This window comes from Argentina silus, assembly GCF_951799395.1.
Source record: "Argentina silus genome assembly, chromosome: 16".
NCBI classification, from domain to species: domain Eukaryota; kingdom Metazoa; phylum Chordata; class Actinopteri; order Argentiniformes; family Argentinidae; genus Argentina; species Argentina silus.
Window position 1 is genome coordinate 11727795 of NC_139670.1, and position 111246 is coordinate 11839040.

A 111246-nucleotide genomic window follows, 5' to 3' on the forward strand; every position below is an offset into this window, starting at 1 on the left:
ATGGTTTGTTTTTTGTCATAAGCCTCCCTTTTCCCTTTTGATATTTGGAACTATGTTTGATTAAATTTAGTGTTTTTATTTTGGAAATAACCTGAATTCAAAATGTAGGTTGGGATTTGAGCTCTTAGGTGGCTCACACTATGCTGTCCTCCTGGCCCTTATTTGGTTGTTCGTCTTAAATTGAGTGTGTTGAACTGTGTGGTAGCCACACCCACTGATGCTGGTGTCTCCAACCTCTCTACACGGTCACAGTGCTCATGCATGTATAGTACAGACAATTTCTGAGTAGTACAGCCTCTGCTTTTAGAATATACTATTGTGTTGGTGACCATCATGCACTGGCTACTGTTTGGATGTTGTGGGCTTGCCTTGGTGAACCTCTCAGGTAAGAGTATCATAATGAAGTTATCTTACTCTAATCATTTTCTTGGTATATCTGCATATGAATGAGGAAAAGAGTAGATTCTAGTATTCAACTTGAACCACACTATAGAATAAAATTCACTTGCTGATCAGTTCAAGTGTTGAGTTTTTGATGTTTACAAAAATATACTGCAGATAGTGTTTTGCATGTTATTTTTGCCTCAGGCCACAGCTTTGAGTTTCCTGCCCATCTGTGAGTGAATGAGGAAGTCACTGAACTTGCAGATGCAACACTGTGCATCTGCAATTAACATTAAATTATTTTAAATTATTTTAAATGACAAAATGCTGATGTAATGTAACTAACTACTCAACAAGGTAACAACTCATACTGTGTTTGTTCAGATTAGCTACTGGATGCTGGGTAACAAGCAAGATTGGTCTTTGATCATTCTTTAGACATACAATAGCAACGGTCAACCTCATGTCTTATGACAATTGCCATTTCATCAGGCTTTTAATTGTTTAGAGTGGGCTTTATGATTTAAGCTCAGTGCAACCTGTATCTCGTTGACTAAACCTTGTCTTGTCCTAATCCTCTCTCCAGTGAGTAGTACCATACAGGTTACCCAGAAGCCACGTTTCTACGGGGTGAAAATGAATCGCAGAGTAGTAATATACTGTATAAGTTCGAATGGAAACCAGCCTGCGCAGGTGGAGTGGTACAAGGCCCCAGAGTACAACACAGCGCCAGAGTGGAGGGAGAGGGTGACGGTGAAGGCTAAGCGTGTCTCCATGCGGAACAAGGGTGTGACGAAAACTGCTTCCATCAGCCTCTGGAACCTGGTGACAGAGGACAGTGGAGTGTACTTCTGCAAAATAAACAATATCTGGGGACCAGGAACAGAGTTGCAAGTGATTAGTAAGTCTGACAGGAATGGTAGAGTATATGATAGTGTTTTAAAGCAATAGTGCACTTTATGATACATGATATGTACCTTGGCTATGGTCAATTCGTGAAGACAGTTGTAAGATATTAAATTCCCTTACTGAGATACTTTATAGCAATATCTTATTGAGTCAGCATTGCCATAGGGCCCCATTCATTCTGAAAATATATCTAAATTAGAAAATACGCAATTTCAACCTCCTGTCACACTCGAATGTCTCTCTGAATTGTATGTCTGCTTTTGATTTCTGACTGGCCATAATCCAGTTATGAATTTTGGTGATGTTATCAAAACATACACATTCAAAAGTGGATTACAGCACAATAAAATGACATTGCTAAATCTGAAGACATAAGACTAACTAGAGAGGTTGGATTGGCTTGTTTGTGGGGCTCTATGGCAAAACATTGCTATCAAGTATCTCATTAAGGGAACAAAATAAATATAAAAAACTGTCTTGGTGATTTGACCACAGCCATGTGACATCCTGTAGCAGAAAATAAAGTGCGCTATTGTTTTATGCAAAGTACACACATAAAGCCCATAGGAGATGTTATACAAGTCACACCACCCGACACTCAATTACAAAGTCAATAGTCCTCATTAACCAATAGTTTGCAAATGTTCTGTCTCTCTCTCTAAAGGACCCACTAACCTTGAAGTAGCAGTACGGAGGAGTAAGATGAAGGATGCTTTAATCTTTGTCCAGGCCTTACTATTAACCCTGTGTGTTGTCGCTCCACTGCTGTGCAAACAAACCTTGGTTAGTAGCATGGCACCATCAATGTGGATCAAGCTAAGCAAAGCAGTAGTTTAACTCCTTCACTTAGACAGAGCTAATGACATTTTTTGTTCAGCTGTTGCTACAAAAGTGGAGAACAATACATGTTTATGTGTACTATAAATGGCCCAGTTTAGATAAGAGATGCACAAGTGTCTACAATTGAACACTTGATGGAGTGACTCATATGTGTCACATTATCTTCTAGATGAAAAAAGAGGACGCGATCTATGAGGAGCCTGAACATGATCACATCTATGAGGTATGTGGGGATGTTGATGGTAATTAAAAGGGCTTTTGGTGCATTTTGACAAAATTAGAGCAAATTCACTTATACTGTCAATCCTCGCTCAACTGCTATGCTGCAATGGTGTATCAGTGTGGTTTATTTAAGGAAAGCAAGATGTGAGGGTTTGAGTCACCTTTTACGTTCTGTATGGTTTTGCATTCAAATGGAATTGACCCGTAACTTCAGACATGATCAGCCCTCTGTGACAAACAGGAAACAGTAAACGGTCCTCACAGCTGTCTCTTCTCTCTCTCTCTCTCTCTCTCTCTCTCTCTCTCTCTCTCTCTCTCTCTCTCTCTCTCTGCTGTTGTTTTCATTGTCAGGTGACTTCCAAATGTTTCCATTTCACCATTGGTTTGTTGATGTTTTCTTGTTGAGCATGCAGCCATCAACTAGTTCCTAGCATGTGGTCAAAATTGCCTCAAAGTAACATCAGTTACAGGTCGACAGTTGACAAGTTCTCAGAACACTCCCATTCACTGCTCCAGCTATGTTTCTGTAGGTTGTGTTAGGGGTCTTTTGGTGTTTTAGAGGAAGTAAATTGGAGCCAATATTGATCATAAGCAGAGAGTATTTTTCATTATTTGAAAATACAGAAAATATCACTCACAATGGCTTTAAAATTATTATCCAAAATCTTTTACCAAAAGCCTCAATATCATTTATGGCAAAAACATCTTTGATCCCCCAGAGCTTAAAATGATTGTGTACACTAAACATGTATTTTCCCAGTACATCCAATCTGAGTTTTCTCTGTCTTCGGCACAGGGTTTGGAGATAGAGCACTGCGGTGGCGGTTTGTATGAGGACATCTCAGTGTATGCCCAGCCTGAGCCAGATGTTCCCTGGGAGGAGTGAGCTGGAGTGAGCTGGATTGCGCTGTCCAATCATTCCCAGAACCTTGGTGTATGTGTGACTCATATAGGCCATATATGTATATGTCTCATCAGCAGTGTTTGGCAAAGGAACATTGAAATGACAGTACTGTACTGTGATGGTTAAAGTAGCCTATAGAATGTGATTTACGGTCAATGATATGCTCAGATCACTGACAGAGATCACCGACTTGGCTCAGATGACCACAATTACTGTATTTACGTTGTAGTTTCACATACTGTTTTATATGTATTTCTATATATATTTCATGTAATGTGTTTAAGTAATACAGATAGTTTGTGAGTCAATTTGTGATACAAATCTCTCTTTCCATAATATTTTTTGACAATTTGTTTGAGTCAGTGTTTTTCTTTTCACGGATATTGTGTTGGTGATGTTATTTTTCCATTCTTATTCTTATAAAAATTGATTACTGAGTAGTTTCATCTTATTGTACTAAATTAAAAAATGTGTACAGTAAGGAACATCAGATTTTTGTCCTTTGAAATGCACCCATCACACTTGCACAATAAAATGCACAATAAACACCACTAGATGTCTCTATTGCTCTGAGGAAGGACATATTAACTAATTTATATGTGTGATTAGAGCAAATTACAGGCTCAGTCTAATAGATTGATATTTCTCTTGATATAATACTTTATGCCAATTGTGTTGTGTAATTAGTCCTTAAAACAGGCTTGGTCATTTTTAGCTCCTGTGTATTGCTTTGGAGAATAATTGCAGACAAGGTCAAGTTTGACTGTCTCAACCACACCAGTTTAGCCACAAAACACAAGGTTTGCACAGTTGCAGGTAAAGCACCCGTTTCGTTTCATGTGAAATGTGAGTTGCTCAGCTGGCTGGCTCACTGAGCAATCTACAGTATAGTAGTTTTCGTGTACATTTCCAAACTGAACAAGTGTCCAGTAAACATGTTGTCCCACGCGAATGATGTAGTGACCCTCTATAAAAGAAGAGTGATGGAGAAACCTGTGAATGAAGCAAGCCATTTATTCATAAACGTTTTCTATGACACTCTGGTTGTCTGTGTTTTATAGCATGTGTCCCCATTGCGTACAGGAAGGGCTTTTCTCTTGGTGCGATCACCTTCTGTGAACAAAGACAAAAATATTTTGGCCGCCATTAGGCTACTATTGTACAAACTCTGTATGCCTTTACTTCAAACAGAAATTTCACCAATACAATAGTCTAAGACAAAGTATTGGCACAGCCAATATTTCAATCAGTCTTGCTTCTTACTGCTTTGTGTTGATTTCTCAAAATATTATTCCAAAATTCGTTAGCTAAAACAACATATTTGCACTGGCAAATTATTTGGTTACAAATGTGGCAAGAAAACAAGATTACACAACTCTGGTTTCTGTATTGATATTGGCCAAGTTTCGCTATTAAATTATGCTGCATAACAGACTTCACTCACAAAACAATTACAAACCCTTCTGGGGCAATACTATACCAAATACTATACCAAATATTATATGGTTATGATTGATATATATTTGTTAATATGATTATCATATTTGTTGTGGTCCCTTGACCCTATTTACCATGTTTAAATAAATAAATCAAGTCTAATTTGGGTGCTCTTATTTTGAACAAATTCTCATTTACATAAATGTACATTGACCGGAAGTAGATGGGCGGAGTTCCACTATTGGAGCTCAGAGAACACAGATGGACAAGATATACTTGCTAACTCATACCAGTACCTTGTTAACAACCAAGGAATCGTTAAAGTGCAGATGGTTTAGCTATCCCCAACGTTATTACTGAACAATACACCTAACCCTGTTCCCCAAATGCGACACTGTTCCATTGCCTTCCAGTAAAAAAAAAAAAACACTTTGTCTGCTTAGCGTCAAATTTCAGCCGGGACGGAAGAAGGGGCGGAGTTGTGTCTCTCGCTTCGCACACTCTGTACGGCTTCAGTAGTTGCTCAAGATCCCATGATGCATCAGTCCTCTCAACTGAGCCTGATTAGTTCGCAAAGATGCTAACCCAAGATTGCAGACACCTTTGAATTATTTTATTTTTTTTGCTAGCTATGTTTATATTCATGACACAGCATGTCTCAATGTGTTGCGGTCAACATAACTAGATAGCTGATCAAACAGAGCCACAGCAACGGGGGGAAAAAATCGTAACAGTACGTAGCTACATCCGCGACTGCTTTGCCTTTTGAGCAGCACAAGTCAACATAACACAGGTGAGCCAGTGCTTGTCCCTTCTAAATCATGTTAATGTTGGTTTTCAGCTTGTTGCACATTTGGTTATCTATGTAACGAGCTACTTATTTTTGTTGAGAGCTTTGTTTTAGAGTGTGTATATTTACACTCATACTCTGCCTAGGCTATGGGCATAGCTATAGTGGTGTAGTCATTTCGTCACCTATTTCCTGACGAGGTTTAGATCTCTTTGGTATAGCACATCTCAACACTAGAGCATTTCAATATGACATGTCAAAAGACGTTGATTAGTAGCTAGCTATACTCTAAACAAGGGATGGGCTCCAGCCACACTGCTTCTGACACACACACACACACACACACACACACACACACACACACACACACACACACACACGTATGTTCTCATGACTAGTACTCACTGTACCCTTCATTCAGGAAGTTATGTTCGCCATTGCACTGGTGTCATTTGTGCAGAGTGACTACTTCCTTTACTGTCAACACAAACTGCTCAGTATTACGCCACTATAGAATGTTATCCACTCACTGATGTTCCAAAACAAATGCAGAGCCAAACAGTAGCTTAGCACAGCATTCTGATGATGTCCACAATTGTGGTGTGATAGTACAGTTACTGAATTGTGTACTAGCCTATAAGTATGTCAAATGTCACTTGAATATATACAAAGTAAAGGTCTGGCAATTCCAAACCTAACTAACAGCATGTTTATCAGTGTGTTGTTGTTGATTGAGCTTGTGGTTGAAGTCACATGACACAGAAGGGATATGTGTTACAGCACACCATGTGGGAGTAAACCATCTCTGGAGGCACGATGCTAGCTACACAGACACCAGATACGGGGCCAGAGGTAAAAGACGTCAAACAGGTAATAGACTACTGTTGCGTGACACTAAAAATGTGTCTAAACACATCTACAGATGTCTGCTACAGATGTCTGCTTATGCACTTTAGTCTACAATGTGGATAGTAAATAATATGCTGTCAAGTTTGCAAGTTATACTGTGTCAATTTTTGCCGGACACAATGAGTTAATGAGTCAAGGCTTAGAGTCTCATGAGGAAAACCAAAAGGCGTGTGATAAAAAGGGCTTTTGCATGTGTACAGTACAGTAATGAGCAGAGTAAGGCTGTACTCTGAATGTACCAGAATGATTGACACAAATAATATTAGTCGCTTTTTTGAGAGTCTGCAAGTAGTTTTGGACATATTTCCACAATGAATGGGCCCAAAATGTGACCACTCTATATCTAAGGGGAAGCAAAATATGCAACTTAAATTTGTCAAGGTCAATCAACTACAGCCAAGGTCAGGGCCAATTCAGAAAAGAAGCATTGATAGCATATTTCATACAAATCATACAAATATTCATTGTCAGTTTTTGTAGAGAGTAAGCATGACAGGACCAGAAAAAGAAGTCAAAGCTATCAAAGTTGACAAACATGCCTAGAACATGCTTCAACAATCATGCCAAAACCTGTCCTATTCGGAGAGGGCTCAATCAGTTATCTATTTTGTATGTAATTACATAAGATGCACATGTTCTGTGGATATTTTGCCAGAGTCGGCTGACATCAGGTGACTTTCATGTTTGTCAGTAGGTACAAGGTTATGTTTCATATTCACGTGGCCAATGACTCCTGTGTCACAGTGATGACACATCTTTTCTGTTTCTGATGTCAGAGGACGTCGATTCCCATCTTGTGTCACACGAGTTGTTAGTTCTGAGAGGTCATCTTGGAACAGCTCCAGTGATGTAGAACTTGAGCCTAGTTTGTCACTATGTTCATAGTTTTACATAAAAGAACACAAGACCCACACACAATATTGCTGCCATACCCTATAGCAACAGGTGATGCCGCCTCTGATCAAAACGTTGCAATAAAGGTGGTTTGGGGGAGCAATATGCTGTAGTTTGCATGCACCATGCAAATGCATTTGTCTGTATGCATTTTTCTTTCCTGTAGCACCTAGACCATTGTGATATGCGTATGACACTATTGATTTCAATGTCACATTTACAATATGTCATTCAAATTGAGAACTTTTTAGAGTCTACTTCCCTTATTAAAGGGAACCTGAACGTAACAATCTAGTATTCATTCTGTTTACCCATTTTCACCGTATCACTAGTGGATTGAAGAGAAGTTGGCGCTGTCACTCAAGGCCCTGCAGAAGCGCTATGTGACGACTGATGCCGCGGTGACCAGTGAGGATGGAGACGCCAACCACCTGTGCTGCGCCCTAGAGGCCGTCTTCATCCACGGCATCAGAAGCAAATATGTTCATTCTGAGGCGGCGGGGCGCAGCAGGAAAGGGGGGTCCTGTGGACCACTCCCCCAACCAGTGTTCTGGAGCCTGCTCAAGACTGTCACTCACCAGTGAGTACAAGCCTAAAGACAAATGATAAGGGGGCGTTACTGGGGTGCTCACCACCTCTATTACAGTTTGTCAGTCTTAATTACTGACTTGTCATAAGCATGCTGATGATGATGATGTTTGTATAATTTACAATGGAAGCAAGCAAATCATGTGGCAGATCAGTTTGAGTTTGAGTTTAAGTTAAGATAATGTAGATGCATTTGTATTCTATTTTAGCACAGCTACACGTAACAGACATCCAATTCAGTGAGTTGGATGGTTGGATTGAGGGCACAATGTAGCCTGTGTGTGTGTGTGTGTGTGTGTGTGTGTGTGTGTGTGTGTACATGATAGGGCTGACCCCATGGCGTTGACAAATAAGATATGCAGTTGACTCAAGTCATCTCAGTCGAATTGTCGCAAGTAATAGAAAGAGAGTGGAAAAAGCTGCCGAACTGTCCGTTTCAACTTGCCAGAGGTGTCATAGCTAGTCACTGTCAATAATAATATTGACCAAACACTGACCAAAATATGACACATCAGCAACATTTCTGCTGTACAGTAAACATGTTGTCCCCCACAAATGATGTAACGTCCCTCTATAAAATGAGAGTTGTGGAGAAACCTCTGAATGAAGCATGTTTATTCATAAACCTTTTACTATGACTCTGGTTGCCTGTCTTTTACAGTGCTGTGTCCCTGTTGTGTGTAGCCAGACTGACAATTTTTAAATTTGTGCTGCTTATTTGATTATTATCATTCTTGCTTCTTACAGATTTGCAATATATAATTCCCAAAGGCTATATGCATACTGCATTAGGCCACACTCCTAACTCTCCACTTTGCACCCTATTATAACGTGTTTAATGACGTCACCTCGAAACTCCTAAACAATCTCTGTGGCAAGACGCATCTTTCACTGTAGTTTTGTCAAGATTATGCCAAACAGTCATTTCGTCATTTCGTAAATGTCCCATCTGTATGGCTAGACCCGTCATTCACCCAAGTTTCATCAAAATTGTCTTAGTGGTGTCGGAGAAAAAGCTTGTGACATACGAACGGAGAGGGACTGAATCAAAGTCCCTTCTCATTTTCATCGGTGGGGGACAATAACACCAGTAAATACCAGCTACCCCCAGCTTGATGCGTATAGGTTGCGGAAAAAAAAACTGAACAGAGACATTTTCTCAGTAACAATTGATTTGATTTTTGTATTTCTAACTTATCGTCGATGATATGCGGACAGCCCTGGTACATGACAGGGTTTAGGTCAATGTGCAGTATTGAGTATGGATGTTAATGATTAACTGTTATTCGGTTAACCACACACTAGAAATGTAACTGGTTATGCTTATCGGTTGATTTGATTAATTCAGTGGAATTACATTGGCTGATTAGTATTTTTGTTGTTAGAGGGCATAGCTTTGATAAAATATTTGAAAGCACATCTTGTGCAATCCTACCTAGTTTTCAACATAGCAACCGTTTGGTTGTAAGTCGGCCTGTCTGCTTTTTTATGAGAGAAATTACTTAAAATACATCTGTCCTACCTGAGTTTGTTCACTTTGGTGTTGTCTTTGGTGTAATAATGGACAAACTGGCGCGGGAAAGTTTGTGAAGCTCTCACAAACCACCTGATGCATTGTTGAGATGTTCGCTGGTATGTTTCTCTTCCCCAGAGAGGAATGAATAATTAGCCCTCTGACACTTCAGCCCAATTTGCTAGTAAGGTCTGGTGGACCAAAGTATCAAACTTGGCTTCCGTTTACCCATACAAAGATCAGGAAACACTCCTGACGCGAAGCCTTTGGCTTTACCTCGCATCAATCATCTCCCACAGCACTTCCCTCCAGTGCTTGCACACCACACGTTATGTCACCAAACCATGCCTTGCAGTTGTGTGATTTGCTAAAATCAAGTAATGACAAATGCTTTACTCAGTAAGTTTAACTCCAGGTTTGAGTCGTTGTTATTTCAGGCTTATATGAGCTGACATGGTTAAATTATTCCAAACCTGCAGAAAAGCATGAGTGAATCATGTAGACAAAATATTAAGAGAGATATACTGATGCAAGATTTCACCTCAGCTGCTTTCTCCTCATCCTTAAGCCAGTTTAGCCTGCCTGCCTACAGCCCATGCATTTGTGTTTTTTGTGGGCCACATCTTTTATATTTTTAGAACGCTTTAGTTGGTTGTTAACTGGTTAATGAGTTTTGGTTAGGTGAAAACAAAAATAACCAACATCTTTATTTGAGTGAATTTAAATTTAAATTGACCCCACACCTGATACAACAGAGTGTTTTAATAACGGAATGTAATAATTGCCTCATGGTCCCCTCAGTGATGTCATCACAGAGCTGGAGCGGCTGAGTTTCGTGGGCACAGATGTGGGCCGCTGCAGGGCCTGGCTGCGCCTGGCCCTCAACCACGGCCTGGTGGAGTGCTACCTGGCCTCACTGTTCCGCGAGGGCTCCAAGCTGCAGGCCCACTACCAGCCCTCCGCCCTGCTCCTGGACCCAGAGAAACGCGAGGTGCTGCTCACCTACATTCAGGGCTTGGCCTCTCTCTCCTTCAACCTCTCCTACAAGTCGGCCGTGCTCAACGAGTGGACCACCACCCCTTTAGCTCTCGCTGGTCTGTGCCCCCCCAGCCTGGCAGACGCCTTTGACCTCTCCAACAACAGTGGTGTTGTTTCCAAGCCCAAGGAATCCTGGGATACTGTCTCACAGTCGTCGGGAGGGTCAGATACCGTGGAGGTGCAGCGAGGAGGGCCTGGGGTGCTGGGGAGGGGGACTGTTGGTGTGGCAGGGGGCAGGACCCTTCTGAATTCATCCAATTTGAGCCTGGACACCTCAGGGTCATCCCAGCTCTCATCCAGCCTAAGCTCAGACAGCCTGCTGCAGGGTCAAGACCCAAGGAGCCCAGACAGGGAACCCTGGCCATGTGACCTGGACATATCCGCTAACCTGGAGAGCAATGCCATGAGGCCTCCTAAAGAGTGAGTCATGCGTGTGTTTGTGTATGTGGCTGTGTGTGTGACTTTTATTGTATTTAGGCCCTTTAAACCCGGCTAAAACCAAACCACTTCAGAGTTACTGTGTGCTTGCTCAGTTGGCTTATCATATTTTTGAGATATCTTCAAGCAAGGATTTAGATGACAAGGATTGTGAATATGCCAAAGTATGAGGTTTGATGTTATCATGTGAAAAGTCCAGCTCTAATCATCTCCTGGGGTAGGTGGAATACTAGGCCAATGGCCAGGCTCAACTTTGCAAACTCTGCCAACCTGATGCCCAGGCAGAACGGAATCAAATGTGCCTAAAAGAAGTTCAGTAAAAGTGTTTTCCAACTGAATGTTTTCCTTTCTGTCATTACCTAGAGAGAGTGGCCACTCCAGTCAGGATTCCATGCGTGAAGACTCTTATGTCTCCAGCTTTGGTCCGGACCACCTCTCTGAGACCACCGCCTTCAGTGGTTCAGACAGCGAGACCCAGGGCCCTGCTACACCTCTCACAGACCACTCTGACTCACCTTCGCTGGTCCCAGACCAGGAGTCGTCATCCATAACAACCCATGGCCCTTCAGAAGTACATTTTGATGTCTACTCTGAAGTGAGCGCACACTCTGAACTACCCTCCTGTCTCAATAACCCAGTGGAGAGAGGACCAGCCACCCCTAACCTCCCTGTCACTGAGATTCCACAGAATACAGGAGAGAAGAAGATGGAAAATTGTGCACAGAGTGCCTTAGAGGCTTCAGGGAACAAGGGCGTACATCACTCTGCTAGCATGCTTAGCAGAAAGATGTCTGCAGACTCCCTGCCAGTAAGTTCAAGGCCTAATTTATCCTCCTCTCTTTCTCCCCCTCTCTTGAACCATCTGAGTCTGACTCTCATCAGGTGATTGACCTGACCGTAAGTTCTTCAACTATCCATGGAAGTTTGCAACCCTGTCCCTTACACAATTTTTATGATCTAGTAAGCATAACAAAAGCATACATGTTTCAATGCAGTGTTGAATACATAGTGTATACAGTGTATTCCAACATATTGTTGACATGACAAGGCGAAAACAGGATTTTAGTAATTTCAGTAAATACAGAAATACCTCATGTACATAAATATTCAGACCCTTTGCTATGACACTCTTAAAATTAGCTAAAATGCAAAGATGTCATCAACAAATCACTCAATAAGTTGAATTGAGTCCATCTTAATGCAAGGATAATAGTTCATGTCATTTTGGAATTAATATCTTTGTTTTTATAGGGTCTTTGATTTGCATAGGAATCAATTACACACTGTGCGGATCAGATTGTCATTACAAACTGAGCAAATGGAGAGGAACAAAACTGCTCTGGAATGCAACCCTAAGGCCTGGGGAGACTTACAAAAATCGACAAAGTTGAATGATGGAAAGGAAAAAGCACAGTCGATGGGACAACATCATCTCAGTCACTCTACAAAATTGGTCTATAACCAAGTGGCCAAAAAGAATCCCTTAATGGAAAATAATTTATCTCATATCCATAATTGTGTTTGCAACAATGAATTCAAGTGATAGAGCAAAGAAAGTGGCTGGAAATTTGGTTTTACTACAAAGCATTAAGTTTGGTGCAAATCCAGCACATGCAAATGCAGTTTCCGCACCATCTCTCGTGTGAATAATAGTGGTAGCTGCATCAAGTTATGGGTATGTTTTTCACTGGCAGGGACTGGGGAGTTTGTCAGGATCAAGAGAATATTATGAAATTTGCTGAGTTGGTAGTGACATCCTAATCTACACAGTGTGTAATTGATTCCTATGCAAATCAGAGACCCTATAAAAAAATAAGATATTAATTCCAAAATTACATGAACTATTATCCTTGCATTAAGATGGACTCAATTCAACTTAATGAGTAATTTGTTGATGACATTTTTGCATTTAAGCTAATTTTAAGAGTGTCATAGCAAAGGGTCTGAATACTTATGTACATGAGGTATTTCTGTATTTCAATTTGAATAAATATACTGAAATTTAAAAAAAACATGTTTTCGCTTTATCATTCTGGGGTATTGTGCGTGGATTGATGGCACATTATTTTAATTTAATCCATTTTAAATTGAGTCTATAACACAACAAAATGTGGAAAAAGTGAAGGGGTCTGAATACTTTCCGAAGGCACTATAACAGTATTACATGGTTAGCTAATTGTTATGATTTCCATCAAAAACGTTAATGTTAGCTAGAAAGACTTGAGCCACAATATTAGCTAGCTAGCAGGGTTGCTGTTAGGAAATTTTAGTATTCGTCAACGTGACCAGCAACATTTCTATTTACCGGACAATTTAACAAACATCATATGGATTGCATGCATGCGTAACAAAATAGTGCACTGTTAGACAATTAGACAACAAATCATTCAGAAGCTCAACCACTGACAAACAACTTTAAACTATTATTTTAACTATTAATACTAACACTTTATATTAGGAAAAGCTGACTTAGGCCAGTGGACAGAGTGGTGCGGATTGAGATGTAGAGCAGTGGAGACTATGAAATTGCAATCAAACCATCAGATCAGTCTCAATAGTCCTGCTGCCCGAATATAGAAGTTTTGTTTTTCATGCTTTTTGTATTGTTATCTCAAATACAGCATCTGGGCCACTTTTTTCTTTAGGATGTGCGCATACCACTTAGCTAAACAAAATGGAAATATTGACAGATATCAGATGTCAAGAAAATCTGATATCATGAAATGGGGGTTGAAGGGTGAGAAAAGCCGCTCTACCCCAGCCATGGAGCTAGCACCTCGAGTTGCATTGCATGATTGTTTCATGATCGTCAGATACAACCGTTTGTAAATAGAAACTAGGACAAAGATTGACTGTCCTGATAAGGTAATCACACCCAACAGAAGGACACGGGCAGTAGAATTGTCCCATCGGGAATAGGAAATTAATTAGCAACCAGTCTTAATATGGAGGACAGTCTTTGTGTCATCACCTATTAAGACCTCCTTTCCCATCAGCATTCCCACTCCTGGATCTCGGAGGATGACTTCTATAAGCCACACAATGAGGAGCAGACCGACCCCGATGAATCACTAGGTGTTGCCCCGGCACGTGTGAACGGGATGAGCTCTTCCCCACCAGAGCCCAAGAGCCCCCAGTCGCCCCCCAGCGTGGTTCACCGCAGGCAGATCGGTAGGCTACAGAACACAGGGTCAAACCCACACAATGAATGTATAAGCTGTCGTTAGCCATTGATATAGTCAAATGTTTTTGACCTGATGGTTAAGGTTAGAATTGAGGGCTGGATAATCTGATGACTAGATCTGTGGTGCAGGGCTACTATATACTATAACAATATCATGGGACCTCAATCATGAGTTGACAGTATGCAAGTGTTTACAGTTCCTTGTTTTAGCCTTTGTTGAAGTAGGCATGAGCTTTGTAACACTTTAGCTTTAGGGAAGTAAGAGGAATCCTTTCAATGCTCCCTGTCAATTTAGGAAAAGACTGCAATTCATGGCTTCTTTTTTTTTTAGCAGATCTAAATGAGAGATTATGTGTTAAAAAAAATGTTAGTGCCTCTTAGTAGTGATAGTAGTCCTGTTGCTTCCTTTTTAGGTGTACTTCCTACTTTTTGCTTACAATTTCACATAATTTTGAACAGGTTGTCTTTCTGGTACTTCCTCCTTATGGCTCTGTGAACTTTGTTTTGAACATATGTGTTGTCTAATTTCATTTTATAATCAGACCTGTCATTCCAGTTTTACCTATTCAGAAAAACGTTTCAATGAGGAATGGGGATGTGCTATATCTTTCACAGTCCCAAGTAAAAAAAAAGATCCCTTTTGAAATGTGTTTTTAAAAAAAGTGAGACCTTTCTTACCATTACCTAGCTGTGTTCCTTGGCTAATTTTTCCCTTCTCTTTTTATGTATCTTTTCCTTTTTCTTTCCCCCTGTCCTGCAGGCCTTTCCAACCCTTTCCGTGGGCTGCTGAAGCTGGGCCACCTGGAACGTCGAGGTGCAGTGGGCATGTGGCGTGATTACTACTGTGAGCTCTCGCCTTTTGAGTTCCGCCTTTACCTGAATGCAGAGGAGCGCACCTGCTCTGACAACTGCTCCCTGCTGCGCTGCGAGGATGCCCGTGTCACCTTACCTGATGGCCGCTTCGAGCTGGCCTTCCCCGGGAAAAAGCTTTACTTGCGGGCAGCCAATCAAGATGAGGCAGAGGACTGGGTGGACCGCATTGCTGAAGCCGTCAACAAGTGCCGCCCGCTGCCCCGCAATGAGCAGTGGGAAGTGCTGCAGCCCACCAACAACGAGAGCAGCACCACCCCGAAAGAGCTGCCATATTCCTTGCTGTCATCCCCCTGCCCTGCTCCCACTAGCCCTGAGCGAAATGTGTTAGAGGAGCAGGGAGCCGGAAAAGAGCAGCAGCCGTCACTAGAGCTGGACTGGAAGCGGTCCACCGACCCTGAATCGGACGCCATTAAGGAGGCGGTGCTGTACCTGTCCTCAGACACAGAGGCATGCACCTGGGACCCTTTGGTCCTCTCCCTCTCCTTAGAGGCTCTGAAAGGCTTCAGGGTCCAGGAGGGGCGGAAGATGCTGCGCTTCTCCCACCCTATCGAGAAGATCCGGGACGTGGTCCCTGACGTTTCACTAGGGGGTCCAGCCTTTTTTAAAGTTCTCATGGCCAAGGACATGCTCAAGCTGAGGGCAGAGACCCCAGAGGAGGCACGAGCATGGAGGGGCCTCATCAGGGCGGCCCTGGACTCATACTTGGAGAGTGTAGATGACGGAGGGTCTGAGGGATCTGGGGCGACCCCAGGAGCGGGTGGAAACATCCACAGACTAGTGCAGCACAGACTGAAGGGGGGCGGGTTGCTGCTGGCCAATCTTTGCACGGTTCCCACGGAGAAGGGATTGGATGCTCAGAGCTTCAAATGTGCAGGTGGCTCTAAATTTTGTGAATAATTCAATAATTTATCATTATCATTTTCATGTTTTAATCAGCCATCGGATATATCGGATTGCAACAGGTATGATGCAAAACATATGTAGGTCTGGCCTACTCCCCAAAAGCTGTAACCAACATAGCATGCCATCTCCCTCTGCTATTTGTTTGAGATGTCTTGATTTTGGAGACTAGTGTTTTCATGTATACTGTAGCATACATGATGTCTGTCTGTTTACACCTCTCTTCTCTTTGTAGGATGCTCAAAGCAGATAGGCCTCTCCTTGGGGAAAGCCAGGCTGTGTGAATTCTCCGGCCACTACTACTGCGACTCCTGTCACCACGGTGACACCATTCTCATCCCTTCCCGCATGGTGCACAACTGGGACCTCACACCGCGGGAGGTGAGTCTCCAACAGGTCTACCCCCCCCACACACACACACACACACTTCTTCTTTTGGGATCCCTCATTGTTGAGGAAGATTACAGGTCCGGGTTGTGATGTTGTGATGTAGGTCTGGCTAGTCATGGGTGTGAAGGAGGCTGCCTAGACTGAGGCATAACACAGGCCTTACTTCACAGCCATAACTTGATAGAGATAATCATTTTCCCTGACATAAACCCTTACCCTAACCTTAACCTAACCAATTCCTAATGTTAACCATCATTTGAACTGTTAGCGTTTCAAACTGTGCAACTTCTGAGTTAGCGAAAATGGCCAACCGCTCAAATATAGCCAAGAAAATCGAGTAGAGGCTGATTTATGTTAGCCAACCAGAGCCCAGAATCCTGTTGTGTTGTAGCCTTTATTCTTGGCCTTTGTCTTGCCTCCCTAGACCTAGAGCTGGCACAGTATTTGTATATAACTGTGTAATCAACGGTTATGAGACACCTGTGAAAAAAAACAAAAAACTTTTAAGTATAAATAACATTTTAAAAATCAACTTCAAGTAGATATAAATAAAATACTAGAAAGTCAGTAAAAAACTGCTGCTTGTCTCATCAGAATTGTCCATTTCCGAAATTACTGGCCTCTTTGCCTATAATATTAATGCTCTAGAAATCATTGTTGTTCAGCGACCCACTAGCCTTCCACTCCCATGACCAAATACGTGGTTTAATTGCTTGTTTAATTGCTCACGCCTTACATAGTTTATTTGGTAAAACAGGTTATAAGGGTTATTTGCATGACAATTAATTGCTATCCAAAAATACATGATTTTCACAGCCCTACCTAGACCCATCTGTGACCCACAGACCATGTCATGGTGGGGGCAAGGATGATCTTTACTGGTGGGTGGGTTGGTTTTTCCTGCCTTGGTTTTACCCAGTGGGACTTACACACTTACTGTACATATTTATTATTAACCTTTCACATTAGGATTAAATAACTACTGTTTTTACTGGCTCAATATTACATTACAGTATTTGTTGTTAAGTTGCTCTCGCATATGTTCTTTGCCTTGTTTGTGTATGTGTAAAGGTCTCCAGACAGGCCCTAAAGCTGCTGGCTCAGATAGAGCAGGAGCCCCTGTTCAACCTTGATTGTTTGAACCCTGACCTATGGGAGCACGCCGAACCCATGGCACAAGCTCAAAGCCTCCGGCAGAGGCTACGCCTCCTAGGGGACTACCTGCTCACTTGCCGCAGCGGAGCCTGCAAGAAAGCCCAGGCCAAGTATGTGTGTGTGTGTTGGGGGGGGGGGGGGGGGGGTAAATGGAGGATATCCAGTACCATAGCCGCAGCATCCTTTAGTATAAGGAAAACCAAGATTATTCACCAAAGTTAACAATCAAACACATTGTTCTTAGTTTCTGATATACAACCCAATTTTTTGTTTATGATCGACGTCTGGGTAGGAGATGGCTTGAAAAACAATACTGTGATAATTTCAACACACATATATTTCACTAAGAACAAAAGTTATCTCACCATAGTAAAAACCAATGTGTCGTTCCTCTTAAGATTGGACCAGCGGACATACCTGTTGGAATCAAGTCATCTCTACAGTGTAATGGACTTAAGACAGGTATCTACTATGCATTTCTTGTCACAGAAATAAAACACATCTTCACCTCCAAAATTAGACCGTCAGAAACAAAGTGGATTGATTTGAACATTTAATAGGCTTTAAATGGTTGTCTTTAGAAAACACACGCTTAAATCGAAAATCTTTAACCCCCTTTTGGGCGCGTGCATGTGTGTGTGGTTAGATAGCGGATGGACAGTATGCGGCCTATCTGAACACGCTGATCCAGTTTGCCTCCAACCACGTCCACCACTGTGACCTTTGCACCCAGAGGGGCTTCATCTGCCAGATCTGCAACGCCAACGACATCATCTTCCCCTTCCAGTTTGACATCACCGCCAGGTAGAGCCCTGTTTCTCTGAATTCAGCAGGAACTATTAGGCTTTAAACCATGACTTGTATGCTGGGCATACATTACATAACTTCTAAAATCTTAATATCGGAGAGCCTTTCACATTTTGTGATCACCCTTGCCAAAATGTTGCTGTCACTCTTTTGAAGATGTGCGTTCTCACACTAAAATATTGAATTCATACATTCACATACAGTGCCCTGCACTAGTATTTGGACAGTGAAACATGCTTTTGGCTCTATACTCCAAAAGTTTGGATTTGAAATCAAACAATTAATATCAGGTTAAAGTACAGATTGGCAGTTTTTATTTGAGGGTATAATATTGGCTTCACCATTTAGAAACAACAACACTTTACATAGTCAATGTCTAGTCTTGATTCTAGGCTTTCCATTTGCTTTGGAGTCTGCTATTGGTGTCCGTCAACATGAGGACCAAAGAGGTGTCAATGAAAATCAAGGAAGCCATTATTATGAGGCTGAAAAATCTGAAAAAAGTCAATTGAAACACAGCACAAACCTAAGGTATACCAAAATCAACAGTTTGACACTAGTGAGCACAACAATCACAAACAGCCTGGTAGACCAAGGAAGACACTCTCCAGAGACTACTATCCGCAGGAGACTGCACCAACAGAACTACAGAGGCTACACTGCAAGGTGCAAACAACTAGCTGGCCTCAAAAACAGGATGGCCAGGTTACAGTTTGCTTTAACACTACACAAGTAACAACCAAAAGTTCTGCATCCATCCATAAATCAAAGGTTTAGTTTTTGCCAAGACTTCTCAGCTCTCTCAACTGGTATGAACTCAAATGGTATCAACCTCAACCAATATTTTACACTTGTACCTACCTCATATCTTCTTGTCTCTCCTCTTACATACTCCTTTCTCTCTTCCTCAGGTGTAAAGAGTGTAAGTCTGTGTTTCATTCAGCCTGCAAGGCCCAGTCATCCTCCTGTCCACGTTGCCTGCGTCTCCAGAGGTACCTGGAGAGGGATCTACAAGACTGACCCTCACAGAACTGTTCTATATGACTCACTGTGCTTTCTGCAGGTGCATCCTGTCTTGTGGCATTCCTACAGAAATCCACGAAAAGACAACAATATCAGACATTGATGTTCTGCTTCACCTTTTTCTACATTAACTAACCTCAAGTGCAATTATGAAGTGTGACTGGACCAACAACTGGCCAAACACGACTGATGGAACTGGATGTTGTGAAAGCCAGGGACTACCCTACTTCCACTACTTTTATATACATCTATTCAGCGCTATTAACATTATTATTAACATTAAGTTGCAAGGCTGGCGTTCTTCCTGACCTCAGAAATATTTGTGTTTATCACAAGTGTCCAAGCCAAGGAATCAAATGAAGGATAGCATCCCTGTGAATGGTGATGCCAAGAATCTCCTTTATGTTAATTTTTAAAGTGAATTTTATGCATCAATGTTCTCATCAGTTGGTGGCATAAAGTGTTTTTTACTCAATGTTCTACAAGACGGGGTACATACTGTACAAACACCTGCAAAAACAGCACTTGAAACTCTTAGACTGTGCCTTTATTTTAATTAAAATGTTACTCTTAAAATTATACTTTTCAATTGATTGTAGTACAGTATGTTCAGCATGCAACGCTACTGAGATAGTGCCAAAAGTTGATTTTAGATGTCAGGCACAGCAGACCTGGGTCGAAATACTTCTGTATTTAAGTATTTGCACGTAAAATGTTGATCCAAATAGTATTTGATCATGTAAAAATAAATAGCCCACGCTATATTCTCTGGTCTGTTGCATCTCCTTTTTTGAAAGTCTCTGGCAGTGATGCCCTGGTTTTTCTATGACGTCATATCCCATAGTCTACCTTTAATAAGTGTGATATCAGGGTTTTCTTGTTCTAAAAGTTCTGAAAACTGATATCAGCCATTTTAACTTGGATATCGTCCATGTTTATTTGATATTGTAAAAATGTTCACAAACATTTTTTTTATATCAAGAACTGGACTTGATATCATGTATTTAAAATACTTGAAATACTATTTCGACCCAGGTCTGTTATACAGTACTTTTGCATCAAAGCCAAGATGATGTCAATTTTGTGAGTACTCGTGACTTTTTACATCGTATTGAGAAGGTTAAATTATTTATGAATGTTCTTAATGTGATAATGTCTGACCATCAGCTGCTATGACCTCATGAGGAAACATTATTTTGTCTTAAAGTTATGATAACTAATTATTAAGATGTCATGGGATCACAACAATACTAAAACAATATTATACGATAGAATAAAAAAATGTTTACCCACTTATTATGTTATAACCTGGCACATACGATTTAGCCTTTGCTCCTGAGCTACAAGGCTAATTATTCTGGGTACTGTCTTTTTAAAGTAGTTTAAAGTAGCACAATATGTAATGAAGGGGCATGCGGTTGGAATAACACCTTTTCGAACTGAAACTATCGTGTCTCAGTTTTAGTTGACACTGCACGCTACTTGATTTGCCAGTGAAAGGTCTCACCCCACAAACAAAAGTTAACCGATCGGGCTCGTTTTCCAAAAGCCTGTGGCGCTACTAACATCGCTAAAGCTTCGTTAGTCCATCGTTATATCTTTCAACTGTTTAACAAACACTCTTCACTACGTGGTTGGTTAAAACTCTTGTTTGTCTCTTTGCAATCAACAAGACCGAACGTTTGATCTTAGTCGGGGTTTCTACAAGGTCGTTTGGGAAATACACTTCTACAAGTTAATTTGGGGAACATACAAGTTCAATCGTTCTCATGAACGAACAATCATTAAATCCCTTTTTTATTTGTTTTCTGGAAACAGAACCCTGTCCGGCCCCCTCCAGATCACAGCATACTAGCTTGCTATGGTACTAAGTGATCTGGACTCCAGGTAAATTATGTTATGCTGCCAGTATGATAAGCCATAGGAAAAACTGATTTAATTAGCAAAATTGCTCAAAGTTGTACTGCTGTGGGAAGTTCAGCTTCCTAGTGACTGACTTCTAAATGTTTCTCGATATTCAAATGATTTTGTTTTGTTTTTTGGTCATTTGCATCTTAACACATTGGCATGATTGTTGTGATTCGCTGGAATCAAGTAATGACACACTTTACTCAGTAAATTCACTCCCACTAGAATGTCGTTGTTGTTATTCCTGGTTTATACAGTATGTGCTGTGCGCAATAGCCTTGGGATGAGGTTAATTAAAAGTACACTCTCTGTAGAGTGATATGACAATAGAAGGACCGGGAGAACCTGCCAGTCGCATAGCCATTGGCTTAATCGGCTTAATATACCAACCAATAATCTCCCAATGACTTCAGAAATATTTCAGCTTCATCCTAGCAAGACGTGTCACTCGTAGCGATTCTGTAGGCGCACAAGCACAGCAGCTCAACGTGAGTGCCATGTTGGAAAAAGGCTGGCGGAGAATTGTCTTGAATTTGGCTAGAGATTTCTGCCAGTAGTTGCCCGGCTATTCTGTGGCTTTGTCATACTGCTGAGTCTACCTTTAAGCAAAGTCCTGGACCTCTTTCAATTAAGATCTGGACCAGGAAACCAGCTCTTGGTTTTGTAGCCACCCAGACGTTGTCAGAATGCTCTCACTCCACTCTTTTTGAATTCTTGAATGTATAGTTGTGACAAATTATTTTACAATTCATCCTTTGGGTAAAGACGAAATAAAATTGAAATGGAAGGAAATGATAATTTTATGAAACTGGTTACAAAATCATTACCTTAATCCGTACCGTTATGTCTCTCTTTTATCCATAATTTGTATGACATAATGGTAATTTTATATGCACATTATTATTATTGATTAATATGAGAATAAAGAAATGTCTATGAAAGTTATTACTCTCTATAGTCTCTTTTTTTTTTATTGCCAAAACGTTTTGTGATATTGTTTAATTCATTCATGCATTCATTGAAAATCAGTGACCACTACTAATATAAATATTGTTCAAGTTATCATGAATCCTGACCTTGAGAGGGTTACTAACTGGCATATGGTCAGCACTAAAACTACCAAGGCTTAATTGACGAGGGGACTGATTTAGTTAACTAGGCTAGCATTTACAACCTGACTGGGTGAAGACAGTATTAACTGGGAGTGAAATATGTCAGCTTGTCTGTCTGTCAAGCCCCAGTGCGAGAGTACTCCAACTTCTGTTCTCAGACCATTGAGCCAGAGCATTGACACTCTCTGGGCCAGCAGATTGTCATCTTTGGGTATTGAAAATGTGTCTATTCAAAATGTATAATTCCTTGGAAAAGAAAATGTACAAGAAACTTTAAACCGTGAGCAGGTGCCTTTAATTAAACCCAAGAATATGTCGGCTACAGGGTTAGGGTTACAACTGAGTTCAAACTTCAACTTTCCAGAATGCACTGCCTGTGTAATAAACTCTAAATGTTTCCCCAATTCTCCATTGGACCCCACTCATTCTCTCTGCTTCCTTTTCTGCCCTTTCCAGTCCAAATAGGGCACTGTGAGCAGTTTTACCATATTAATAGGCCAGCAACATTTTGTATGATACAGCTCATGGTCGAAACGTGCCTCATTCACATTCTACAAGTTTTGCCGATCAGGTTGTTACTAAAGATGAGCTGAAATACCAAAATATTTTCGTTCAGTCAATTCTTCTTTGGAAATGCTGTTTCATGAGGGTAATTAGGATATTCGAGAAGCAGGTGCCACAGGGCTCTGTTCTTGGTTACTATTGTCCAGACAAAGCTCTGTCAGCTGAAGTTGCTTTTAAATGTTGAAAAGACAAAGTTGATGTTTTTCACAAAATCTAAGACTAAACCTCACTCTCTTCCATGTATAGTCACTATGCAGGACAAGTAAATATAAAGAGTAGCAACTTATAAGTACTTGGGTTTCTTGATAGATGTGTCTCACTTTTAAACCCCACATTGAAGGTCTTGTGAAAATAGCTCAGGCTCAAGTTGTTGTTTTGTTTCGAAATAAGTCCACTACTCTCATGCCTGGAATTGATTATGGTGATATCGTGTACAACCACTATGTTATTCTGCTGTCAAATGTCACCAGAATTGCTTGTTTAACAGGTGATCTCTGGGTACAACATTCACAACATTTTAGGCAGCGCCCCCTCACAAAATATAGTTCCTACGTCCCTGATAATGACCCCTATGGGTGGGATTTAGACCCAGCAAGAATTTGTATGACCTCTCTTTGAGAGCTTTTATTTTGAAATGTTCGCCAAACCGGAAGTTCCCTTAATTCTGTAGAAGGCTATGCAAATGTAAACGTATAAAGATAGATTTTGTTAGCTAGCAAACAGCCTAGACTCAAACACCTACATTTTACACAAGAGGTGGCAGTGTCACTACGAATGAACTCAGCTGCTACTTTATTGATTCTGACTGAGAGTATAATTTGAAAGTAGCTAGCTAGCTCCATTGACTTGAATTTGAAGCCCCAATAATTTAGTTTCCACCGGCGGCAGCCTGAACAGTGAACGTGACACGTGTATGGTTGGTAAAGTTTTGGGTCATATTTTTCAAATGTAATGAATTAAACTAATACTCTTTGCATAGCTGTAGTGTTCATACATATAGCTCGCCCCTAGGCAAAGGGGACACAGGGTTGCATCCTCTTTGCCCTAGGCTGCCAATACCACTCATTCAGTAGATTATTGTGGCCGTCGGTGTGTCAACAATAGCCTGGATTATCATCTTGATCGTGCATACTGCATAGAGAAGAGAGAGACTATGTCACCCGAGACACCATTTTAAAAATGTATTGTCATTCCGACTAGCATGATCACGTTAGTTTTGTGCTGAAAGCTGTCAGTGATCAAGACCATATACTTATTATTCCAGGATAGATGAGTTTATTGCTGCAAGAAGCGAGAACAGTTTCATCAGCTGCAAATGTGGAGGTGGAGTTTATGATGTGTTCTCTGAGCTCCAGTAGTGGAACTCCGCTCATCTACTTTTGCCAATGTAAATGTGTGTAAATTAGATTTCTTTCAAAATAAAAGCGCCCACGCAAAGCATTTACAAATACTAAATGGGCATAAAGAAACCACAAATTATATGCACCTATATCTGGGAATAAAATGTAACATTCAACATTTAATCCTCTCAATGTTTTATTTGTGTTTCTAAAGGTTTGTAATTCTTCTAATATCCAAATTACCCTGCTGCACTGCATAGGGAACACATAATGGACTGCACACAAAATATTTTCCAAGGCTAAACATGATTTTTACTACCACTGTACTCGACAACACTTCTAGTATACATATCAACTGAGTTTCAAACATGAGGGGTGTCATATGAATAATTATTGGTCCTTTACTGTGTCCCAACAGTTAAAAGTGCCTTGTCTAGATTGCATAGGGAACACATAATGGACTATACATTATATATTCTCCAAGGCTAAACATGATTTTTACTACCATTGTACTGGTCCAGTTTATACAAATATAATAGGCATGTGTAAAAAAAAAATTAAATAGAATTGCACCAGTATGTGCATTTTAAAGATAAAAAAAGTTCCAAATATACTTTCTCTTGGGTAATTTGTCCTTATTTCGCTTTTATTTTGAAGCCGCGAAAACGGCGAAAATCGAAACCGGAAGTCTTAATGGAATTAGATGGAGCTAGTTGGAGCTCAGAGAACACAGATGAGTTTCTGTGATTTTGGTCGAGCATAGCTGCACTCTCATTGGCTGAGGCCAGTTTTTGTTTATACTGCATGGACTGTAGAATAAAAAGGTTCGAGAGCAGCCCTTTTCAAAGCAGATGGGCTTGATAGACATGAATGAGTAGCAGGCATAGACTTGGAGGACAAGCAGGTATCACTGTGAGTGTCTCTCTCTTCAATATAACTTTATTAGAAAGAACCACTTGTTTTTTTGTTTTAGCCGTATACCATTTTGTCATTCAAACAAATGTGGAATTATTATTTTTTAGTTGGTTGTTTTTCTATCCTGTATCAGGTCTAGCCTATGTTTCAATGTTGAACTGTGATTTGAATTTGTCAAGCTCAAGAAATGAATAGCAAATTCTTGTGAAAGGTAAACACACTCTCTCTCTCTCTCTCTCTCTCTCTCTCTCTCTCTCTCTCTCTCTCTCTCTCTCTCTCTCTCTCTCTCTCTCTCTCTCTCTCTCTCTCTCTCTCTCTCTCTCTCTCTCTCTCTCTCTCTCTCTCTCTCTCTCTCTCTCTCTCTCTCTCTCTCTCTCTCGTAGCTGTTGGAAGTGCAGGTTAGTTCACCATGCTGCTGCAGAGACTGTCTCAGTGCGCTGGGCTCCCCTTGTGCCCCAGGACTCAACAGGCTAATGGCTTCACCCTCCTCAGCAGAGCACTGACACATGGCAAGTGACCCTATCAAGCACACATACATTTCAGAAATGAAAAGAAAACACTTTCCAGTGATTTCCAAATGCTGACTAGACACCTTTGTGTCCTTGAATTACCTTCAAGTTGTTATCATCTCTGTGTCAGTCAGTCAATGCTGTCTGTCTAGTGTTGTGCACACTTGCATATTGGTGCACTTGTTATTGATTGAATTATGGTCATGGAGGCCTAAGTCTGGCCTCCATTCCCTGTTTGAAGACTGTGAGTAACCAGTGAAGAATCACTGATTAATCACAATGGATCAGGGGAGGGCAATGGTTCCATTACATAACTTACACTTTACCCCTGTTTTATCAGGTCATTGAATGCATTTTTAAAGAACCAGTATTCAACCAATATTCTCTCCACCCCCCCGTCCCTCATCCCCGTCCCCCGTCTCTCTCCCTCTCCCTCTCATGTGGTTGACTGCTCTTTTGCGGAGAGATATGTTCTGTCAGCGCTGGCTTTGGTGGTTGCTGTGCTGATGTGGCAGTTTGCACCCTGTGATTTTCTGTCACTAGGGTAACAGGAGGATTTAGGAGGGGATGGGGAGGGGGGGAATCCTCCAGTGTTCAAGCGCCGGCTGCCGGCTAAATGGTACCGATTCTGTGGCAGCTACTTATTTCCCCCTTTCCACTTTGTGCTGAACCTGGCGATGATAATGTCGTTCTTTTGAGGATTTTCAAAAGAGTAACGCAAAAGTAATATAACATGTTACTTTCCTCACAAATTATTATTGTAGCATAACATGTTACTTCCAATAAAAGTAACAAGTAGTATGTAATATATTACATGTAACAACCCCAACACTGCACGCCGAGTCACCCCAGTCACAACCAAAGATTTAATTCTCCTATCCCTCTCTGTCACAACGCATCAAACCATGGCAACAGCCTAGCTCTCTCTAATGCCATACATGCGCTTCAGTGAGCCCATGCATGCACACTAAGCTCACAAACTGAATTTACTCATGTTTTGCCAGAGAGTTCAGAACAGCTAAAATTGTGAAACCATGACACATTTTCACCATATTCTGTCTCACAATCTATTGGACTTTCAAAATATACTATGATAGAATGTTTATTTTAGTGTGCTATTTGCTAAATTTGACAGAGCCCTATCTAGCGCTGTAGTCGGGAGGAGGGCATGAAAGCTCTTGACAAAGCCCTGTTTATCGGTGTTTATCTGTACTCTCTGAATGGTAGAGCTGCAATATTTGTCCACTGAGTGAGATTTTTACTAGGGGCAATGGGATATTTCCATATTTTGCTGTTGTTCCCTTGAAGTATTCAAACAGAGCCTCAGACTTACTTCGTAAGGCATTGCAGTAACTTTAGAAGTCTTGTTCCTCACAGTGCACCTGGCACGCGCTCAGAGCAACTCCTCTGCCCACCGCGGAGAGCTCCGGCAGGCCAAGAGGATCGTGGTCAAGCTGGGCAGCGCCGTGGTAACCCGCGGCGACGAGTGTGGTCTGGCACTGGGGAGGCTGGCCTCCATTGTGGAGCAGGTGAGGGAGGTCGAAGGTTAAAACAAGCTGATGTGATGAGAGCAAGATTTTTATACAAGACAGGCTTATGCTTAACAACAACTAACAACTGTCTACTTGATGTCTAATGCCTAGACACTGGTATTTATGGGAGAGTCTAAATGCTATTTTGACACATGGGCAAGGCGATTGCCTCTCATATAATTACCCTAGAATGTATTGATCTACTGTATTTTGCTGCTATTAAAGAGCTTTCAGTGCAATTAATTAATGATGATGTTGTGGTCGTCAGGTGGCCATGCTGCAGAACCAGGGCAGAGAGATGATGATCGTCACCAGCGGGGCGGTGGCATTTGGCAAGCAGAGACTGAGGCACGAGATCCTGCTTTCCCAGAGTGTCAGACAGGCCCTGCACTCTGGACAGAACCAGCTTAAGGACATGGTGAGGCTTCTTACTACAGAACCAGCTACATTCTAATATTTATAGCAGCAGCCTGCGCTGTAATCTGCGCCCCTAGCCCTGTTTGGCCTCATAAGGACCAGGGGGGGTAGTGGAGGCTTAAAGCCAGAGTTTTAAGCACCGAATAGGCCTGGAGTGAGACCAGTTGAGACCCGGGAGTGACTGTGGAAAAGCAATTGGCCTTGACACACACGGCGTAAGCACCACTGTGGAAAGCCGGCTATTGTCTTTGTTGGTGATGTAGCCTAACAGTCATAAATCATTGTCTGATTAGATCAGTGCAATTTCGGCTATATTCAACAACATGAGAAGTAACCCAAAAATGTATTTAAGTGTCAAAATAGTGAACCCAACCCTTTAATGCCTTACAGTATGTTTGATCTCTTTCTTTCTCCAAGTCAATGCCAGCTCTGGAAGCCCGGGCATGTGCTGCAGCAGGACAGAGTGGCCTGATGGCCCTGTATGAGGCCATGTTCACTCAGTACAGCACCTGCACTGCCCAGGTGCATACTCTCTCTCTCTTTCTCTCTCACACACACACACAGACACACACACTCTCACAAACAGTAAATTCATATAACCATGTTTGCTTTTCCGAGAATCCTGGCATAATTGCCCCTGGTCTAGTGGGATGAATAAAGTTTGATTGAATAAAAAAAAAAGAACGTTTGAGTGGCCCTGCCATGCTCTGATTTAACCTCAAATCCGTAAACATTCCTCCACCTCAGGTCCTGGTGACCAACCTGGACTTCCATGATGACCAGAAGCGTCAGAACCTGAACAGTACGCTGCAGGAGTTGCTCCGCATGAACATTGTGCCCATCATCAACACCAACGACGCAGTGGTGCCCCCACCAGAGCCCAACAGTGACCTGCAGGGGGTAAATGTGGGTATAGAGCAAGGGGGGAGGGGGGCCTGTCGTGGGGAGAGGGGCCTGGAGTTTGTGTTTGTGTGTGTAGGGGTCAAATGTTAGCTTAGCTAGTCATACAGCTACAGCTATGACCCTTCACCTCCCTATCACCCTATCACCTCCACCCCTGCCGCTGCTATCCCCAAGAAGAAGTGCATGTAGCACTGAAGTTGCCCTCTAGGGGGAGACTGAGCCTAGAGGGGTGACCAGGGGTAACTTCTTGAAGTAGGCTTTGTTTCTCCTTATGTCTGCAAGCATGAGCAAAATTAGCTAGTTCTTCTGCTTTACAATGCACACTAACACTGTACTCACTCTTCTTTTAGGAAGAGATGCTAAACATGATATGCTTTGTTAGCATTTATCATTAGAAATGAATGCATCAGTAACTCTTTGGCTAACGCATGCAGTAGGCAAGCCACCATGAATTATAGCTAATCTACTAACGCATAGCACATAGCACTATTTACAAATGGCTGAACCTGTAGCCTAATGTATGATTCTACAGTATACTGGTGGTGCATCATTTATTATCAATTAAACAATTCTATATCTTACTCAAACTCTGAACTTGTGTAGAGCTTCCTATTGGTTGATTCTGATACTTTTTCAAGTCAGAAACTAGGGTATCATCTTTGTACAACGAGTTTCCAAGTCGGGAAAAGTCCAAGTTTCGTAGTTCCGAGCTCACATGAACAATGGCCCCCCAGCCCCAACTGACATCCAGTGTTTTCCTCCATTTTAGGTGATCAGTATAAAGGACAATGACAGTCTGGCGGCACGACTGGCTGTGGAGATGAAGGCAGACCTGCTCATCGCTCTCTCTGATGTAGAAGGTACATTACGACAACAACACAGCAGCACACCATCTCTCTGCTCTCTGTCAGAGGTAAAAACAACACAAAGAGTGGGGCCATTTGAGAAGGTTAATGTCTATTGGGGTATATGACTGATGGTGGGTGTGTGTTTTTTTTTTTATGATTCTATGCCCATCCTAAACATTCAATTGACATTGATAGAGGTAACTTTTTTTTTTAATACGGGAGGGCTTCAGCTAGGTTAATGGCTTTCCTCTGCATTAGTGGGAGGGGAAAAACTGGAGTAACTATAATAAGTTCCTGTTACTTATAGGATTGTACGACAGCCCCCCTGGAACAGATGATGCCAAACTCATTGACATCTTTTACCCTGGTGACCAGCAGTCGATCACCTATGGGACAAAGTCCAGAGTGGGGATAGGAGGCATGGAGGCCAAGGTATGGAAATATGTAGAATAGAACAGCATCATATTTCAAATGTTGTTGTACAAAGCACATTAAATCACTATTTTTACCACGTGTGCAGTTTCACATGATGTGTGTGTGTGTGTGTGTGTGTCCAGGTGAAGGCTGCCCTTTGGGCCCTTCAGGGGGGTACCTCAGTGGTCATTGCCAATGGCACCCACCCCAAGGTGACTGGCCATGTCATTACCGACATTGTAGAGGGCAAGAAAGTGGGGACCTTCTTCTCTGAGGTCAAACCCGCTGGTGAGTTTGGATTATGACACATGACGATAATGATGAGCAATATTGGGAATGAGGATGTGTTGTCAATTTACCTTGTTAGACGTAGGTCAAAATAAATATTTATATAGGTATAAATAAATGAGAATGATTGTTATGGAGATGATTGTGATTATAATATGATAGTATATGCTATTTAGCAGACTTACAGTCAATGCATACTGATTTTTGGTGTATGGTCCTAGTGATTCTGATTTATAATGGTGATTATGATGATGATGTCAGCCTGCTCTGTGTTAATGGTTCTTTCTCCTCCCAGGCCCCACGGTGGAGCAGCAGACGGAGATGGCCCGTCACTCAGGCAGAACTCTGGCAAGCCTCCACCCTGACCAGGTCGGGCCATATGTATACAGATGCTTGGAGTGACATTTTGGTCTTAAAGGGATAGTTCACTCTAAAATCTAATTTCTGTGAGCAACCACATACCTTCCCTCCAATCAGTACAACAAGCCACTTTTGAAGGCCTTATCCCGGTTATTTAGCAACTTGTATTTCCACATGTTCTATAATGCAATTGGATGGGGTCCACTTAAAGGAAAGTAAGCCATTGGTTTCCATTGGTCTTTCTGTGTTCTCTTAGAGAGGTGAAATCATCTGTCGCCTAGCAGACCTGCTCACTGAAAAGCAGGAAGAAATTCTAACTGCTAACAAGATGGACATGGACCTTGCAGTCAATGCAGGTAATGTGTATTACACAGGTAGCATCACATACATGATATATATCAGCCTTCATTTAGTCTACAATTCTAAGAAATGCAAGACAGCCAAAGAAAACTTTGTTTGAAAATAAAACAAAAAAACACTGAACATGTTTTGATCTTTGAAAAACCATAATACGTTTTTAGCACCCTCTCACCTGACCAGCGAAGCTGTACCGTTGGTGTGGAGCTCTGTTTGAAAATGCCCTCTCTCTCTCTCTCTCTCTCTCTCTCTCTCTCTCTCTCTCTCTCTCAATGTCAAATCAATGTACAAAAGAGGATTATGACACCCACAAAATGAAAATTGCCAATTTGGGTACAATCAATTAGATATTTCTCAGGGATTAAACTATATTTGTACATAATAATCATGCAGGAATACTTATCTTATCTGTTTGTAACTACAGAAACCATTTCAGAACAATCTGAGATGGTGGGTGTTGATTTGCCACATCTCGTATGCCACATCTCACTTTCTCTCTCTCTATCTCTCTCTCTGTCTTCCTCCTCTTCCTTTCTCTTCCCCTCCACCTCTCAGGTCAGTTGTCGTCACCCCTGCTGAAGCGTCTGAGCCTGTCCCCGGCCAAGCTGAACAGCCTGGCCATCGGCATACGTCAGATTGCGGTGGCCTCCCAGGACAGCGTGGGCAGAGTGCTCCGCAGGACTAAGGTGGCCCACGACCTGGAGCTGGAGCAGATCACTGTGCCCATTGGAGTGCTGCTGGTCATCTTTGAGGCCCGTCCTGACTGCCTTCCACAGGTGTGTGTGTGTGTGTGTGTGTGTGTGTGTGTGTGTGTGTGTGTGTGTGTGTGTGTGTGTGTGTGTGTGTGTGTGTGTGTGTGTGTGTGTGTGTGTGTGTGTGTGTGTGTGTGTGTGTGTGTGTGTGTGTGTGTGTGTTGGGGGTTGCCAATACGAGTGCTTTCAGTTGAATAGTGTTAATCTGACATGATCACCTTTGGGACCTGCCAAGAGTGTGTGTGTGGTACTGGAGCAGATCACCGCCAAGGAGAACTGCAAAAAATGTGTGTGCCTCCACAGGTTTCAGCTCTGGCCATCGCCAGTGGTAATGCTCTCCTGCTGAAGGGGGGCAAGGAAGCAGCTAACACCAACCGCATCCTGCACCAGCTGACCCAAGAAGCACTCTCCATTCACGTGGTCAAAGAGGCTGTGCAGCTGGTAAGGGATAGGGCGTCCACTCACTGCTCAGAGAACGTAGAAATATAGTTGTTTGTGAGGGTGGTGACTTCAAAATAGAATTTCCCTAGAAACAGTATACATATATTCTAAGTTAAATCTGTATAATATTACTTATTTTATATTTTTGTTATCAGTGATGTTGAAAAAAGAATGGTATTTAATTAGTTTCCGCCTCTCTCAATCTCTGCTCTAGTGTAGATCTCTTGGGATGTGGTACAGTACAACTTGATAACCTCATTGTTTTTATCTCCACATAAAACAATGTTTGCCTTTCTATTGGGTGTTTCTGTTGATTTCTACGGAAAAAAACACCACAAAAACCTGGAGCAGATAGTCTCAGGGGTGAATAGGTATTGACATTCAGTATGTTGACTTTGTGAATAATTATCATTGCCTTGCAAAAGTATTCACCATAATGTGTCTGTTGCAGGTGAGTAGCCGAGAGGAGGTGGAGGATCTGTGTAGACTAGATAAGATGATTGACCTGATCATCCCGCGAGGATCCTCCCAGCTGGTCCGACACATCCAGAGAGCAGCCAAGGGCATCCCAGTGCTGGGCCACAGTGAAGGCATCTGCCACGTCTACATCGATGCTGAGGCCAGCATAGACAAGGTTATCAAGATAGGTCAGTGGGCCAACAGACATACACACATACACACACTTGTACACACTGGTACACTGTACCCATATACACACCCACACACACATGCATACAAAATGGAGTAGGCTGGTACAAGGAGTGAGGGGAGTTCAGTATGTGATTTAAAACATCTGCCAGAGGGCAGCTGGGTGGGAACCTGTTTGGTAGTGCGTCTGATGTACATGGAGTCCAACGAGGGGAGGTAGTGGTGTGTTACATTCACAGCTTTGGAGACGATGCTGCTCAGTTTCTGCTTTGTGCGTCTGATTGTGCTCACGTACCAGACAGTGGTCGACCACTTCAGCTGTGTAGAACTGAACCAGCAGTCGTTGGTTCACCCTTTACTTCTACAGCTGTCTGAGAAAGTAAATCGAAAGATATGGGTCTTTAGTCTGTGGCGACGATAGGCAATGACTCCTGACAATGGTGGGAAGTCATTCTTAATTATGGTGAGCATTCTTCGGGCATCCACCGTAGAAGTCTTCCTTGGCCTACCATCTTTTTAAAGATGTTACAAACTGTTGATTTAGGTAAGTCTAAGGTTTTTACTATGTTTCTGATAGTTTATTCTGATATTTCAGCTGATATTTGGTCCTTATGTTGACAGACATTAATAGAAGACTCCAAAGGCAAATGCAAAGGCTAGAATCAATACTAGACATTGACAGCTCTTATATCTACACAAATGATGTGACGGAACACACCTGACTAACCAGAAACACCAGTCAAGCCAATTTTCCAATACTTGGTGCCCTAAAATAGGGGGACTATGCATTGTGATTTCTAAATTGTGAAACCAATCTGAAAAAAGAAATGTAACCAACATTGAGGTTAAGGTAGAGATTCTCAGCTTTAATTCAATGTTTTCTTTTTCAGATTGGTTTCACCACTTACAAATTACAACCCTTTTTATACATAGTCCCCTTATTCCTGGTCTTTCATACTCCTTGTTGTTGGAGTATAGAGCTGAAAGAAGACAAAATGCTTCCTCTTTCCAATACTTATGGAGGGCAGTGTAGGTTTCATGTGTTTTTATGAAAGTTGAGAAAATAGTAGAGATGCACTGATCCAATACTGGGCATTGCTATTGGGCCGATAAAATGCTGGATCGGGAATCGGAGATAGAGAATGCTATTTACCGATCCAAAGCCATGATGCAAACTGTTGTAAAATCGTGCCAAACGTGTGTTGTTGACTGACGGCTGCACAGCTGAGATGATAGGAGTGCCTGCTAACCGGTGGACTTGGGAGAGTTTTAAGGCCACGGGTTGATAGTCATTGAGGCCAGTTATTCAGGAACAAGTATAATTGTGGATTCCATTGTGGGACCTTGTTTTGGCTGAGCGAGGGGCTATACTGTCAGTAAATACGGAGACTAGTTGGTCAGCACAGTTGCTGGAACGTGGATTACATACACTTAATTAATAGAAATAACACACATACAGTGATAGTATGACAAGCTACTGAAGGTACCTGTTATGGCCACATTTGTACAAGTTTATAGGGCTGCAGTTGTCTCTCTGTTGCCTTTTTATGTGTCATTAATGTGAATGGTATTCAGATCAATTAAGTTTGAGGTGTGCTAGATTTTGCTTGGAGTTGCACTTTAGACTTTACTTTCTCATTGGTTCCATTCTACCAGGCAAACTAACTATTTAAAATGCAGTATAAGTACTGTATATCAAACTCTATACCTAACTGAGGTCAGGTTTGGTCGTATTACCATCAATGTAGGACAAGGAAGTGATCAATTGACGTTTTCTCTCTCCAGTCAGAGACTCCAAATGTGATTACCCTGCTGCATGCAACGCCATGGAAACACTGTTGATTCACAGGGACATCCTCAGGACCCCTCTGTTTGACCAGATCATCGACATGCTCCGAACAGAGCGGGTAAGACAGCACACACACACAGACAGACACATGCACGTTTGCACACACACAAAAAACATGTGCACACACACACACATGTAAAATAAATGTGTACCAAGTGACATACATTTTTTTCTAATAAAGACTGCTGCAAATCTCTCAGAAAGGGTTCTTAATAAAACGACAGACTGACTGGTTATTTGGTGCAATGGTTGGTTGATTTTGACTACAACTTACAATGCACGATTAAGGCATAAGATTGGGTGAGTTTGGAAACATAAGACTGAATCTCATAATTGTTGATAGTTCAAATGGTTGCTTATTGCAAACATGGCCTGTCAAGTACATTGACTATTAGATAAGAAGATGAGTTGATGAGTCTCGGCCAGTTGAATGCTGACAGATTATCAGATTTATTGATTTATTGATTGTGCGAGCCCTGTCCTGTCTGCCGTTCAGGTGAAGATCCACGCTGGCCCCAGGTTCGCCTCTTACCTGACCTTCAGCCCCTCGGAGGTGAAGTCCATGAGGACGGAATATGGCGACCTTGAGTGCTGCATTGAAGTGGTGGACAACATGCAGGAGGCCATTGATCATATCCACAGATACGGCAGCTCGCATACCGACGTCATCGTCACCGACAATGGTAGGAGCCCTATTTGGCCATCCCATAATAGTGATGATGTAAAGTCTCAAACATACACTCACTGTGTTCGGCCCTGTCACTTCCTCCTTGTCTGTCTGTCTCCCACTTTATTTTTCTCTCTTTCTCTCCATTTTACTACCTCTCTGTATGGTTCTCTGGCTATCCCATAATAGCCATGATGAACTTTTGTTTTCTCTCTCTCTCATTCATGCAAAGATAACAAAACATTTTGGAAAATGTCTAAGACTGTTGCAAATATAGATTGCTTTTGAGTAGTGTGCCACCCGACAGCGGACAGGGGATATCTTTTTTGATTAAACTCTGCCATCTAGTGATCACAACTAGTATAACACTCAGAATAATTGGCCTTTACCATTTCACATTATGGAACACACAGAGTCTGATGCTAGTTTAGGGATACTGGTGATAACCATATTACTCTTTCAGAGGACACAGCGGAGCAGTTCCTGCAGCAGCTGGACAGCGCTTGTGTGTTCTGGAACGCTAGCTCACGATTTGCAGACGGCTACAGATTTGGACTGGGTGTGTATGCAGTTCCTCATCCCTCTCTCTTGTCCCTTATTTCCCTGTACAATCACTCTCTCCTATTCTTCTCGCTCTGCTTTCACTCACTCTCACACTCTTTCTTCCTCTCCCCCACTCTCCCTCTATCTCTTGTCTTTAACTGTTGCAACATTAAAGCTCTGTATACACACACATGATGGAAAGGTGTGTTAAAACTCTCTATCCCTCCCTCAAGGCGCTGAGGTTGGCATCAGTACGGCACGTATCCATGCCCGTGGTCCCGTGGGTCTTGAAGGTCTCCTCACCACCAAGTGGGTCCTGAGAGGCAACGGCCACACAGTCGCAGACTTCTCTGAACAGGGCACCATGAAGTTCCTCCACGAGAACCTCCCTGTTGCACAGGCCCTACCCGGACAAAGAGACACAAACTAGAGATACCCAACCTTCAACGGACGGATGGACGGACACACACACACACACACACACACACACACACACATACACATACATATACACCGCCCCTGCCTGTGCCAGAGAACCTCCCAACAAGAGCCAAATACTCACCAACCTATCCTTCATCTACATCAGACTGTTCAAGTAGTCTTGCATTGCTTGATAAGGGAACAAAATCACACAACCGCAAAAACAAAACTACCACCCTATCACACTTTTTTGAAATCCTCCCTAACACACACAATTACTATCTGGCAGTCACATCAAAGACCCACTCCCATGACATGGCCAAAATCAGTCAGCCAGAGCAGTCATTCTGGGCCAAAGAGTTTACATTGACTTGAATTCTACCTCAGCTCTCTCTTACCTGAGTGATTATAGTACATCACTCAGAGGTTCCAGGTGTCACTGCTTGTTCATGGGCCTTAGCCGAAGAGCATGGTACGGTATTGAATTGGTGAAACTCACACCATCCATATAATGTAGCTCTGTGGAACTACACAGAGACTGCAGAGCCTTTGAATATTCAGTGATTTAACTCATGATTGGTTTATTTGGCCCTGTTGGGCTGTACAAGGCCTCACCTGATTGGTCCAGCTCCCTGAAGGAATGATGACCCACACATATCCTCAAGAGCTTCACCACTACCCCATGTGATGAGAAATTAGTTTGGTACATTAAGACTTGACGATTAAAAGTCAAACATATAATCTGCAACTGTACCCACTGTTAGTTAATTCATACTCCATTGAAAGGTGAATTTATTATATCATGCTGGCATTTTAAGTATACTCAGTTTTGCTAATTACTGCAAACCTTTTTAATCTTGTATACTAGAAATGCCTACTAAATAGGTCTTAGTATGAGTGTTGGGACGCAGTATTGACTGAAGAACACAGATGTGAGAGACTTGGGTTACATTTTATCTCTTCAGAAATGATACTGTTGCACAACCAAACTGATTTGATACTACAGTAGGTGTACAGCTATGCATAATTCAGGAAAGATACTATTTCTTAATTTAGAAACACATGAATTCACTGCATATGTCTGTTTGACAGCACTCATCTTCATTTGTTTTGTAGTCTGGAATTGCCAAATCCTCCACTAACACAACACTCCTTTATATGCAGAGATCTTTAGTGACCTGCTAAATAGCTAGTAGATTAACAATCTTAAATGGTCTTAATGTCTTTTTATAGTAACTTTATGATATGGACGAATTGATCTTATCTAAATCTCTTAGATTTCATACTGAAGAAGGCATAGACTATACATTTTTTTAGGTTCTTCTTTTGAATCCAAATGCTTTTTCCAATGCTTTTTTTCTCCAGCTGTCTATTTATATGGAATTTACAGTGCCCAGAGCCTCTGTCAGAAAAATGAGCGTAAATTGACGTGCTGCTTCCCATACCCTTCAGGGGACTTCTCTTCTGCCTTCAGAAAAGACTGCTGTTACATTCCAGTTTATCTGATGTCAAGCAACGCACACTAAAGATCAGTTCAGGTTTTTTAGAATTCATAGCCGTATTGTAGAATAAAGTTTTTGTTCAATAAGACTCTTATTTCCTTGTGTCCTTTGATTTGGAGATGAATAAGAAAGAATGTTCATGATTTCACATGTATGTTCATCTCTGTCCCATCACTACTCTTTATACATCCACATAAAATAGCAATTAAGGGGAAAGAAGTCCTACTGATCTGAAAACAGACATCTAAAAAGTTTTTTTGTTTTTTTTTCTCATGAGGGAATTAAGACTTGCCGTAAGTGGGGCATGGAAGACAATACTACAGAGGTTTAATTATCCAACTATCAGAAATAAAAAGGGAGATAGAGAGAACTGAGACTAATCATGAAATCACAGAGTATGTTCTGTGTTTCTTTTCTCTCTCTTTCTCCCTTTCTACCCTCATCTAAAGAATTCCATCGCCAAATCGTTTTGGAGATGAAGAGTAGACACAACTCGGATCTAACTCTGTCCTTTTTGTGCAAGGAGCTCAATATATTTAAAGTATTGTCTTAATGACTTGAGGAGGTAAAGAAAGAGATAAAGGGATGTTGGGGAGTATTTGGGTTTTTGAAGTAATTTGTGCTCATGTAGCGGATGGTTACGTCAGCGTTGCACTTTAAAGTGGCCTTTCTGAGACCTGATGTATTGTCGTTTCAGACACAGGTGCGTAGTGCTGGCTATGCTTTGTGGAATATGTTGTGTTATCATATCATACTTGTGTCCTCTGCAGCAAGGATGAACCGTCTTACACTCACAAGCCATGCTCCAGTATGACATGTTGATAAGATATCGTATAGCTTTAGATCTTGTAGTATTACGTTTGGGTTATTTAGATAAATTGGCCTTTACCATTTAGGTAAACCTGCACACTCAAGGTTGCAGGAGTGTGTGTGTGCAAGTGAACATGCTATACAGTGACATGTTGATGCAATATCCTGTAGCTGTAGCTCTCGCAGTTTTGGTATTAGATGTGGTTTCAGTTCTCCTAATTTACAGACATATTCTAAAGTCATAACCCCTATTTGCCATTTTTGCATTCATTGCTCACAGCTTGCACCTTGGTGTACCTCTGAAACACACATACATCTTCACGACCCTGCATTAATTTCCACTTACGACAGACATCAAGCACCCCTGTGAGCCTCCTGTCATCTTCTATCAAACATCGACCTGTTTAACCGGAGTAAAATCCCATGATGCACTCTGTTGACGTACTGATGTCCGTTGGGGATCGGAGTCCACCGATATCAGAGGACCAGGGCCAAATCACTGGACTTCAACGGCAAAGTCGACAGTCCTTTAATTGAACATTACTCAAGGCCAAAACTCATATTTCTTGTTTTGCTTGATCTTAAGAGAGTCTCAAATGTGCTCCCTGCTGGGCTTCAATTTTTTGTGAATCAATAATTAATGGTCAAAGTTATTTATTCATGTGTGTCTTCGCCAACTATGAGGCGTCTAATTAACAATTTCAATAATTGATATTTATTTCTGAAAGGTTTCTGTATCTTGGGCTGATGAAAAATTCATGAGCAGGGATGCGGAATGGGTTTTGTTTTTTGTTCTGAGAAAGCTTGATGCTCGGGGCTAGTACCAGGCCACTTTGACTCTTTCCTCTTTGAGTTGGCTCTGGCCCTGTGATGTGGGTCTAATATGGGCTTCTTTCATGGACCCAAATCGCCTGCTTGGCACCATGTGATCTCATAAAGACTTCTACATGCCCATCCTCAGATACCCTTTTTTTGTTCTTTAATAACCAGCTTCAAACAATAAGCTTGTTTCCTTGATAATTTTGCTTTGTGTATGGTGATGTCGATGATGTCATAAAAGTCTGTACAACTCTTGTCTAGTTGGACCTTGGTGTGTGTGTGTGTATATATATATATATATATATATATATATATATATATATATATAAAATACGCTTCCACATGGCTAACCACATGGCTATCGAAACTCCAGTGAATCAGGCACAGTAAAAAGTGACACACAACCTTCGTTTGACATGCCTTTACCCATGACCTCTTTAGCTTTTCAAAGTACTCAATAAAAACAAAGGGTTGACTTTCATCAAGTTTTCGTTTATTTCGGTTCCAATAGGACAGGAGGCTGGGAACTGGCAAAGCACAACATTCTGCTCTGTACCAACCAAAGCAAGAGAGACCATCACTGCTTACCATGAGTATCGCTTAAGCACTGAGGGAGCCACTGAGATCTATTTCCCCAGTCAGCGCAAAGCAGCGAAAAACCAACAACAAACAGACCAAAACCCCAATCATGCGAATGTGTGATTTCAGGTCAGGACTTCACAGTGTAGATACAACAGTCAAACAGTGCTGGCAATAGAGGAGAGGATGAGGGTTAGGGATTTGGAATGAGCTGTATTAGAGAGGAAAAAGGGGGGGGGGGTGTTTAAGGGGTCTCAGTTGATCTCAGTGACGCGCCTCAGAGAGCCGATAGTGGGACTAGCGCTGCCCCACTCGCTGTGCCTCCTGTACTCGCCGGGGCGCAGGAAGTACTGGCGCCCCCTGTAGTTGGGGTGCTCGTGGAGGATCCAGTAGCCCTCCATGACATTGACGGAGGAGATGTCGCGGCTGTGGAAGCGCTCATGCAGGTCAGGGCAGTCCTCCATCAGCTCCATGTTCTGGCCCCCGAAGTCAGAGCGCTCAAAGATCTTCATCCTGTAGTTCCCATGGTACTGGGAAATAAAGAGCAAAGAGGATGATAATATAAGAATGTTATCACAAACTATATATTTTTTTTTCATATGGTAAAACAGCACTTGTCAAGTGGGATTTTCCAGACACAGGTTAAGCCATGGACTAAACAGAATTTGTCTAGTCTAACCTATCTGTTCACCAGAATTGTACAACCAGCTACCTTTGCAAACCTCTATCTCAATGTTAATACAGAGGCAATGGTTTAGTTTTTGGTCCTTCCTTGACAACCTGTCTAGCAAACATACAGTAACTCCACTCCACTGTATCCATCACTACAGCAGTAAGCCTACTGAAGTATTCTCAACTCTGGTCCTCAAGCTCTGCACTATCTACTGGTTGTGGTCCTTGTCTGTTTAACCACTGACTGATCGGAATCTCTGCTCCAAGTAAAGGCATTACATGATCAATATACTGTAGACTAAGGCATTAAAAACAGTAGAGACTGTGGCCCTTGAGTATTGAGGACTATCAGAGATTGCTGGCTTCTGGTTTAAGACTATGGGACACACTTACAGGGGGCACCATACGGCATGAGCGGATGCAGTCGTTGAAGCCAGCCCAGCGCTGGTAGTCGGGGTACTCTCCCTTGTGCAGCATGTACTGGTAGCCGGTGTAGTTGGACTTTTCATAGGCCACCCAGCAGCCACTCTCCACCTTTATGGAGTTGCAGCGGCTGAAGTGGTTGTGCATCTCAGCACAGTCACCACCGCACTCATAGTGACGGCCCTGGAAGTTCCTGTCCTCGTAGAAGATGATCTACGAGAGAGATAGGAGGACTGTTTAACTGAAACATGCAATTACAGGAGAGGCAAAACAAAACTGAAACTGGTAGGCCTAGTGTTAATTACATTTAAAATCACTTATGTTTTCTTAAGGATTATTTCAATTAATAACTATGTAAAATAACATCTTAAACATTTTAATACGCCTTTTGCACACCAGTTGAATGGCTTGTCAAAACACTAACACCCTTGTACATTGTGTTGTAATTGGGTCTATGTTTTTACCCTCTATTTCAATGCATTTACGGATTTCAGTCAGGTCCTTTTAGCATTAAATAGACAACTCATCAGGAGATACTAAAGATACTAAAACTAATTTTCCCAAAATGTCATGGCCATTAACATGATCATAAACAGGCTGAGTTAGAAGTTCACACCTTTAGCCATGCAAAAGTCAAAAGCCATTGAACAATCCCAAACTACACGTTTTCATTTGATTCGAGAACCGCGGTGATGTACGCGACGTCATATGCCACAGGTGATGTTACTTTAGCACGCTCCTCTTCCCCTCTGCATTTGTCCTCAAGGATTCAGACGAACAGCAAACTGTTTGGTGCTATGGCCTTTGTTGGTCAACAGTTCAGTAAAATAAACATTGACGTTAAAACAACGTAATACAAAGCTGACAAGAGGAAGTAACTTCAATCTTCAAGTGAGCTGTACCGCCATTACAAGGTAAGCTCGTTTACAAGTTAACGTAGCCCACCTGATTTTGTAAAGTGCTCAGGTTTAGCTGCCCACTGAATCCAATACGTTTTCAAAGTAGTATATCCCAACAAATAAGGGAAGCTGAATTAACAATTGGCCCAATTTTACATTATTTTAAGATATCCATCTTATTACTTTATGAGCACTACTCGAATTAAAATACAGTATGTGTTGCAGATGTGCATGCAGTGTGTGCAATTAAAGCAACTAGCAGTCATTTCTACATGCAGGGCGACCAACTAAATGTAGGCTAAATACAATGTAGCAATGATAATTGCATTTTACCTTAGCATGCAAATAGCCCAAGATTTCTATTACCTGTTGTGCTCAATAAATTACATTCCATAAAAGCAGCATTGCTCTTTAAAAACATGATTTCAAACTATACATAATTTGTTTACAAAATCTCAACAAAAACAAACAATACAGTAATAAGTCTGCTTTGATTATGATGAGGTTCAACACTTGTTCTACTCTCAAAGGTATTATGAGCCATATTAATCATAATCAAGGAGTATATTTTATTTAAAATTTTTAAAAAAAAGATTATAATTTACATTACTCCCAATTCCTTTATGAGAGTAGAACAAGCATTGTTCTAGCTTTAACAGCATGCCATGGAGACCAGGTGTGCTGTCATAAATCCACCCAAACATGCCTACAGACAAGTGCCACTACATCCTAATCCCCATAGAGTGCTCCTGTCTTTGTTACTCAGGTAAAGAGTAGTGCATCATATAAGGAATAGAGTTCTATTGCAATCTTTGAAGGCTGGAATTTGTGCAGCCCCCCAGCCTTGTTTTTCCCTTTCAAAGTCACTTTTCTTTTTACCATCTCTAAAACAAACAATTCCCTTTAATTATCAGTTATGTTCATGAATGTCTGTATAATTGATTATTATGTATGATAATATTGAGCCAAGCCAAATATAGAAAAGTTGTAAAATGAGCTTTCCTGTTGTCCCCCACCTCTGACACATATTGTGTGTAGATGCTTACCTTGCCCATTGTGACTGTGTTAAGTTCGGACTGGACCGGTTGGTGTGCAGTACTGGACCTCTTTATAGACCCGTAGGGATCAGGGCTTTGTAAAGCTGACACAAAGCTCTGTCGCATCAGCACAATGCTCTCTATAGACTGCATAACACTATAGGACTGGCACACGGCAGAAGCTCTTTGTCTCTGTTAAAGCCCTTTCTCTCTCTATGGAAAATACTGTACAACTGCACTTTCCAAAGTCCCTCAATAAGAGTTGCAACCTCTGCCTTTATTGGCATGGAGGCCAGAAATGTATAGACGGACTCTATGGGTGGGGGTGGGGTGGGAGACAAATAGGATCTCCTAACAAGTTGTAAAGAGGGTTGCACTTGTCGCCATGAGTTTCTTATATGTAATGATGATTTATTGACTGCATAACCACCTATATAGCATAATATATCTATTATGTGGTGTTTTGGTTGTATTTCTTTACATGCTTGTTCACAACCAATTGTGCATACAAGCCCTTTATGACTGAGTAACCAATTCTAACTTTACAGGAAACAACTTCTGTAACTTAACCTCTTCCACAAAAACAAACATTTATATAAAGAACAAACATGCTCAGCAATTGCCCAGGTTATAACCATTAACTTCATCAAACACTTTCCAACCACCAGAACTGAGGTAGATATTTTGGTTTTGCCATTGATTTGACACTGACACATGAGTTTGAAAGAAAACCGCACAGGATAGCCATGTTTAGGTACAAGACAATTTATTTCTACCAGAGTTCAAGGGGTGGGTACTGGGGAGCTCACAGGCCAGTCCTCATCCTCCTGAAGGAGCCCACCATGGGGTTATGGCAGCCCCAGTCACTGCAGGCCCTGTACTCGCCGGGGCGCAGGAAATACTGACGTCCCCTGTAGTTGGGGTGCTCATAGAACACCCAGTAGCCCTCCATGACATTGGAGGAGAAGATGTCACGATGGCGGAAACGCTCGTACACGTTGGGGCAGTCGTCCATGAACTCCATCATGTGGCCAGACATCTCAGGCCTGTTGTAAATTCTCATTTTGTAGGCTCCTCTGTACTGTTGGCGGAAGATAAAGGAGGGGTAAGAGATGATTGGGGCATTGGACTTTGAAGGTTATTATAGTTATGTAAACTGGGTGAATACAAATTTCTGTCTACTTATCGATTAAAACTTAATACTCTTGGAATAGTCAAGAAGTAGAGCAATCTTTCGGAGCAGCATAATTCTATTTTTTAACTGCCAAAACCACTGAACGGTGAACAGAATGAAAATGAAGACGCCAAGTCTTGTGGGGACGTATCCTATTCCTTTTAAAAAATGACTGGATCTCCTTGTGGACCATGCGCAGAGACTTTTATGCTTTGACTCGCCTCAGAATCTATAAATGACATCAAAAGGCTGGTGACTGATGTTGATTTCTAAAGCACTGTTTGATGTGTGTGTGTGTGTGTGGAGGGGGTCGAACTAACCCGATCCATCAGTTTGATTGACTTACTGGGGGGAACATCTGGCAGGAGCGAATACAGTTGTTGAAGCCCATCCAGCCGTGGTAGTCGGGGTACTCTCCCTGGTTCAGGATGTACTGGTAGCCCATGTAGTTGGGCTTCTCATAGGCCACCCAGTGACCTCCACTCACCCTGATGGAGTTACAGCAGTTGAAATGCCTGTAAGTGTCATAGCAGTCACTGTTGCACTCATAGTGACGCCCCTGGAAGTTGCGGCCTTCGTAGAAGATAATCTATGAGAGGGAGAGGAGAGATTGTGCGAAGTAGGTTACATATTGATATTAATATTGAAACCACTTACAGGTAGAGATGTTTAAGTTGAGTCAGTGATTGTCAGAGGCTTGTGTTGTCATGGGTGTAGTGTTGAGCGGCCAGTAGGGGACACTCCTCCCCCTTGAACAATCTGAATGCAGCATCGTAGTTGAGGAATGGGGATGCTCAACTGTGGCACAAGCTGCAGTCTTTTGTATCTGGTCTGTATACTGCTGTGCTACAGCAAATATCCCCCCATCATGTGGAGGATGAAAGTCAAAGCAACATCTGTTCTGTTTCAACTACTACCTGCATTTGAGGCTCAATACACAATACATTGAGCCAATAGGAACCGTTCTGTTCACAGAGATTTCCTTCAGATCAAGAGTAACGAGATAGGATGGCTATATCTCAGATATAAGAACCTGTTGTAACCTTTATACTATCCTGCCAAGCACATGTCAAATCCATATTTACACCAACGTCCTCCTGTGTGTAGATAAATTGTGCCACAACACCATCTGCATTGTGTAGCACAGCCCCTGAAACAGGACGCAGTTGGGAGCAGGGTGCTTCCACAGCCATACTACATGGTTACTGGATCAGTGGGGTCTCTGGAGGGCAAAACTCCAAACCAGAGATTTAAGAGCATTTTTTCAACATTAATACAGAATACTTTGCTTGAGTTTCCTGCCTTATCTTATCCATCATAATTGAGCTAAGGTTTTCCAAGAAAAATGCCATATAATGTAAGTAATCTAAGAAAAAACCCATAACCAAGTGCGTCATGTCCATTAAAGTAACTAACACAGGTTGCATAGTTCTGCTAATACTATTACTAATACTAGTTCTGCTAATTATTTGGCTTCTCTGGTCTCTGTTTCATATATGCGTAGCTTACCCATTCAAATACTCCACCCTCAGCCTAACAGTATTCAATGCTCTCCCTGACTCTATCAGTGGTCATCACTGAATGGTAGCCTTAACATGTGTAAGCTCATACCTTTCCCATGGTTGTAGGGCTTGATGTCTGCACCGTAGCCCTCAACAGACTCGCACGGCTTTTATACTCTTCTACTGACAAGAGTGCCCCGATGCGTCGCAGTGACCAGGCGTCACCTTTTTAGACGTCACCGACCATTCCCATTGTCTGTGGAACCATAGGGAACTTTACCCGCAAATGCTAGAGTTTACCTATAGAAATGACACCTCCCCCGCCACCCTATATGGCTGCCCATTCTATGTTTTAACTACACAGACTCCTGTTCAGCCATGACCTGGTGATGCAGCCTTTTGAAACATCACACAAAAGGCCTTTAGGTATGGGGGCGAACAACGGGGCTTTTAACGTTAACAGTCGGTGAGACTGTTTGTGTGCTCTTCAGTGGGCTATCACTCGACAAAACAAAACCTCATTGTGACAAATAATGAAAATGTAATATTAATAAGAATTTGATTCTCATTATTCCATTCAGTATAGGTTCATGTTTTCACTTTCCCTTTCTCAGGTCATAGCGTCTTGGTTGTGTTTATAGCCCTGTGTTTGGATAAGCGATTCTGATGGTATTGATTGAATCAAGCCCTTGTGTTGATGTAATCTAGAGCGAACTGTTGTCTCTTTTTGCTTCCATAGCCTGCAGACCTACTCTGATGCCATGTTGTACAGACGGCCGTTGTGTGTGTGTGTGTGTGTGTGTGTGTGTGTGTGTGTGTGTGTATACATATGAAAGGGAAGGCATAGTGTGTGTCTGATTCTGTGAAAAGTAATAGTGCTTTGGACTTCTGTCTTTGGCTTGTAAACATACCCCAGAGCTGAAGGGGAAAAGGCCAGAAAGAGTTGCCCTTGTGTGTTCTGTTCCCAAAGCCCAGCTGATGCCAGAAAGGTCAGACTCATCCTTTAGCCTTTCATCAGGATAAAGAGCCTATGCCCTCGACCACTTTGTGTGCTTTTTTGCAGCTTCAACTCTGTAGAAAGACAATGTTTTGTGCAACACAATAGCCATTCTGTCCCTGAGCAAAAACCTGCTACAATGTAACTAAACCAAATGTGACTCACTTACAGAGTTAAGGAACTGTGTTGATGATAAGCTTCCATTTTTTTATCAATCGTTGCCTTGAAATTCCCATAGGCTTCAATAGGTTTCATGTTTCAAGCAGCACTCGTTTTCTATGACATAAGTAGATTGTTGATATCCTTTCATCACATTGTGCAGTGTAATTGTACTAGGTTAGTAGATGGGACGACTTCTGTTTTGTTTCGTAATTTTATTTCCCGCATGGTGCACAACATTTCAGCAAATGGAGGTTTTATTAGGACTCAGTCTTCATCTTCATCATTCTCGTTGTCAGGTTCTTTGCTTTTGGACTGTGTCATCATTGTTATTGTCATGATCTCAAATGATTTGTTAGGCTTTTGGTCTGCATCTTCATCTTTGACCTTATCATAATGATCACCAGGGCCATTGCCACCACCATCTCAGTTATCATTTTCATCATCGGGGACTGCTTTTACCCTTTCCACTCATTAGTTCAGACCTCAGCCCTTGGTGTGTCTCTGTGGTTTGCGAAGGGGAACCTTATTTCAGAGGCTCTCAAATGATCATCTTTAGCAGCTCTACAAGACCTCTCCTCCCCACCCTGAAAGAAAAACAACATCACAAAAGCCCCTGCCTGCTATCTGTGTTCTATCTGTGTTGCATCCTGCAGAGAGAGAGGGGAAACTTTGACTGACAGTCTATTGCTGATTAACTCTTAACCTTTCTCATCTCTTGTGAGGCTTGTGAGGGAAGGGCCCATTCCACACGCCTGTACCTAATTAGAAGGGGCCTATACATCTTGCAAAACACATTTCAGGTCAAACAAAGATACATTTTATTTTAAGAAAACTAAACAGTTTTTGAGCTCCAAAACATGGTCTCTTCAATGCCCCTGTCAAAAAACATCACAATGTCCCCCAGAATTGGTCTATTGCAAGCAGAGATAGTACCATTTAAGTAGGCCTCCAATGTGGCCCTTTCCAAGCAGTCATTTAAGAACACAATCGTGCCGAGGTGTAAATAAGAGGTCTGGGGTTCTCTTAAGAATTGGCTAATCTGGTGTTGAAAACGCGGCGTGATTGGACTGGGCTCGCCAAAGCCTGCACGTCGGGAGTAGAACGAGCTATGAGAACAAGAACCTCTTATGCTGAGAGATCATGATCCGCTCCATTCTTTCGTTTAAAAAAAATGTTTGTCCTAGTGGTCTTTTTCTCCAAACGTGCGCTCTCTATCGGGATTGCCAGACGCGGATGCAGTAGCCGCTGTGAGCTCGTGCCAGGGCCGGGATTTACCGCGATGCGTCTGATGTGCATCATCTTTTTGCTTGGGGATAATTAAAAGAGGAAATGGTGCTGGAAGAACAGAACGGAGAGGGAGGAGGGGGCCCTGGGCCGAGCAAATTGATGCAGCTGTCAGTTGTTTTGTTCACATGTTGTTGTTTTTCCCTCTGTGACTTTGTGCAGGCCTGAAACTTTTCTGCACCTAAGGATTTTGCCTAAACCCTCACTCTATCATTTAGTTATGCAGGGAACACACATGAAGACATTCAGGCTAATATATATTTTTCGTTAAGCCTCCTTTACCCACGCATATCCCTACAGCTATTGGGATTTGGTATACACGTATTAAGCCTAACAAGAAAAAACAACAAAATGGTGAATTAAAATAGGCCTACTGTCTTAGTAGGCCATTTACATGGTTATTTTCTTCTAAGGCCATATACATTTGTACCAAATCCCAGTAGCCTGCCTTTTTACTTGACATATAGTAGTTACCATATAGGCCCAAATTCCCAAGTATTTTTTCACTGTAAAAGGATGTGCTTTCTCTGATATACACCATGACCCAGACTCTGAATAAAATAGTAGGCCTACGTATGCCTACCTAGCCAAGCAAATCTATTTCACTCATGAGAATAAATGGATCTTGGTCTCTGGAAATGTCTCCTCATCTCTCAACTTCTCTTGTTTTGACGTGACATGTCTCCCATGCCCCAAAGCTTTTAAGTTTAAAGAGCAACTTCTCACCCGGTTATCCACGCGCCTTTCAAACAAGTCACGTTGTTTACTGACACATGACAAAAAAGTTCAACCCTCTTCTTCCCTCCACTTACAAGGATATACCTCCCCTCCACTGTACGTGTGCGTTTAAGAGACCGCTATAGACACGACTTCAAGAGCGCCCTGAACAAACGGGGGATTCTGCTTGAAGGAGCCCTACCTTTCACCAATCCCTAAATTTATAATCACATGTGATACCATTTTTCACTTCTTAAAAATTTTCATCAAAGCAAATGTGTTCTGACAACACTAACTGACAAGCGCGCCAAAGGAGAGGCGGGAAATCAGCCGTTGTGCGCGGTATCAATAATTGATCACGTCGCCCCCGACCAGCTAGCAGAGAAAGAGACACCTTGTGATAATGAAATACACAAATTAAAAAAAATAAATGATAGACTAAGGTCGGCCCCATTGTTGTGAAGGCTTATGAGTTTGATTGACTGACTGCACATTTTCCTCGTTCGCCAGTAAGGCAGATCAAAGGAGGACCCTTCTTATTGCCCAAGGCCACTTGCAATTTATTTAGGGGGGTTGTCCCAGCAGGTAACAATATTGGGTAGAGCCACTCAGGATAATCATAGCTTTGAGGTGTCTCAACCTCCTACACACACACACACACACACACACACACACACACACACACACACACACACACACACACACACACAGTCATTCAACCTCAGTAAGTGCTTGGAGACAGAATCTCTCTCTCTCACACACACACACACACGCACACACACACACAAACAACATCCTTATTACCTGATTGAATTAAGAAGACAATATGCAGGGGTATATTTATACACACGAGTTATGAAAATGGAATAGCCTACATTGATCAGACTGAGGCTTACTTAAATTGTATAGGCCCATAGTTGTTTCTGTATTTGATTCTCGATTCAGTTAATTTATAGGGCACATATTCTACAGCTTTGTTGTCTATTGTCTACAGCTGTATTTCACTTCTTGGAATAGGAGAAAGAAAAATAATACTGTAGGCAATGTCCTACCAGGACAAAGCAAGTTATCCAAAGGCCTCACTGGTGTGGCACAGGCTGCCTATCATTTTCAAATTCAAAGTTATTATAAATATAAAGTCGGATTCTAGGCATAATAAACATAGAGTAGGCTGTATTGTTTTTTTTGTTTTTTTTTTAAAAGAGAAGTACCTATGTCAAATTAGGTCTACTGTGTACAAGGCGTGCGCATTCAATATGTAGGAAAAAGTGATAGTAGCCTCACACCGGCAGTATTTTTGTTTTAAAACGTTCAGTCTCACAAGAAGCCTTATTCTTAAAAGTAATGGAAATAAAGGGAAAATGTTTTCTATTAAAAAAGGTTATTCACTACGGAAATCTGGGATTATTGTAAAATGTAATGTGGTAAATAGACCGGAGGTGCATGTGAGGAAAAAAAGGAATGCTCTCACGTGCGGGAGTGAAAACAAGTTCCATTTTCAGGAAAGCAAAGTGTTGTCTTTGTTGTACAGTAGGCTACACATCTGGATGCCACCTTGGCACGTTATTTTAGAAAGAGTGTTTCAAACCCTGTTCTGTGTACCGCATTAATAAAATACGACAGAGAACATTAACGGCGCGCACTCAGTGCGTCTGGACGCAGTCGGTGCTTACGAGCATGAGGTAAAAACAATAGGGGTCTCAGATCTCTTCCCCATAGGAACCCATCAAAAACACAACAGTGAAATAGTAAACCAGCCTTGTTCGTCTGCGGAATCTTTTATCCATCCATTTTCAAATTATAGCGAGACTAGGCCTACCTTTTCAGAACCGTTTTCATAATCATAGCCAATACCCAAGAGACAAGTGTTAAAACTTTTGCAACGGCTCTGGGTTCAGAGAGTAATAATACTAATAGTAATAGTGATCTGCATGGATACAATATAATGTTTAATTATGTAGCCTAAAAGCCAACACCTAATACATTATAAGCATAAAGAAAAATATATAATTTTAAAAGCCATCAAATGTTTCTTAGACTACAGTATATGAAGGGTATTTATTATTTAGTAGAAAGAGAATTGTGCTCCTCATTTAAATGTAAATTAGGGATGGTTTGTCTTATATTAAGTGCACATGCCAAGCATCGCTGGGGACAAAACGTCTGTGTGGTATTTGAGGACATGTTGTTGCCAAAATGTTCTTAAATCTGTTTGAACCTTAGTGAGCACTGGCCATTTCTCATAGTTGATTAGGTATTAAAATGAAGATGGAATGTGTAAAGGCTATACAACTAGAATTAGTTTCATCATCAAGGCGTTTTTACCTAATTGCTGACCTCCTACTAATTTTCAGTCAATCTCTTTGCATAAATTGTTGTGCTATTAAAGGAAATGCTACGTTAAAGATGTTCTTGTCCTCGGAAGACGCAATATTGAACACTACAATGACAATACCATTAGTTCCTATCTAATCATGCTGTTTCAAGCTGCTTCAATAAGTGTCCCTAGCTGGGCCCATTACAGGGCAAACCTGCACCATACTGTGCTGGCTCGGATATGTTCCTTTCACATTGTCCTTTCTAGTCCAGTACAGCTCAGCTGTAGTGTAAATTATGGTTAGGTGAAGCAGAGCCAGATTTGAGAAGCCCATGTTTTTTACAATATTGAATTTGAACTCCTGCATTCAATTGTGCCTCGTCTGAGATTTCCCTTAGTTATTATCCTAGCACTCTGGCTGCTATAGCACCTATTTTCATTGAAGGTCTTACATGCAATGATCGTGATATGCAGCCAAGTTGTTTCACTTACTTTTGACAAATGCATTGCTGAATTACAAAAATGTTAATGTAATTTTTTAAAGTGAATTTCAAATTCTTTAGAAAAAAAATAGGAAAAGGTATAATTTTAAAACACAGTTTGCATGAAATAAACAAGGTCAGAATGCAATGTAAATAAAACCAAAACATTAAGTCTGTTAAGAAGTTAGTAAAACATTTTTAGAAGAGTGGAAACTCTCCATCATATTAGTTCCTATGTAACAGACATGCTGTTTGTATTCTGTATAAAACTGCTTCAATAAATTGCCCCAGCTGGTTAGAATTCAGCATAACATACATTGTAAGGGGCTTTACACATTACAGGGCCGACCTGAACCATACTGTGCTGGCTTGGATGATTGTCTTTCACATTGTCCTTTCCAGCACTGTTTCAGCAACTATGGCTGATGCATAACCAGGGCAGCCCTGTACAGCCCTGTACAGCTGAGCTTGGCTCAGCTCGGTTTAGCAAAGCCAGGTTTGAGAAGCCCATGCTTTCAGCCAATGCTCTGTCATTTGCAATATTTAATTTCAACTCCTCAAATTCAGCCTGACTCCACTGTGAGAAGTTGTTTGAATCAGCTCTTTTAACCACTAGAGGGCACTAGAACCCAAAGCATAGTGTGTTTTCAGATAGTCTATCTCCCGTCTTTTATACCTGAGCCCAATCTCTGAGGCGGTTTGTGGGGAGAGAGTGCAACTTTGAGCAGACAGATGTATATTTGCTGAGGTAGACATGAAGCACATAGATGTATGTTCTCTGAGGGGGATGCAGGCAGGGCACTCGGCACAGATCTGTGTTTACCAGCTCTGTTGTCCCCCTCTGCACTAAATCCTATCAGTGTGTGCAGACACAGGGTTTGGCTCAGTGGAAGCAGTGCCAGGCCGTTTTAAACCAGATAGGGAGGGGGAGGGGGAGAGAGAGCAAGGGCTGACCTGTCACCCATGGTATAACAAGCATGCTGCCTCTGTCAAATGGGCTACCACAAAGCATCATTTACATAATGGCACATAATGGCATCAACATACGTGCTCACACACTTATAAACCTCTACACATGCTTGCACACAACACACACTCTTACATACACGCACAGTCTCTCATAGAACTTGTATTGATAAATACTGTATAAGCATACTCATGGATTTGTAGGTTTACACACACACACACACACACACACACACACACACACACACACACACACACACACACTCACTCTCTTAAACAATGGGCTTGAACATTATGCAGCCCAGTGTATTTTTTTATGACAGATTTTCTATGGTGGATGTGGATGCTGATTGAGAGATCAGTGCACAACCTGCAGACTGGACTGCAGAGATGGCTTTTCTCAGTTCAGTTCAGACCTTTTATATTGTTTACCATTCACACCCTTTATTATGCTTCTCTCACAGTAGCTGTATACAACCACTCCTTCAGTGTTCACTTACAGTACCTTGTACCACAGTAGCTCACAAGCGGTTGCCCTTGAACTTTGGTATATAATCTAAATAAATGGCCGATATTTAGCCAACAACACTTGCGTGGTCAGAGAAGGGAACACGAGGAGTTGCTGTAAGCAGCTACAGTACTCACACAAGTGTAAGAACCTCACTGTGCCAATTGTAGAAGAATGTCCTCAAACAGTGCAGGAACAGCTAGATGACACATAAATTGAAAATTTATAGTACCTAATTTAGGGCCGCAGATGATGAATCTGAAAGACATTTTTCCTCATATTCTTTTGAAAGTCCATGCCTCCTATGTTAGAATTGTCAAGAAAAGACTACTGTGTCTTAGTGGCATGCAGTGGTTGCATTACCAGTGGGAATAGGTTATAATACTATGTAGCAGGGGTAGATGGAATCAAGCAGTCGTCATTAACATTCCTGTGCAGTTGTTTTGTGTCGGTGGATATTGTAGCGAGTCTCATAAGAGGCCTGACTATATGCAAGGGAGGCCTCAGAGGAGCAGGAAGAGCGTTCCTGTAGGTCCCTGGACTGCAGCGGATAGCTGAGTGTCCTCAATACAATCCCTGGAAGACTCACCGCTCCACTCACAGGGGAGTTTCAAGCAAATTAAAAAAACAACGGGATGTCAGGGGAGAATCTCAAGCCAATTCCCACCATCAAGCCCCACATTCTTCTTTCTTTTGCTTTTAACTTTTGTTTTCTCTTTCTCTCTCTCGCTCTCTCTCTCGCTCGTTTTCTCTCTTTTTCCCTCCGCCGTGTTGTTTTCTTAGTTTGTTTCCACTCGTAGCCTACTCCTCTGGCTGTCGTCGAGCGCTGCAGCCACTTTCAAAGGCTCAGCTGTCACGCGCTGCCTTTGAGTCCCGTTTGAATTTTTAACGTACATGTTGTCAGGGTGCCGTCAGGAGTGATTGACAGGACCGTCCCAGAGCAGCACCGGGCTTGGCAGGCTGGCTGTCTTTTGTCAGAGGCAGCCGAAGAGAGGCAACAAAGGAAGGAGCAGAGGAGGAAAAAACACATAAATAAAACAAAACTGCTCTTACCCATTGCTCAATAAAGACCAAATTAGATTAAATTTAAGGAAGGCAGACATTCATGGAGATAAGGAAATAGACTTGATGTCTTCCCCTTCTTTGTTCCCCTACCATTGATGGTATGCTGCTCAGATGCCTTCTCTCCAGGACACAAAAGAAACACAGCCAGAGTTGCATGAAGAAAGTAGTAGATATTTACATCGTTCATTATGAAGAATTTGCTATGTGGAGAACTTCAAGGACTTCAGTTCAGACTCCACTCATCTTTAAAGATACGATACAGTGTAGATGTGAGAATAATTCTAGCCTCACTACGACCTTGTTCTGAGTAACAGACTGCTGACTACTTTGATTAGGGCTGTGGGTGTAAGCCTGGTTATGGCAAACACACATAAAAGACCTTTCCTGGATTATGATGACTCATACTACACCCATACTAAGTAATAGTCATTGGTCAAGAAATATTGGATCAAGCACTACAGCAGGCTCAGCATTGCAGGATTGATCCTTTTTTATTATTATTTTGTGTCAAAACAACAAACACATCCAAATACATCTCGCCATACATAGTAATTCCAAGTGGCCAGGGAAATGGCTTTAATTTGAATTGAATGATGGGGTGCTGAGCTTGTGTGGAGTAATGTTAACAAAATGGATCCTATGATGATTGCTTTAGTAAGTCTGTTTTCTCAGCACTTTTGATCTTGTCAAGCTGCACAACAGCATCCCATCATCTCCCCATGCTTACAAGTGCTCTGCGCGTGAGGGAAGTCCACCCGGCAACATCAGCATTGACAACTGGAACACGGAAAATGACATTACATTTGTTGGAGATTTAATGTTGAACATATCCCTGTCAGTCCTGGCGGATAAAGACACCAAGGCTCTTTACATACGTCTTGGACTGATGTTGAACAGAATGTGGGTGCACCCCTTTACTGTGTCAGAGATGTGACAGGGAAGGAGGCCTCGAGTCAGTTCAGAGCTGAGGAGGACCTTGTGTTGTCTTGGCCTCAGCCAGGGAAGGGCACAACAAGGAATGAGTTCAGACACAACTTTATTGACAATTTGGACCCAGACAACACTGGGGTTACCCCCGGGGAAGCAGCACCACAGATTTTTGAAAAATGTGTATTTAGTAAACATGAACAGTTTTTTCCTATTTATAGCTTCTTTGCTTTTGGTGTGAATTTATTCATTGTAGATTATTTGTCTATCGATCTAAAACATCTGCCGTAGCGCATTCCTATTGCAGAAATGTGTGGACTTCTTCTGTGAAATGTATGATAATCTCACCAAACAAAAATATGATTTGCTTGACAGTGAGTGTAGCATCCACAGTGAAGTGTCTTCTAAATATTATATTTTTGAACCATAGTGTGAATTTTTGTCCACATGGATTCACTCATTTCAACTGATAACAAACTAATGTCAACAACTGCAGAATCGAAGATGAAAGAGTAAGCCTTTCACCAAAGGTGATTGCTCGTCTTGAGGAGGACTGCACGCGATGAAAGAGTGACTTCCTCTCACTCATCGAAAGGTTATACTTTTCCTTCTGCCGGCATCTTCTCTAAAGAAAACATGTCTGCCGTTTGATAACTCCTTGACATTTGACAGTCTTTTCAGACCAATCAGACAGCACTGTTTTTTTTTTAATGCTACCCATCCAGCGGAGTAGTAGCAGCGAGGGGGAAACCGTCCTGTCACTCTTCTCAAGCCTATCAAAGGCAGCCCTCACCACGACGATCAACATCTGATACTGCCGCTATCGTCCTGCGGTTTTTTTTCAATTTTCTTTTATTCTTATTTTTAAAAATGTTTTTGCTTAACCCAGTCTGTCGAGACCTCAACGCTAGCGTCTGAGCTGAACCCTGATGGAATGGAGTGCCCCACTTTACAGTGTCAAAAGGGTGGCAGGTGACTAACCGTCCAACCTACTTGCAGTGTCGCTGGAACGTTGCAGTGACGTTTTCACCAGAGGCCTCAGGATCAACTCAATTATTCTGTATTGAAGCATACTGCTTTTATTCTCAGTGGACCATTGCCACCTTATCTCTCTGTATAGTCTCAGAATTAGCTCTACTGTACATTATCTACTGTATGTTATCTTGGAGGGAAAGCGAGGGCGAGGCGGAAGCAACAAAGCCGTCAGTCTCTCTGGTTACATAATTCATATCAGCCCATACTCAAACAAAATTTAACACATTGTCATTCATCTAAAGGCAAGCGTGTGTGTGTGTGTGTGTGTGTGTGTGTGTGTGTGTGTATGCGTATGCGTGTGTGAAAGCACAGATAACTTCAACGTAATAAATTAATAACTCTCTACCATGGGAGCATGTGAATGAGCGTGTTTAGTCATTCTGTTTGACAACAAAAGGAAACTGCCTATTCCGGGGAGTGGAAATCAAATTTCACACTTCCACTGATATTGTTCCCTTCCTCCAAACGATGGAGATGGAGTCTTATACTTGCAGCAAAAAGGCTCGAACAATACACTGCAGCGTAGCAACTTGTGTTTGCCCAGAACGAGAGGAGAAGATATTCTCTCAAGGAAAACAGTATGTAGTTTAAGAAAGCATTGTTTGTCGATGAAAACATGAGTTCATGCTTGCTTGTAGAGAACTCTATAACGGAGGAGGAACCTTGAAACTGAAGGTAGCAGGATGTGCCCGTTTATGTTGTTGCACTCATCACGCTCAACCAGTGCAATTATTTGGTAGAAGTTGCTTGAATTCTGTTTCAAGGATGATGGAGAGAAAAATGCATGGATCAATGAATGGTTTTCCACTTCAGTGCAGAATAGGGCTGTGTTATACTGACTGTCTTTTTCAAGACACCCTTGAATTAAAACCTTGAATTTTCTCTCGCTCACTCACTCACTCTGTCTCTCACAAACAGACAGACACCTTCTATAAGTCTCTCTACATTCCCTACCTTGTCAACAGAGAAAGTTACTCTGAACGCACTGGCTTGCACAACATGTGAGGCGTGACTGAAAATTTGATTAAAAAAGACAGCGAGAGACACACAGAGACTTCCACTTATCACAGCTCTGAAGTCAACCATCCAGGTGTCGAGAGTTTGAGAGAAATCATTTGAAATGTGTGCGAGAGACTGAGAAAAAGAGAGACTGTGTGAGTGAGAGACTCTCTTCCCTCCCAGTTAGAACGGTTATGAGGAAGAACAGTGAGCTACAGATAAACAAACCTTCACATCTCAAACGGGAAGTCTCAAATGTGTACGTTTTGATTTTTTATCACCAGTGTTTTTCACTTATCGGCTTGAAAGCCAGCTTTCAGTGTGCTACTCTACTGTAGACAACTTACCACCATATGTGCTTGCCGACTTCACTGTGCCCTTGTTTGGTGGAGTGCAGTGGATGATAGAAAAATTGCTGCTTTCTTAACGGAAGGATGCTGAACAACTCTCAACTTTTCCTCTCCTTTTCTTCCTTTCCCTTTTGCGTGGGGCCGATCTGACCCTTGTTTTGCACCAGGTGTGGATTCCCCCCCACACACATACACACCCCCACCGCCCACAATGAATGATTCACTTGCAAAGCCCACCCCCCCAACCCCCCAAACCCCATCAGAAAGCATCACAACTGTACACTAGAGCCAAGCTTCTACCTCTCTGATCTCACTGTGTTGTGTAATACTCAAAAAACCCTTGCGCTCCTTGTATATCTCTCTCTCTTTCTCTCTCCCTCTCTCCAAGTTACATTCAGTATTGACTGTTTATGCTTTTTAATGTTGCGGAGAGGGCCCCGGGCTTGCGGATGGGGGGAAAAGCGTTCTTCTTGACACACTTACGCCCCCGTAGTGAACTCTAGCTCCCAGCACTCTTGCAAGTACAGAGACCCTCTCTTTCTCTCTCTCTTCTCCCTCTTCTTATTCTCTCTCGCTCCCTCTCTCTTTCTCCAACCGGGAGCTCTTCTGAACATCAGCACCCCGTGTTCCTCCTCTCTAAAGATCACCCGACGGAAGATTAAGACGCACAAACACTGGAGCTAAATATTTACACAATAACACCCCCTTTTGTTTCAAAGAAAAGGCAGTTGTGTTGTGTTAAGTTTTCTCGGGAGGTGGGCGCGGGGGGGCGCGCGGGGGTGCACGCGCGCAACAGTCACCCCAGAAAAGGCCAGGCCTCGGTCAAACTTGACAGGGAACAGACATGATCTTTCTCCTCTACTTTTTGCCAGTCCCATCAGTCTGTCCGTCTTTTGTATCTGTCTGAGACTCTCTTTCTCACTCAAATTCCATACCCCTGTGAATCGATGGGTTGTGATATCTTTGGACCAATTCTGGTGTGAAATGTGCGTATTATTACCCTAGATATCGTAACCCACACAAGCTGGAAATATACAATAGACGCTTTGTGATTCATTTTCTCTCTCTGATCAGTCTGTCAACATATATTATGCCACAAGAAGAACATCAACTTGTGTGGGTTTTCTCAGTGTATAGAAATTAGATAAAGATAAACCAAACTCTTGCAGTAATGCCTGACCAGTGTCAGAAGAACGTTCAGAACTGTGGGCTGTGGAGTGTCAGCCAAGTCTCTTAACGGAATCTCTTGACTCTTGATACACATTTAGGAAACCGCTTTGCTCTTAATTTGACCCAAACTGTCATCATATGCCTCAACATAATATGTACAGACAGATAATAACTCTTAAAACTCAGTGTCTGTTCTTTGTGTAGGTGGAGGATCATTCCGGGATGGCCACCATAAAAGAATACACAGCCCATGTTGTATCATTGGGCTTTCCTGTAAGTGTACGTACCAGGCGCTTTGATATCTGGTGATTGACTCCTAACTGGCATTTCAGAAAGAAAACACTTTTCAAACCCTGTACATGTGCTTAGAGAGCATTTGATAGTAAAAGAGAAAAAATGGCGTGCCGCCTCTTGTACAAGAGGCTGCCTGTAATGGAGTGGGTTTGAAGGCTGTTTGGAGTGTGTTTAATGAACACTGGGACACAGTCAGATCCATCAGCGTGGCACTTTGCGGTGACAAGGAGATCCTGTAATGTCACCGTTTGGAGATTATGCTACAAATTAAACAAGCACTTCTGTCCCATCACGCCCACATGGGAATATACATAACTGTGCACATAAATAAAGAGAGATTACAACTCCCATGTAACGTAGGAGCTGGATAGAACTAAATGGGATTCTAATCTGAAAATAGCCAGGGTCTGTTTTGCTCCTTCATCATTCGAGTGCAGTGACAAACCAAAGATGATGCTTTTCACAGTCAGACAAAGGAAGAGGGGTCTAGATCTGTGGTGGCTAGTGGGGGGCCACCAATGTCCCACCCCCCCCCCCCCCCCCTACCACAGCCCCTCCCTCTCACACCAAAGGAAGACATCATTATGAGTAAATTACATAAAGCAGTTGATGCCCCCCACCCCGTACCCCCAAGGACCCTTTTGGCCCCCTACCCCCCACACATTACTGCTGGCCACAGGCCCTCTGAAGCCCAGGCCCAGGCTGCAACTCAAAGGTATGACCGCTCACGCGTTATCGATCAACCGCTCGATGAAAGGTCAAAGGAGTCCTCCTCTGCTGTGGAGTCCAGTGCTGAGAGTAAGCCTCCCCCCACACCCCCCCGCCCTTTCCTCTCTAGATGCCAGTCCACACACACAATATAGTGTGTGTGTGTGTGTGTATATATATATATATATATATATATTATATACACACAACACTGTCCCCTTAGTCCCTCTGCACTAGCCACCTGGGGTATAAGCAGAGCTTGCAAAGAAGCTAATCATCTCTCCCTATCTCTCTCTCTTACACACACACACAGACAGACAGACACACACACACACATACACCTCCTGACTGGCTGACAAATGTCAGGGTGACTTGTATGGGATTTTCAAGAATCTTTTTTATTTATTAATTAATTGAACTGGTTAATTAGGTCCCTGAGGCCTGCACGCTAATTGCGAGCCACAGAGCTGGCGATGCAAGAAAGCCCAAACAAAAGAGGATGGCTCAAACAAACAGACAAGCACTCAAGAGCTAGCACACACACACACACACACACACACATATGCATGCATAAACACACCCAGCTACACACAATCACACATAAATTAACGCACAAATAAACACACACACACAACTGTTTTCATTTTTTCTTCTACTCGGGCTTCCCTTCTCACATAATTTTGTGACCTGCCAAATGTTCTCGCCTTCTTGATGTGCCGGGAAAGGAGAAAGACGCACAGCCACTGAAATCTGCCACATTGCACAAAGCATCTGTCTCCACACAACACTCTGCATTCATTAAGTTTGTACCAATTAGCGACCATAAACTTAGCACAAACATCCATTTGTGCTTCTCTACTTTGAAAAATCTTCCTAAAGTGACTGTGTCCCTCAATGTACCCTTGTGTCACCCAACTTTATCTTCACAAAGTCGCTTATTCTCGCATAATTAGAGAAGAAGTCTATTTCTTCTCCTATCTTCTCTCAGGCTCTGTCTTTGTCCTGTTTTATGTATCACGCTCGAGTGCACCTTGAGAGCGGGCGAGCTTTGTAAAAAAAAAAAGAAAACACCAAGGTTGTCTGAAAGACTTGTGAGACGGAGACAGAGGCGGAGGTTGATTTGGGGACCAGAACACAGAGAGAACACACCGACAGCTACACCTGTTTCAACAATTATCCCGCACTCTGATAAGCGCTGAACTCCCTTGGATCTGTGTTTGGTTGAGTTAACCGAAAAGTTTGCATTTGTGATACAGTCTTGTGTTTCTCTAACTTTCAGTCCCCGGTATGGTAGTATCGAAAGGAACGTAGATATTGTTGAAAAGGAAGCCAACCTGGTCTGTATATTGGAATATTGGTCTGTACTTCCAGCATTTCTGAACATTTCAAGCATCTAGTGGAGTTCACAAGGCCCATATTAAGCACATTGCTGTTGGAGTAGACATGACATGGAATAAATCAGTGTGTGGACTTACCCGGGTGGTCTGGTTGTTACTCTTCTGTCACTAAATCACTTTGTGAATGATGAGCACACAAGCCTTTGGTGCAATAGCCAGGTATTCATGTTGCAAATGGTATTTACTGTAATAACTAAAGGGTGTCAGATTGTAAGATTACCTTCTGCCACATCAAACCTTGATAGTATTTTGGGTTTATTTATGTTCAAGGTACAGTATGTATGGTAATATACTGTATGTAAATTGTTTGTCATGCTACTGTAAATTGTTACGTTAGATGATGTACTTCCTTGTCAAGAGTAGTATGTGTAGTAGTTACATTTGTACAAAGGTGTTTTATTGGACACTACTGAGGCTTTGTTTCAATGCAGATAATGCTAATCTCCTGAATTATGATCCAGTTTGGCAAGAAGGTCAACGTTTGATTTCTGGGGTAATTTTTGGGCCCTTTGTAACAGGCCTCCTTAACATTCATAAGCATTTATGACCCCAGAAACAAGAGCTGTATCACATTGTGATTGCCTGGTGAACACTCCTGCTGTAGGAAAAATTGCCCCCAGCATTTCCACAGTGCCCTCTGCAAACTCTGCCTCTGACCCTCAATCCTTTGCTCTTGAGGGACTGTGCACGTTCTGTCTCGGTTGGGAGAGAAGGCAGATGGAGCAAGGGTCAGGTGCCAGAGAGCAAGGAGAGGATTTTCAAATAAATGGATGAATAAATGGATAGATGAGCTGTGAAACAGATCATGAGGGAAAACAAGAGATTGTACTTGAATGTGTAGTCATAAAGAAAAAGGAATAAATTACATATTCAAATGCTATGGTTGAAATAATTCTTCCTGTGTTGTTATGAAATTTTCGATACTTTTGATTCTCTTAGTAACATGCCTTAGGCTGGAGAAATATTGTTGTTTTATGTGTTTTTAAGTCGATAGGCATGCAATTATTGAAATGAGGCAGAGAAAATCTTTGCTTAATTTCTTTTGTGTGTCTGTTTGTTGCTCATGAGGAAAGGACCTATATAGAATGTTCCTCAAATTGTAATGACAGCATCTCTAAGCAAAAAACCCCAACTCTGGCTGACTCTATTTGTAAAGCCCAGTTAATGATGTGATGTGGCTTTGAATGCGTTGAGGTGCCTTCGTCTTCATACAACGAAAAGCCCCCCTACACAAGTCCTGCTGTCCCAATCCCCCTCAGACCAGTGCATATCGATTGGGTTGTTATTGACATGACACCTGCCGGGCTAGGCTTTAGCTATTGATAACCAATGCTATTTCTGCTGCAGATCAAAAACGGGACGCCAGCTTTCAGGTTTGTAAACAGTATTGATTTGCATAATAACCTCAAAAATTAGTCGCAGGGATTAGGCAAGGACAAACCTGTTTCAGCGTTTGTTATGATGCGCACGGCATAGACCTAATTAAAAAAACAGCCGAGAACAGGCTGTGATCGGCTTGACAACTCGGGAGCGTCGCAGTCGACACCTTTTGGAATGCCACTGTTAATGAAAGCCATTTTTTTTTTTAATATATTAAATAATAAAATAACAACATAAAAAAAATGCCTCTAGATCTCGGCAGACAAAAGCGCTGATGCGTCACTTTTACACAGATGCAAATTATTGCTGTGTGTCACTATCATTTATTCATGAGGGCTTCCTTTTCTCTTGGTGGGTTCACCTGTGCACGGCACTGTGTTTTCCCCCCATCACACCACGGTGAAAGAGATGTCAGCCTCCAGGAGTGACGAGGAGACAGAGTTACTAAGGAAGTGGCAGAACGCCTTTCCCGTCATGAGATGGTCCATTTTAAAACCACTGAATTATGCATCTTCTATCTGTCGGAATCACAATATTACACATATCAATGAATATCTCCATTTCCAGTACATTACCCCCCCACACGTACACACACGCACACACACATATGACCTCATTGAGATCTTGTCGTGGTGTAGTAGCTGCAGCTTAGATTTTGTTTATATTGTTTATATGCCTTACAGCAGATGCCACTGGGTACACAGAACATAACATTATTTCTGGCCATATGCACCAGATATCCACTTTTTCTTTAGGCATTAATTAAATCGGGATGAATGAAGACAATTACTGTAGTTACGTGCAATTTAACACAAATCCTCTACGGTTAATTTTGGTTTATTGCAATGCCTTTAGGATTGCATAAGGCACCACACAAGCATCACAATAAAACATTCTGCAAGGATGAGATGAAGGAGCTTTTCACACCAACTCCCAGTTGTGGACACTTATCATATAATAGACTGCAGCATTCCAGCGAGAAGAATTCCCAGATGAAAGCTGTGAGGGGGAAAAAAACATGGGTTTATGGAAAGTAAAAGACCAGTGGTATCTGACAAGCTTTTAAATGTAGGACAGTCATCGCAAAGAGGGGTGCACAAAAAATAAAAGGAGATTGAGATGGTAGCCCGTCAGTGGGGTGGAGTTTTTAACCAGTAGACTTATTTTGTTCAGTAATGTGTCTTAAAGGTAGCTTTGGGATATCGTTGGCTCTATAGGCAAGTGGCACTTTCATTGTAAAAAAAAAAAGTTGTTTTCAGGTGGCAGAATACAGAGTTGATGAGACGGCTGTTTTTCAGTTGTGTTGTGTGGAAATCCAGATAGAATGGCAGGATTTTGCCAAACCCTCTCTGCACCTAGGCTGCTCATTTCATCATTTTAAATTGTTCTGCCTGGAGTCTCCTCTCACAGTTGCTAGCAGGGGTTTGGCAACAAATTGTCTCTTTAATACAAGCAAAATGATGTGTCTTTAAAGGGGCAATCTGGGATTCAAACAACAACAACAACACTGTTCACACTGCTACTTTACTTGGTAAACAGCGGATGAACAGAGGGATGGGGCTGGAGAAATGTATGGATGCAAGAACTGACCATTTATGAGATCAAAATGATAGTTTCAACCATGTTTTGAAACTATACAGTGTTGTTGTTGTTACAGTATATTCTTCAAGAATCAATGGCTATATATCATCCATTCCAAAATTGGATGACCAATCCCAGATGGCCCCTTTAAGTGAAGAGACCTGTCCAAGCAAGGCCGGCAGCCCACCCAAACATGCGTCTTGCCCACCCAATCAAAAGTCAAGAATTACTGGGGGTGTGTTTGAATGTTTAATCTCATATTTGTATTTACTGTAGGTCCATATACTATGTTGATTTATTTAGCGCTACTCTTGCTACCCCCCCAAAATCAATGGCCCTTCCATGGTGTTAGTTCTGGCGCTGGGCCTGTGTCCAAGTGAAACATAGAGAGGGATTGAGAAAGGAGAGCAGATGCAGGAAGGAGAGGGCGTGGATATAGGAGCTGATCGAGGACATAAAGGAGAGGAGAAGATGGAGAGGGAATGGAAAGAGAAGGGGAATTTTAAGGACTTAAGGGGGTGGGACAAAAAAGGGAGAGAGAGAGGGAGGCAAAAAGAGCAAAAGAGTGTGGTAATGTCACTCAAAAAGCCCATGTGTCGATACAGCAGATTGCCACAACAAAATGGCTCTCCCAGACGTGCCTTGAGAAAACAATACCATATGTGGCTGCTTATTTACGAAGTGCTGACACGAGGGCCTGAAAGAATTAGTATTCTGTTAGGTAAATGTTTTCCTCTGGGCTCCCTCTCTGCAACAGCTTACAGATGTTTCAGCCATGCAGAGAGTGCAAGCCTTTTCCCACCACGCTATGAATGAAAAAGCATGTCGAAAGTTCTCCCCTGGCCAAATTCTGACAGTGATCTATGACTCATAGCTGTGTACACTTTTGCCATACTACCACCAGCATCAGCGAAGAGTTTGTCTGGCAGCTACAGTATTTTAGTGCTGGTTCCATCGACCCCAACGCATATTGCTCACCACTAAGTTTTGAAAGTATTCGTCGAACTGGCAGCCTCTAACAGTAGACAGTGTCGGCAGCAAGGCAATAACAAACAGAGAACGCTTACACCACATGGCTCTGTAATGGAATAACGCTAGATGCAGGTGGCAACGGTATCTTGGGCTTTGTGTGCATTTGTAAGGAATGCATTGGCTGTCCTACAGGCTTAGATATATCTTAAGATGCCATTCACTCGCTAGCAACATGGCTGCTGATCTCTGTCAAGGACCAAGGGGAAAGAAGGGATGTCACAGCACAGTGACTTTCCAGTGTTTACACAACAATGACATTTTTTAGATTGATAATAGTTAATAATACTTTTTGTTTGTGATATTTGAGATCGACAGCGCTGTAAGATGTAGGCGGGCAAACACACACACACACACACACACACACACACACACAGACAGACAGACAGACAGACAGGAGACGGAAAAGCAAAGACCCAATCTTGTTTACGAGAGTAACAGTAGCCTCGACTGACGGTAGTCTCGACCGGCTGTAAGGCTAGCCTTGACTCCCATTTATTACTAATAACAGGGGGAGGCAGAGAAAACATTGTTATCAGCAGGCCAGATAAAACCCCTCCAGAGGTACCAGGGATAGAGAGCAGCCCTGCCGCTGGGCAAATAGAAAGATCCTATCATCTCCTCTGATCTAAAACCCTGGATAGGCTATGGTGACGCCATTGCATTATAGCGATTGAAGCATGAGGAAGTCATCGAACTACACCAAACTGATCAACGCAAGTCAATGTAGATGTAAATGGGTGATTGCCTTGATAATTGATAAATAATCATATTGGCTAAGTGTTCAGCATTGTGAGACAGAGTGACATAGCTTTGAATATCAGCATACTACTAGTTCATTTTTCAATATACTTAAAAAGCTGTTGGTCTTTATACTATGTTATGCTGTTTTGGGGAGTAGGACATTTTCTGTTGAAAATAATGTACTGCTCTGTCTGTGAATAAACTTGAAAAGGATAAGCAAACTTGTAAGAGAAAACAAAGTTCAAGTACCATGAATGGCATTGATCTCTATGGGACAGAGTGAGCTTTGGGTGTAGTTTGGGTGTAGTGAAGTGTCGGTGGCTTAAGTTTAGCACATCCAGAGTATATACAGATCAGTGATCTCCTCGCTCTGAGCTGGGCAATCAGGCAAGAAACACAGAGACTTTCTACCAGGGAGATGTTTTAAGCGGGAAGGTGCACCTTGACAGTCTTCTTAGAGATGTTGTAAAAGTTCAGTAGGGCACAATGTAGCAACAGAATATATATTCCCATTGCACAAATTCAGGTGGTACCTCCCATTTTAAGACTGGAGGTACGACCTGTTTCGTACCTACTGAACACGACCCTGGTCAGGTTCTAAAGGGTATTGATTGACCAGCAGTTTTGATATGGTCTAATAATCACTTCCAACAGCTTGTCTGGTTGAAGAGGGTTGTGTCATGAGTCCTAGATGTTCATAAAAGCAGAATAAACAACAATAACAACTACCCTTATTGTGTATATGTTGTTAAGCACTGTGACAAAACTGTTTTTGAAAAAAGTGCTTTCCAAATACACTTTATTGATTTGAGGTGTTGGAACAAGAAAAGGAGAGCTGGCTATGAAAGGCTTGGGAGTCGCTGTTGAGAGAGAGGATCATCAGAACCTTTGAATGATAATTCAGCCTGCAGCATAGACTGCATGTTTATAGGACGAGGTGCTATGTGCAACATGAGCACCAATCAATGACAGTGGCACTAATACTCCAGTAGCACATGCCTTCAAGGAGTTTGCGCCTCTGCTTAGAGTTGGGTAGCGAATGGCTAAGATAACATCGTGCAATGATGTCACCTTCTTGAGACTTGGAGGTGATCTCATCTTTTGACTTCACTTCACCCCTGAATCCCAGAATTCCCAACAGAGGCACTGTCACCATGGACACAGGAGTGCCTTGGCTTTACAGAGTTAGTGTTTTTTGTGTGTGTTAGTGTGTCGTGGGTTCGGATCCTAGATCTGCCATGACAGAGATGGAAGGTTTTTCAGTACCACAGACTTCTGCTTGATTTATTACTTCTCAAGGCAGACTTTTTAGAATAGAATATGGAAAACTCATACTCTGTGGCTTGAAATTTGTATCCATCAAATGTGTGACTTTATCCTTGTGTCCTCACTGCAATGGTCATGTCAAGTTTTCTTTGCTTGAAGGAGTTTTTACAATTTATTTTTTCACTTTCGGATTTTTGGATGTCAGAGTGGTCCAGGACTTTTAATTGACCTTCTGCTTTTTACAGAGTGTGTTGTAGTGCTGTGACAGAGCTTGAAAAAGTGTGATAAGTAATTTTACTCTTAAACTGAACAAACTATGGAGAGAGATTTACTGTCTGTTTCGTTCTGGCTATTTCCATATTTTGTCTCTCTCTCTAGGTTATTGCTATTCACTTGTTTTCACTGTAGTCTACCTGTACTTCAGGGGTTTGCCAGAGATGTGGGAAGCGAGATGTTCTCGCTCCTCATGAAACAATGGGATTAGTCCTCATGGGTATACATAGGGAGTGTCTCTCTCTCTCTCTCTCTCTCTGAGTCAACTGAACAACAGAAGCACCCACAGTACAGATATTTATGTGTCTCACTATGTCTCGAGCACACGCTCAACAGCGTGATTCATTGTAGCAGTGAGAGGCCAAAACCCCTCTGACAGACAGGATGCAGGTTTATAGAGGCAGATATGAGGGATGTGGGGTGAAGAGGCTACACCTGTCATCACTAATCGGAATAGCCTGGAATAGAGTGCAGGAAATGAAGAGGTTTGGATGCATGCGCACGTGAAAACACACACAAACACACAAACGACAACATGTATATGTGTTCCCTCACACACAAACACAAGTAACACACATGGCATAAGACACAGACACGCTCACACAGAGCGTTGCCTGTGACAGATGTTGGCAGAAATATCGCCAGGAAGCATTTCTTTCATTCTCTCTGTCTTTTGGCATGCCTATCGCCATACGCCATGTCCTCGTTGTTTTCTTCTTTTACCTCCAGTTTCTTTTTTTCTTTTTTTCTTTTTTTTTATCATAAAATTGAAATGGAATAATTTGTGCCAACCAAGATTAGAAGGGAACTGGGGAAAGCGGGGTAACATTAGTAAAGATATTTTTGTCAGTAATGAGCTATCTCTTTGTTATGTACAGGCAAAAAGGGTCTAATGATGACGTTTGTATGGATAAGAATGGACTCTTGAGAGTCCGCACTTTTGTGCTCAGCATATAACTCTAACGCTATTCAAATATGCAGATGATCCCATTGGGCTACCATGGGCCGTCACTTTAATGATGACGTGGGTAAACAGACATGTAGTCTTTTCTTTTGGATCTACCCCCATTGGCTTATTTTGCACTTGTAAGAAAGTTAATTATCTTAGTCATTAAAGAGGTATCACTGTCACACCACTGACAAAGACATGAAGGAAGGAAGGCTGAGAAGGATGTGAAGAGACAAAGACGAGAGGTTTATTTTGTGGCTTCGAGGCTGATATACGAATCTTTAAAATCAAAATGCAATCATCGCATTTGATGAAGAATGAATCTCTCATGTGTAACACAACAGACTTGAGGCAACTCCTTTGGAGAATAAACGGTTTCTCCCTTGTGGCCACTGGGTGGCGGTAGAGTACAAGGAACACACGCACTTTGAAACAAGCACCAGAGCTCCGTTCACAAGAGACGATTGATTACTTTGTTTGCCTGTGTCTTATACAACTACAAAACCTATGCCAACAGGCACGGGAATTCATTGTTAACTTCTGAACGTACAGTAAAATATGTTGATGTGTTTCAAGATGACATCTTTATGATTGTAATGCAATGGAAACAGACGTGATTATCGGAACTATTTATAACAAGGTTATAGTTGTATTCTCTAAAGGCGCTTTTACAAACATTGATATTGCACATTTATAAAAAGGAATACGCTGTAAACTAAGTGATAGAGATGACTGTCTCTGAATAGTCTAAATGTGATCAAAATTAGACAAAGTGTGTGGGTACATTTCTAATAAGTTCCAAACTCATAGTAATTAGGCTTATCCTGCAAAGAACAGAAAATTTGCTTACTGTAGGTGGTTAAGAAAACGTCACTAATTCAATACATTCATTTTGTTTAGATATTGTTTTTGGGATCAAATATACTTTGCATCTAGCATTCACATTGGACACTTCCCATTTCACATGGGCCGATTTATTGTCTAATAAATGTATATATATAAATTACAATATACATTAGGCCATATCAATATGACAATAATGATAGTTATTATAATACTATTATTATTATCATTATTATTATTATCATTTACCTAGTATTGTTGTTGTTACAATTATTTATTTAATAACAGCACTTCCCCAATTTGCTCGTTGTGAAATTTGCATTTACAATAGTCTGTCTAGATTTTTATTTTTGTGATTAATATTGGAGTACTGGAAAATCTGTCCTTCAAATCAGGAACGGAATTTGCGTAGGTCTATACTTCTTTGCAACGAAAAAAAGCTTGAAACTGGTGTCATTATTTCCTTAATACTTTTGCCAAAGTAATTGTAGGAAATGTTAAAGCTCTGGTTTCCAGAGCCACAGCGCAGATATTGTTGTAACATTATTCAGATGATGTGCTTTGTTACGTCCTTTTGGGATGTTCCCATAGAGAAAAACCTTGTCCGTTTAATGCAGAACCACAAGTGAAACCACTTTCTTATGGTCATAGTAGACCAATTTAGTCTACGCAGGAGCAAGGACAGAGTAATATCTGATCGAATGATTATGACTGTTAATGCAATTAATGCAATTCTCTAAAGCATAACAAATTCCATGTTGTAGCTTAGCCTATGAGTGATATAGACAGTGATCTTGCAATATCTCCCGACCCCGTTTGAGCACTTGCGGTAATAATTTGTTTGATTATTGACAGGTTAAGCCTAAAACCTACACACGTAACGGGCCGGAGTTGCATAGTCTTAAATTGTTCATTTAATGATTTCAGTTATGTCATCAAAAATCAAATCTTAAAGTGTCTCGCTTAGCCTACTCTGCAAGCCCTTGTCCCCAGAGCTCCAACACAGTTGACCGACTGAGTCATTGGCGGACATATCTCCATGGCGAATGTGCGCAAGTAAACCCGATTCAAAGTTGCCATCATTGACCAAAATGAAGGAAGGGGATTCAGTGTGGGATAGGCTACTTGTAAAGTGGAGATGGAGAACGTGAGATTATTCGTCCTCGTGTTGATGTGTGTTTATCAGGGCTCCATCTATTGAAGTGACAGGGGCTCGAGCTCATCTCCATTCCGCGCGGCTCGCGCGCGCAGCGGGGGATGCGCTCTCCATCTCTCCTCTCTCCTCTCGCCATCGTTCGCCGTCTCCGCTGAGGTGGCGTGCTAATCATTTAAACAGCACAATCAAAGGAAATAAGATGTTTCACACAAGGAGAAAAAAGGAGGGAGGAAAGTGATTATTAGTGTTCGTGAGACACAGAGAGAGTGATTGAATTGAAGGGGGACTTTGATTTCGGGCTCGGTGTTTTTCACAATGGCACAAAGTTCAGCCGGTAGCCTAGTCTTCAGGAATCCATGGTAAGCTGTCAACACACAACTGGAAAGTTTTTAACCACGTAAAGAAATCTTATTCAAGCGTGCCCACCAGTTGGAGGAGGCACAGAATTGTCTTTGTTTCTCAAAGATGATCGATGCGTTTGATGTATAGGATTTTGTCTATGAATATCATTGTTTATCTTCTATTGTCTCTAGTTGAACTAAAAGGGTGATTTTAAATAGCTTACCTATTCAGGTAAGGGAAAAGTCACTATGAAAATCACATCTAAGGAGCACAGAGTTAAAAATAGTGCAACCTTATTCACTTCAGTTTGTTCTTAGACTACATAAAATCACTAAGCTTATCTGAAACACACACACACACACACACACACACACACACACACAGAGTACTGAAGATGAATCACCTTGGCTCGTTGAGAGGTTAGTTAATAGACACATTTGATGTCACGCAGGCCCCACTTGTGTTGAAAGGGATTTGTTAGTGTGTTGGTATCACCTCCTGTGCATAAAGCGCCTCTATAAACAATAAACAGCAGAGAGCGCATCCAAGCCTGCAACAGTTTAAGTGTTCCCTTTGATATCTGATACCTTTTACTGCAGGGTTTATCTAATGGATTGGATTTCAATGCTGTTTAAGGCACAAACGATCAGCATGACTGTAATGTACAGTAATGCAATGCAATGTCATTGGCCCAATAGCTGCCACAGCCAATCAGAGCTGGATCTAGCCTGCTTTATCATGTGGGTAGTTGGAATTGTCAGCTGGACTTAGGGCTGGGTGATATGGAAAAAGAATCTATAGGATGATGATCTAAAGTGATCTCAATGTAAATAAATAGATAGACATTACATTTCTGTGTTACTTGTACTATCCTGAATGGGAACGTTGCATGTTCAGGACACTGTATATTGATTTCCAGTGTTGTGGAGTTCCACTACATTTAGCTCAACTATTAGTTTAACTAGATTTTGCAAACAAAAACATAGGAATTTAACTATTATTCCAACCCTTGAACTTCAAATGTCCCTACTATTTATTCCCTAACTGCTTCCCGTCTCACCACTTTGCTCCACCTCACCTGTTTTTATCTTTCTCACTGATTTCAGAGCGTTTCAGTCGTTTCAGTTTCTGTCATACGGACAAGTCATCTTTCAGTAACTGACTGTTGCATGTTGGACAAAGTCGTTTTTATGTAGTGAACTACTTTTTCAAAGTAGCTTTAGTTTGACAAACTATATTTCTCTCAAGGGTAGCTTTAGTGCAGTTCATCTTCTTCCTTTGTAAAGTAATTGGTAATTTAGTTAAAATACATTTTCAGAGTAGCTTCCCCAACAATGTTGATTTCTGAGTTATATATGTTATGTTCAATATAACATGATTATCATATTTGTCATATTTCATAATAAATTGACTAAAAATAATTTTAAAAAGCACTATGAAATGCTAAACTAATAAAATAATTCCTGAATTTCTTGACAACCCTTGTTATTTCGAAATAATGGTTTATTCCAGCCCTTCCACTCTCTAAAGACAATAAAAAGAAAGAAGACAAACATGTTCCTTGAAACTGTTGACTCAAACTGCTCACAATTCCTGAATAATTGCAATGCAAACTGGTGGTACACATTTCTAGTTGTGTGACTCCACATGCCTTTCTTGTTAAGTCAACATTATTTTTGTTCAAATGTGCTGACTGGAATCTGAATGTTTTCATTGCTGAATTTAGCCACTTTAGTAGGCTCTTCCAGTTTAGCAGACGCCTATGATCAAGCATATTCTTTAATTCAAACTCCTCATAAACTCAAACAAAGCAACTGAAGACTGCCCATCTGCAACTATAAGCAACCCTTATTACCCTTGGTGATGCATGTTCAGAGTAGTCCACCATAACCTTTGGTGTCCCACAAGGGTCAGTGTTGGGGCAGGTCCTCTTCCTTATCTACATTCTCTCTCTTGGCCAGATCTTTAGAAAGTATTGTGCCCAGTTTCATTGGTGACACACAGGTATACCTCAAAACCATGCCTGACTCTACATCTGCACTGTCAACACTGTGTAACTGTCTGGAAGATGTGAAATGGATGCGGGACAATTACCTCCAACTCAGTAGCATCAAAACAGGGACGACGCTAGTCAGCACCCCACACCCATCTCCGTTGAGCAAGCAGCAGTGGTTAGTGGTTGGATCCCCCTGACCACACAACTCATCATCTGACACATATCGCCATCTACGACATCGGAGACTCGTGCCTCCTCCTTAGTTGTGGCTTAGGCTTTTGTGAAAATTTGAACTTTTGGCTGGCCCCTGACTGGTAGTTCCAGCCAATCAACCGGTCATGAATCAAGGAGTCGCGGATCCACTGCCTGTAAAGTGCAGTAACAGGCTATGTTGATACAGGGTGACGGGGCACATCATTTGCCATCCAATGCAGGGGGATAAAACCAAAATAGGGATAACATTGGCTAGATAAGTGTGTTTACTGGTGACAAAGGTAACTCTGAGCTGTTGACTACATCTTCATCCGCATACAAGATACTAGTCTTCCTTTCATGGGCTGCCTGCCCAGGGGATACGGCTTTCTAACTACTCCTGACTCAGCCTGGCCATGAATAGTGTGATAGCTAGTAATATCCAAACACTGAGTTCTCTTGAGTAATGCTATGGCAGGTCATAGTAAGAATCTAACTCAGTTTCATTCGCTAGCCACAAAAGCTTTGAAAATCAACATACCAAATGATCCTCCCCCTCTAATATTCAATAAGGGAGACAGTGGCCAATTATGTCTGGTTTTGTAGTGGAAAGCCACAAGTATGTGTTGTCGAGGTGGCAATGGCAGTCCATTGGTCTAGTGTTGAATTCCCTGATCATAGAGCACTCCCCTCTCTTTCCCTCCCTCTCCGATCTCTTTTTCCCTCTGTTCTAAAACTGGAGTTGGAGAAAAAAAATCTGACACACTTCAAGTTTAGCACTACTCTGTACCTTTGGTCAGCCCAGAGGCTCACTGACTCTGAACACTGACACTGAAAAAAGAAGGGCAAATTGTTAGTTTGGTTGACAGATTGTGTATTTATTTCAGCATTTCCGCCCCTTTCAGTGAAAGAGCCCAACCAAAATAGCCTGTCTCTCAGGTCTGTGTAATGTTTCCATTCAGCTGAAATTATATGTAATATGTCTGAATGTATCTGTTCGTCCATGTATGTTTATCCTCTTATGTGGTATTTCATTACTATGTATACTGTGTGTGTGTGTACTATATGCATCTCTGTTCATGTTTGTGCTTACATGCCCTCTAGAACTATGGCAGCAGGCTGCAGACATCTCCGACAGCACAAACCAGACGCTGTATAGTATCTCCTGTATGGGCGGTTGAGCTACCACTGTTTGTTTATTTAACTCTAACTTGTAATTATGGCTGTGACAGACTGTTCCATGAAAAAAAATATATTTGGCTCTAAATTGAGACCAATCATCTATAGGCTGCTGGGGATTGCTTTCGATTGCAGTTTATTCTTAACTCATCCTCGCCGTGTACCAGGCTCAAGGGTGAAATAGCGATACAGCAGGGTTGCGTTCAACAGGGTCCAACAATATGGACATTGGAGATAGGAATGGCTGACATGATTCCCGATTCTACATGGGAGCCCTGTTAGGTTTCCAACATGAAAGTAGGCATTTTCTGTCAATTTCACTGTATCTTAGCTTAGAGTTGAATTGTATGAGTATTGTTACAGAAAATATTGTTACTCACATACGTAGTTGGAAGTCACTGTTAACAATCAGTCAATTATACAAGTTTAGGTCACTTGTATAATCCGAATTTGGCTTATGAGACAAACTGTATGCGAATCGCATATACAATTGGCTGTGGATGTAAAGTTTCTTCATCTCTCGTTCAGGAGTACTGTCGTCCTGACGACCCCAGCAGGAGTAGGCCAATGTGCCTCGCTGTCGTTATTACCCAGACTCCTCGAGTTGAGTCAGAGAGGGAGAGACGACAAAACCACAGATCTCAAAAAGAAGAGCAGGAAGAGAGAGACTTGACTTCACAGCAACGACACAAACCCAACCCAATTGCTCTCTTTCCCCCCCCTCTCTCCCTTTCTCTTTCTTCCCTCCCCTCTTTCACTCGCTAGTTTAAAGTTGTCCTGGCTTTTATTTTCAGAAATATTAATTTGGTAGAGGAATGCGGCGCATCTGAACACACCAAAAAAAAAAGAAAAGAAAAAAAAAAAGATGGAGAGGGAGAGCGAGAATAGGAGAAGGGGAAAAAAGCACTGCGAATTCTCTCTCTTGACGTTTTGCTGAAGTTTGTATGCCACTTGAGCCTGCCGTTTCCCTCGCTAATGATACCAGCGGAGGCTCTCTGGGGAATGGCGTCCGTCGTGCGCCTAGCTTTCACATTTCTTGCGCTTGGTATTTTGGGAGGCACGAGCGGGGCCTATGAGGCGCATCATTCCAAGTCTCTCTCTCTCTCTCTCTCTCTCTCTCTTTCTCTCTCTCCCCCCTCTTCCCCTCTTCCTCTTCTCTCCAGTCCGCTCTTCTTCCCCCCCTCTCTTTTTTGTTTTTGTTGTACTTCTGCACACGCATACATTCTCACTATTGCCCTCTGTAGTTATTCCTCTCTATCTCTCTCTTTCTCATTTTTTTTTATTTGCTAACAATGAGAGTATGAGTGAAAAAAAACCTGTGTACGGGAAAAAAAAACCTTTTTATTAACTTATTCATTGTATATGAAATCAAGAGGTTTTTTCCTCTCCCCTTCTCTTCTCTTCTTGGTTAAGGCAAATTAATGTTTAAAGAGGTAATTTACTGGGCCCTGGCAGGAGCCACATTGTGTATCACACAAACACTGAGCAACAAAAGGAAATTCTAATCTAGACACTAACACGACTGCACAGAGGATCCTCTGCGGGGGGTCCGGATGAATTATACAACAATCTGTGTTCTCCCTCGTTTAATTTAAAGGTCTGTTTTCAAGGCTATTGCCGGCTCTACATCAGAAGAGAGGGTTCGCCCGTTGAGGTCAAGCCCATATTGACAAATATCAAGAGGCAAAAAGAGCGCCCAAAACGAAGATATGAATAAGTAAACACAAGATAAGCAAACATAAAGCAACAAGGGAAAGGAGGAGGCAGACACACACACAGACATCATGTTGTTGGCAATGAAAATAGGCTCGGGCGAGGATTGTAAGTATTTGAAAGAAACATGGGTAGCCCTTTATTTACAGCCAGGTATTGAGCAGAAACTTACTTAGAAGGCACTGGGTAGAACTGTTATTACTTGATACAGTAATTATTCTTATTAATTACACCAACTGTTACTTTTAGATTCACTGACACAAGCACCACTAAGCGCCAGTACCAGGTAATGCCAGCTGAAACAGGGCTGTAAAATAAAGCGTTACCGAAACGGAATCGCTTCTTTTAAATGGAAAAAAGGCTTTGTTTGCCCTACCATGACGCTTTTCTGCCATCCACGCAACAACGTGCGAAAACAAACCTCAATACTTAAATGTTTTTTTGTTTGTCTCATACTGTACAGCCACTATCTACCCCATCACTCTCGAACTCCCACTATCACTCTCCCTGTCTCTCTCTCTCTCTTTGTTCCCTCTCTGCCCCCTACACACACACACACACACACACACACACACACACACACACACACACACACAATTTCTCTCAACTCTGTGTCATGGGTGTCAGGTGGTGACGGAATTATGCGGCCACCCTGAGTCTCCGTGTCATCGCTGATTTCCCTCAGTTCATTGGACCCGTGCATGCTAGCTGGCGTCACAGTCCATCATACCTCGGTGAATCAACAGGTCGCAGCCCCCCTGACCCCTCCCTGCCGCTCACCGCCAGTGTCTTCCTGACATGATGAGTTTGACCTCTGCCCTCCCCACAGCAGACAGCTCAACTGGCATTTTGTGTCACTGAGAGAGAGAGTGGAACAGCGCTCCATCGCTGTGTTCACAGCCTGGCAGGGAGAGAAGCACATCCTCCTCCTCTCCTCTCCTCTCCTTCCTTCCTTCCTTCTACCTCTCCTTTCTGCATTCTCTCTGAGTGTAGCACTTTTGGGCATTTGTTGTCTCCAAACACTATATTTTATCAATCTGTTGTTTCCTTTCATTACAATGCACGGGCCAGATGTTGCCCCAGTATGAATCGGAAGTCCTAATGCCTAACCCATGCCAAGCAATATTGTTTGAGGAGTTGGTTAAAGAATAACTGCACCATTTGGCCCAAACACACAACTGAGCTGGAGTTACATTTTTTTTCCTATCCTAGTTGTACCACTGATTTAACCCTGTGGGATCCAAGCGATCACACACTCAGTGGAAGTTAGCGGCCTCCCTCTCTAGAGGCCAGAGCTTCTCTTGATTCCTCTCACTCTGTCGAAAAAGGAAGGTAAAGATAAAAATCACTTTGTGAGTGGGCTTCACACAAGTATAAAACTGCGTCATCAGCACAAAGATGAAACGTGTGTGGCGTGGTGTGGTGTGTGTGTGTGTGTGTGTGTGTGTGTGTGTGTTAGGCAAGGTGCCTGCCCCGGAGCTAGATTTTGAGTAGAGAAGCAGATGGGAGATTTAAAGCAGACCCACTGGGGTATAGAACTGGTACAAAAGTAGAACCCGTCTCAGAACCTTTCCCAGCTCTAGTGGATGCCAGCGCTCACTTACCACCAAGGCTGTGTGTGCGCATGCGCCTCTTCCACTACTTCTCTCACCTTTTTACATTTTCCCCCAAAAAATTCTATTACAGTACATTCTTCCCTTATCACACTGTGATCTCTCCATCTGATCTGACTCCCGTCTCCTCTTCTCCACACTTCTATTCTTCGTAAATGCCAAATACACCCTGTAAGATAACAACGCAAAGACACTCACCATTTTATCTGCCTGTCATGTCAAATTAAATTGAAAGGCTAAATTTGGATATTTACTGTGCTTACTATTTTACATTTAAGAAACATTCATCCCTCCCAACAGATTTTATTTATTATTTTGGCCAATCTGGATGCATGTTTTCTGTAAAGATGAGTGACATATTTTGTGAAACGCTGTCCAGCATATTATTTGAAAAAGAAGAGATGCCCCCTGCAATCCATATCAAATATATGTACAGTACATCATACTAATGCATATGGACTCCTATTTGTTGCACCTTGAAATGAAACAGGCAAAACCAGTCCATCTTTATTATTGAAGGCTCGATACCGAGTGTAGTTAAGAATCGTCTCACAGTAATATTTTTCCCCTCTGGCCTGCTACTAAAGCACTTGCACGATTAAATGTATAATGCAGTTTTAACATTTTTCAATATAAATAATGCCTCTCTTTTACACTGACATATAACACTATTACAGCAAATTGACTAAGTATTTTAATATACATTTAACAGTTCTAACTCTTTTGTTTCCAAAATAACATATTTCTTTCAAATGCAACATATTAGTTAATATTGCATCAAGAGTTATAGGGTGATACATTAGTTTCTAAGCTGCAACATATTCACTCAGCCCAGACAAGTATGAATGTCTTACCATCAACCACTATTATGCAAACACAAAAATGCACTGCTCACTCTGTATCACATTTGTACAGTCTATACTATTTATGCAGTAATATTACACAGTATAGCTGTTGGAAACAAACATTAATTGAAACAAGACATATCAGTTGACAGAAATGCCGATACTACAGTATAACTATAGTATACCACAAAACACAATGTCAGACAAAGAAGAAAATTCTAAATTCCAAATATGGAACCAAAGGCTAATTAATCAACAGTACCAACACTTTGTCATATTTTAGATTCTGCAAAGCATCCAAATCACTAGGGGCCAAATTCTTTGGGTGTATAAATCAACTCTGCTGCATCTCTCCCATCCTAAAACAGTCAGCATGTAGAAGGGGCTCGTAATGATTGAGCCCCACAATGAGAAGCACATGTTTGCTGCTCGGTGGGTGGGGGCTGGAGGGGTTGCCTGGGTTAGTAATGAGGTGAAATAGATCCTCTCCAGTCCTGAGCAGAATTTTCTCCCCTTTCCCACATAGAGAGAAAATCATTATCAGGAGAGAGGGATGAGGAGGTAGAGAGTAATAACTTATTTTTGGATAACGTGTACATAGCAGGGTTATAGGGTCAAAGTGCTGTTTATTTTCAGTGGGCATTTTGAAATTTTTGAATTGGCATTTCAATTTGTATTTCACTTTTATTGACTGGATTGAAAGGGAATTGACCCCTAAAGCTAAAATAATTGTCAATATTGTTCATTTTTGCATAGAATCATGAACATTAGCACAATAATGCTAAAGAGCCTGGGCCACCTATTAACCATTATCCAATTTTCATGGTTTTATAAACAATTTTTTTTAGGTCTAGGCCCTACTAGATCATGATGCATAGAATCCTTCAGAGAGCTATAGGCCTGGTAAGTGAGGGTTGTAGGTACCAAACTGACCCATAAGCCTGTAGTTTACAGGGGTCTTGAGCTGAGCGCATTGCTGCACTTTTTTGCTGGGGCCACTCTAATGTTCTGAGGTCCGAAGATTGTTGGTGTCTCTCCGTGTCTCTCTCACACACACACACACACACACAGACAGCCCCTCCTCTCCATAGAAACGCTCAAGTTTGATTGATGAGGAAATAGCTGGCAAATTGCAGTGTCCGTTCTGATGGATGACATCATTTGGCCAATGTGCTGATCACATATGCCAAACAAGACTCTCTCCTCCTCCTTCCTCCCTCTTTTTGCTTCCAATTGATCAGTCAGAGTTTGAGTTTTGGTTTTGTGCATCAGTCTCCTTTGAATTTAATGCATGAGGAAGAAGACCACAGGACACAGCCCATCTCTGACTATCAGCCCCCCTTCACACTATCTATCTTTATCTGGGGGGCGATGGCCGTGACAGACAAACCGTGGCAGTTCTTGGTTTGTTTACATTCCGAGACACCCGCCATGTGATTTAAATGGGCAGAGAGCGATTTCAAATGGGTTATCGTTAACATTATAGATTATAGATGGAGTCTGAAATGAGCGCCCTATTCTGAGGGGAGAGAGTAAAAAGTGCTTAGGAGTGTTGTTTTTGATCCTTTGACATTGCCTCAGGCACTTATTTTCAACTAAAAAGAACCTATTGCGAAGTAGCAGAGGTTCTTAAAGTTTTCTCCACGTTTTAACATGTTGTGTTATAGTAAAGATGCCTTAAAATCTAAAGATATCTGTTTTCAAGAAACATACGAAAAATGGATCCAACGGTTTGATGGAGAGTGCCTGTTCCATGGCCCGTAGCATGCAGTACTATATAAATTGCGCGTCAGTCTGAATAAGAATTCAGGTTAAGGGGGAGGGGAAACTGTCACATACTTTGGGTGTGGGAGCTATGCATATTCCTCAATCAAAATTACAGGCCCTAACCTAACACATGTAACCGGTTTGCAATGCTTCATTCTCCCACAGGCTTTATTTGTGGAAGCAAACCAAGCGCCACCTTATATTCAAATGTGTTGACAGGTGAGGGAAGGGGGAGATGAGTTGATTGATGGGCCAACGGAATGCAGCGGTGGGCAGGTTTATGAGCCAGAGCAAATCTGAATATTGAGAGCACGCCCGTCGTGTCACACTCGCCATATTAAGAGTTATTTGACAATGCATTATGTTGGAGATCTGTCACGCAAAAAGATGAGCGAGCCCTCCCCCGTGGCTGAAATTATGGTTGGTGGTGCAGTGAGTAAACATCCCCCCTTCTTAAATTCTCAGTGGACTATTCCAACACAGTCCTATTTGTAGGGACCACCCTCACTTTCTCAGAGTTAGTAACTGCCAGAAAGGAGATTTTATGTTGTGCAACATTCTATTTTATGTTGATGTAACAGTATTGTGTAGGTAACCTTGGCTCCCAACACTCTTTCTTCTCACCTTGTTTGAAAAGCCTCAGGAAATTCAAGGCAGAAGTGCGTTAGCGAGGGGTCGTGACCTATAATGTGCTTGCCACACTCCCAACCAGTCAATAGGCAGCTCAAAATGGAACAGCCAATAATTTTCACTGATCCCCCAAGTGGGTAGTGTTCCAACAACCAAATTATAATTCCATGAAAAATAAAAACACTTCAGCAATGTCCATTTGAAAACAGAGCTTGCTAGCAATGTACGCTAAGTAAATTGGCTAAGACTGACTAATTTGCCCTTTTCAAAAGTAACAAAAAAGGGGAGTTGGTTGTTCTCAAAACATCCCTTCTGCTCAAAGCCAATCAAAATGTGACCTCTTGTAGCCTGCGCTCCATTCAGACGGAATCAGCTGATAATCATTTCTCCAGACTGCCAAAGGAGGTGTGAGAACAATATGGTTTGCAGGTATGGCTACACCAGATTAATGTGTAGGTAATACAACTCTGCACAGGGCTTTCACCTTCTTTTTGCAATGTGTACTATAGGTAATATTAGTCAGGTTATTACCATTCATTAGCCATTTGGGTAACACTTTACATCTCTGCCGTCTCGATGTGGCATATGCATGTGCAACACAAACTCTCTGCTTTCTCAATGTGAAATATGTAGGCTTGATTTAATTTATTTACTAAGATACTATAGAACAAATGATATATGCTGGAATTAAAGAAAAAACAGGTTCATGGGCCTTTAGCATGGCACTACTGGTGTGCCTGGCATTATAAAGGCTTCCTGCCATAAAGGGGGAGGGTGTAGCTTGAAGCGTCCTCTCCTACAACCGTCAATGAAAACAAATCAGTACTGTAGATAAGGCTGTGATGTTTAATCTTATTCATGCAAAAATCAAACAATCTTGAGTGTGCATAGCTTGCCTCATATGACGCTGCAACACTGCACGAGTGGTGGCTCCAGCCCTGGTAGACATTTATAAGAGCTCCCACTCTGCGCCTTGTGGTTTATATAGGGAAGTGGTGTACTAAGACAGTCACTGGGGGAGGTTATTGGGCTTATAAACACAACACCCCAGGTCCATCCCCAGGCCTCCGCTGGCTGTGTTACACCAAACCCACTAATAAAGTCATGATGTTACTTAATGGGAACCACATGGGTCTATGACGCTGCGCCCCTCTCAGCTTATTACTCACACATGGCACAGTCAGTTTGGGGCCGATTGGGGTGAGATAGGGGGCTAGCTCATCTGACGCTAGCTCATCTGACGCTAGCTCATCTGAGGCTGTTATGTTGGCACCTACCCATCAGTTCAGGTGCTGGGTGGGCGGGCCTGGTCTGGGTGATGTGATCAGTGCAATGGCAGTCTTCAATGATTTATGTGTGTGTGTATGTGTGTGTGTGTGTGTGATGACACATTACTCATTACTAAGTGTCAACCTGTTTTATGTTTGGGAGTTTTAATGAGTGGAATCCTTGGGGTGTTTTCTTTTTTTTCTGAGCCACACAATGCTACACTGGGCTTCACTGTATGCACATGTCTGTACAGAGACATGGAGTTTTAGCACTTAGCTAGTCATGACGCACACAGTGATGATGTAAGAGAGAGTGCATGGTAATGATTTCAGGGTGCTAATCCGGTATTTATTTAGATGTGAGCCGCGCTCCTCAAAATGGTGGAGGAAACAGATCATTGGCCCTTTAACAGCAATCAATGTCTGATTTCCCCTCGTCCTGCTCTCTCCCTGTACATCATCTGGTGTGTGTGTGTGTATGTGTGTGTGTGTATATACAGTATTCCTGTGTGTAAGTGTGAGCCATGTTTTTACTCTAGAGGTCTCTTTCCCGACCCCTGACCCCTCTTTCTCCGAGGGCACTGAGCTAAGAATGAAGCAGCATATCAAAGAGTGGAAGGGCACAGGGAGGCCAGTGGGTTTCTGGCAAAATCATCTCAATAAATAAATATCACAAGACACCGCCGGTGGGCAAAGCTTTGAAGTGGGGGGGGGGTTGAGCCCCATTCTCTCTGTGCAGGCAACTCTCTCTCTCCTCCAGTGTCTTTACTCAACCACTCGCACTGACAAAATATTTGAAATACTGTACCACAACCCTTTCGAGTAGCACTGTATATCTCTCCATAGTGTATTTGTTTTCTCTAAAGGGGACCTAGTTGGATAACTGCAATTTGTCCACTATTTTGATAGATTGGATGCTGATGGAGAATACATACATCAACAGGTTTTTGGTTTTTAAGCATATTTGAGGTTATACATACAATGTATAAAAAATAGCTTTATCCATACACAAGGACGGAATCACCAGTGAAAGACCATAGTGTTGCTTAGCGTACTGCACAAAGCAAGAATCCACCCTGCATACATGGCGTGTCACCTGACTGTACGTCTCCATGGCTGCGTCATGCATCGTACACAAACAAAAACATTTATTTACACACTTTCTACAACACTTTCTCAACATAAATCTCCAATTATAATGAACCAGGCAATTAACTGTGTAATCCTCTATTATAGTTAACAGTGCTGTTAGGGGAGTATAGTCACTAGTGAGCAATTTTTGTCTTAACTTAGGAAAATAATTGCCAAGGAAAATTCCCTTGAACAAACTTGGCTAAACTGCAAAAATGTTGCAGTTTAGCCAAGTTTGTTCAAGGGAATTTCATGGCTATTGCTAGCTGTTGCCTCACACTGTCAAGTAACCAAGCAGTAGTTTGTTGGTGGCTCAGTGGGGCAAATTGTGGTGTATTGTTTTCTTAAGTGGAAGTAAATATATAGACACTGGACATTGTGGAAATATTGTGGAGACTGACAGGAAAGTAATGGTTGTGGCTTACTATATAACTGTGCCTGAGAGCATTGCGTTTACTGTTGTACACAAACTTGCAGGATCTGGCACTAGCCTACCTAATAGCATGATAAACCTGGTAGCAATAATGTTTTTTCTAGGAATATGTTTAACCCCAAGCCATATGTTTTCTTTGCTATAGAGGACATAGGAATAGACTTTGCCATTTGAATAGGAGTCGAGTCACTGTGACCCCATATGTTTATACAGTACAAGCTGATGCAAAGTGCATTCAAGCTAATGTCCCTTTTACCCCACTCAAGCTGGGATTCTATACAGTTAAACAATACCCCAGCAAGCCAGAGGACAGGGCTCCAGTATGGATAAATGTGGCTGTCAACATTACAAATTAATTGAATCAAACATATGTTAAATCGCAAAAATGTACTCTTTAAAGCATCCATCTATCTTATTTCAGTATTTTTTAACTTAAAAAATTAAAGATGGTCGTTTTATCCAATCCCACAAACCATTGCTCTATGATAATAAGATCAAGTTTATATCCATATACCTGTAGTCTCACTGTGTCGGACTGTAGGGAGATGGGCCCCCTTATCACTGGTCATTTAAAGACAGTCTCCTCCATGACATTATGGCCAACACTGATAGGAGGGAATAGCCTAGGGGGGCGAGAGGAGGCGCATTAAGCTCAGTATGTGGTCAATAATGCTTAGTCACTACTGAGGTGTGTGTGTGTGTGTGTGTGAGAGAGAGAGAGAGAGAGTAGGCTTTAACACATGACTGACAAGCAAAGGGTTAAACCGCATGTCTCCAGAGAAATAGATTATTGACTGTGGAACAGCCAAATTAAATTTCAACAGCCGCCCCTTTCAATTTAACAATTGCTCTGGATTATTGTTGTACAGGGGTCTCGCATGGTTTACCCCAGGGTCTCCTCCATGGATACCGTCTTATTCAGATTACTTAGATTCTACCATTGACACAGGAGAGACCGGAGCTAAATGTAACAGGGATTAATTGTAACACCCTGCTTTTCTCCAATCAGAAACAAGTTAGAGAGATGAAACTCACTCAATAGGTTTACTCCCGGGATGAAACAATAATTTTTTTGATCTACATTATTTTTCTTCCACTGTCTCAGGTTTAATGTCTATGAATCATTGATTACTGATCTGCTGGCTACAAATTGACATGAGAGATGTGTCAGAATTGTTGCCAGCTAGCAACAACTATTTCTTAGTATTTTACGCGACAGTGGAGGCAAGTTGTTTAGTACTCCATGCAGTACAGTGCTGGAACAGTGAGAAGAGAAAGTCGTCAATCTTATTAGAACTGAACACATATGACATGTTATTGCTTTAAGTAAAATTGACATTATCAAAACATTAAAAAAATTGCCTCGCAAAATTTCTGAAAAGCTGCATCAATATAAAGCATTTTTGGCCGCAGATATCACAACGCATCGGTGTGTGTCTATTTTTGTCTTCCACATTTTGTTTGGAGTTCAGTGGGTTTATTTGGTGTTTTTTTTATAAAGGTGTTACATTTGCCCCGGCCTACTGTTTGCCCCGCTCACGGGGGCAAATGTAACATCAGACGGTTTGGATTAAAATCAATACTGTGATCCGAGTGTCCTCTTTAGAGACCTACACATTTATGAATGATTAGTAGACAGATGTACGTTTCTGATATCAAAAATGATGGACTCTGATTCCAGGAGCTACTGTTAGTTTCCTAATGGAAACCACAAACATTGCATGCACACTCAGTGGAGAATGAAGGGTCATTTTTAGATGCTGCATAGTAACATCCCTCAGTAACTACCGTAATGGGGTTTCAATTACTTTCTGGCAATGTATGCCATTGGTCTGCAAAACCCCTGGAGTCTACTCATTCTACTTACGCAATACACTACACTATTGTCCTGATGTAATTACATAGATTTCAATGTATCTGGGTAGACTGTAGACTATGAGCTCTGAAAGTCAAGTTTTCGTTAATTCAAACATCTCAGCATTTTACTTTGGGTTTCTGGTCTTTAAACCGGTAGGTGTCATTGTAGCAGATGGCTGCGATCAGCATCACACAGATGACATCGCCAACCTGAGACCTAGAAGTAGTGCCACCACTGGCCAACCAATGCCTAGGTTTTGGTAGGGTAATGGTTATGACGCTGCTTCATGAGTACGTTGTGATCGTTTGACATGGTATGGAATCCAGCCTTGGGCGAGATGGATCATACCTGTTACATCACACACAGTTGTTTCCCTATCCCATGTTGACTCCTATGTATGACAAAAAGGCCTCCCACACATAATAGTGCGGTGTGATCGCTCGCACACAGAGACACAAGAAGTGTCAGCATTAATCTCCTTTAAAATTGGCTCCCTTGTCTGCAAACACTGTGAACACTCGCTATTCTTCACTCTGGTATTCTTTCTAGTGCCATCACACTTTCTCATACATACTGTCATACAGTGCATACCGTGAAATTGAAAAAGTTCCAATACACAACACTGAACTGAAGAGAAGTTTGTACCGTACCTTGTCTGACAATGTAATAACCAAAGTGTATTGGTGCTGATGGTTTTGATGACTTTTATATAAATCACCGCAGATAGGACATACTTGGTTTGATAGGCCCTGCTGTTGCATATTTTTACTTTGAACCTGGTACCAGGATTTTGTATTTGCAGATGGTGCTGTCAGTGCATACCTACAGTACCATACTGTAAGGCAGAACATATGTCCTGAGATGACAGTGACTTCAATTTGTTAGTACATGGAACAGGTCAAGGTCAGCTGGATAATAAAATCTGGGGGTTGGGACCGAACTCAGGGTTAGGTAACTTCATTCTGTATTCCACTGTGTCTTTATAAGATTTAAAGAAGACAGAAACTATTTGTGCTGTTTGGAAATGTTCTACTCATAATCCCTAAATGGGGAACTCCGCAGCTCAGTTCCCAAGGTAGTACTGTAGATTGAGATAGGAGAAGAGGCTCAGCTGAGTTGGGTTTTTCTGAGGTCACAGCTTGAGGACCAGGCATGTCTGTATACATCTGCATTTCATCATAGGGGGAATTTATCCCAGTCTCTTCACTCTTCTGCTATCTTCGGGGAGATCGGTCTCATAAGCCAGATTCTCTTGTGTGTGTCTCTCATCTCTCTTTCTCTCTCTCTCTTGTTGTAGCTATGGTGATGAGATTGAATTGTGAATAGGTTCAACGATACTGTAGCGAACGGCGTGGTAGACTAGCTTGCCCTAAGTGTGGGCAATGTAACTCACGATCAGCTTGCCAAACGGAAGCACTAGCTATAGCCCCAAGACAGTTAACTCCATTGGCAGAGATGCTAACAGGGCTTATACAGGGCCGTTACAATTCTATTACCTTAAAAAGCTAATTGAGAGGCATCCCAACTTCCAGCTCCTCCTCTTTATCTCTGAGAAAAAGTTTATTTTCACTCCAGGCCTGGGCAATGCCCTGAAAAAGTCACCAAACTCTCCGTTGTCACCCTCAGGACAGAAAGCACCTAGCCACATGCCTTGTAGGCTTGCTCAGAGCACAGCGTCTGTGATGTGCGTGATTGCCACTCTTAAAGAACTGTTGCGATTCCTCCCAATTCCCGGCTCTTGTTGACACGCACACGAATAGGGAGAACATCAAAGAACAGCATCCCCCCTCCCCCCTCAACAAACCGCCCCACCGCCATTCCCCATGTGCCCCCTTCAGCCCCCCCCCCCCCCCCCCTCCCTCTCGACGCACCCCCGCCTCACTCCTCCCCGCTCATCTTAAATTTTGAAGATGAAATCAAAGAGACTAATTTTCGCCTCTGCGACTGAAGTGGTGCACTGGACTGCATGGCTAAGAGGAAAATCAATGCAGCCCTAAGTGGGAGATCAAACTCAATATGTACGTTTGGATTGGGCGACAGCGTCTTCATTACGCCAAATAAATCTATCTGTAGTAGGTGAGGGGGGTTGGTGTTTGATGGAGTAGGGAAGAGAGGAGGGGTTGGGGGGTATTGTGGGGGCTTTATTTGTTCAGGTTCATTTAAGATGTGTCTTAAATGAAACCTCCCCGCTGCAAGGAAGCCATCTATTTAGGAAGGGGAAGGCTAGGGGTGTTATAGTGTAGCACCTAACATTACGCACAGTGCAAGATCAAGATGTCATCATTGCATCATTGACATCTGTAGGACATCACTGGAGGTGATGATGTTGTGTGATTATCTTATGTAAACGCCAATCCTCCCCACCCTTACACACTTACCATACTAGCCAGCTTAGTCATATCAAAGAATGTTATTGGTACATTTTCAATAATCAAACAAGTAACTGCAAAACGACACATTGTTAGGTTTAAAAACCTCTAAATGCCCATGATGGATTGATAGCAAGAACATGAGTTTCAGTGGGAGAAATGGAACATTGAACAATGTACAGTGAACTCCATAAGTATTGGAAAGGGGAAGCATTTTGTCCTCTTTTAGCTCTATACTCAACAACAGTTTGAATTTGAAATAAAAAAAATACTATTAGGTTAAAGTAGAGATGCTCTAATTCAATGTTTTATTTTTTCAGATTGGTTTCACCATTTAGAAATTACAACCCCTTTTATACGTAGTCCCCCTATTTCAGGGGCACCAAATGTTTTGGAAAACTGTCCCACAGATCAGGAACACACACTAGGAGGTAGGCATGAGTGTGTCAGAGATTTCTATCCGCAGAATATGTCACCAGCCCAACGACAGAGGCTTCACTGCAAGGTGCAAACCACTAGTCATCCTCATTTGGTCAGGTTACAGTTTGTTTAAAAGTACCTGGAAAAAAGTATTGTGGACAGATAAGACTATGGTTTGGGCTTGTACTGTATAGCTGCCAGAAGAACTGGCTAAATTGATGATGTTACTGCTAACAGTGGCAGCAGAATGTATTCTGAAAATGGGTTCAAATTAATTGGATGGCGCTTCATCATACAGTAAAACAATCAACCCAAACATACTGCCATAGCAACTAGGGAGTTTTTTCAGTCAATCTTCAGATTTAAATCCAATTCAACATGCATTTAATTTCCAGATATTAAGATTTGAGGCAAAAAAGACCTCAAACTGAAGATGGCTCCAGTACATGTCTGGCAAAGCATCACCAGAGAATATACCCAGTATCTGGTGGGGTCAATGGGTGGCAGACTTCAGGCAGTTATTGCATGCAAAGGATTGTTGACCAAATACTAAACATGAGTACTTTATTTAGACATTCTATTATTTTTTTCCAACACTTTTGGAGCCCTGAAATAGGGGGGAGTATGTTTAAAACATGTACTTTCTAAATGGTGAACCCAATCTGAAAAAAAACATTGAATTAAAGCTGAGAATCTCTACTTTGACCACATAGTAATTGTTTGATTTCAAATCTGTTGGAGTATAGAGCTTAAATAAGACACAATGCTTCGTCTTTCTAATACTTATGGAGGGCACTGTAGTTTTGGTCTCTAAAATCGCATTTCAAAACATGGTGTCTAGGTCAAGCACTGGACTACAAACCAATTTTATGTTTTCAGTGTGGCCATAGAAGGCAGCAAAAGCGCACAACTTACATTCTGTACTTTTAATCCTAGTCAAGAAAAAGCTTTATTCACCACAGCAATAGGATGATTTCCTTAACCACAAGCTTGCTGTATAGAAAGTTCAATGTACAGTGTACAACGTCCTTGTTATTGCATCATACCCTGGCATTACCGTAACTGTAATATTAGAATACACAAACTACACAGAATATATCTGCTTACCCCAACATGTGGAGTTCACAAAATTGTGGGTGATTTGCAACTGGACCGTGTTTCTTCTTAGGATATAGTCTATACCTGATCCATTATTCAAACTCTGAAAGTTGGATCACCCTGAGAATTCTGAAGGTGACAAACAACACATCAAAATAGGCTTTTTCCAGCCAGACGTCCCTTCAAAAACACCCAGCATCCCTTCAGAATCACTGAGTTACAATTGGCGGCTTAATGAGGTAGTGTGGCAAACTTTCAGGTAGGCCATAATATGAATTATTTGTCATTGGGAGTGTGTGTGTCTTTGGAAAGGTCCCGTGTAAAGCGGGATGAAGGGAGGCCTTGACGGAGAGATGTGGCACTAGCCTCGGGGCTCGCTCCACTGTGAGGCTAGTTAGCTCACTACACACCGACCACCATCATTAGGGACTGGGGCAGGTAGAGGAAGGTGACACGCTCAGACACACACACACACACACACACACACACACACACACACATGCGCACTCACTCACTCACACACACACTAGGCTTGCATACAAACAGGAAATATTGTGTAAGATTGTCTGCTACCTAGACACTTGCACATACTTACTGTACCTCACACATTTTCCAACCCTGTGTGTACTGTTACGATGTAAAGTGTCTGATTGTGCTTATGTGTTTAAAAGGGCATTACACTCCATGGGAAAGATTTAATGTAGCTACTGTAGATCTACACAAAACCAATGGTGCAGGACTTTTATTGGCATTAGATGACCTATGAGGTCTGAATGCCTCTGACAAACTTTTTGAGTGTGATGTCCCTTTAAGTATACATGTGTACATTCTGAGCCTGTATATATGCATTTGTATGCTTGCATGCATGTTTGTGTAGGCATATACTGCGTTTGTGTGTCTTTTTGTCAGCCTATACAGTACATTACATATTCAGTACTTCTCAATGTTGTGCATACAACCACAGAATATTTTCATCTTGATGTAAAGTGGTCCTTATTAATTTTCGAGATTGAAAAAAAACATATTTAAAAATGTTTGAACTCTCCAATATATTAATCTTTTGTATACTTCATTGTGGGCTATAAGGCATTTCCCTCCTGAAAAAGATGAGGAGCATTAAACTATGTCCTGCGTCTAAGAATCTTTGTAAGAGCATATTTTTGGGGGGAAAAAACAACAACAATAAAATATAGACACCTCCATGTAACACGAGCCAGAGCAATTGAAAATAAGATTTAAACTCAAATCAAACCCAAAAGAAAGGTACAAAAAACTGAAAAAGCTTTCACTATTTAACAAAATGGAACAATTAAAGCAAACAGTACATCTACAGACGTTTTAATCTTGCCCCCAGACTTTACAGCTTCAGCATTAAGTCTGGCCACAATGGACCCATTAAAAAAAAAAAGAAAAAAAAAAGATCTCAGTTACTTCTTCTGAAGAATCGCAGTGTCGTTGCGGGGAAAGTTCTAAAGCTGTGCCCTCAGAGTAGTGTCCTCAAGGAAACGATATAAGCTAAACTAGAGTTGCCTAGTAGGCACTGGCCGATGGCTGTCCTCCAGTAGCGGACTGGCCATCTGGAACACTGGGAGTATTCCCGGAGGGCCATTGGCCACTGGATGGGCCGGTCAATCTGTGGGCTGCGGGGCCGGTGAGTGACGCGATCTGTGGGTCGCGGGGCTGGTGTATGGACCGGTCGATCTGTGGGCTGCGGGGCCGTTTCCTTTGGGGGGGGGTTCTCTTAACAACCTTGTTCTGAACAACCTAAGCCAGCAGGTACAAGATTTCAAATTGAGGTCCCCTGAGTAAAATATCAAACTAACCTCTATGATTAAGTAAAACACAAATATTTTTATTTTGTATGAACATATGAAATGCCACACAAACTAACTTAGCAACAAAGCTTTCGGGAAACACCTATGTTGGCTGGGTTTTTAGTTGCATACCAGTAGGTAGGAGGCCCTAGTCTTCACCAAATCAATTACTATGAGGTTAAAGTAAAGTTTCTCAGCTTTTTCAGATTGGTTTCACCAAATTACAACCCTTTTTATACATAATCCCCCCTATTTCACGGCACCAAAAATACAGTATTGGGAAAATTGGCTTGACAGGTGTTTCTGGCTCATTTTGTAGGCATAAGAGAGCTGTCAATGTCTAGTATTGATTCTAGGCTTTACATTTGCCTTTGGAGTCTGCTATTGGTGTCTGTCAACATGAGGACCAAAGATGCATCAATGAAAGTCAAGGAAGCCAAGGTTGAAATATCAGAAAAATCTATTAGAAACATAGCCAAAACCTTTGACTTATGAAAATCAGCAGTTTGTAAGATCATTAAAAAAAGACAGAAAGCGCTGGTGAGCTCACCAGTGCTCACCATAATTAAGAAAACCCCCAAAACAACTGTCCCACAGAACAGCAACACTCTCCAGGAGGTAGGCGTGAATGTGTCAGAGACTACCATCCACAGAATACTTCACCAGCCCAATTACAGAGACTTCACTGCAAGGTGCAAACCACTAGTTACCCTCAAAAATGATGGCCAGGTTGCAGTTTCCTAAAAAGTAGCTAAAAGTCCTGCAGAGGTCTGGAAAACGGTCTTGTGGACAGATAAGATGAATATTAGAGTGATTAGAGGAAAGTTTGGAGATAAAAGGATCTGCCCAAGATTTACAGCATACCACCTCTTCTGTGAAACATGGTAGAGGGGGTGCTATGGTTGGGGCTTGTACGTATACTGTAGCTGCAAGTTCACTGGATGGCGCTTCATCATACAGTAAGACAATGACCCCAAACATACTGCCATAGCAACTAGGGAGTTTTTCAGGGCCAAAAGCGGAAAGTTCTTGACTGACTAAGTCAATCATCAGATTTAAATCCAATTGAATATGCATTTCATTTCCTGATGATGATGAGGTGTTAGGCAAAAAGACCTCAAGACAAACAACAACTGAATATGGCTGCAGTACAGGCCTGGCAGAGCATCACCAGAGAATATACCCAGCGTCTGGTGGGGTCAGTGGGTCGCAGATTTCAGGCAGTTATTGCATGCAAAGGACTGTCAACCAAATACTAAACAGGAGTACTTTATTTGGACATTATATGATTTTTTTCTAAAAAATATTTTTTTCCAAAACAATAGTACAATAGTAAGTATACTTTCTAAATGGTGAACTCAATCTGACCCCCCCCCCCCCCATTTATATTAAAGCTGAGAATCTCTACTTTATCCAAACTGTTGGAGTATAGAGGTAAAAGAAGACAAAATACAAACTTTCCTTTACTTATGGGGCACTGTAGGTCAAACTCCTGAATGAGAAAAGACAGACTAGGGCTTTTTTCTTGTCACTTAACATTTACTCAGAATGTTATGATTATTTCAGGCGACTGTGAAAATGGCAAGGGCTATTTAGCGGAACATATTGAACTCTCTGTAAACTGACTTAGATCTCACCAATGATAATGAATATCAGGAGAGTTGCTGCTAATGTTCATTAAATCGCCATCTATCAGCAGACTTTTAACACACACACACACAAACTCAGGCAGGCATCATAAGAACCCTGTTCTATAGCTGTCACACCATTTCTCAATGACACAGTAGTTGCCTCCAATCAAAGTCAAGTCGTCATGTCATCTAGGACTCCTGGGCCACTAGCGAAGGCATTGCTCAAATCATTAGAAAGCTACGCCGTGTCTTCATGGGATTTCTACCTTGCCTCTCTCCTCTCCTCTCTCCTCTTGAGACGTGCGCACACACACACACACACGCACACAAACTTTGTGGTTAAAAGTACTGTCTCTCAGGGAGTATTCTCTGCTTGAGGGCAGAACTGAATAAAGTGACAGTAGGAAAGGAGCAGCGATGATCACACTGTGCTCACTGTACTATACCTTCTCCCTCCCTCCCTTCCTGGCTCTCATCTTCTTGATATAGACTCTCTCTTCACCATCCAAGTCCCAATTGTATTGACGAGAGTGCCATATCAGCCACTTGTCCAGTAGAAAAGCAGAGTATATTGTAGGTGCAAACTTGGTGGAAAAAGTTCACTTCATAACCCAGTTACAAAAACAAAGTTGTGTTCATTTACCAGTGGTCAACATCTTATCTAGCTTGTAAGCTTTAGCCACGAGACCCAGAACTCTGTCTGAACCCTGGTCCCCAGTGTAATGTGGGAACACTTTGATGTACACACTTTGGGAACACTTGAATGTAGCCTGCATTCATGGTTTTATAACATACAGTATAATGTAACATTACACCATGATATGATAATAGTTTAATATGTGAAGTGGCACAATACTGGTAGTTGGGAGGTACTATGAATGTGTAAGATTGTCAAAATAATGATAGGATACTGTAACATGCTGTAAAGGACCTTGAATGTGTTCATACAGGTTCACTACCTTGTGTGAAGAACAAGCTTAGGCTACCTTTAATTAAGGCCATAGAAACATGCATGTCTTCAAACCTCGCCCCCCACGATTTCTCTCAAAGGCCAAGGAATACATTTTAGTTTTATAATGTGTTCTACCACAACATGTAGTATTTGTCTGTATGTTTGCTTGAGCTATGGGCACCTACAACATACACATGTATCAAAAGATATGTATCAAGGTTTACAAATCTTTTTCCATGAAATGTACTGTATGAGACAATCCTAGAGAGATCTGACGTGTTTCAATGCCTCTCTAAGTCTCACAGCCCAATTCAAGGGTATGGCCCAAATGGAAAAATACATTAAGAGTATGTATATACAATAGTGTGTATATCGAGACATATGTATGCAAAGGGGTAGGGAACAAACAGGCTGTCCTTTGCTTGATCACAATTGAACCCATCTCAAGGTTTTATTTGATGGCTTGTTTTCATTCAATGTAGGATGTGCCAGAGTACAGGCCAAGTTCAAGCACAACACACAGTACAAGGGCTCTGTACATGTCATGTCAACTCTTCGTGTTAAGTTATTGCAGAGTATATTGTATATACAAAATACAAATATTTCTGGAAATATGCTTTTCTGACTCATTTACAATGGGTATTAATGAAATTACATCTGTTCATACTGTATCCAGACCTTTCCAGCTGTGTATCTGTCTACATTGTGACCGGATTCATAGAAAGTTCATGATTCACTTTTGCATGGCTAATTTAAATTTGAAAAGCATGGAATGATACAAAGCGATCCAATATGCCCACACCTGCCTACATATTGCAAATGTGTTCTTTGTCTATGTAATCTCACAAAAAAGATGAGAGAATAAATAATTTAAGGAAAAACATTCACATTTGCAGGAGAAATACAAACCAAAAAATTTGATGAATACATTACAATTTCATGAAAAAGATGAGATCAGAGTGAGGACTAATGACACAGATGTGGAAAATATTGTATTTACATAAATGATAAACTGGTAATATTGTAATTATATAATTACAAATGACTAATGTACTGTATCATTGTGACAATAGATAACTCTCAAATACTAAATAACTAAATTATCTGACTATTTCAAACAATAATTCTGTAGTTAAACATTGAATGGCTATCCTGATTTAATCAATGCAATTTCAATTCAGACAAATAGTTATATTTGTTCGTCATTATGATAGGATAATGCTCCTGGAAATTCTGTCTGACATGAACATTTTCAATTGAAATTGTGTTTTAATTGTGTTGATCCTCTGAAAGTTAATTCACTTCAGTAATGGAGATATCTAAACACATATGGACATATTTGCTTCTAGTGCCCTAAAACCCCATGTGTTAATTATAAGGGACAACAAAAGCATGAAAATGAAATGTGGTTTGCTTACACCAATTCTAAGAAAGACATCAGAAATGCAGTGCTTCAAAAAGATAGAAAAATACTTATGAAATAGCAATGAAAGGAAATGTCTGAGATGGGAATAATGAAATCAAAGGTAGAATCGATGGTCGCCTCAAGGTCAAGCGAGAATCTGAATGGAATGTGTGTGCATGGAGGTGTAGTGTTATGCCACAATGCCTGGCTGTATTCAAGACATTGTAATTACTTGAGAGGAACAGTCCACCCCCCCACCCCCCAAACACACACACACACATACACAGACCTACACATGCACTCTTGTGCGCATACACAAACACACACACTCAACCAACTCTTTCATAACTCAGCCTTGGAAAGGGAAAGTGATTGTTTATGGCTATGGTAGAGTAGGAGGTAGAAGTAGCTATGGTAAGTGGCCATGGATGAAGGGGGCTTTTGTTAACAGGCAGACAGACCACACTTCTCTGAGCCTGGGCTCACTGATCAGATAGATAGAGTGAGAGATCTGGTGAATGGCTAGCTAATAATATGATATCTTAATTACTGAGTGTGAATACAGCACTGTCACAAGTGGTTTGTAAGTGATTTAAAGAGAGTTCAGGTTTTTCTGTTAAGACTTCATTTTACACTTTTTTTTTTTTTACTCATCCTGACATTTTTTTATATAGAAATATTTCCATTCTTAAGCCTTCTTTGGCTGATTCTGAGGCTAGCATTTAACCATACCTGTACCAGAGTACATGAATGGGATCACCTGTATGCTATACGTATGACTACTTAAAAACATCTCCACAAGAAATTCTACAGCCAGCTCATAACTTTGTGGGCTATTACAAGCGTAGATGTGTATTATTAGAACTGAGGATACTTCCTGTTTTGCCCTCGGTTTGGAACACATTTTTCATTACATCCGCACACCGGAACCTGCAACTTGTTGTTCACTTAAAAAAAACGTTCATAATATGTTACTCATTTCAGCGGAACAACACAGACAAGTCCATTCGGTTCAAATGCACAATGACAGATAATTTTCAATAAAATCAATCTAATATATTTCAATGGGACCCCCTGGTAATTATATCATGTTTTACAATTTGCGTTAGACGTTTTGAAAGACGTTTTCTGTGTGATAACATACAAGTGATCCCATTCATGTGCACTGATGTGGCCAAATGCCCCGGAGCCAGCCAAAGAAAACCTGAACTAACCCTTTAAGGATATGGAATACCTCAGGCCAAGGAGGAATGATATCATGTAAACTGTCTGTAATGGTTCTATTTAGCAACAACTGGTCATTGTTTTATATTGAGAAGTATTTCAAAAGACGCTATGATATACACACTACAGGGGAGGCTGGATGTTATGTCAGAGTCCCTTTTAATATCAACTCGAGTCACCTTAAAGACTTAGCATAAGGCTACCAACGATGTCAAAGAGTCGGTGCATGGCAATGCAATGAGTTGGCTGTGCGAACGAAAAGGCTAGCATGTGAAACGTCTTGCTTCGCACCGCCTTGGTTTGTATCGAAAGTCGTCCAGCTACATTACTTGGTGTCCAATATGGCTATGTAATATTGCTGAATCTACCCTTAAAACAGTATTTTACTCTATAATACACTCATTTTATTTACACATTCACAAGATGATTTTCAAAATGATCTCAGTCAAGATATCTCACTTTGAATGCCCTGATAAGTCCTGATGTTCCAATTCTCGCATTTGAGTAAATTCCTTCAACTCCCAAGATTCCCCTCTCCCTCAATTCAGAAAATAATTTGAATTTCCCACCTATCTTCTGCACATGCTGATCTATGGGAATCACTGGCATAGTAGAACAGGGTCATAGTCTCATTCTGACTGTTCTATGAAGTAAATACAGACTGTGTTTTTGAATAGCTATGATGCAACCGTATGCTAAATTATGGTAGTTTGAGAAGGTATGCATTGTGGATTTACTAGAAATACACATGAAAATAAATTTTGGGTAAAATTCCCCTTTAAACCAGAGAGCATTTAGTCAATGTCCCATAAGATTCAATCAGGTTTTAGATTTCATCTCACAGAGACTAACCTGGATACATGAAGGTTAAACAAATGTAAGGGCACTGAATGCAATGACCACTGTGATCACATTTTGAGAACGATAAAATATGACCAAGTGCACATAAAAGATGTCTTGTCATGCATCACATTTTTGTAAACGTCACTTCAACACATTTCAATGGATGAGGGAGAGAATGAAAAATATCCCTTCAATCAAACCAAGGTATTTCTTTGATGAGTTTTTCATCCTTGACCCACTGTGACGGGGTTAGGAGAATGAGCACAGACTTGAATTGTACCTCGTTTGGATGCATTGTTGTGTTAAGGAAAGATTCCGCCATGTTCACTTCTTACAAAACATCCTAAACATCTCAAACAAATCTTGAATTGATAGTTTATTACAGATCTCAGGCTCTTGAACCCAACAATGGACTGAATTGTTGACCATGGACTGACCATGGACAGTTTATTGGCTCGGTGGGTTTTCTCTCCCAAAGCATTGTTGTCGCAGTTGTTTACCTGACCTCTGCTTACAAGTCTGCTAGACATCGATGTAAAACATTTCTTTTCATGGAGTGTTACCAACATTGTCAGAAATCGTGGAATGGCACACAAAGAACATCCTATTTGTGAAATATTAGGCTCATTTAACTCAATTGAAAAATACTGCAAATTCAGTTACTTTTGAAAATGCTAGGGTTGAAGACCCATAGAAAGGTACTGTAAATGTGCCTTTAAGTAAATTCACAGGAGCAAGAGTCTCAGTGATTCATTTCTGCAGCTTGTTGTCACAGTAGAAATCTTACCATGATGTCCTCTCCAACATAGAATAAACCAGAAATTAGGTCAATACAACTTTATTTTTCATTTTGAGTAGGCATTAATTATGGCTTAATTATTTAATTAATTAACAAAGGCTGTTGGTACAGTAGACTCAACAACCTGACTCATCCTTTACCGCACCTGACTATAAAACTAAAATAATCTAGAGGTGGTTCAATAGGCTGTTACTCGCAGTGTGACAATGTCACATTTTATTGCTGCGAAGTTCTCCAGATGCCTCTGTGACGCCATATGGAAAGTCTGGCATGTTAGAATTGTTTGTACGTCTTGCGATTTCAATCTCATTTTGTGCAATTTGCACTCAATCCAGTCCACAAATCAATATTCACCATGTCTGAGCTGCTTGTGGCTCTATCATTTCTGTAGGTTCAATCAATCAATAATCTCTGTTAATAATGGTTGTTTGTCTATCTTGTTGAAATCACATACGTAAATTCATTCAAATGTTGGAATGTGCCGCTTTCATCGTAGTGTGTACACTGCACTGGTCATGAAACGACAAGATTATAACTCTTTCAAATCACATAGTGTGGTATATTCGTCAATGTTAGAATTGAGTTCGTCCTACAGTGTATTTCAGGCATAAGTAGATAGCAGATAGAAATTGTAGATGATAGATCTAATAGGATGAGATTTACACCAGCTCATTGAAGGAAGTCAAAATCTACTCAGGTGGGTCTGGCTCATTTCCACAAGGAACAGTTTAGGTGCAATCTGTAATTCAAACATTACCAAAAAAGTGGCAGTGAGCTTGCTTTGTTAAACAGCTGAGGGATGGGGCTGAATAAATGTAACCACTCTCAATTTCATAGACAGCTTTGGATGCAATGACCGACCATCCATGAGATCAAAATGATAGCTTTAAACCATACCTAAAACTATAGTGTTTGTTTACAATTACATTGTTTACAAACACTGGAGTAAAACAAGCTAATATTCTGGGTTCTGATGGGGTAAGACTGTTGAACTAAGCTCATTAGGCATTTATAAATTATATTCTTTGAGAATCAATGGCTATACAAAGTGTTTATCATTAAATTTAAAGTCTGGAAATTGCCCCTTTTTAAAACCTTGTGAAAATGTTCTTTGCTCATTTTTCTATTCAGCCCCTGCTGCTGCACATATAGAATCTATCACAAAAGGTAGACACAGTTTCATCTGCACATACTAAGTCGCTTTTATTAATACAGAACTGCATGCTACAGAGACTGTACAGCATAAACATTTATTCATTACAAAAACATGGTTTTGGAACCATTTAAAATAACAGGGAAAAAAACACAAACAAAACAAAACAAAAAAGGTAAGAGCATAAAATAGAACAGGAACATCACAGCCGTTAAGGAAACATTCAAACTATTCATCATTAGCATTTTAATAAACCAGAGAAGAAATCGACAGGTTACAGTCGCGTCATGTCAACTACAATGGCACCGAGTGGATGATTCTCTTGTAGCTTTTTTACAGCCTCTTGCAACATCAACATGCCTATTTTTTCTATCTACCTATATGTAGTAGTGTACTTAAAAGTGGCAGTTTGTGTATTTTTTTGTATTTATTTCATAGTTTTTTATGAACCTCCTAATATACATAATTTGGCCCTTGTGGGTTTATACAGTATGATGTCCGTCTTTTTATTCAGTTTAAATTTTAATATTTGACAATCTGCTACCAAACACATTTGTTATAGCAACATTTATACTACATACATAGCAATCTATGTAACGTCACAGCAAAGTATGGTTTAAAAAAAAAAAAAAAAAAAAACAACAAACGACAACAGAAAAGAACCCTACAGCGTGGTTAGGGGGGGAGAGAAAATTATCACAAAATTTGGCACGGAAAATCTGTACACGAATCTACAGTCCGGTAGAGATGAGACTGTGCAATAAAAAAGAAGGGCTTTAGACACTTTCCCAACTACTGAAGACATGGTACCCACTGTCCCTTGTTTCAAGTTTCTTTTCTTCTTTTGTAAAATGGCTAATAGATGCATTTCTTGAAATGAAGTTGTGCATACTTCTGTTCGTGAGATCTACACAGTACATTGGGTGGAATCCAGGTTTTCAGTGAGGAAAAAAAAAGAACTTGTTAACAAAAAACAAAACAAAAAAAAAGATTATCCTTTAAACCTCCTTGTAAAAATGGATCATTTATATATATAAGTTGCTTACGTTAAGAAAAATTATTTATACAATGTATTAAGAAAAAGAAAATATTCAAAAAGGGACAACATACAAGATACAACAAGCAATCTCTAAAGCAATAAATACTACTGGTCCTAGCGTTGTGACATTTTGTATTGAATACCCACAACCCCCCACCCCCCCTCAACAGCCCCACCCCCTGCCTCCCCTCCAAGTCCACCCTCCCTGCCTGACTCCACCCCCTAAATCCTCCCCCAAAGGTAAACAACAACAAAAATAATAAAGACAACGCAATGGAACGATGCATATTAACACAGTAACCCCCCCCTCCCCAATATTTCTGTACATTTAAACAAAAACAAGTAACATCACTATTAAAGTTGTTCCTCAGTAAGAGGTGTCTCCACTATCCTCATACCCTCCAGGGTTTGAACAGGTGTCAAATGATTGGTTCGCAAGCTCGTATTTAATACAAATAATGAAGGAGAACCAACTCTTTCAAGAAAAGGGCTCATTGAATAATCATCTAACCTACCTTTTTATATCGGTCTTTTAAACATGTTTATGTTGAACTACATCAACTAAACAATTTTCTGTTGCACTGTTTAACACTATAAAAAAATAAGACAAAAACAAAAGTCATAACAATTTTGGCAGATTCACAAAGCTATACTCTACAGCTCATTGTATTATCATTTCATTATAATAATTATATTTTTTCGATAATGATGGGTCAAATATTGACCAATGAACTTTGATAAAAGATTAACTAATTTTCAAAGCCTTATGGCACAGAAACCAAAAAGGAAAAAAAGATTGAACGAAACAGAAAGACAGAAGAAAGAGGGCCCAAACAGAGATGTGCAGAGCTAAAAGAAAGTGGACTAGAAGGAGGCTATTCTATAGACTTGGTCACGAGCGACAGCGGCTGAGGGACTGTGGAGTTGGGGAGGAGCGAGTGGGAATGACACAGCAATGCCTGGGGCCGGGCCAGGGAGGACACCACCGAGGAGCTCGGCTGCCGCGAGGACGAGACGTCGCCGTGGTCCAGGGCTCCGTTGTGGGCGGCGCGGGGCGTTTTGCCGGCTGCTGCGGCAGCAGAGTTTTCCAGCAGGACCAGAGATGGAGGAGGAGGCCCAGCCAGGTGGTGCGGGTGGTGGAGAGGCTGGTGAGCCGGTTTCATAGTCAGTGAGAGAGGTTGCATTTGTTCAGTCTGAGGTTTGGACTCTTTCGAGGAGGGGGAGGGGGCCACCGAGGAGGGGGAGGATGGGGGGGAGTCTAGTAAGCTTCCGTCCGAAGAAGGAGGACTGGCGCAGCTGCCTTCACCTTGGATGTAGCGAATGCACTTTTTTTTTCTCCTGGGGGTGGAGAGAGAAAAATTCATCTGTTAGCGTAAGATCCCAAAACTGTCCCCTATCCACTGTACAATTACCAAGCCTTTGCAGCAACTTAAATACACCATTTTCAATGGTTTGAAGTATCACATTGACGTTATCTATGTAACATCTAGAGCACAGTTTTGGTGCTTTTTCTGGCGCATTGAAGTGGGTGCTGAGGCTTAGTTGAGACAGGATCAGGGGCGACAGATGGCCTGATCAGATACCTTAACATACAGTCCCATACACCAAACAGGCAGAGAGGATATGAGTCAGAGCTGTGAAATGAGAAGAGAGGGAACAGGATGATGATACGTGGGAGAAAAAAAAGAATGGCTGAGTAGATGTTTATGACCTCAACTAGCTATCTTTGCAGAGTTCTTTTCTTCTTCTAAATGCTTCCTCGTGGACTTTTGATTTTGGTTTAAACAAAGAGTTGGCCCCTGTGCCGAGCAACTGGCAGGAATGGCCTCGGTCTACATGAGATACAGTACTAGCCCTCCCTCTCTCTCATGCTCTTAAGCTTTTTCTTCACTTTCTCTACTATCTTGACTTCTCTTCCCCTCTCCTTTGGGGGGGTGTGTTGGATTCAGCGGTAAAAGGTCAGGAGGATCCACACTACGCTACACCTGCCCCCAAGACATGAGTGTGTATGTGACCCCTCCCCCTGTCTGGCGCGCCTGCAGCCAACCCCATCCCACCCAGTGGAACCACATCCACCAACTGCACTGAACCTCAACTCAGAGGCAGAGGGAAGGAAGGACGGGAGGAATGGGGGGGGGGGGGGGAGATTGGATGAGATGCTATTGTCTCTGAGGTGACTTTGTGCATGTTTTGTTCAAATAGGGTGGATGGAGGGAGGGAGGGTGAGTCTCTGCCCACTTCATCTGACCTTAACAACAACTAACTCCCACCCCCCACCACAAGGTCTGTGCCTGCCTGAGGGGCAAATGTACTATATCAGATTGTGCTAGCTCGCAGGGACAATAAACTGCAGAGAGCGAGAAAGAAAAGGGGGGGGGGCAAGAAACAAGGTTTCAGTTCAGCTAGCCCTTTGAAAATGTAAGCTTTGCATCTCTATTGTTCAATCAAGGTAAGGCCTGTTTCTCAAGTCATACCCCTGCCTGTACTTCTGCAGGTAAAGGTTTTGCACAGATAGAGTGTGAGCGAGGGGGATGGAGGGAGCAAATGGGAGATCGATTTGTGAGATAGACCGAGAGAGGAATGCAGAGAGAAAGAGTGGGAAAGAAAGGAAGATATTTTTTGTCATCCACACATGTATACCCATTAACTCTGAGAGCATGCTTGAACAAAATGAAGGCATGTTCTCGGTTGGACGATTAACACAGAGAAAAAGGTGCACAACATGGGACAAACAAGAGTAAACAACAGGGTCAATGTAAACTGAAAAATATAGAATTGGGTCGAGTTGGCGGTAAAGGGCTCTCAATGAGTATTGTGCAGTATTGATCTATATAGTGCTCTTTCTTTTCCAGTCTTGCTACAGTATGTTGTCAGCACTTAAGTAATAACTGCCTGTCAAACCTGCTACAAATGAGTTAATATCCATTTTTTAACAGAAGTATCGATTGATGGTATGTGCCCGTGTATGCTATTGATTTCCCCGTCTCTGGGGGAATTACGCCAGATGCATCTTTCAGCAAACAGAGCCCGTCGAGGTCTGTTAACCTCTCGGCTCCTTAAACGAAGACTGAATTATCCCATGTTTTCCCAAGCCCAGCCTCTCTGACACCCAGCTGCACCACTCATGATCTCCCATTAACACTTACGGGATGGATCTGGGAGACTTCATCAATTTCATCCACTGTTCGTATTGTAGGAGCATGGCTCCTATTTGCAAGTTCAGAAGGCTATCGGCCATATTCAGACTTAAGATTTGTGCACATAACTAACATTTTCCCACTGACGTCAACAAATTATTTGCGCAAAATTAAGAGTTAAGTCTCAGATCTCAAGTCTGAATACAACCGTACAGTGTATGAATAGCCTGGTGGATTGACACGACTAACTAAATAGGACACAGTGTGAATCTTTCCAATTTCACAAGGAATACATGGGGGGGGAAAAGTATGGTAGTATTGTCTTTGTATGCTGTTTGTCTTTGTGGCAATAAGACTATAAATGTATCTCTGGACAACATTTCTGATTATTAATAATAATAATAGCTATGTTAAACTAAATGCTGCTGTCTTGGTTTGTAAGTAATAATAAGCAACATAACATTTTAATACGGAAGAACCTCCTACACAAATACAAAACATGTGTGGCTAAATATGATGTAAATTGTAGATCAGTACTGATAAGAAAAAAATTGAAATGGAATGTAGGTTGCATGCCTTGGGTTCACCACAGTGATATAGTACAGTACCAAACAATGGTCAGTGAGGTTGTGTGGAGTAGAGAGCGAGAAAGAGGTGGAGACACACAGTGCAAGCCAGACACAGAGAAGGGTATTACTTAGCAGAAACAAGTACCTACCATGAAAATATTCCCAATTCAAAGACTGCTTGTGTCAGAACAGAAAGACAACAGGTAGGGACTAAGTAAGGGTTATCAGAGAGGAGTTTGGAGGAAGAAGAGGTGGAGGAGGAGGAGGAGGAGGAGGAGGAGGAGAAGGAAAAGGAAGAGGGCATAGAAAAAAGTCACTCTGGGCGCTCTGAGAAGCAGGGCCAATAGCATGACATGGTTATTAAGGGTGCCAATCAAGACAGACACGACAGTTAAGATGGCAGGCACATAGGTACACACAACCTGGGTAGAAAATGGATTTGAACCTTTCAACTTCCAATTAGAATAATATCGTAGATCATACATTTACTGTATATGAATTGTATGATTAACAAAAGACACTAAGATCTTATGAAATTAGACAGTTAGTATAAACGTTGGCGATATTTGTAATCAAGACTTCCCTACTTTGTTAACTGTTGAGGTAGTTGACAATAATGATGCTGATAAATCCATTTTCTACCACTAGGCTTACATTTTTCAAAAAGAAAAGAAGTGAAAATGACCTGCTATGACTTGAGTTATAGCAGAAAATTCCCCAATCAGGAAAAGGAACAGATGCCATCAATCAACACATTGAAGAAAACAAGGACATCTTATTTTTTTTCTTTAAAGGGATATCTCGAAAAGATATCACAGAGAAGGAAATGGTCAGAACAGTTGTCCTCCTCCCATAGGGGGGATATACCTGCATGGTTTGCACCATAAACTCAGCTGGTCAAGCCCGAACAAGGCACGACACTTCTTTGGGGTATTTGCATCTGTTAGCCAAAGAGGTAGACAACAAAACACAAAAAGAAAGAAAACAAGACACTTCATTGGACAGACAAAACATGTAGCCAGGGCTTAGGTTTCGGCTGTCGACACTGGGACTTCCTCCGCATTGACTGGGCCATCGCGCACCAACTCCTCCCAGGCCAACCCTGCAGTCTTATGATTCCTACCCATCATATTAATAATTCTTACTGTCAACCCCCCCCCCCCCCCCCCCAATAGAACCCACCCAACCCCACATCTGCTGTGCTGACATTCCTGTACAAACACATATGCACAGACAAACACCATTCATACACGTACGCATTGATTCACACCCTGTTAAGATCCCTCTTCCCAAAACACCCAGTAAAATCAATCTTGGAGACAGGCTTGACTGGCATGGGGCGGTTGGAGGCAGAGTTGGAAGGTCGCGATAGCCCGGCAGTGAGACAGAGAGGGGGGGGTAGCGCTAAGAAGGGAGGTAGGAGGAGATCCCAGCTCACAGAAGAGAGCAGCCGTCACCTGGCCCCAGCATTCGTGCCAGCACACACCATACACACCTGCATGGGCCACACCAGTTATTCTGCTGATCGAGCCCAAAGCGCGCTCGACACTTCTTAGGAGCGCTCAGGTCTGTGGCCACAACAGGGGGAGGGAAGCCAGCACAGTGGAGGAAGAAAACCAAAATGGGGGAAGAGAAGGAGGAGAGAAATAAAGGAGAAAAAAATGGAAACCAGTAAATCTGTGAGGCTCTGAATTGTGGCATATTTAGCTACTTTTATAAATGCAAGTAATTCTGCCATTAGAGTAATGCATGTCGGAAGACACGGTTAGTGTGTTTCAGACATTAGTAAAAATCAAACCGCAAGCAAAACGTAAACAGATACACAAATGTGCAAAGATTAAGTAGAACAACAGGATAAGAGCTTTGAAGATGATCATAATTTTAAAATCAAAAGGAATAAAGGATAATGCTTATTTGTTAAAGGAGGAGAGTATACTGGGGAAAATGCAGATTGGATAACATTTCTGCTACAGTAAGTGTCATTGGACAGTTATCTGCTTTTTCTTCAGGTGCTTGAAAGGAGAGGGAATAGGTGGCAGGAAAAGGCAGCAGTAGCAGACTGTTAAAAGGATAGTGCACATTAAAATCACATTTCTGTGATAAACCACATACTTTCACTCCAGTTAATACATCAAGACAACTTGCACTTCCACATTTTCCAATATAATGGAAGTGGATGGGGTCCTAGTCCTAGTTGCTAAATAACCAGGATAAGGACTTGTGTCTTGGTGTATCAACTGGAATGAGGGTACAGTATGTGGTTAATCACAGAAATTTGAACTATCCCTTTAAGGTAAGGGGAAGGTGTGAGTTAGTCCCAGCCAGCGCATTAGAGGTTAAACCCTAATGGAGGAGGCAAGGGAAAATTACTCCTCAGACCTGGGTTCAAACGCCTGACATTTTTTTCTTTAGATTGACCCGTCAACCAAAAAATTAGCTTGTGTCATTTTTGCTCACTTAACCATAACGGCTTAAATGTAAATAAAAGAAAGAGCAAAGTGACACTAGCATGACTAGTGGGTCAATGGCGGAATCTTATGAAAGGTGTTTTAATCCAGGCCTTGGTTTGAGCAGAGAGAGGGTAGAAGGGGGAGTGGGCCAAACTCATGCTGGCCTATGGAAAAGGCACAAGCGCAGCTACTGAAGCAAATAGATTAAGGAGGTTTACCCTGTCAACAAATCTCTGGGTCATACTCAATACAAAAATTCTTAGCTTTAACAGTCACTTGTAAATGTACTGCATATTAATTTAGCAAAATGGGGAGGATTGTTCTAGAATTAATGGCTTTAACATAGAAGCATCATTAAATAAATACGTAAGTAAATAATATAAAACATACTTTTGCTAGGAGTCACATGAATAAACATAAGAACCATTTGTTTAAGAAAGGAAACAGCAAACAAGGCAAAAATAAGAACATATTTGCATTTTAGCTTAGTAGATTTAACTTAACGCATGATACATATTGCACAAACATAGATAGGTAAAATACATAATAAATTAAAAAGAAGGAAAAAACAAGTTAGTAATTTAAGACTCAAAATGACATTAGCACCTGTAATCGGAGGGAGTGAAAGGCAAGGGTTTGGAAAATATTCTCTGTGTTCTGAAAAAAAGAACAGATAGAGAGGCCTTCAAGAGGGGATCTGTCACGTAAACGAGCGTAAAATACATGTTTAAACTCCGCATTTCTCCTTCTCAACTCACAAATATGGAACACGAATATAATAAATGAATAATAGAATCAGCAAACCTCCTTAATTTTAAGATGTGGGTGATTCTTTATTTTTTGTTTGTTGATTAAAGCATGCATGAAGACAAGCAGGGGTGCAGCCCAAGTTATAAACACACGCACACACGTGTGCGCACTCTCTCTCGCACACACACACACACACACACACACAAAGCGCAGTCTATCCGCAGGGCACAGGCATTGTAACACACAACACAACACTGGCAAAGTTAATGTCTCTCGCATAAATTTCACATTCTCAAAACACACACATCACAGTATCATAAATGCTGGGGGGCAAAGTAGGGAGGGGTGGTGGGGACCTCAGGGGGGAGGTGAGATGGGTGTGGGGGGTCATGCATATTCAATGAGTTATTAGCTGGGTAAGGCTAGGGGAGGGGATGGGAGGGGGGTAACAAGCAAGTCTACCATTGAAATATTGCATTGGGTAGCATAACTATAAAAGAAACCAAAAACGAGCCAGGCACAACAACACAAAAAGAGAAAAAAGCACAAAAAAAAGAAAACGACTTGACTTTTATCTTGTGAGATGTCACATACTCCTGACACATGATGGGGCTCCTCTAATATGAGAGATAATTGCCGCTCACTTACCATTGCCCTCTCCTGGCTGCTTATCCCTTTTTCTCTTCTTCTTTTTCCCCTGTTGGTTACCCGCCAAAAAAAGAGAAATAGACAGGAACCTTAGTTATTATATTGCAGAAGACCCAAGACATGAAATAAAAACAGGCCGATCTTTCTGTTTATTTATTTATTCATTCGCTCGCTCTCTTGTCTGTCTCTGCCCTCTGGTTTTTAACAGCCACTGCAGGCAATAACAGAATTCACCCTTTTCGCTTTCTGTAACCCCCCCCCCCCCTCTTTTTCTTCTTTTGTTGTAATCTTTTGTCTTATTTTCCTCTCGTTTGTGAACATATAGAGAGAGAGCTGTGATGGTTTCTAGTCAGGGAGTTCTCTGTTGGGGGCTTTGTGCTGGCTGAAAGGAGCAAGAGCTTCCCAAGTCAGATCTCGTCCTTACTGGGCCAAATGATGACCACTGAACTTCTGGACACACACCCACACACACACACGTGTAAAGTACCACACACACGTGTGGGTGTTGATGTGTTTTAACAGAGAAGACTATCTAGTAACAGAAGTCATTATCTAAACCTCAACAGAAACAGAACTAACTGTGTTATGGTCAAGCTCTGGTCAACACTGAGGTTTACCTCCTGCTCATTCCTAGTATTACATTCAGGGCCCGGTTTCCCAAAAGCTTTGTAGCAAACGTGGTACTTCATTTCTCTCAACAACCTAGTCCCACTGCTGCGAAAGTGTAACAATTGTAAAACTGTTGTTTGACAATTCTCTGCGTGTGACCAAACAAAATGTGTTAAACTAAGCACTTTCCTGTGTCACGTAGGTCTGGGTCACAGAGGGAAATAAAGCTCCACGTTAACTGCCAAGCTTTCGGGAAAACTGATCCCTGGTGAGTTCCCATAGTCGAGTTAGACAATAGCCCAACACATCTAAAATATAAGACACCGCTGACCAAGGGGTTTAGAGACATTTGAACTGGCCAGTTGAGCTCTTGGGGCTCACAGGTGGGACGGTATTGTGCACTCGTCCTGATCACATGTCTTTTGTGAGGGGAGAAGCACAGGGGCGTGTTACCGTGTTGTAAACTTAAAAACTTACATAGTTGTCTCGTGCTGACCAGCCAGGGTACAGCTGCATGTGGAGCTGTCGCTCTTTCCTGGCCAGCTCGTAGTACTTCGCCTGCTCCTCCCGTGTTAGGGCGTGCCACTATGGAGAGAGAGGGAGAGAGGGGGGGAGGAGAGGGAGGGGGGGGAGGACAGATTTCATACAGATGAGTGCAAGGTGAAGATTTGCATCTCCACTTAAAATGACACTTAATCTTGAGCACATCAGCTTCAGACAGTGAGAGAGGCTTTTTAGTGACAAGCTAATACAGATGTGTTCTCTCTGTCGCGGGCCTACAGCCAAACAAAGACATACAATATTTGTGTGATTGACCTCTTCCTTGCATGTCATAATCCTTTGTTACTTGAGACAAACTAAGTCATATCTATAGAAGCAATTGACTTCTAGCAGCTTCTTTCAGTGGGTAGCAGTCATTTCCTCCCAGTGACCACCCTGAGGATGATAGGCTGGCTCACCCTTCGGCCCAAGATCTGGTTGATGGCGGCGCTCTCTTTCAACGTGCACTCGGCCACCACCTTGGCCCGCATCTCTTTCATGTAGAGCATGAAGGCGTTCAGGGGCTTCTTTATGTGGGGCTGCTTCTTCTTCTCATCCTCTTTTTTTGAGTCCTGGTGTTTCCTGTAGAGAAGGGAGGGAGGAGGGCTCAGTATATGTAAACCTTTTTGGTGTTGTGCTTTCTGTTAGCAATTAGCATACACCCGGACTGAATCAAACAGCTAGTTACAGTGGTATAAGTTGTAACAACAATACAGTGCTAATACTACTAGGAAAGCTGATAATAACAAACACAAAACCATTAGCTACTGTACAGTTCAACTTAAGAAAAGTTTGTCTCTTGTAGAATTAAATCATGTATGTGTGAACATGTGTGTGTGTTGTTCACGCTGCACTTACGAGCTGTTGAGGCCAATGTCGCTGTGGGAGGACTCCTGCTTGACTTGTGAGGGGACGATGGCCGGGTGGGGGATGCCCGTGGTGTGCAAACTGTGGTGGGGGGGCACCATGTGGTGGGGGAACCTGGAGGAGAGAAGACTGTGTAAATGGTCAGAGTGGGCACAGGTGAAATGGAAGATGGACACATTTATACACAGGCAGATAGGGCAGTATACACTGGGGGGCAAGGGACTCAGTGCCATTATAAGTCAAGTCAATTCAGGAAGCACGTTAAAATTCCGTTTGGAGAATTGGAAACATTCACATCGTTTCCAATTCTCGGGCTAAAAGGTGTTTTTCAATTCTTGATCTGGAATTTCAAGGATCTGGATCTCCTGAATTATAATGGTATTGACCCCCCTGCTCCTGAGACACACTCATCCATATCGACATGCACATGTAGTCCTTCTGTACCACAATAGGACTGAATCTTAACTTGAGATCCACATGCAAAACCAACATTATTACTTTGCATAGATATCCCATTGACAATACCTAATAAACACAAAAAGCTCATACTATACATATCACACACAAACGTCACAATCACAGAGACAGCTACAGTAAACCATCACAATGAGTCGTATTTAATTAGAACGGTGTATTGGGTGGGAGTGGGAAGGGCATAGCCAGTTGAAGTAGAAGCACAAGACAGCTCCTCTACTCAAGGTCGTTCTTTAACAACCCCAAATAATCCTGCAGCAACTTGAACTGAATGGGTCCTCGTAATGGGGTTTATGAAGACCCCTACTCGCTGTTCCAAATAGGCCCGCGGGGGAAGATTTGTTGTAAGGGAGGTTAACTCATTCAGTGCCACGGGTGAATCAAGTCTCCCAAATTGTCAACATTCTAGAGTGCCAAGGGTGACTTTATTCACCAAAAATGCATAAATGAATGACACTTCATTTTGTAGCCAATCAAAGGTTAGGTGGTGAGTGTTCCGTAATGCTTTGACAGTCAGTGAGTTAATGAGGCCTCTGAATACTCTTGTCCATTGACTTAACCTACACTGCTGCCCCATACCAAATAACACCATCCCCTAGCCCCACTCCACTTCTGTACTGTGTCTCACAGGATTGGATAGATGCTATTGAGTCGCATGGTGCCAATTTCACCCAGCCTAAAAGAAGGTAAGGTGGAGCTGTTACCATTACGACTTGTGTCGATCAGAAAGCATGTAATATATACAAGAATATCTAGAAGTGTCTAGAGGGGAGGGGCATGTGATGAGGAGGATTGAGATGATGAAAAGGGTACGACTGCATCGGCCATTCTTGTTCAGAAACACTATTCCCCCTTCGTGTCTTGGGGCCTTGTCCTCAAAGGTGAGAGAAGTACAGCGTTTAGTCCTGTCCCAACCCCTCTTCCCTCTATGGACTGCAGATGACAAATCCAGGTCTCAGAACATCTTAGTATCGGTATCCCCTTTTAGAAACACTGGTTTTATGTCTGTATTTGTGTTGTCCTCTTATTATAGATCTTCATATTAGTTTTTTAACACGCTGCGCCAACCCAGCAGAACTGATGTCATCTGTCACATCGGGACGTTAAGCAACCAACTACAGTAGGGCCACACCTCCCCCACCTTCTCACAGCCCTCCACCTTAGCTTTAACCACCGGTTTCTGTTGCATAGTGCTGTTACCCCCCCCCCTTCCTGCTAGATCGTCTCCCCCTCTACATCTTCATAACACTTGTATAATCATTTCATCATCTCCCACAGCAACACTGATTGAGGGCAATACCCGCCATCTATGCATTCGCTTCACTGAGCAAAACCGATGCCGATCTCTCTCTCTCTCTCTCTCCCTGTTAGCCCACGAAATGACTGTGATGTAAATCGGCTGCTCTCTCTCTCTCTCTCTCTCTGAAAGAGATTAATTATGAGTGTGTTCGATTATTTGAATGTGTTTGTGTATTTTTGCGTGTGTG

At 41.8% G+C, this 111246-nt stretch overlaps 6 protein-coding genes across 12 annotated transcripts in view; 3 read left to right on the forward strand and 3 right to left on the reverse strand.

Moving 5' to 3' along the window:
- The first annotated feature begins 332 nt into the window (after window positions 1-332).
- cd79b (CD79b molecule, immunoglobulin-associated beta) lies at window positions 333-3708 on the forward strand. Its single transcript, XM_083688169.1, has 5 exons — window positions 333-385; window positions 971-1285; window positions 1958-2076; window positions 2303-2356; window positions 3152-3708. The coding sequence occupies exons 1-5, from the start codon at window positions 334-336 to the stop codon at window positions 3239-3241; spliced, it is 630 nt and encodes a 209-aa protein (XP_083544295.1). The 5' UTR covers window position 333; the 3' UTR covers window positions 3242-3708.
- Window positions 3709-5233: 1525 nt separating this feature from the next.
- On the forward strand, window positions 5234-21996 carry plekhm1 (pleckstrin homology domain containing, family M (with RUN domain) member 1). Its single transcript, XM_083687897.1, has 12 exons — window positions 5234-5489; window positions 6267-6356; window positions 7622-7869; window positions 10192-10848; window positions 11230-11674; window positions 13863-14037; window positions 14811-15797; window positions 16059-16204; window positions 17285-17478; window positions 17767-17830; window positions 18015-18172; window positions 19087-21996. Exons 2-12 carry the CDS (start codon window positions 6303-6305, stop codon window positions 19193-19195), a joined length of 3237 nt encoding a protein of 1078 aa, XP_083544023.1. The 5' UTR covers window positions 5234-5489; window positions 6267-6302; the 3' UTR covers window positions 19196-21996.
- Window positions 21997-26979: 4983 nt separating this feature from the next.
- On the forward strand, window positions 26980-35995 carry aldh18a1 (aldehyde dehydrogenase 18 family, member A1; the record flags this gene model as incomplete). The annotated part of the gene is made up of 16 exons (XM_083687097.1): window positions 26980-27075; window positions 27347-27496; window positions 27913-28017; window positions 28243-28401; window positions 29168-29258; window positions 29554-29678; window positions 29804-29948; window positions 30244-30317; window positions 30565-30669; window positions 31226-31441; window positions 31721-31858; window positions 32310-32505; window positions 34292-34413; window positions 34852-35038; window positions 35486-35581; window positions 35799-35995. The coding sequence occupies exons 2-16, from the start codon at window positions 27353-27355 to the stop codon at window positions 35993-35995; spliced, it is 2100 nt and encodes a 699-aa protein (XP_083543223.1). The 5' UTR covers window positions 26980-27075; window positions 27347-27352.
- Window positions 35996-39949: 3954 nt separating this feature from the next.
- On the reverse strand, window positions 39950-42747 carry crygmx (crystallin, gamma MX; the record flags this gene model as incomplete). Its single annotated transcript, XM_083687304.1, has 3 exons — window positions 42736-42747; window positions 40761-41003; window positions 39950-40225 (listed from the first exon to the last, which is right to left on the reverse strand). The coding sequence occupies exons 1-3, from the start codon at window positions 42742-42744 to the stop codon at window positions 39950-39952; spliced, it is 528 nt and encodes a 175-aa protein (XP_083543430.1). The 5' UTR covers window positions 42745-42747.
- A 784-nt stretch (window positions 42748-43531) lies between these two features.
- Window positions 43532-45553, reverse strand: crygmxl2 (crystallin, gamma MX, like 2; the record flags this gene model as incomplete). The annotated part of the gene is made up of 3 exons (XM_083687807.1): window positions 45512-45553; window positions 44247-44489; window positions 43532-43807 (listed from the first exon to the last, which is right to left on the reverse strand). Exons 1-3 carry the CDS (start codon window positions 45518-45520, stop codon window positions 43532-43534), a joined length of 528 nt encoding a protein of 175 aa, XP_083543933.1. The 5' UTR covers window positions 45521-45553.
- A 54387-nt stretch (window positions 45554-99940) lies between these two features.
- tcf7l2 (transcription factor 7 like 2) overlaps window positions 99941-111246 on the reverse strand; it is an 87461-nt gene continuing 76155 nt past the window's right edge. For 2 of the 7 annotated variants that reach the window (XM_083687707.1, XM_083687704.1), the window contains 7 exons: window positions 109277-109399; window positions 108838-109000; window positions 108356-108463; window positions 107270-107318; window positions 106478-106528; window positions 104917-104989; window positions 99941-101053 (listed from right to left, as the gene is read on the reverse strand). In XM_083687707.1, coding sequence (XP_083543833.1) covers window positions 100591-101053; window positions 104917-104989; window positions 106478-106528; window positions 107270-107318; window positions 108356-108463; window positions 108838-109000; window positions 109277-109399 — 1030 coding nt within the window. In that variant the 3' untranslated portion in view covers window positions 99941-100590. Of the gene's footprint in view, window positions 101054-104288; window positions 104362-104916; window positions 104990-106477; window positions 106529-107269; window positions 107319-108355; window positions 108464-108837; window positions 109001-109276; window positions 109415-111246 lie in introns of all 7 variants that reach the window. The other 5 variants (XM_083687706.1, XM_083687702.1, XM_083687703.1 and 2 more) reach the window with 4 other exon arrangements.

What these genes read in the sequence shown, in the direction of transcription:
- cd79b (XM_083688169.1), top strand. Translation starts at nt 334, where the DNA reads ATGCACTGGCTACTGTTTGGATGTTGTGGGCTTGCCTTGGTGAACCTC. An exon ending in TGCCTTGGTGAACCTCTCAG is followed by an intron (nt 386 to 970) that starts GTAAGAGTATCA and finishes TCCTCTCTCCAG; the next exon opens with TGAGTAGTACCATACAGGTT. An exon ending in AACATGATCACATCTATGAG is followed by an intron (nt 2,357 to 3,151) that starts GTATGTGGGGAT and finishes TCTTCGGCACAG; the next exon opens with GGTTTGGAGATAGAGCACTG.
- plekhm1 (XM_083687897.1), top strand. Translation starts at nt 6,303, where the DNA reads ATGCTAGCTACACAGACACCAGATACGGGGCCAGAGGTAAAAGACGTC. An exon ending in AGGTAAAAGACGTCAAACAG is followed by an intron (nt 6,357 to 7,621) that starts GTAATAGACTAC and finishes CCGTATCACTAG; the next exon opens with TGGATTGAAGAGAAGTTGGC. An exon ending in GGGACCTCACACCGCGGGAG is followed by an intron (nt 16,205 to 17,284) that starts GTGAGTCTCCAA and finishes GTATGTGTAAAG; the next exon opens with GTCTCCAGACAGGCCCTAAA.